This window comes from Gopherus evgoodei, chromosome 11, assembly GCF_007399415.2.
Source record: "Gopherus evgoodei ecotype Sinaloan lineage chromosome 11, rGopEvg1_v1.p, whole genome shotgun sequence".
In the NCBI taxonomy this organism is placed as follows: domain Eukaryota; kingdom Metazoa; phylum Chordata; order Testudines; family Testudinidae; genus Gopherus; species Gopherus evgoodei.
In genome coordinates this window covers 78,463,671-78,602,300 of record NC_044332.1, presented here as the reverse complement: position 1 = coordinate 78,602,300, position 138,630 = coordinate 78,463,671, and the positions used below count along the sequence as shown (strand labels likewise).

The window sequence follows — 138,630 nt, the reverse complement described above, 5'->3', positions numbered from 1 at the left end:
TTAAAGCAGGCATTCACATGCACACTCTGCTGTCTGTTGCCGGTGCGTGTCCTCACCCGGAGCATTTCCACCCACTGAAGTGAGGCACTGTGATTATCCCTGAGCTACAGATGGGGAAACTGAGGCACGTGGCAGGGTCATCAGCTGTGAGCCCTACACCAGGGCAGGGGGTGGGGGTGCTCCAGCTCTGATCCCCACAACCAACAGGCGATGTAGGTAACGGTGTCTACAGACACCGCATCACCCTAACCACGTTGACCCAAGCCCTGGGCCGCTCACGGGGGCGGAGTGATGAAGTCGATGTCGTGGGTGACTTACAATGGCAGGAGCGACACTGCAGTGTAGACACTGACAGGGTAGGGGGGAGGGCAGCTGCCTTCCATCGAGCTGGCTTCCCCGTGCCGCCCAGGCCGCAGTGTCTGCCTGGCTCAGCAGTCAGGAAAGGCAGCGGCCAGTCAGCAGCCCTGAGATGTGCCGACACCGGTGGGCACTTGGTCCCCTTCTGGATCATGTTTACAGCCCCTGTTGCTACTGCTCACACTGGCTCTAGCACCCTGGGCCCCCACCTGTTTCCCCCTGGCCAGTGAAAGAGGCAGCAGGATATGGGGGCGAGGGCCAGTTTCCTGCCCAGCTGCTGACTCGCAGGGGATGTGTCCCCCTTGTCAGGAGTCTGCGCTGCTAATCACCGGTGCTGTGGGTGCAGGGGTTGTTTGCACGGCTGCTACGCTGGGCGGACGGGTGGCCGTGTGGTTGAGGGATAGGGCTGAGGGGCAGAAGATGTGGGTGCTGTTCCCAGCTCTGTCACCGACTCCCTGTGTGACCTCGGGCAAGTGACAGCCCTGCCATGTGCCTCGGTTTCCCCACAGGAGGGTTAGGGCTAATCCCTCTCACCCACTTTCCCTGGGGCTTAATTCAGCCATGTTTGCAGAGCTGGATCCCAGCAGCCACCCCGTGGTGTGACCTTGGCTTTCAAGCCAAACAGCTCCCGTGAGCTTCTTCTCTGCTTTGAGTCCAGCGCGCGAGAGCAGTGGAACTGCTGTGCTGGGTTTCCTCTTTGTGGGTGGGACGACGAACCTGGTTCTGCTTTTAGCCCTTACAGACCAGCCGTCCTTGCCCGGGGTTAGGCTGGGTCCTGTCATTGTCTGAAGCAGCTTGGCTCCCCCCCCGAAGATCCTCTCCACGCAGATCTGCGGACAGACCCCCTGGCTGTGCCAGGTGGGGCTCAGCTGGAAAGTGCTGCTGATTTGCTCAAGCAGAAATGCACCCGCAGGCTGGATCGAGATTTGGAGGCTCCTGGGTGCCAGGTCCAAGTTTTACTGAGCCCCCTTCTCCCTGCATGGCCCAAGCTCCCGACCTGGGCCAGTCGGTGAGGAGCAGGCCAGTGCCCTCAGGGTGCCAAACAATAGGGAACGGCTGACAGATGTGGGCGGCCAAGGGGCAGAAGCAGGTGGCACAGACCAGGGTCTCCAGGCTGCCGCATGCTGGTGGCACTTGGCACTGCTAAAGGTAGGGGCTGGCGTACGTGGCAATGGGGCAGGAGTGGGGTGGAAGGGGTCGAACAGACCCGGGATTGCTGCTAGCCCAGGGCAGGCTGGAGTTCTGCATCTGGTCGAGGGTGTGGGAAGAGCCCCTGGACTCACAGCCCCTCGCCCTGTCCCAGCCCCCCATCGCAGGGCTCTTTAGACCATAGGGGAGGCTCTGTGGGTCGGACGCTGCTTTCCCCTAGGAGCAGGAAGCCTCATGCTGGAGGAAGCTGAGGCCGCAGTAGCTTTACCAGGGGAATTCCCTGGATTGCTCCATCATCAGGACAAGGCAGCATTTCTGCCTGGGTGACCTACTGTCTCTGGCTGACGCAGGGGAGGTGGGGGGCTTATGGGGGCTATGACACACACACCAGCTCACCTCAACCATCACCCTGTACTGGGGCTAGGGCAGGGAATCTCGGCCTCAGGCCTCGGCCAAAACCAGCCCCCTCACATGCAAACTTGAACGCCCGAGGGCTTGGGGGCTGCACCACTGGCAGGGGAACGGAGTGGGGGAGGAGAAAAGTGCTGAATTTCTTCCTTTTCCCCCCACTACCCAGGCTGAAGGAGGGGTCATTCAGGATGGGGAAAGCGCCTGCCTCCATGCAGGGACACAAGCGGGGGCGGAGGGAGGGAAGTTTAGGGACCCCTCTGCAGAGTGCAGCGCTACACCCCTCCAAAGGGACGCCCCCCAGGCTGGCTGCAGAGTGCCAGCATGGAGAGGCAGAGCTGCTCCTGAGCATGCTTGTCACCCTGCAGCTGACACCTCCAGCGGCTGCCTCTGGTGCAGAGCCCCTCCATGCACCCCACCCGGCAGCATCTCCCCCAGCCCCAGGATTTGCGGGGCTCAGGGACACCAGGGCTGTGTTAATCCTGCTGGAGTGCTGTAAAGGCCCTTTGAGCAAGCTCAGGGAGTGGCATCTCCTGCTGGGAACTACCAGCCCAGCCTCCCGCCAGCCACATGAGCTCTGCGGGGAAGTCTGTGATTGCAACATTTTGCAGTAACTGGGAGCTGCTCGCACGGGGAGCTGGGTTCCTGTCCGGCCCTGGTGAATCACCCTCCAGGCTTGGAAAGCCAAGGGCAAGCAGGGACAGTGGGCTGGACCTAGCCCATTGCTCTGGGCTAACGGGCTCCATTCTCTGTCCTCCCTGTTCATGAATAGGAGGCCTGTCCCCAGCTCCAGCCCCTGAAAACCCCACTGGCATTGGAACAGCAGCACGGCCTAGAGGTTAGAGCAGGAGGAGGGACACTCAGCTCCAGGGGTCTGTTCCTAGCTCTGCGGGGGAGGGATGTGGTTCAGGGTCTGGGCTGGGAATCAGGAGGCCTGGGCCCTATTGCACTCTCTGCCACAGACTTGCAGGGTGACACGGGACAGGTCAGAATCGCTCTGTGCCTCAGTTTTCCCCAACACCCATACAACTTACCTCTGTTCCAGTGGCTTGAGAGCTGGGCTGGAAGAGACGGGTAGTATGAGAAGGGCTCTTGGCCTACCTCAGTTTACCCAGGCAGTGGTGATGGTGGAAGGGGGACACTTATAGCCCACAGCCCCCTTATCCTCACCCTCAGACCCATTCCCACCATCCTCTGCTAGGGGCAGCCCTGGGAAGGGAGAGGGGGATTGGGGACCAAAGGAGGCATGGCCGGGGTAGACGTCTGCACCTGCAATTCTGCATCCTGCAAAACCCTGCAGGTTTGGGCAGCTCATGTTCGTGTCAAAGGCAGCATCCGCCCCCCACCCCATTACAAGAGGAAAGGTCAATTTCCTGATCCTTCTGGGCTGAGTCAGCACCAGGCTCCGAACCCGCCCAGGAAGCCGGTGTCAGAGACCTCCGGCTCCCATCTCCACCTGACTCCCGCAAGCTGGCGGCCAGGCCAGAGAAGCTACCCAGCTGCCCCTGCCTGAAATCGCCCAGAGCAGCTGACTTGTGGTTTCCCACCCAGCCTCACCATGTGTTACAAAACCAGGGGCGAGGGGACAGGCCGGCCTGCCGATCTCAGGGCCTGTCTCGTTCCAACGCCACAGCCGGGCGTTCCCCTTCAGCTGGTCTTTTACCAAAATCCCCTCATTTATCCAGCTCACATCTGTAAACAGTGTGGGCTGTGGCGCCCCTGGGGTGCTCTGCACCCACAACCCCTTGCTTTGGGGGCCGTGGGGACGGCTACCCGCGCCGCACCAGTGCTGCAAGGGACAGAGGCAGCGCTGGATGGGGATCCGTTCAACGGGCTCCTGCTAGCCAAAGGACCGGGGCGTGGTGGCACCGTTGCAGGTTCTCCCCAGCCCGGATGCTTAGGCCGAACGTGGCAGACCTTGGTCCGAGGCCGGAGGGGCTGGGGCAGAGCCGTAGCAAGGGTGAGGCGAGCGTGGCACCTGCCTTGGGCGTGCAAAGAGGAGGGGCACAAGGGCTCACCTCCACTCCGCCTCCACCTTCTCCCCTGAATGCCCCCCCCAGCTTCCCATGGATCAGCTGTTCGAGTGGGAAGCCTGGGAGGGCGGAGAAGTAACTGGCAGCACGCTAAGGCCCAGGGAGGCGGAGGCAGAGCGGAGGTGAGCTGGGTGGGGAGTGCAGGACTGGCTCTAATTTTTTTGCCCAAGCAAAAAAAAAAAAAAGCGGGGGGGCGGGCACGGTGCTGCCACGGTGCAGCCAAAGGAGCAAGGTGCCGGGGGGTGGTGTGGCCAGAGGAGCTGGGGGGACACAGCGCGGCTGGAGGACAGAGGCGCAACGGGGAGGCGGTGCAGCCTGAGGAGTGGGGTGGGCACGGCCTGGCTGGAGGAACCGGGGAGGGGGGGCCGCGGCCGGAGGAGTGAGGGGGCCGCAGCATGGCCACAGCGTGACCAGAGGAGTCAAGAGTGGGCGGCGCAGCCAGAGGAGTGAAGGGGGGGTGCAGCATGGCTGTAGTGTGGCCGGAGGAGCCGGGAGTGGGTGTGGCATGGCCGGAGGAGCCAAGGGGGGGGCAAGGCAGTGCGGCTCGGGGAGCTGGGGGGGCACGGCCGGAGGAGCCAACGGGGGGCACGACCCGGCGAGAGGTGCCAAGGTGGGGTGGCCAGGGGAGCGGGGGGGGCACAGCCGGAGGAGCCAAGGGGAGGCAGCCAGGGGAGTGGGGGGGGCACAGCCAGAGGAGCCAAGGGGGGCGGCACAGCCAGAGGAGCCGGCGGGGGGGCATGGCGCGGCCGGAGGAGCAAGGTGCAAGGGGTGGAGTGGTGCAGCCAGGGGAGCGGGCGGGGGCATGGCTGGAGGAGCCAAAGGGGGCGGCACGGCCAGAGGAGCAGGGGAGGGGGTGCAGCATGGCTGCAATGTGGCTGGAGGATGCCCCCACCCCATTGGGAGCGACTCCCCCAGCCCCACACGGCCTCCTGTTCCTCCCCTGTTAAATGACCAGAGCCCCGTGCGTGGAAGCTGCTGCCGCTGGTTTAATGCCCTTCAAACTCGGCCGCGGAAGGGGCTGGGCCTGCCGGAGGCGTGGAAGGTGCTGCCCGGCGGGCGCTGGCTGGCGAAGGGGGCGAAGAACTCGGCGGCGAAGGTGAGGACGTCGTCGGGCTTGTGCAGCAGCAGGAGCTGCAGGAAGTCGGCCAGCAGGGCACGCAGCTCCGGGTGGCGCCGGGCATAGGAGGTGTGGCCGGCCTGCAGCTCCTCCTGCAGCGGGAAAGAGGCCCCACCTCCATCAGCTCCACGCGGGCGGCTTCGGGGTAACGCGCCGCTCGAGGGAACCCAGAAGCTCCAGGCAGACCAGTGGTCAGGAAGGCCTGGAGTCCTGCACCCAACTCCAGAGCTGGCAGCCAGCCGCCCGCAGAGTGAGCCGAGGGTAGGGCCGGGATACACACGCAATCCAACCTCCGGCTGCCCCTCCAAAGCTCCCGGTGCTGGGGCCTCACCCAGCCTGCTTCTGCTCTGACCCCTGCTTCCCCCCACTGTGCCCCACGGCCCCTGCTCCTCCCTCTCCCACGCTTCAGGATTGACGCCTGCTTCTGCTCTGACCCCTGCTTCCCCCCACTGTGCCCCACGGCCCCTACTCCTCCCTCTCCCAGGCTTCCCTCTCTCCACTGCAGGCTGGACCAGTGACATCCCCTCAGCCGCCCCCCTCGTGCTAGGAGCTGCATCCTGGGGGCGGCTGGTCCGACCTCAGAACAGCCCCGCGCTCTGCCAACTCACCTTCCTGTCCAGGAACTGGGAATAAAGCTGCACGTCTTCCTCCCAGTCCAGGGGCTTCTTCTCGAAGACGGGCCGGGGCGCCACTTCATCTGGGGGGAGCGGGCAGGTCTCACGACGCGGGATTCGGAAAACGGGGTTTAGGGAGCCCAGCCTGTCTCACGCCCAGCAGCACCCGGAGGGGCTAACCCAGCTCTCTCATTGTCCCAATCCCCTGGCCCCCTCCCAGCTTCGCTGCTATTCCGCACGCCCTGCACCATCTCGCAGTAGCAGCAGGGAGCAAGCCCAGGCCCCATTGAAATCAGCGGGAGTAAGCAGCCTATCTACCTTTGAGGGTCTAGGCTCCAGAGCCTCCTGCTCCAAGATGTGAGCTCAAGGAGTCCCCACTAGCTGTTGGCAGTATGGGGCCTCGGACACACAGCAGGGTGGTTCCAATTTCTTGCCACAGAGGGCAGCAGGGATGCACACTGGCCAGCTTCCTTAGTGCTGCCACAAGCCGGTCCCATCGGTGCCTGGGTCAGCGATGGCAGAAGAGGGTGAGTGTCTGCGATTCCCAACACCATGGGGACACACGTGTCCCACGCTCTGTGACATCCCTCACGCCCAGTCTGACAGCACATTCCCCGCCTGGGGAGGGACTAGCCGCTCCCGGAACCAGATCAGGAGGATTCTCGTTTCAGAGAGCTCCGGCACAGACCAGGTACCCTTCGTACCATGGGACCCCCTTCCCCAGCCCATGATGCTATCCCCACCCCTAGACCCCCTCCAGGCTCCTTACCTACATCGATGAGAACGGGCAGCTGCTGGAGCAGCATAGTGGCCGGGGACCCAACCTGGACACGACGGGCCAAATGTCTAGGTGATGGAGAGGAGCAGGTGAAGGACCTGGTCATACACTATTACCTTCTGCCTCCCCATGCCCAGCTGTGGGGCCACCCGCCAGGGGCACCTGGGAGTCCCCGCGCCCGGCACAGAGATGGGTGCCGTAGATTCGTTATTCCCCTGTATGTACAGGGATGTGGGTGGGCGCCACCGCTCTGGGGGCAGCTGGAGTTGTGCGGCCAGACGTTTCTCTGCCGTGGGGTCTCCTCCCTGGCCAAGGGGCTGAATGCGGCTGGCCCCTGGCCGTGCTGCTGTCACCTCTTCATGTCGACGGACGGCGAGGAAGCGCCAGGGAGCCTTGCATGGCATGGGGTGCCCTCCTGCTCAGCAGCATAGCAGGGGTGCTCTCCTGGCATGACCCTTCCCGGGCCATCAGAGCAACCCAAGGGGGGGAAGGGTTAGGGTTAGGGTTAGTGGACGGGCTCCCAGGGCAGACACAGCCCTACAGCGAACCGCGACTCCCCTCCTGCTGCGGGGTGACAAGGCCCCAGATTTGATTCCCGCTGCCGTCTGCACAGGCCTGGAAAGGCTGCAGGGGAGCTGGCAGTGGGATGCTGAGGCGAGAGGACCAGGGAACTGCACTTCCCTAGCGTGGCTCCAAGGAGGTTTAACAGCCAATGTCCTTTTAGAACCAAAGGGGGTGACTGGCTCAGGGGCTGAGGGACAGGATCCAGAACCCCCACCTGCCCCCATAGACTAAATCTGACCCCGTTGCTCTGGGAGAGATGTGACAGGAAGCAAGCTCAGCCTCTGGAAATCCCTGGAGCAAGGCTCCCCGCAATGAGCCCCTGGGAGCGATGGGGCCAGGATGGGGCCCAGTGTTTGAGGGACATGGGCAGGCTGCTCCCAGGCCCCAGGGAGGGCAGAGGCGGCCGGGCCACCGCAGAGCGAACGCTCAGGAGGGGCCCCGGGAGCACGAGAGCCGAGCAGGGCTTGGGCGGGTGACGGGTCGCTGGGTTCTCCTACCCGTCGGAGAGGAAGTAGAACTGCCAGGTCATGGGGATGCCCTCGTCCGGGCACACGGCCCTCTCAATCACAAACACCTCCACCTCCGTCATGTCCACCAGCTGCTTCTGGAAACCCATGGCGGTCTGTAGAGGAAGAGATGGGGGAGAAAAGCAGGGAGCAGGACAAGCCCCTTTAACCCTCAGGCTGGGCAGAGCCCCCCCTGCTCCCACCCCCATCTCTACAAGCCAGGAGATATTTGGGGAGCGGGGGGCATGGAGGGAGGTCACAGATTCGTAGATTCCAAGGCCCAGCTCCTCCAGCCATGGGGGAGGGGAGGAAGCCAGTTCCTCTGGTTGCGGGGGGCATAGAAAGTGTCCCTCCAAAAGCAACCAAATCTTTATTCCTGTGCAGGCCCCTCTTGATTCAGAAATTGTTGGTGAAGGAGAATCCACCACCAACTGTAAGGTGGGTCATGAATGCTCATGATATTGGGGATTGGGGTATGAAAGGGGGTGAGGGCTCCAGCTGGGGGTGCGAGCTCTGGGGTGGGGCTGGGCATGAGGGGTTGGGGATGCAGGAGAGTGTTCTGGGTTCGGAGGGCAGGAGGGGGATCAGGGCTGGTGCAGGGGGTCAGGGGTGCAGGCTCTGGGCAATGCTTACCTCAAGCAGCTCCTGGCAGCAGCAGCATGTCCCTCGTCCAGCTCCTACGCGGAGGGGCAGCCAGGCGGCTCTGCGCCCTGCCCCATCCGCAGGCGCTGCTCCTGCATCTCCCATTGGCCACAGTTCTCTGCCAATGGGAGCTGCAGGGGTGTGCTTAGGGCAGGGCAGTGTGCCGAGACCCCTGGCTGCCCCTACACGTAGGAGCTGGATGTAGGGACATGCTGCTCACTGCGGGATCTGCGTGGAGTGGGACAAGCCTCGACACTGCTCCCCAGCTGGAGTGCCAGAGCAGGGCAAGCCCCGGACCCCACTCCCCAGTGGGAGCTCGAGGGCTGGATTAAAATGTCTGAAGGGCCGGAAGTGGGCCCCTGGCCATAGTTTGCTCACCCCTGCCTTAAACCCTCCCACCCACCCTGCACCCCACTGTCTAGGAGCCCCTTCCCCACCCAGATCCCACCATCAGGGTCCAGGATCCCCTAGTCCCTGCCCTGCCCACCCCGGGGCAGACCCTTCTGGGTGCGGTTGTGCCCGGGTGGCAGCACTCACGTAGGTGGAGGTGCAGATGCGGGCCTCGGTGTCGAAGGCCAGGAAGGTGGTGTTCTGGGGCACGGCCCTTCGCCTGGCCAGCACCCGTAGCACCAGCAAGTTGGCAGCTTCCGAGATGAGGCCGCGCAGGGAGGCGCAGTTGTAGGAGACGCTCTGGGTCTGGACTTCATGCTGCAGAGAGATGGGGGGTGTGGAGGGGACTGACGGGGACCCAGCCTGGCCCGTGGGATCCCCAGGACCCAGCATCCCAGGCCGGCTCTGCGATCAGCCTGCACCCCCAGCCACCGGAACAAGAGGAAGAAAGAAATTCACTGGCAACAACTATGCCCCTGGGAGGGGGCAGCTCAGCTGCCAAGACCCCAGGCTGGCCCTGCACATGACACAGGCTGGACCGCTGCTGGGAGGTGAGGCCCTCTCCTGCTAAGGGACCCAGGCAGGGAGCCTAGGATGATGGGAGCCCTGTGCTTTGAGGTTTGCCCCCATCTCTCCCCCCAGAAACCTGTGCCCCCAGTGAGACTCGCCATCCCCACTCCGAGGCTGGGGACCACGAACCCGACTCTGGCTGCTGACTCAGAGCACCCACCCCCACAAGCCCCCGAGGCTGCCCTGTTAGTGCAACCAGACCTGCCCCCCATCTCTGCCCCCCGTCTCCGCCAGCCCAGCAATGGGAGCCAGGGACTGGTGCAGGCAATGGCGCCTCCTGCTGTTTGGCCATGGGACAGCCGCAGCCCGTGGAGCAGGCTTAGCAGGGCTGAGAGCGTTCCAGGACAAACGGGTGTGTGGGATGGGGGTGAGGGGAAGCCCCATAGGGAGCTCCACGCCCCAGGACTCTTCAGACGGGAGCAAGGGGTCAGCCAGGCTTTCAGATCCCTGCAGACGTGTTCCCCCCGCCATCTCACCTCTCCTTCCTCAATGATTTTCGTGACAACCAGCCTGCCTCCACGCTTCACTACATGGGTCTTTCTGTCCAGGGGGTGGGCTCTGAACTGCAAGAGGGAGAAAATATAGCAGAGTGAGGCACGCAGGGCAGGGCAGGGGTGCAGGACTTGGCAGAGTATAGGCTGCTATGGCCAGGGGTGTTGGGGGGCATATCCCCTCTGGGGACAATCCGGCCCCTTGGGGTCTCATCCCATTTGCTCTCAGTAAAGTCTGGAGCCAGAGCAGCTCATCTACTTGTTTCCCACTCAGACACCCAGCAAGAGGGGGACCAACCCTCATGCTTCAGTGCCGCAGGGATCAGGAAGGATGCTTCCATGGGCAGCACTGTATGACTGGCCCAGAGCATCATGGAAGGTTCCACCTTCTGAAGACACCGGTATTGGCCACGGTGCCAGGCCATGAAGGCCAATGGTTTGAGGAGGGGTGCTGGCAGAGAAGTCGGGGGGATGGCCAGATCCAGGGTGTCTGGGGACAGGATGGACCGGCGATCTGACCCAGGACAGCAGGGGACAGGCTTGCGGGGCCCAGCAGCCTCTCCTGCCAATCATCTGCAGCGTAGGAACCACAGTGAACACTGCGATTCTGCCCTGAGACTGGACACGGGCAGCAGGGGCTGGTGACATCTGGAGGGGAACAGAGCCAGCTACCCCGTAAAGAACAAGGAGAGAGAAACACACCCGCCGGCAGCACTGCCTACAAACAGACAAACACCGAGCAGGCGGCAGCAGCAGGATGCCGAGGCGGTTGTGCCGTGTAGTGGTTGGAGCACGGGGGCTAGGAGTAGACAGGATTCAGGTTCTAATCCCAGCTGAACAAGTAAGTCCCATGACAGCTCCTTCTAACCCAGAGAGGGGCCAGAGAACTGTCTGGAGATCTACCTTGGGGAAGGAACGGCTGCAGAGGAGCCGGATAACATCAGGTTTATCTTGCCCTCTGCCAGCGACTGTAGGGGAGCGGGCAGTTACCTTCACGTATTCCTGCTGATGCTGCTCCAGGGTTTCCAGCCGCTTTGATATGTAAGCTGACGGAGAGGAAACAAAAACTACACTCAGCCAAAGGCTTGGCCCAGATCAGCACCATTCGGCAGAGTTTCCCACCCGCTGGCCTGGCCTGGTCCCTTCGGCCTAGATTGCAGGTGCCCCGGAAATGTACCTGGAGCCTAGGGCTTCCCCAGTATTGCATGGAGTCCCGATGCCCCGTCTGCCTGCCGCTGCCCAGCCCCTGCACACGGGCGCTCCAGGCCGGATCCCAGCAGAACTATGTCCCTGCTAGAATAACAGGACCACTAGGGAGGAACTATTTGTCCACGTGCGCCAGCTGGCGATGGAAGCACCCATGACCTGTTTGCACCATTGCCTCTTGGCACCATTGGCAACGATGGAGGGAGCCAATCACATTCATGCTCAGAACTGTGTATCTGGATCTCCACGTCACAGTCTGGCCCGTTTTCACTTGTAGTTCCTTCTTGGCAGCTAATGCAGGGACTTTCCTGGGGGGTCCTAATGGTTGCCTGCTCCGTGTTGGAGGGGGCAAGGGTGTGGTCCCTCAGTCCCCTCGCCAGAGGCCTCATCTCGCTCGTGAGAGATGCCCGGAGCCTGGTGATCTGACGGGTGCTGGTGCAGGGCCCCAGGCCGCACCGCTGGGAGGAGGCGTGGGCCAGCTGGCGAGGGTCAGGCATGGAGGTTCTGAGGCTGACAGCGATCCCCAGGAGACCCCCCCACCAGGCGCTCAGCGCCACTTCTGCCTCTAGCCGGAGCCAATGGGCCAAGGCTGGGCAGCGTAGGGGCCAAGAGGAGCGGGATGAGGGACCTCACTAGAGCAAGAGGGGCAGGGGCAGCAGGGAGGAGGGGAATTGTGGCCCATCTGGCATCTCATAGCGGGTGTCTCTCTGCCCCAGCCCACTCCTCCTTGCAGACCAGCTTGGCCTACCCGTGATGGAGGAGCTGCAGGGCACTTCGTTGATGGTGCCCTGGCTCGTGGCATGGACCAGGTAGCAGTCCTCTTCCTGCCTGCCCTGCTCCTCATAGCAGGCCGGCTGCACCGAGACAGAGAAGTGCCCGAGCGGCTGGCCACTCTCCGAGACCATGACCAGCGACTCCGCAAAGAGACAGGGGCTCAGCTCCTCCACGCCTGGGAGACAGGACACGACCACAGCCCAGGTCACCAAATCACTGCCACAGCCAGACTTACAGGAGCTCCACCCATTCCCCCCCAGTACGGCCAGATGCCTCCTCCCAGATAAAAACTCAACCCTACTCCTCCCTCCTGCTGCCTGACCAAGAGTCTCAAACATCCATTAGTAAAGCCTCAAAGACCCACAAGGCAGGGTCAGTGTTACAAAAGCTGTGTTGACTATTTCCCAACAAATTATGTTCATCTATGTGTCTGACAATTTTGTTCTTTACAATAGTTTCAACCAATTTGCCTGGTACTGAAATCAGGCTTACTGGCCTGTAGTTGCCAGGGTCACCTCTGGAGCCCTTTTTAAAAATTGGCATCACATTAGCTGTCCTCCAGTCATTTGGTACAGAAGCTGATTTAAATGATAGGTTACAGATGACAATTAGTAGTCCTGAAATTTCACATTTGAGTTCCTTCAAAACCCTTGGGAGATACCATCAGGTCCTGGAGACTTACTACTGTTTAGTTTATCCATTTGTTCCAAAACCTCCTCTAATGACATCTCAGTCTGGGGCAGTTCCTCAGATTTGTCACCCAAAAAGAATGGCTCAGGTGTGGGAATCTCCCTCACATCCTCAGCCGTGAAGATCGATACAAAGAATTCATGTAGTTTCTCCGCAACGGCCTTATTGGCTTTGAGTGCTCCTTTAGCATCTCGATCGTCCAGTGGCCCCACTGGTTGTTTAGCAGGCTTCCTGCTTCTGATGTATTTAAAAATATATATGCTGTTACTTTTGGAGTCCTTGGCTAGCTGGTCTTCAAATTCTTTTTTGGTCTTTCTAATTATATTTTTACACTTCATTTGCCAGAGTTTATGCTCTTTTCTATTTTCCCCATTAGGATTAACTTCCACTTTTTAAAGGAGGCCTTTTTGCCTCTCACTGCTTCTTTTACTTTGTTGTTTAACCGCGGTGGCTCTTCTTTGGTTCTCTTCCTATGTTTTTTAAATTGGGGTGTACATTTCAGTTGAGCCTCTATGATGGTGTCTTTAAAAAGTTCCCACACAGCCCGCAGGGATTTTACTTTTGGTGCTGTACCTTTTAATTTCCTGAAATGTGGCTCCCAGAACTGGCCACCATACTCCAGTTGAGGCCAAATCAGCGCAGAGCAGAGCAGAAGAATTACTTCTCGTGTCTTGCTTACAATGCTCCTGCTAATACAGCCCAGAATGATGTTTGCTTCTTTGCAGCAGTCTGACACCATTGACTCCTTTAGCTTGTGATCCACTAGGATCCCCAGATCCCTTCCCACAATACTCCTTCTTAGGCAGTCATTGCCCATTTTGTGTGTGTGCAACTGCCTGTTCCTTCCTACGTGGAGCACTTTGCATTTGTCCGGATTGAATTTCACCCTCTTTACTTCAGCCCATTTCTCCAGTTTTTCAAGATCATTTTGAATTTTAAGCCTCTCCTCCAAAGCACCCGCAACCCCTCCCAGCTTGGTATCATCCACAAACTATACAAGTGTACTCTCTGTGCCATTGATGAAGATGTTGAACAGAACCGGACCGAGAACTGATCCCTGCGGGACCCCACTCGTTCTGTCCTTCCAGCCTGACTGTGAACCACTGATAACTACGGTCCGGGAACAGTTTTCCAACCAGTTAAGCACCCACCTTATAGTAGCTCCGTCTAGGTAGCGTTTCCCTAGTTTGTTTATGAGAAGGTCAGGCGAGACAGTATCAAAAGCTTTACTGAAGTTGAGATATACCACGTCTACCACTTCCCCCCCATCCACAAGGCTTTTGTTGACAGGGAAACGGGCCATTAGGTTGGTTCGATGCAATTTGCTCTTGACAAATCCATGCTATTACTTATCACCTTATTATCTTCATGGTGATTGTAAATTGATTGGGATGGGGCAGAGCAAAGAGACTGGTAGGCTAGCAGCAAACATTTGCTAACACTGAGATTTCTGCGAAGGACAATCCTGCTCTGATCCCTGGGGATGGTCCCAACCCAGCCTTCCCCTATCTTGGACATCTATGAAACATGCAGGTGCGAGTGGGCATCCCTTGCGGCAACCGGAGGGAAGTTGGCACCTAGCGAAAGCCACAACAAATGCGCCATTGAAATCGAAACCACAGCAACCTCAAGAGACGGGGTATCAGCCACAGCAGCATCTCCGGCAGAAGTGAAACCAGCAGAATATACCGTGGGATGCTGCTGAGCAATGCAATCAACTCCAGCATCTGTGGCAGCTGGAGGAGGGGCTGGAGTCACAACTCCTGGGTTCTATTCCTGACTCTTGATGGGGAATGTTATGTTGAGGTGAGGGAGAGGACTCTGAGAGCGAGGAGTCCCAGGATCTGTTCTATAACTGTCCTGCTATCTGACCCCTCTCTGCCTCACCTTACCCTGCCATAAAATGGGATGACAGTATTTCCCTAACAAAATAGCAATAAAATAATAATAATCGGAGTTTACGCAGCAACTTCCACCCAAGAGTCTCAAACGAGATAGCCGAGCCTCACAACTAGGGCAAGTTGAAATTTTTTTCATGGAAACTGAAAATTCAGTGTTTTGACTTTTCACAAAAAGTGCCTGCTGCTTTCCACCTTTTGATTCTTTATCAAAAAACTGAATTCCTGAAAACTGAAATAATTCCTTTCCTGGGATGCCTCCTGGGTGTTGTAGTTTGGAAGACCCACGCTCCTACTCTCCCTGATGCACCCCTCCTTGAGAGGGGAGACCATGGTGCATCATGGGAGATGTAGTTTGACCAGAGAGCCCAGACAATAGAGGAGAATAGGAGCAGGCCGCATCCGAACTACAACACCCCCGAGACACTGCAGCAGCAGTTCAGATTCCAATTTCTCACCAAAAAATTGACAGATATTTTCCATGGGGGGGGAAAAAACATTTTGTGACCAACTCTCCTCACAACCCCTCGGTGCCACAGAGCAGTCTCATTACTCCTATTTCACAGATGGGGAAAACAGAGGCACAGCAGGGGGATGTGATTTGCCCAAGACCACCCAGTGAGTCTGTGGCTGGGAACAGAATCTAAGTCTCCTGCCTCCCTAACCCCTCACTCACAGGGCTGTTGCTGGGAAGGGCTCTGCGATCCTCCCACATAAGTGCAAAGTACTGTTGTTATTCCGCAGAGCACAGCGGGGGACTGCGAGGAGTCAAGGCAGGAGCCCAGTAAAGATCCCTTACAGATGGGAGGCCAGAAGGGGACTGCTACCAAATGATCTTTTAAAGGAACGCAGTAATAGTGTAGCTTGTTAGACGGTAACACTCTGGAGCAGCCTGGGACGGTCTGCGCCATAGACAGGCCTCTACCATTTGTGCCATGGAATAGTTGTGTTAGCTGTAAATCACAGGCTGTCCTGGTCCCTGGGCCCAGCCACTAGAGAACGACACAGTCTCGCACACACACACACTAAGCACATGGCATACACCAGACTCCCGCATCATCCCAGAATGACAGACCCGGGTGCCAGTAAACAGGCCAGGGCCTGAGACCCCTGGTGCATCAGCGCTGGACAGGTTCTGCTGTCAGATGCTCAGGGCTCTTGCAGCAAAGCCACACGCACACATACCCAGCCCTGAGGACAAGCTCCGTGGTGCTCGAAAGCGTGTCTCTTTCACCAACCGCGGCTGGTCCTATGAATGAGATTACCTCCCGCACCCATCCAGCAGCAGACGCGGCTCTGCAGGGGGCCAGGTGAGCGGCTGGAAACGGGTCACGTTGGCTGTCGTTCACGGGCTCCCCTCCATCACGGGGGGCGACCGTGGCTGAGCAGCGAACCTCTCACCCCACCGGATAACGGAAACCCGAGCGGCACCCACCAATGAGCGAGAGGAATTCAGTGGCCCCCTCGCTGGCTGCTTGGACCCTCTGCACCGGCGCTGGCGAGTCGGCGTCATCCATCCCTTGGCGAAAGACCAGGCGACACTTTCAAAGGCAGAGGGGTCAGATCAAAACCTCCACAGCCGGAGGCCCTGTGTGGGAGAACCAGCGAGACTCCTGGGCCTGGCAGCAGGGGAGTCGCCCCTACCCCTCTGTGCACATCCCCGGGGGGGGGACCCCCACCCAGGCCTCTACCCCCCCAGTTCTCCATGCAAGCCCCAGATGGAGCCCTCCCCCCCAACTATCCAAATCCCCAACGGAGCAGCCCCCCAGCCCGCTGTGCACACCCCCGGGGGGGAATCCCCCACCCAGGCCTCTACCCCCCCAGTTCTCCATGCAAGCCCCAGATGGAGCCCTCCCCCCCAACTATCCAACTCCCTAACGGAGCAGCCCCCCAGCCCGCTGTGCACACCCCCGGGGGGGAATCCCCCACCCAGGCCTCTACCCCCCCCAGCTCTCCATGCAAGCCCCAGATGGAGCCCTCCCCCCCAACTATCCAACTCCCCAACGGAGCAGCCCCCCAGCCCGCTGTGCACACCCCCGGGGGGGAATCCCCCACCCAGGCCTCTACCCCCCCAGCTCTCCATGCAAGCCCTAGATGGAGCCCTCCCCTCAACTATCCAGCCCCCTGATGGATCACCCCCCGGCCCTCTGTGCACACCCCCAGGGGACCCCCTTACTCATGCAAGCCCCAGATCGGGCCCTTCCCCCAGCCCCACCCCAGGGGAGAGCCCTCAACCGGGCCCCAGGGCCGCGCGCAGCGCCTGGAGTGACCCCGAAACCCCTGGCCAGGGGAACCCCCACGTGGCTTTGGGAGCCTCCCCCACCCCACGCGCGGTGCTCGCCTGCAATGTATCCAACGGTCTCCGCGGCAACCGGGCCTGCCCCGCCTCTTAAAGGGACAGGACAGCCGGGAGCGGGTCACGGTCTCGCGGGGGAGGCGGCCCCACCCGTGTTCGCGGGGTGGGGTTTGTAGGGAACCCCGCAGTGGGGGGTTGCTGCGGTTCGCAGGGCAGGGGGGCTGCGAGCGGGGCTGGCCCGGAGCCCAAGGCCGGGAGTAGCTGGGGAGGGGCTGAGGCTGCGGTGAGGGGCGCTGCAGAGAGACCTGGGACGGATAGACAGCTCCCCCCCCCGCCCCCTCTGTGCCTTGCTGGGGACCCTGGGGACTGTGGAGTGGGGCAGGAAATGCACCCTCGATTGGGCCCCCACCCCGACCCCAGCAGCAGCAGATGCCCCCTCCCTCATGCATCTCACCTCAGGGGAGTCACCCAGGTCAGACAGGCACAAAACGCCCCTCCGCAGTCTCCTGGTTTTCACTGGACTCCCACGGCTTACAGAGCCCCCCGCTTTGTTCACAGGGGGATCTGACTGGATTCCCTCCCGCCTCCGGCCTGGCTTGTGCAGGACACAGTCCTCCCTTAGTGACTCGGATTGCTTTGCGTAAACCAATGGGTGTGATGTGCGTGGTGTGTTCTCTACCCTCTGCAACGTGGGTATCAGAACTGGTCAACTGTGTGTCTTATGCCCCTTATTGCTGGCAGCTAAGGGAGATTCTCTTTCAGCTCAGCTGGCAGGGGCCTCCTGTGCTTTTAGGGCGGGAGTTCTGTCCACATGGACACCCATGAAGCTCTGACTGTCCCTGCTGTTCAGAAGAGAACAAGGCCGGTCCAGATACTCTCAGACAGGTAGCTCAGCATGGCTCAGCCCCGGCTATCCAGGTGCTACGCTGGCTAACCCCAGGGACAGCCCAGCCCAGGGGCTACTCGATCACAGGAGACCACCTGGCCATTCCCTTCCTTGTTCCTCAGGTTAGGAGTCCCCTGTGACAGTGATCCCCGTGGGAGCCAGCTGAGATCACTCAATTAGGGTGAACTGCAAACAAAATGGGCAGACAAACCCCAAAAGCTGGTGGTTATTCCAATACTTAGATTTACCAACCAGAACAGAACAGCTTCTGTAGTACCTCACTGGTTTCTTAGAATTTCAAACACCGCAATTCCCTTAAAGTGCCCAGCCTCAGGCCTCCGTTCGGACACACCTGTCAGATATGATGACGATTCCTGAAAATCTTCTCTCATCGTATAAAAGAAAAGGTTCTTCCAATCCCAAAGGATCAGCCACATACCCAGGTTCAATTATAACTTAGATCTTACCCAAAAAACATGATATAGCCAATTCTTATTAACTAAGCTAAAATTTATTAAAAAAGAAAAGAGAGAGAGTGTTGGTGAAAAGATCAATACACAGACAGACTTGAATTCAATTCTTGAGGTTCAGATACATAGCAGACGTGAGCTTGTAGTTGCCAAAAGTCCTTTTAGAAATAGTCATAGAATCACAGAATCTCAGGGTTGGAAGGGACCTCAGGAGGTCATCTAGTCCAACCCCCTGCTCAAAGCAGGACCAACCCCCAACTAAATCATCCCAGCCAGGACTTTGTCAGGCCGGGCCTTAAAAACCTCTAAGGAAGGAGATCCCACCACCTCCCTAGGGAACCCATTCCAGTGCTTCACCACCCTCCTAGTGAAATTTTTTTCCTAATATCCAACCTAAACCTCCCCCACTGCAACCTGAGACCATTACTCCTTGTTCTGTCATCAGGTACCACTGAGAACAGTCTAGATCCATCCTCTTTGGAACCCCCTTTCAGGTAGTTGAAAGCAGCTATCAAATCCCCCATCACTCTTCTCTTCTGCAGACTGAACAAGCCCAGTTCCCTCAGCCTCTCCTCATAAGTCATGTGCTCCAGCCCCCTAATCATTTTGTTGCCCTCCACTGGACTCTTTCCAATTTTTCCACATCTTTCTTCTAATGTGGGGCCCAAAACTGGACACAGTACTCCACATGAGGCCTCACCAATGCTGAACAGAGGGGAATGATCACGTCCCTCCATCTGCTGGTAATGTCCCTACTTATACAGCCCAAAATGCCGCTAGCCTTCTTGGCAACAAGGGCACAATTGACTCATATCCAGCTTCTCCTCCACTGTAACCCTTCTCCCCTTGCCAGGGACGAGACCCACGCTCTCTATGACGGGAGGGGAGGAGGCTAACATTCCCCCTTGCTGGGCCCCCAGGAACCTCGGGGCTGCCTCCCCAACAGAACAGGTCACAGCCACGCTCCCTTCAAATTCTGAGCAGGGAGCACCTGGAGCCTACAGCTCCCACCAGGCTGTTCCCTCTGCTCCCCTGGAGCTGCGGAGACAGATATTGGATCTATCGCAGATGAAAAGTGAGCGATCTAAGAGGCTTTTCCCATCACTACCATGTAGGATCCCCGGAGGAGGATGAGGTGTCATGCATACAGGTCAAGGTCTCCCCTCTAAGTGCCTCCAAAGCACCATTAACCACTCCATGATGGCCTGGTCTGTTCATTTGCACCAGTCACCGGCCACTGGCGGAAGACAGGATCGGCTGGATGGACCATTGTTCTGACCTACTGTGGTTGTTCTTATGCCAATTTTGCATAACACCCTGCAGCCCCCCAAATCAGCCCAGAGTTCCTTGGTGAACACCCTGTGCCGCTCGGCTTCCCTGACCCATAAACTAGCAGCCAGTCCTAAATGAGGAATGGGGGAGAACCACTGGGCTGGGGGGTGGGAATGGAGATTAAGATACAGAAGTTTAAATTTCTCCCTCCCTTTATGCTGTGTTTGATGGCATTTATTTCACAGGCCCAGAATGCGCCACTCCTTCCCAGCTCAGATGTAGGTGGAATCGGAGGAGATGACTCAGGGTGTGTTTGCAAAAACTAAGTCATCACCTTGCTCAAGGCTGATGATGGTGGCAGGAGGAGCTGATCTCAATAAATTAGCTGTTACCACTTGAGAGAGATCTTGGATTCACTGTGCATAGTTCTCTGAAAACATCAGCTCAATATGCAGCGGCCGTCAAAAAAGCAAACAGAGGTTAGGAACCATTAGAAAGGGATAGATAATAAGACAGAAAATATCATACTGCCTCTATATAAATCCATGGTAGGCTCACACCTTGAATACTGCATGCAGATGTGGTCACCCAATCTAAAAAAAAAAAATATTGAAATGGGAAAAGGTTCAAAAAAGGGCAACAAAAATTATTAGGGGTCTGGAACAGCTTCCGTATGAGAAGAGATTAATAAGACTGGGACTTTTCAGCTTAGAAAAGAGGCGACTAAGGGGGGATATGATAGAGGGCTATAAAATCATGACAGGTGTGGAGACAGTGAATAAGGAAGTGTTATTCAACCCTTCACTTAACACAAGAGTCAAGGATCATCCAATGAAATTAATAGGCAGCAGGTTCAAAATAAACAAAAGGAAGTATTTTTTCACACTGCACTGTCAACCTGTGGAACTCCTTGCCAGAGGATGTTGTGAAGGCCAAGACTACAACAGAGTTAAAAAAAACACTAGGTAAGTTCATGGAGGACAGGTCCATCAATGGCTATTAGCCAGGCTGGGCAGGGATGGTGTCCCTAGCCTCTGTTTGCCAGAAGCTGGGAATGGACGACAGGGGGTGGATCACTTGATGATTCCCTGTTCTGTTCATTCCCTCTGGGGCACTTGGCACTGGCCGCTGTCGGTAGACAGGACACTGGGCTAGATGGACCTTTGGTCTGACCCAGTCTGGCTGCTCTTATGTTCTTAGACCCAGTTATTTGTGATTCCCAATTCCTCATTCAAAGGCCAAAATCTTTAAAAATATTCCAATAAGGCCCTGGGCTTTGACTGGCTCTGTGTGAGGAAGCACTTCCAGGGGCTCCCGACTGACACGTCCCTGCCCCCATGATGCCATTATCCAGAGACAAGGGCATGACCCTGCCAATGCTGAAGCGTCATTTCTGGCCCAAACTCTGCCGAGTCTCATACCCCCATTTCTACTGGGCATTTTCTTTGTTAGGAACCCTACAACAGACACGTATAAAGCACCGGCAATCAGCTGGCTGCCTTGCAATATCCCAGCTACTTCTGAACAGTCTAATGGTCGCAGAGATGTGTCATTGGGGGAGGGGGGTTGGGCTGGAAAAATGTTTTGTCACTTACAGTCTAGCTCTTTATTCTGCTAGTTAATTAACAAATAATTACTAATTGGATTGAATTTTATAACAATCATGTTCATTTTGGTGAAATTACTAACAAATTTAATCTTACATGGAGGACATTTAAAAAACAGGATTGTTGGCCTTTGAATGAAGCGCTGGGACCAGCTTCAGCCTGTGGGACACCCCAGGGAGGCAGACACTGCAGTCACCCTAGCAGAGCCGGTGCAGAAGAAGCTGCAGGGAGAGGGAAGCGTCACAAGGGGGAAGTCGCACCCCAGGAATGGGAGGGAGGGACCCACATCACAGATTCAGAGATTCCAAGGCCAGCAAGAACCGTTGGGATCCTCGAGTCTGATCTCCCGGAGAGACCTGTGCCCAGATCGTGCCTTCGGAACCAGAACATCTGTTTGAAAAAACATCTCAAACTGCCAGTGATGGCGAATCCGCCCTGGCCCTCCCGCAGTGAATTGGTCCGCTGGTTAATTACGCTCACTGGTAACATTTATGCCTTATTTTCAGTCTGAATTTGTCCAGCTTCAACTTCCAGCCGTCGGCTCATGTTAGACCTTCCTCTGCTAGACGGGAGAGGCCACTGTCAAATATTTGTTCCCTGTATCGGTACTTTCAGAGTGGGATCAAGGCGCCTCTTCACCTGCTCTTTGGTCAGTTACACAGCTGGGTCTCTTGGAGTCTCTCACTCTCAGGCAGGTTTTCCAGCCCTTGAAATGATTCTCGTGACTCTTCTCTGACCTCTCTTGTATTTATCTACACCCTTCTTGAACTGGGGGCTCCAGAACTGGGCACCAGTGCCAAATCCAGAGAGAAAATAACCTCCCTGCTACTCGTGCTTCCCGAGTATCCATCCCAGGCTCGCATCAGGCCCCTTGGCAACGGCATTGTCCTGGGAGCTTGTGTTCAGCTGATTATCCACCACGATCCCCACCCCCCAAGTCCTTTTCAGTCTCTGCTTCCCAGGATAGAGCCCCCTCCACCTCCTGTACGTCTGGCTGCACCCTTTGTTCCTCACTGGATACATTGCATTAGTCCCGCCCGCCCACTGCCTTTGTTCCACTGCTCAGTGCTCTAGGTCCTTTCGTCCCCCTTATGCCAAGCACGGCCAACACCCTGCAAGGGCCTGACCCTTAGGGAGCATCCAGTGGGAGCCCTGGACTCCTTCCCCAGCGCTCAGGGCAATGGTTCCCCTTTGCAAGACAGCCATTCAGGTGGGGAGCTTAGCACAGCACCATTAAAAACAAAACCACATTTCCATGATGCCACAATAACGCCGTAAACAACGGGAAAGAGACGCGAGGGTGACGCCAGAAAGGCTCCGGGCTGAGCAGTACTGGGATGGGAGATTCCCAGGGGAAAACCCATGGTACACGGCAGCGAATGAGACCTGTGAGTCAGCAGGGGGGCGCTCTCCTCCCCAGGCCCGTGACCTTCTAATACCCTGGCCTGGTACCAGGGTGGGGGCTGTGCTCCAGGGAGGGATGTGTGGGGCTGAGCAGGGGGCACCCTCCCCACTGAGTCTGTGCTGGACCCAAGCAGGGTGCTAGTGGGCGCTGTGTGGATGAACACACACCGCTTTTGGCCAAGAGGAACCCAGCGCCTCCTCCCCCAAGGCGCGGCACGAGGCCAAGTCAATTGTTCGAAGTCTACCCCTGCTGTGGTGATGCCAGGCAGAGCCAATTCAGAGGCCTCTGCCTCCTGCCTCCGCTCTGCCCCGAGATCCCCACCTCGCCCAGAGCTGAGGAACACCAGCCTTGCAACTGCCCAGAACATCTGACACCGGGGAATAGGGTGGCTTGGCTGCTGCACCCTCAGCCCCACCCTCACCCCCAAATCCATGCAACACGCTGCTGTCGAGACCCCCTTTCCCGCTGCTCCCCCTTCTCCGTCACATCAGCTACAACTTGCTGCCTCTCCGAGGCCCTGCATGACAGTCCCCTGGCACACCCATCAGCTACACTATCCTCGTGCCTCTGCTCTGCCACCCATGCCAGCCTCAAGTGCCCCCTTGTCCTCTTCTCCCATGAGCTCTTCCAGCCATCTCCCAAGCTGCCCCTTGTGCATGGCACAAACGCCATCCCCCACGTCAGACAGTCGCAGCCTTCTCCGCCAAGCCTCACCGCTGCCTGGACACCCTCAGAGCCTTGGCAGCTGGTCCTGGTGAGGGAGGGGGTGATCTCCATTCCCCAGTCTACACACATCTAGTCCCACCCCTCTCATTTCTTCATTTGCTCCATCCCTGTTGTCTCGTCACTACCCAGGCCCCCGCTCACCTTTGGACAGGTCTCTACCTGCCGGCATTTAAGTAATAACACAACAAAGGTTGTGCCATAGGCGGGATCCCCCAGGCTGGGTTAACCGGGAGAGGCAGTCTCTGCAGGGTCAGATCTGCCGGTCTGGCTGGGCTGGGGCTGCCCGACACACCGGGGATTGAAGATACACGCACCGCAGCTCTGCTCAGGCAGCTACAGGCTAACGCGCAGAAGCCCAGAGACTGACCCCTGGGAGTGGAGGGGGGGACAGCTAACCCCATATCTCTAGCCCCACTGGGAGCTGGCAGGGAGTTCTCTGGACAGGATCCAGGGGCCATTTACCTTGCTGAGGTTCCTGGCCGATGGAATTTCACGCCAGTTAAAGAGGCTCGATTTTAAACAGCCATGGAAGGCAAAGGTCCCGGGTCCACTGCACAAATCCAGCGAGGGCAGTGGGGGGTGTGGGGGGGGTCAGTTTCCCTCAGCCTCCGTGGGTTTGGGGAGGCCAGTCTGCCTGGCTCATTCATGGCCCTGGCTCTCTGCACGGAGCAGAGCACTAGCAACCCAACCCCCAACCCCCCTTGATGCTAACGGACGCTGCAGGCGCTCGCCCCTCTGGAACGCAGGCCAAAGGGACCAGCTGGAGCCCACCCCACCGGACCCAGGGGCACTGGATGCCACCAAGAATCACCAGCCCACCGCAACCATCTTCCTCCCTCTCTGCTCTGCCCCCGCGTCCTACCCACCACTGGCTGCCCCCCGTGCTTGTGGGGCCTCCTCACTGTCCTGCACAAATTTTCCCTGACCTGTGGCTCATCTCTGGGCTTTGTGCCCCTCTGCTCCCCACCCCCCATGCTCCGCCCACCTCTCCTCTTCCCCTCCCACCTGCACCCTCAGCCCTGGGGGTCTGCCCCCCTTACAGTGGGATCCAGCCCCACACCAGAGGGTGAGAGAAAGCTGAAGACCCCCTGCTAACCCTGTTCTGTGGCACGGCTGGTTCAGTCAGATCACGCAGGAGCTTATCCATTGCCCCAGCCAGCGGGGAGAACATTGATGACAGGCACCAGGCAGGAGTTTTCCCACCGGCCATTTGTAGGGGGGGTTGTGGAGAGTGAAGGATCCCCTTCCCCAGGATATCGGCTCCCTGTAGAGAGAGCCCATTTCACCACCTCTCAGACCCCAGGCCTGGGTTAGCCGCAGGGACAGGCCAAAGGTCAGTGAAGCTGCATGAAGGTTGGGGAGAACGATCAGGATGTCGATCCCAAGCTGGAAGATACAGCAACCCGTTGGTTACCGGATTGGAGGGCCAGGTGCCTTGTTAAAGGACCCCAGAGACTGGGCTTTGCTCGTGTTTCTGCTATTTCTCTTCAATCAGCGCATGCAGCTCCTGGGACAGAGGAAGGAGCATACAGGGTTAAACTCACCTTTTCTCTCTGGAGCCCAGGAATCGGCCCCTGCTGCAGGGCACCAGTGAAGCGAATTCGCTGGCCTCAGACTGGGCATAGGGGAAACCCAGATGGGATTCAATGGGGATGAAGCCCAGAGGGGGCTAGAAGGTAGCTGCAGTCCTATAGCCTAGGCCAGAGCCTGGCTCATAGAATAGCAGGGCTGGAAGGGACCTCAGGAGGTACCTAGTCCAACCCCCTGCTCAAAGCAGGACCAACCCGACATATTTTTTCCCCTAGATTCCTAACTGGCCCCCTCAGGGATTGAACTCACAGCCCTGGGTTGAGCAGGCCAATGCTCAGACCACCGAGCTATCCCTCCCACTCTACAGAATTCAAAAGCATGGCCTGGAATTCTCTGCTCAGTTCCTCTGTTCAACTTGATGGGATCATCCCAACGGGGAGTCTGTCCATAGGACCCCCCCACACACACACTCCACTTCGGCATGACTGGCCGCCTCCCGTCGGGAGAGGCAGAGGAGAGTAACGGAGATGCCCAGGTTAGGACTGAGTGGTTCTGCAGACCAGGCCCAAGGAGCACTAGCAGGGAGCCTGTGACACGAACAGCAGGCGCAGGCTGGGGGCTGGCGCTGAGATGCATTGGCACAGCTGTGCTGGGAGGTTTCCCAGGCCGGGCCTGCTTTATGCCAGAGCTATTAATCCCTCGCTGGCACGAACACAAAGTTCTCTGTGTCCTGACAGACCCATTGCACTAAAAACCAGTAAAACCGAAGAGTTGATTTATTGGCATTTTTACAATCCACAGCGAACACGGAACACTGAATACAAGAGGCTTCATGCTCCCAGCCCATCTCTGAGCGCCCTACGCCACACCCACTGCCTCCAGTGCTGCCTGGCTCAGCTAAAGCCTCACAGTTTGGAATCGTTTGTAGCAATCTATTTCCAACGGTAAGAGAAAGGGAGGGGGGGAAAAAACAGATGGAATAAATCCTGACCTAGTGTATCATCTCTAATGCTATGCTTCTGCGGCACTGCCCAGCCTCTGGGCGCTTTACAGACAACAGGGAGCCCCACAACCACAGTCAGGCAGGTATTCGGCCCATTTCACAGATGGGGAAACTGAGGCACATAGTACTGTGAGCTGTCCAAGGTCAGCCAGCAGGAGCTGGGAATGGAACCCCGATGTCCTGTGCTCTAGCCACTAGACCACGTTTTTCTCCCCGATAAGGCTGCATTTTTAATCAAGGGAGTTTTGGTAACAATATAAACCCTGAGAGCCAAAATAGAGTCACCAGAACCCCCTGGAGAAACCCACATCCTGACCCATCCCCACTTAGTGCTTACAGCGTGTAGGGCTTTTATGTCTCCCAAACCCTTCACATGGAGTCACAAACACGTGACGTCCCTGGGAGACTGGGCAGTAGGATTGTGATTTCAGGGGAGGGCGGGGGGGGACGACTGAGGTACTGAAGTGGGAAGTGACTAACCCAACAGGGAATCAACGGTAAAGCCAGAAATAGAACCAGGAGTCCTGGCTCCCGGTCCCCTAACCCCTCTCCTCTAACCACTAGACCCCACTCTGTTCCCAGGGCCAGGAATAGAACCCAGGAGTCCTGGCTCTCTGCCCTCCACTCACCTGACTAGCTGCCTCCCCTCTGCCAGACAGGCAAAGTGAGCAATTGGTAACATTTGACATTAACAAAGACCCTCCAAGCCCCAAACGTCCTGTCCCCTCACCCGCTGGCATTGCCTCTCCAGCCCCTACTGTGCAGTGGAGCGTATCTAGGGCCTTCTGATCTGAGGCTGGGCTTCCACTTAGCCAGCTCCTCCTCAAACCCAGAGCCAGTCGAGACGTGGCCCTCCATGTAGCGCAGAGCAGAGGCCAGGAATGCCCCACTCCCATCCAGCCAGGCTGTTTCATCCCCCTCTAGGCTTTAACAGCCCCTTTGCTTGACTAGACAGGATGGCTGAACGGGAGGTCTGAGACTGCAGTAGCCAGACAGAGACCCAGGAGCCCCTTCATTGTACAGGACAAGGCTCGGGGCACATGTCCTAGCCCTTCTGCTGCAGCATCCCCGGCCCCACTCAGGGGGCAGCCGCTTCTCCCAGGGATTGTGTATCACACACATGCCAGTGTCACAATTCCGTGGCTGCACACACGCACACGTGCACACACGAGTGTGGACACAGGAGAAGCTTTGCAAAGTAACCAGGCCAGTTCAACCCACTAAATCCATCTTATACTTCCCTTTTCTAACCCCTCTCCAGAGAAACACTCCCTGCAATCAAGGAGCCTCCATCATGCCCTGCCCACTTAAAAGTCTGGGTCTGCAAACATTTATCCCCCACTGCAGCCTCCATGGGGACAAAGCTGTTTATAACTAGGCCTCGGGCCTGTCTATCCAAATGCTGAGTGAGGGGTGCTCTTTGGTCCCTGGATGATGGGTGAATTCACCCCTCATTTACCACCCATTTGTATGGAGCGCCATGGTGGCGCCACTCTAGGGGGCGACCTGCCAGCCCACTGAGTTGCTAGGGTAAAAGTTTTCCGACGAATGTGCACGCGCGGCGCGTACACCTAACTGGAATGGATATGAGCAATCACTCGAAGAAGAACCCTTGTGCATTCGCTTACACATAGTGTTCATTGAAAATGAAGGGCAGCAAATGTAACCCGGTGCATTGTGTGAAAGAGAATTTCCTTTGATCTCTGTAGCCAGTGGAACTCATTTCCACAAGACAGCATGGAGAGCAAGAGCTTCACAAGATTCGATACAGGGTCAGACATTTATAGATAAGAACATCGTGGGTTAGATTCCCTTAGTTCTTTTCTGGTCCTTCCCCTGTGAAGAAGTTTGGTTTCCTAGATGGATCCCTTTTTGGGGTCCATCATAAAAAAGGGGACCAAAGAGGACTGGCCCCACTGAAGCCAGGGGCAACAGACTTCTGACGGACCCACGATTTCACCCCAACAGTGTGTCCACACTAGTTTCCGCTCTGGTTGCCCAAGCCCGGTATCCTCCTGTCTCTAACAGTCACCAGGACCAGCTGCTTCAGAAGATAGAAGCATTTAGAATCATAGAATATTAGGGTTGGAAGAGACCTCAGGGGGTATCTAGCCCAATCCCCTGGAAGTTTCCCTTAACCCCGGAAGCTTGGGGTTGGCTCACGGCCTGAGATACCGGGTGCTGTGCCCCTCCTTTGTACCCTACCCTGTGTAATTGGGGCCGTTCTCAGCCCTAGGAATGGCTGACCCTTGGCCATCCACGCTAAGCTCTTGGTTCCACGGCGATCTCCCAGCAGTGAATTTCACAGGTTCAAGGTTTCCACATGGGGGGTTTAAAATTCGCTGCCTTTCCAGTGGGGAGGGATACCCCTGTGTTCTCGTCTGCCGAGAAGGGCAAACAGGCGCAGTTAGGGGGAGGAAGCAGGCCGGGTCTGTTTCTCCCAGCCCCCAACGACCTCCAGAGCAAAGGGGGCAGATGTAGAACCATCTCCAGGCTCGAGACCTAAGCTATAAACTCATAGGATCCTTGTGCTTGGAGTGGAGACCTGAAAATCCTTTAGGACATAACCCCCCCAAACACACACACACACACTCCTCGCACCCCAATTGCATGGAGCAGGTCTTGCTTCAATCGGGGAACAATCATCAAAGTTAACACAGAGACCTGAAGGGAAGCCACCAGCCGGCCGGGGAGGCAGGCCGGCCAGCGGCACAGCTTCATCCTTGATCCCTGCCGGCGCAGCTGCGCCCGTCCCCACGCCGCAGGAGGGAGGAACGTTCAGCGCCGGGGGGGTTTCCCGTCCACTATCGGAGCTGAGTTCCGTGCAGTGGCGCCCCCGGCTGGTGCTTTTGTGGTGGTTCGTCCTGGTCTCTCCCAGCCAGCGCGGGGGTGGGTGGGTGTGTGCTCACGGAGGAGTCAGCGGTGCCTCACAAAGGGGCTGGCTCGGACAGGACGCAGAGGAAAGAACCGACACACCACTCATGGCGCTGCCCCCGATGCCACCTCGGGTAGCACCGCTCCCCATACGCTGGGGCGCCCAGCTGGGCTCAGGATCGGGCACTGTGTAACGGGATCTGCGGGCCTGTATCGTAGAGACAACCTGCGCTTCGCGGGCTAATCCCCGGAGCCGCACCGGGCCTGCACTTCCACCAGCCAAAGGCCAGTCCCCGAGAGAAACAAAGTCACAGCCCTGCGCCCTGGAAAAGCTTTTCCAGGCACCTCGCCAACACCCCGCTCCCTGCCCCCTATCTTTGCGGGGGGGGCGGAGGATTCATCCCCAGCAGCCAGCGGCAATCGAAGGTCACCACTGACACCATATGGAGTCAGACGCCTCCTGGGGGTGGGCTTGGGGGGGTCATCCTGGATTTTAACCCCCCTGCTGCCTTCTTTCCACTGGCAAGGATCCACTTTGTTTGGAGACGAGCCCTCTTGAGCCAGCAGGGCGGGGAGGAGGGGATGCCGCCTGAACCTGTCTTCATCCACATGGATGAGGAGGCGGCGCTTCCGGCTCACTAATACCCCTCATGGCGACGGGGCGAGACCCTTTCCCAGCCAGACACTCCCCACCCCAACAGGGAAGGTCCCCCTCCTTTGGGAGGCTGCTCACGGGGCAGAGCCCTCCCGCCCACCGCCCTGCCAGGGGGCTAATTGGCTTTGTAAAGGTCCTTGCGGTGCCGCACCTCCTTCAGCACCCGCGCCCGGAAGCTGTCCCAGTCCTCGTCGCTCAGCCGCTGCAGCTGCAGGGCCCGGTGCAGCTCCCGGCAGTGGGTCCGCAGGAACGGGTTGTATTCCTTCTCCTCACCGATGGTGGAGGGGCACTGGGGCGGGGAGAGACGAGGCCAGGTCAGCAGGCGCAGAGCGGACCACGGCCACCGACGCGCCCCGCAATGAGCCACAGCCCATTGAGACCATAGAGCCCAGCATGAAAGAGGCAACGCACCCTGCAGGTTCTAATCCCCACTGAGCCTGCGCTGAGCCCAGCCCGTTTGCATCCAAAATCCATAACTTCTCCAGCTCCTTTTACTAGAGACCGGCTCCTATACACCAGTTTCGAAGCTGTTTTCCTTTACTATCTAGATTGTGGTAATCCCCAGCACTCCACTGTGCCAGGTGATTTCTGAAATGCAGCTGCCTCTGGGGTGGGGTTTGACAGCCATATAGAACAGCAGCATGTTCCAGCAGGATTAGGGTGGGAACCAAGACAGACCCCAAGTGCAGATGAAACCCTGCGAGGGGAATTTAGGAAGGTGGAATGGAATTACCCAGGTACCCAGTGCCGAGACTCTCTGCCCCTAACAGCAGGCCCCGATAGGGCAGGGTCAAGACACATTAATGGGGTGCAGGGAGGGTGTTTAGGGGTGCCGAGGGAGTGGACACTGCTGGGGCCAGTGCACCACAGGGTATGGCTATCCAGCGAGCTGCAACTGCATGGGGAGCAGCTCACGGGTGGGGGGCCTTCGGGGAATGAGGCAGGGACCCAGCCTGGGGGCAAAGGGACCTGGCCCCTGCCTGCCAAGCATCACCCTTCGAATGCTGGATCTTCCAGGCTGCCAGCAGCGAGGTGGCAGATTAATATACCCAGCCAGCCAGCCTCCTGGCCTTGGCCCAGCACCTGATGCCCCCTGGGTTCCTGCGGGGCGCCCGTGAATTCAAACCAGCCTGTGTCCCCTCCCCCGGCTGCCAGGCTAGGAAGCGGCTGGATCCGAGCAGCAGGGGAAGCAGCATGACTTCCGGCCAGATGTTCCCCAGCCCCAGCATGGGGGGGGAGGCAGGGGGAAGAGCCAGGAAAGAGGAACTGGGCCCTGCGCGAGTGGCACCTGCACCGGATGCCAAGGCCCGGGAGCACTGCCCCACCGATACTCACCGTGCTCCTCTTCTCCAGCCGCTGCTGATTCACCCACTGCAGCTTCTGCTCCAGCACGGGGTTCGCCCGCTCCAGCAGGCTGGCAAACATCAGGCAGTCCAGGGCATACTCGTGTCCTGGGGGGCAGAGAGGGCAGTGAATGGGGAGAGGGGCTGGCATGGGCTGGGGCTCCGGTTAAGAGCACGGACTGGCGAGCCAAGCACCCGGTAGGGAGCCAGGCCGCCTTGGCTCTCTTCCCATCTCTTCTGGCCCCTCTCCGGGCTTCTGCCCTATGGGAACATCACCTGCTGCGCCCCAGGGCGGCTGGGAGGGGCAGGCAAGGGGCCGGCTAGACAGGTGAGGTCCACAAAGCCAAGGAAACCAGATCTCTGGACAGAGCAGGGAGGTGAGACTGCAGCAGCGATGCCCCTCAATCTAAGGTCCCTCTAAGCTGTGCGGCCGCACAGGGGCTCAGGGCTGTGGCGGCCGGGGAGAGGCACCCCTCCCTGCCGGCTCCAGCATGGACCTGCCCCAGATTTGCCACGGCCGGGGGAGAGGAGCCCCACCCTTGGCTCGGCCCAGGCCTGCCAGCGGTGCCTCTCCTCCAGCCCTGAGCTGCTGCAGCGAGAGAGGGCTGGGGGAAGTCCTCTCTCCTCACTGCAGCCCTGGGGTAGCCTGCACCCCAAACCCCTCATCCCACCCCAGAGCCCACCCCCCCCACACCCCAGCCCTGAGCTGCCGCCCGCACCCCAAGCCCCCAGCCCCAGCCCCACCTGAGCCTGCATCCCCCCCGGCACCCCAACCCTCTCCTCCCCAGCCCCACCCCAGAGCCCGCATCCCCCCCATACCCCAACCCTCTGCCCCAGCCCTGAGCCCCCTCCCACATCCCAATCCCCTCACCCCGTCCCACCCCAGAGCCTGCATCCCCCCCACGCCCCAACCCTCTGCCCCAGCCCTGAGCCCCCTCCCACACCCCATGAATGTTGTTCTGTGCACAGATATGGAGGTGACGTGTCACACAGGGTCGTGTCACACATCACCTCCACATGGGTGCACATAACCCCATTCATTCCACACACGGATCTAAAAAGTGAGAGGGGGACTGCCCTCAGTCCCACCCTGCAGCTCCCCTCCCGCGTCTACCCCAACCTTGCTCCTCACCTGCCCACGGGCTGCGGACGAAGACAGGCTCACGGGTGAGACCCGGCTGTGCTCTGGCTCCATGTCGGCACAGGCCTAGGAGCAGGGATTCCTTCCCCTCCTTGCAGATCTGGGTCAGCGACCCCCCACCCTTGTCTCCCGCAGCAGGGCTGAGGCCCCCCAGACTTGTGGCACCGAAATCCAGGCTGCCCCTACCTAGCCCTGCAGCTCGGCCCCTGTGCAGCGGGACATGGAGATCGGGGGATTTCCCCAGCCTCTTCTCCCCCCTTTTCTCTGCCCCACAAACCCCACCTTCAAGTCTGCCCCACAAACCCCACCCTCGAGCCTGCCTGGCAGGGGATGCTCACCAGGCCAGAGCAGTGTGTCCTCTGCCAGCTCCGCAGCTGTATCCAGCGAGGCCAGCATGGTTTCCGGCGTCCCCTCGAATATCCGCCCTGCAAGACCATGGGGGGGCAGTGTTATCAGGGAGGGGATCGCGGTCCCCACATTCTATGAGCCCCATGCACCGCAGGGCTCCGTCCTCCCTGGGTCGCTGGGGCAGCAGGCAAAGTGCCAGCTCCCTCCCCACAAGAGGAGCTGTTTCGTGCGCCCCTCCCCCAAATAGGGTGTTTACAACCCATACCCCACGGTGGGGTCTTGCAGCCCCCACCCACCACCACGCCAGCAGCGCCCAAACCGCCCCATCCCCTCACACCTTGCTCTGCAAAGCGTCTGTGAGCGGCCTCAGCCCTCAGAGGATAACAGACTCACTACTGCTGCTGCGGAGGGGGAGCACCCCCTGAGATCCAGGGGCAGAGAGAGGAGCCTCTGGAGCTGGAGGACCCGAGTTCTGCCCCTGATGCTGCCAACCGGGCGCAGACCCCACTATCCCGAGTGGGGTGGGGCAGAGGGAGGTCGGGGGAAGGAACCAAAGAGCAACTGAGGGCTGATTCGTGAGGCTGTTGGTCCCTGACAAAAACTCTGCCCCCGCCTCTCCCTTCCCCCAACAGTAAAATGCAGCCCTCTCTGGGGAGGAACAGGGCAGCTTAGAGAAGGCCAAGCTCGTGCCAGCTGCATCTCGTTCATCCTGAAGAGTGAAGGGAGGGAGCAGAGGGGCCCAACCCCCCCACTGAGCTGTGCCTCCCCCCCGTGGGGCAGATACTACAGACAGAGCCAAGAAGCCAGCTCACCGCAGCCTGATAGGAAGAGGAGGTCTCCGGAGAAGAGGCAGGCCGGCCCCTCGAAGGGCTTCCCATCCAGCACGTAGACCATGTGCCCCACTGTGTGCCCCGGGGTGAAGAGAGCCTTGAAGCGCAGCTGTCCCACGGCGACGGTCTCCTTATCCGAGAGGGGGCTGCGTGGGGGGCAGGACAGGCTGTTAGGGCCCCAGGAGGATACTCCACCACCAGAGCGATTGCTCTGGATTCTGGAGCCAGGTGGCCCCATGCTGATCCCGACCGGGGCTGGGATTCAGGGGGTGCGTCCCAGCCACTGGCCCGCCCTGCGGACAGGCATCAGCCGTGAAGGCTAGGCCAGCACTGACCATCCATGTGCTGGCCGCAGATCAGCCCACACGTGACACGAGCTGGGCAGGGCTCAGCCCAGCTCCCAGGGGACGCGTGCCCCCGTCACCATCACGAGGGGCAGACGCAGGAGAGAAGGTAGCGACGGAGCAGGGTATGGAGACTGTGCTGCCCGCTCGCCCTAGAGGGCAGGGGAGGCCTGGGTCCCCCTCCAGTCCCCAGCGCGGGACCCAGCACCGCTTACTTGGTGAGCTCAGGGATGGCATCACAGGCACTGCCATACACCCTGCAGGAGCCGTAAAGCCGCCTCAGCGCCACGTTCCCCCCACTGTGATCCCTGCGGGAGAGAGACTGTCAGTTCCCCCCAGCCGGCACACTCCCCCCAGCCGAGCCCCCCACCTGCCACCTCTGTGATCCCTGCACGAGAGACTGTCAGCTCCCCCCCGCCCCCGCCAGGACCCCTCCCCCAGCCGACCCCCCCCGTGATCCCTGTGGGAGAGAGACTGTCAGCTCCCTTGCCGGGTGCCCCTCCCCCAGCTGAACCCCCCACCCCCCCGCTGTGATCCCTGTTCAGCTCAGATTTTGCTCCCACACTGCAAAGGGTCCATCCCCCTCCACCCGCGGGTGCCCGGTTAGCCCCTTCACTGCGCGGCTCCCAGGAAGTGGTGGCATGTCCCCTCTCCAGCTCCTACGTGTAGGGACACCTGGGGGGCTCCGCACGCTGCCGCTGCCCCAAGCACCGGCTCTGCAGCTCCCATTGGCCGGGAGCCGTGGCCAATGGGAGCTGCGGGGGTGGTGCCTTTGGATGGGGCATGCGGAGCTGCCTGGCCGCGCCTCTGCATAGGAGCTGGAGTGGACGTGATGCTGCTTCTGGGGGCTGCTTGAGGTAAGCGCTACCTGGACCCTGAATTCCTGTCCCCCTCTTGTGCCCCAACCCCCTGCCCCAGCCCTGATCCTCCTCCCACCTCTGAACCCCGCAGTCCCAGCCTGGAGCATCTTCCTACACCCCAAACCCCTCATCCCTAGGTCCACCCCAGAGCCCACACCCCCAGCCAGAACCCTCACCCCATCCAGCACCCCTCCTGCACCCCAAACCCTTCATCCGTGGCCCCACCCCAGAGCCTGCACCCTACCCAGCACCCCAACCCCCTGCCCCAACCCTGATCTCCCTCCCACCTCTGAACCCCGCAGTCCCAGCCTGGAGCATCTTCCTACACCCCAAACCCCTCATCCCCAGGCCCACCCCAGAGCCCACACCCCCAGCCAGAACCCTCACCCCATCCAGCACCCCTCCTGCACCCCAAACCCTTCATCCCTGGCCCTACATCAGAGCCTGCACCCCCAGCCGGAGCCCTCACCCCACCCACATCCCAACCCCCTGCCCCAGCCCAGAGCCCCCTCCTGCACCCTGAACCCCTCATTTCTGGTCCCACCCCGAAATCTGCATCCCCAGCCCAGCGTCTGTACCTCCTCCCACACCCCAACCCCGTGTCTCAGCCTGGAGCCCCCTCCTGCACCCCAAACCCCTCATCCCTGTCCCCACCCCAGAGCCCACACCCCCAACCAGAGCCCTAGCGACAAACACCCAACCCTTCCCCTCCCCCGTCTGATGCTAAAATCCTCCCTGGCCTCCATTGGCACCCCAACTTTCTCCCACTGCTGAGCAACAGCCCCATCCATGCTGCCTGGGGTGCAGACATCTACCCAGGCCCCCCCACCAGGCACAGGGGCCTGCCCCCCCTTAACAGTCCTTCCCTGATCCAGCGTTTCTCTGAGGGGCTGTGGGGAGCGCTAGTGTCTGTCCCCTCCACCTCCTCTTATCCCTTCCCGCTCCGGCGGTACCCCGCTGCCCCCTCCACTCATGCAGGGGGAGCAGAAAGCTGGGGGGTCAGCAGCCCCAAATCCCAGGAGAACAGGGTGCTCCATGCTTAGGGGGGAGGCGGACACTTCTCCACCTCCAGACAGAATCCCTGCTCACTCCAGTCTCTGTGGCTTCTCATTCGGAGGCCAGACTCCAGGTATGCCCAGCAGGGACTAGCCATGGTACAGGGGCTGCTGAGTGTGTGTACACACACACACACACACACACAAGGGCCACTGGCGGGGGGGGGGGAGTGGGAGGGGAAGGGTGCACGCAAGCCGCTGGAAGGGGGTGCACGCGGGCAGTGCCGCAGTCACTGGAAGGAAGGGCCTATTGGGGCCCATCCAGCCCCCTCTGCCAGGGCACGGTCATTCCCTGCAGGGCACCGTCCCAGGCTCTTCTGCACCCATCTGCAACTGCCCCAAACTCGGGGGCTCCCTGCCCGTCACGTTCCTCTCCGCACGCACACACGCTTTGTCTGGGCTGCTCTGGCTAGTGGCCAACCCCTCGCATCCCGCTCTGCCTCCAGCATTCCTGGCCCCCGCCCCTTATCCGGCCCAGCCACATGTGCCAGGGAGAGATAAGCCAGGGCACAGCCCATGCTAAACTGCTGCCTTTCAGGAAGCAAACGTGCCTTATGTTACAACCTCCCCCCCACCCCACCCCAAGCTCATGAGATCAAAGCCACCGAGGACCCTGGGGACAGCGCTGGGGGCGGGGGCTGGGCCAGGGCACCCCCACGCCAACCCGGAACAGAACTGAGTTCGTGGAGGTGGCGGGGGGTGGGAGGAGGGGCTGGGGGAGGGGTGCCCTTGTGGTGGCTGGGACAATGGGAGCAGGTGGTTGAAATGAACCGGCTGCAGCATTTGGCCAGAGCCAGCGAGGGTGGAAGTGGGGGGGTGGGGAGGGGAGTTCCAGGGTCCCCAGCCTAGGCTGGGTTAACTGCACGGCTCACCCACCTAGGGCAGCCTGGAAGGGGGCAGGGAAAGGGGCAGGCGTTGGAGGGGGTAAAAGGAAGGAAAGAAGCAGCTGGTCAGAGTCCCATCTTCCCCCAGGGCTGGAGCGGGGGCAGGATCGGCCAGGCCAGAGCCGATATTGCAGCCAAGCCACATGGCTCCAGGCCCCACGTCTCTAGTCCCTGCGCCAGCTCCTGCCCTTGGCCCACAGATCCACCGGGGCGAGCGGGGAGCCAGTTGTGGGGATCGGAGATTGTCCCCTGGGAACTGGCTAGAGACCTACCAAACCCACAGTCCAGGGAGGCCCCCCGGCAGCAGCCAGGACTGGGGGGCAGGTTTTAAGGGCACCAGCTAGTGAAGAGAAAGGAACATGGGACCCCTGGAAGTGGGATGGGGGGGAGGGCTGATCCATCCGGGTTCCCACACAGCACCGACTGCTCCTGCCACCTCCAAGGAAAGAGGCCTGTCCCCCCAGCTAGGAGGGAAAGGCAGGGGTGAAGCGCCGCCTCCGAAGGGGACATCCAGGGAGATAAATCCCCTGCCACCACTGCAGGAAGGCAGGGCCCCCGGGCTGAAGCCGCTCTCTCCTGGGCTCGGCAGAGGCACCTGTGGATGTTTTCGTACGGCGGCCGGCCCCGGGAGCCCCCTCCCCGGCTGGGCCAGGGAAGACGGGAGCCCGAAGGCCAGACCAAGCCTCAGATTCCCTCCTCACCCTGCTAACAAGGGACTTTTAGGATGGGATCCTCTCAGCTCCACCGACGCCCCAGATTCCCTCTCTGCCCATCGCTCCCACATGGCAGGTGTACACGCCAGGGCAGGGCCCTTCCCTGCCCCAGCCCTGGGCTCCCCCCATGCTGTGTCTCCCTCCCAGCACAGCCCTGCCTCCAAAGGGCAATGAGCTGCCCTAGGCAGGAAGTCAGCCCCCACCGCCCCCCAGAGCAGCCCCCGTACCAGTGTTTGTGGGTGCACAGGATAGCCTCCAGCGTCACCCCCTCCTGCTCAATGGCTGCCTGGAAGAAGAGAGCACGTAAGCAGCAGCCCCAGCCTGACCAAAGGCTCTGCCCCCATCCCAGGGGCTAAAAAACAGGGAGCTGCCTGGTGGGGTGGGCTGCCCAATCAACTGGGGGACACACATGGGGGAGGAGGTGAGCAGCCAGCCAGCACCTCCCCCAATCCAGCAGCCATCTGATTTGATTCAAGCCCAGAAATTGCCTGCGAAGCTGTTGATATTGGGGACCCTGGGGCTCGCTACTGCTGCACCCTCCAGTTGCTCTGACCTATCCCCGCCACCGCTGCTCCACACTCTGTGCAAAGGAATTGCTCCCAGGTCCCACAGCTGCTCCCAGGTACGACGGGCGAGACTCGAACCCGGGACTGCCAGAGGGCTCAGTATCCCATGCCCGGCCAGCCTGGCAGGATGCAAACCCAGGGTTCCTCATGGCAGCGCAGATCCCTCCCAGCCCCTGGCGGGGGGTGAGGACTAATTCTCCAGCACACACAGCTGGCCCCACCTCACCCAGTAATCCCCAGGGAAGCTCTCTCTCAGCAATGTGAGAATGGCCGGACTGGGGCAGAGCAATCGTCCATCTAACCCAGGACCCCGTCTCTGACCATTGACGGGGGCTTCAGCGGGAATGAACAGAACGGGGCAATTAGCAGGTGAGCCACCCCTGTCCTCCACTCCCAGCTTTTCACAGCCAGAGGCTTAGGGACCCCCAGGGCAGGGGGATGCATCCTTGACCATCTCAGCTAATAGCCACTGATGGACCTGTCTGCCAGGAACTTCTCTAGTTCTTTTTTGAACCCAGTTAGTTTTGGCCTTCACACCATCCCCTAGCAGGGAGTTCCACAGGCTGACTGGGCGTTGTGTGAACGCACTTCCTTGTGTTTGTTTTAAACCCGCTGCCAGTTAATTTCACTGGGTGACCCCTGGTTCGTGTGTTATGGGAAGGGGTAAATAACACTTCCCTAGTTACTTTCTCCGCACCAGTCCTGATTTTCTAGACCGCTACCATATTCCCCCTTAGTCATCTTTTTCCTAAACCGAACAGGGTCAGACTTTCTCATCGCTCCTCATACGGAAGCTGTTCCATCCCCCTACTCGTTTCTGTTGCTCTTCTCTGACCTTTCCCCACTTCCAATCTATCTTTCTTGGGATACGGCGACCAGAACTGCACAGTATTCAAGGTGTGGGCCTACCTGGGATTTATACAGAGGCACTGTGATATTTTCTGTCTCATTATCTGTCCCTTCCCTAATGGTTCCTAACATTCTTTTAGCTTTTTTGACGGCCGCTGCATGTTGAGTGGCTGTTTCCCCACGTCTCTTGCTTGAGTGGTAACAGCTAATTTAGAGCCTGTTGTTTTCTGCATAGAGTCGGGATTACTTTTCCCAACGTGCTTTACGTTGTCTTTTTCAGCACTGAATTTCATCTGCTGTTGCGTGGCCAGGTTTGGTGAGATCCCTTTGTGGCTCCTCGCTCACACTCTGCTCTGGGCTTAACTGTCTTGAATAATTTTGTATTGTCTGTAAATTTTGCCACCTCACTTTCCTCTTCAGCTTAACCGAGCCATTTCCTGCCCCCGGCACTTTTTACTGCACACGCTATTTAACCAGCAGCACGGAGCTTGGGAGCCAGCCAGACCACCTGCAGGACAGGCACTCTTTTTTTTTCCGGGGGGGGGGGGTGCTTCTGACCCTCCGTGAGCCCAGGTTCCACCCATGCAGGGGTGCAGATGCAGCTGTTTATAAGCCTGGGATCTGTGGCAGACCCGCACTCAGCTCCAGACTGGGGCTTTGAGGTGAAAGAGACCAAAGCAGAGAATCCCTTCTCTCTGCACCAAGAGGCCTCTAGCCCTGAGCTCTGTGAGGGCCTGGGTGCGCCCCCATGCCCCAGAAGCCCTTCTATACAGGCCAATGGTCCTGCCACTCGCTTCCAAAGCTAGGTCCTCCCGATCCTGCTGGGGAGCGGAGCAGCTCTTGCACTGGCTTTTTACCCTAGATGGGCGGGGTGAGGGGAGGGCTACTTTAGAGTCAGCCCTGTCCTGCTGGGGACCCATTCGCAGCTGGGAGGTTGTGGGAAGGCTCCCCCATGCCCAGACCCTGCACTGGGAGAAGCAGTCATTTCCATGCAGCAGCTGCTCTTCCTCTGTCTCTGCTGCATTTCCCCTCCTCCTCCCACTGCTTCCTGCCAGCCCCCAGGGCAGGTCTCCCTCCGAGTTCATTCCCCTGCCCCTGCACAGGATTCAGTGCTCTTGGCGCTAAGTGGGTTCCAGGCACCGAGGGGTTAAAAAGAACCCAGGCCAATGCAGTAGCACTCGGCATGCTGGCTGATCTCCCCCAGGCCATCTCCTCCGGCTCCCCAGGGGACTCCCCGAGGGACTCAGCCCTGCTCCCAGGTGGCTCTGTAATAGGTTTGGAGCCTGGCATAGGGGCGGCGGCTCTCTGGGAGTGCATAGCAGGCACCACTTGTGGGCGCAGACCCAACCGGCTGGGCACACCAGAGTGCAGCCATTGCATTGACCACCTTGGGTGTCGTCTCAGTGCCCATCAGGCAAAGCGTCCCCTATGTCAGAGACGGGGCCACCGAACCGGCTGCGGCTGTCTCCCGGTGCTAGGACTGGCCATGGTGGGTTAAAAGGGGCAGCCAAGTTCTCTGTGAACTAGGTTGTAATCAGTCAGTGCATGTGCCGCTGCCCCCTGCTGGCTGGATTCAGAACTGCTCATCTGTGTCATGGGCCCTATAGCGCCACGATCTTAAGGGGATTCTCCTTCGCTCTGTGCAGCTGGGGGAGCAGCGTCCTGCCCCATTTGTGAAGTTCTGAGTGGCCATAGTGTGGGGCTTGGAGGTAGGCATGGAGCCTTGGTCCTACCCCAGCCCTGTGGCCCCATGCTCCCTGTCTCCCCACTGCAACTTGTGGGGAGGGAGGGGCCAATGGCCGAGCACAGAGGAGTGACAGGGTTCGGCTGGGTGTGCACACAGTCACTGAGGGCAGTTTCATTGGTGGAGGGGTATTTTAGGAGCTGGGATTCCCCTCCCCCTTCAAACAAGGGACTGGTGCATTTCCCTTCTGTGGCCTCCCCCCCTCACCGTGCTGCATATCTCACTGTTCTTCTCTCGCTCCCCACCCCCTTCCACCAGCCCCACACACGCAGCGCTCTCTCTCTCTCTCTCTGTTTAGCCTTTCACCCCTCACCATGGCATCCGGGCACCTTCCCTGCAATATCAATAGCAATCACCAAGTCCCTAGTGGGCTCCGTGGAGTCTCTGGCACCCACCCGGCTGTGGAACAAACAGGTGGGCCAACAAAGGACTGCAACCTCCGGCAGCAGGAAGGAGGGGGCTGGGCCGGTGGCTGCGGGGGCCTTTGAAGAGCAGGGCAGCGAGGGAGCCAGAGGTACCCTTTGCACAAGGCTGGGTGCCTGATCTTCTTTGTCTGATGCCCCCCCATGCCAGGAAGGGGGGGGACAGGCAGCCCAGCAGGCAAAGGTCGGTGCTGATGGCAAAATCCGGCAGATCCTCAGGATACAGGGAAGACAGTTGGGAGTGGAGGGTGGGCAGGAAGAGGGGGCACAGAGACAGGCTCAGGCACTAGCCCCCCGCACCCCCACCCCCATGGCCACTGGGGTCCCTCACAAGAGCAGCTTTCACCCCAGAATGTGGCACAGTGGCTATGGGATGGTGAAAGGGGGAAGGTCCCATCTCCCCACCCCGCAGTGTGGCACAGTGGCTATGGGATGGTGAAAGGGGGCAGGTCCCATCGCCCCACCCCACAGCGTGGCATAGCGGCTATGGGATGGTGAAAGGGGGCAGGTCCCATCTCCCCACCCCACAGCGTGGCATAGCGGCTATGGGATGGTGAAAGGGGAGGTCCCATCTCCCCACCCCGCAGTGTGGCACAGCGGCTATGGGATGGTGAAAGGGGGCAGGTCCCATCTCCCCACCCCACAGCGTGGCATAGCGGCTATGGGATGGTGAAAGGGGAGGTCCCATCTCCCCACCTCGCAGTGTGGCACAGCGGCTATGGGATAGTGAAAGGGGAGGTCCCATCTCCCCACCCCACAGCGTCAGAGCCCCCCGCACGTCGCAGTGGATCGATCCCCTGGTAAATTTCACGCGCCGGAGGGCGGGGCACTGGTCCCAGCAGGGCAGGAGAGGGGTTCTCACCTGCACGGCCAGCGGGTCTGAAGGGTCGATGGCGGCAGCAGTGTTGGAGTGGGTGTCGATGACCAGGTAGCTGTAGTTGTTGGCTAACACAGGAATCGGCAGGATCTTTACCCCTGAGGTTACAGGACAGACACACAAGCAGCTGAGAAAGGGGCTCTGAGCCAGGGCCTCAAACTCCAGGCGGCCCTGAGTGTCCGGGGACCAACCAGCTCAGACTCTGACCCCAGTCCGGACATGGGCCAAGACAGCAGAATGGGAAAGTCTGATCAGACGAGGCTCAAGTTATTGCTGGAGCAGCTCACGAGATTCAGGGTCTGTCAGCTCCTTGTGCCCACTTAGATCCCCAGACCCCGGCCCAACCCGAACCTGGATCCATGCGTTAGCATAACCACCCTTCATCCCCCCTGTGCCAGAACCTGGCCCCTTTGGTGCTGAAAGCACGAGGCACTGCTGCCTGAGCTAAAGGAGGAACTTCACTAGCTGGCAGCTGTAGTAGACTGTTACCCTCTTGTGCACCAGCTGCTAGAGGGGGCTAGAGACGCTCTCTTTCAGCTGGGCACTCTGGTCTGGGCCTTGGACTTGTGGGATGAGTGAGAACAGGCCCTAGAAGCGGGGTGGGGGCAGCCCCAGAAGCAGCTAGGACTCACCGCTGAACATCATGGGCTGGGGGATCGAGTGGCCATGTGGATACCGCTCCCGGGCTTTCTTCATCTGCCGCTTGTAGAAGAGGTAGCCCAGCCGGGTGCGGGCATACAGGCTGTACCTGAAAAGAGGACAGAGAGAGGGCTAGACAGAGATGGGTCTCCCTCACACTCCCACCGGGGCTCAGCAACTCAGCTGCTCTCCCTGCCCTCTTTGGGGTGGGGGGCAGACGTGCTGCAGAGCAACCAGGGTGCCAGGGACACAGAGGAAAGCATCAGGGTCTGGATTTCCCCCCTTTCCAAGAAGCAGCAGCTAAAGCTTTTAGACCAAACTGTTCCTACTGTCGCAGGCAGCTTGTGGGGAGGGACCCAGGCCGGTGGCTCTGCCAGCCGACCAGTGGCCAGACAACAGAGATGGGGATGGGAGCCCAAGGGCTGGGAAGCCAGTACATAGGTTATCTCACAGCTGTGACGCAGGCCAGGTCGGATGCAGGAGCGAGGGGGGAGGAGGGGGATTTTTATTTATTTTAGCCCTTTCTAGCCCAGCGAAAGCTCCAGCGTAGAGGTGGTGACACTGCCCAACAACGCATCCGCCGAACCAGTGCAAGCTATGCCAGCATCAGCACCGTCAGCAGCACGAGCCGCGTCCATGCGGCGGGTTCACTGGTACAGCGATCGCTGCTGTCACGGTGCCGGCCTGCAGCGCTGTCCCTGTCTGTGCCCCTCGGGCGATCCTCTTCTGCCCTATGCCAGCACAGATTCCCTCCGCTGCCCGGGGCCCAATCCCGACAGCCAGACCATTAGAGAGCGGGAGCCTTGAGAATCAGGGGGTCAGCTCCTGAGAGGGCGCAAGTCACCGTAATGCCCTTGACATCAATGGAGCTCCGACAGCTCGTGCCAGCTGGGGATCCTGCCCCCAGGCTGTAAACCTCTGTTTCCCCCTCTGCAAGATGGGGCTAATGTGGCTTCACTCACCCTTGCTTCTCTGCCGCCCGGGAAGCACAGCTTTGACTGGCGACACTACCAGCACCCTGGGATCGGGGCAGACCCAGCCCGTCCGCCTGGCTCCCACGCTCACACCCGCTCTGCATGCAGGGCTCGCGGGGGGGCAGCATCTGCCTCAAACTAGCCAGAGCCCTTCGCCCGTCTCAGCCGGGGCACGGCCAGACACACACGGCGCTGCGCCCGCCAGCGTCCAAGCGCCACACCAAGCTGATCTCCCCAGCGGGGCCAGTTTCCCTAGAGAGGCGCTCGGGGCAGAGGCACCACTTAGGATTTCCAAGTCAATGGATCAGCATGAACTAAGCAAACAGGGGAACAAGACACCTCCAGGTGGCTCCGCAGGGGGTGCTCCCAAGTGGGGGCAGATGGTCCCGTTACTGGGGCACAGTTCAGGGGGGCAGGCTGGGTAGGAGCCAGGGAGAAGGGGGAGCTGAATCTCCCTGCAGTTCACTGGAGAGGTGCATGGCAGGGCTGACTAGACACAGCAGAAGCTGATCTGCGTTACTGAGAACGCCCTGGGCTGGCGAATGCTGATCTAGCTTTCAGGTGCCCCTTGCAACATGGTGGAGGGGGCTGGCAGAACTGGCACAGAGGAGTCAGAACAGCACCCAGCTACATCACGCTGGCTCTCCCCCGCCCCTGAAGGCACAGTGCCAGATGGGAGACAGGCTGGGGCTTCTTGGCATGCTGGCCAGGTTTGTTAGAAAGGATCGCTGCCCTTCACCCACCGTCCACAATAATCCTCCAGCTTAGCATGGATCTGGAATTTCCCTGGTCCCATGGGCGTCAGAAAGTCACAGCCGCTGGAGCGCCGACCAGCATGTGCACACACACCCGCCCACCCACCCACCCCCCGGAGAAAGGGAAGAGCCAAAGCTGGGTTCTGAGCTACGCACCACGGACACCCCCGCGAGCTGCTGTCAACGGGCTTCCCAAGCAGGGCTGGGGATCTGGCAGATGCGGCAATGAACCTGCCCAGGACACAGTGTGTGCGGCCAGGTTCAGGAAGCAAGCTCAGTATCTGGAGGGGGTTGGGGAGACCACCCTCCCCCAGCCCCTAGCAAGCAGAGCGAACTCAAGGGCTCGGATTTCATAGCATGCAAGCCCCCAGCATCTGGAAAACCAGCCTGCATGGACGCTCCAGTGGGCAGCTGCTGGTTAATGGCCCTGGAGGGGCCCTGAGAAGGAATGGGGTATATGTGGGGGGGGGCTGCCCTCACTGCTCTTGGACTCACCCAACCAGGCATTTCTATTGGTTTCTCTCACAAGATACAAGAGTAAGAAAATATCCTGGCAGCGTGGGGGGAAGGAGTTGGGTGTGCTGGGTCCCAACAGGGACTGGCTCTATTACGAGCTCTGAGAGGAGTGGGGTCCTGGGTTCTGTTCCCAGGTCCAGGAGAGGAGTGGAGTCTAATCGGTTAGAGCAGGGAGGTCTGGGAGCCAGGACTCCTGGGTTCTATTCCCAGGTTGGGGAGGGGAGTGGGATCTGGGGGGTGGGGGTCTGGGAGTCAGGACGCCTGGGTTCTGTTCCCAGATGGGGGAGGAGGGTCTAGTGGTTAGAGCAGGGGGGGGTCTGGGAGCCAGGACTCCTGGGTTCTCTCTCTGGCTCTCCTACTTTTTGACCGTAAGCAAGCCCTGGTGCCTCAAGCCACGCACACTATTACCACTGTCATGTATTTTGCTTGGGGAGGCTGCAGTCAGCTACGCTGATAGAAGGGCAGTGTTGCTGACAGCGCATTGCCGGTACAACGTGCTACACGACCACAGCCTTCCTGGGGTAGATCTGGCCTCAGGGTCCCATCTGTAGAACTGGGACCCCTCCAAGCCGCATCACAGGGCAGATGTGCCAGGCGTGGGTTGCTCACGGTCGCAGAGCGCTGAGAGGCACTCCAGCAGGAGGCGCTGGCATGCCAGGTATTCGAATAGCGACCTGCCTGCCCCCGGGCACTGAGCATGGCTCAGCCGAACCCTGGCACACCTCTGGCGCAGAGACAATGCCTGTGAGCAGGGGAAGCAGGCCTGGGCCCCATCACCACCCTGCTGGAACCGGGCATTCCGGGTGGCAAGAACCGCCAGCCGGGGGTTGGACCCCTGAGTAGGGGCTGGAGCTCACCAGTCCGTGGGCTTTGAGGTTTTTAGCGTAAGAGCTTTCAGCTGCTCCTAGACCAGTGCAGGCAGAGCAGCCCCCCACAGAGCTGCTGGGGAAGGCGGGGAGGGAAGAGAAGCATGTTACCCATCCCCAGGCAGGCTGCTGCGCTGGCTTCTGTCCACCAATTGCACCAGCCATCCCAGTGATCATGAAACCACCAGTTCCCCCTGCCAGGGCCCCAGCCCCGTGTTTTAAAAGAGGGAAGTAGGCTGGAGTAGCATTAACCTGTTCAGACACCAGCAAGGGTGGGGGTCTTCCCCTCCCCGCTTTAACTTATATTTGCCTTGTTATACTGGCAGGGTGGGGTGAGGGGGAAGGTGACAATTTCTGCCAGGAGCCAGAGGCAGCACCTCATTTGCACACATTACAGCAAGAGTTTACATCTCTCTAGCACCACACCTGGCTGCGGTTCTGGAGGCGTTTGGGGAAACCGAGGCAGGGAAGCGACACTCAGGGTTGCATATGGAATGCCTGGCAGGGGCTGGTAGCCAGGGGGTCCTGACTCAGGCCCCTTTGCTCTAACCACTAGTCACCCCCACTCCCCAAAAAGGAGACCCAGGGCAGCAACTTCTCTGCCCCAGCCTCAGCTCCCAGCAAAGAGCTCCTAGCAGCCCCGCAGTAGTGTTGGGAACTGGGGGAAAAGGGGAGGTGACAAGGCACAGCCTCCCCCCAGCCCTCAGCCCCTCCAGCGACACCCCCAGGGGATTCCCAGATCCCAGGGGAGTATTCAGCTCCAGCTGGATTCTCTAGCCAGCTGCAGGCCCCTCCCGCTAGCCCCACCGAGGAGCCGGGTCCAGGGTAGCAGGCCTTGCCGCTGTGGCTGGGGAGTCAGGACTCCTGGGTTCCTTGTCTTTGCTCGAGGTCTGTTAGAGCAGAGATTAGAATCAGGACTCCTGGGTTCCGTCCCCAGCTCTACCATTGGACTTTGCGCAAATCCCTCTCTCTGGGGCTCCCTGGGACGGTCTGTACCATGGGGTAATGAGAGCGACCCCCTCCTGCCGGTGTGGGCATGTGGCTTCTGAGATGGGACCGTACCGGGCCTTGGGGTTGGATCACATGAGGCCAGATGGATGAGAAACCCAGAAGAGGCTGGGCCTGGGGAACCACACTGATCACATACCCCGCGTCCAAAGGAGACAATGAGACCCCACCAGACACCCTTCAATTAAAGCTGAACGCACGTCAGGCCCCCTGCTCCCACCTCCGATGGGAGTGGGGGGTGCGCACTGCCCAGCATGGGGGTCGGAGAATAGCCACGGTGAAACAGACAGCAGCAGTTTCCGAGGCCGGCCTGGACTCGGAGCCCGTTCTCCCCCCCAACCCCATGACTCTGTGTGGGCTCTGGCCCAGACTGCCCCAGCTGATGAGTGCGTGGCTGTCACGGGGACATTGCTGGGCAGCGGGGTGAGCACAGGGGGGAATAGTTACAACATCTCTGCCCACAGAGATCAGCTCAGAGCCCAGGTCCTTCCAGCTAGTATCTTGTCCCTGCGATCAGCCTGTGCAAAAATCTTCCAAAGGAAGCAGCCAGAATCACCGCCCTGGACGGTTGTGGAATAAAACTTCAGTGGAGGCGCTTGCTGAACCCTGGGGCAGTTACTGGCCGGCGGAGCCATCAAAGCACAGGAGATTTTATCCCACCTAACAGCGGATGTTCTGATTATCCAGAGAAAGGACAATTCCAAACAGGATTGGACTTAAGCCCTTGATCTACGCAGCAGCTATGAGGCAGTATGTAAAAAAAACAAAAAACTGGGTTTTGTTAGGTTGAAATTTCCCCTACTTTGGGTATTTTTCCAGCAACAACAAACAGCTACCACAGCAGGAAAAAAGCTGCAGAATAATAACAAATAAAAGCTGACTTTGAGGTTTAAAACTTGCCATGAAGCTTACAACCCACACACACACCCCCACCGCTGCCCCGCTCTCCCTCCCCACGCGGGCTAGAGGCAGATACTGGAGGGAACAACTGCTTTTCAAACAAACAGAGATGCTTCCATAAGCAGCCCAAACGCTGCAGCCCTGAGCACAGGGAAATGAAACCTCCATGGGGTTACCACTGGCCAAGCCAGCAAGCAGCAAAATAGATGAAAAAATCAGCAGGGGAAGATAAACTGGATTAACACCGAAAAAAAAAACAAAAAAACCCTTGGCGGCTCTAATTACTTATGGTATCGTTAAGGTAAGCCAGGAGGTTGGTTTCCAGTACAGTGTTCCACAACAACAGCCCTTCACGGGTAGATCCGAGCAGAGAAAACATCGAATTTGAGACTGGCTGAATTATGGGTAAGTGGGAAAGGTAGTTTCATGCATGCTCCACATTTACCCAAATCCCCATGCCAACGTTAGTGGCTGTAGAACGTTTTCCTGTTTTTTTTTAAAAACCATGTCTCCCTCCCTTCCCCCACCCCACTGCTGTCTGAAAGACCCACAGAAAACCGGAAAGAAAACTAACAGATTATACAGCCAGAAGCCGCATACACAAAGTAAACAAACTGCCAGGGTGGGGGAATGTAAATACTTGACGGTAGGATTTTCAGTCTAGCCCAGCCTCCAACAGTGGCCAGTATAGAAGCTTCAGAGGAAGCAGGACAAAAGCCCCATAACGGACAGTTACGAAATATTTGCTAGGCAAAATCAGACTAGAAATGAGACGTTTTTAGCAGGGAAGGTCATTAACCGTTGGAACAATTTACCACAGATAAGGGTGCATTCGCCATCACTGGAACGGTTTTAATTAGGGCTGTCGATTAAATCGCAGTTAACTCATGCAATTAACTCAAAAAAATGCATCGTGATTAATCACACTTGTTAAACAAGAGAATCCCAATGGAATAATATTAAATATTTTGGATGTTTTTCTACATTTTTCAAATATATTGATTTCTCTTGCAACACAGAATACAAAGTGTACACAGCTCAATATTTTATTACAAATATTGCACTGTAAAAATGAAAAAAATAGTATTTTTCAATACACCTCATACAAGCACTGTAGTGTGATCTCTGTTGTGCAAGTGTCACTTACAAATGTAGGGTTTTTTATTACATAAAACTTTAAAGCCTTCAAGTCCACTCAGTCCTACTTCTTGTTCAGCCAATCACTCAGACAAACAAGTTTGTTTACATTGAAGGGAGATAATGTTGCTTGCTTCTTCTTCACAATGCCCCCTGAAAGGGAGAACAGGCATTCGCATGGCACTTTTGTAGCTGGCATTGCAAGGTATTTACATGCCAGATATGCTAAACATTTGTATGCCCCTTCATGCTTCAGACACGATTCCAGAGCACACGCTTCCCTGGTGATGATGCTTGTTAAAAAAGTAATACGTTAATTAAATTTGTGACTGAACTCCTTCGGGGAGAATTGTGCCTCCTGTTCTGCTTTACTTGCAGTCTGCCCCATACTTCATGTTATGGCAGTCTCGGATGATGACCCAGCACATGTTGCATCTGAGGAAGTGGGTATTCACCCACGAAAGCTCATGCTCCAAAACGTCTGTTAGTCTATAAGGTGCCACAGGATTCTTTGCTGCTTTTCCAGCACGTTGTTCATTTTAAGAACACTTTCACTGCAGATTTGACAAAACGCAAAGAAGGTACCAATCTGAGATTCCTAAAGATAGCTAAAGTGCTTGATCCGAGGTTTAAGCATCTGAAGAGCCTTCCAAAATCTGAGCGGGACGAGGTATCGAGCTTTCAAAAGTCTTAAAAGAGCAACACGCAGATGCAGAAACTACAGAACCTGAACTACCAAAACAGAAAATCAACCTTCTGCTGGTGACATCTGACTCTGATGATGAAAACGAACATGCGCGTCGGTCCGCACTGCTTTGCATTGTTATCGAGCAGAACCCGTCATCAGCATGGACACGTCCTCTGGAATGGTGGTTGAAGCATGAAGGGACATATGAATCCTTAGTGCATCTGGCACGTAAATATCTTGCGATGTCGGCTATAACAGTGCCAGGAGAACACCTGTTCTCACTTTCAGGTGGCAGCATTATCTCCTGCAAATCTAAAGCAAGTTGTTTGTCTGAGCCACTGGCTGAAATAGGTCTGAGTGGACTTGTAGGCGCTAGAGTTGTACAATATTTTATTTTTGAATGCAGGTTTTTTCGGTACATAATTTACATTTGTAAGTTCAACTTTCACGAGAAAAGAGATTGCACGACAGTACTTGTATCAGGTGAATTGAAAAAATTTCTTTTTTCCAGTGCAAATATTTGTAATAAAAACAAAGTGAGCGCTGGACACTTTGTATTCTGTGTTATAATGGAAATTAAATATTTTTGGATGTTTTCTACTTTTTCAAATATATTGAATACATGATATTCAATTTTTTAACATTAAAATTAATCGCGATTAATTTTTTTAATCTCTTGACAGCTCTAGTTTTAAACAAGACTTGGCGTTTCTCTAGAAGATCTCCTCTAGGTCAAACAGGAGCTAATTCAGGGACATATCCTATATCCTGCCTATCTGTGGTTGGTTTATGGGGCTGCAGCACCAGAGTAAATATCCCTTAGAGATAATGCTCCAGCCTATCTAATGGGACTCAGGATGGTCTCATCTATACACGAATCCTTTTCTGAAACCTACACTATTCTTCTACTCCAACGCCTTGTGGCAGAGAGTTCCACAGCCCCCTTCAGTTATAGCAACTGCAGAACAGGAGCGTCTTTTTAGACAGAAGCGTGATTTCATCCGACGCTGTCCTACGGCACGATCCCTCAAACGGGCAGCAGAAATGATACTAAGTTACCTTCCCCGTTAGCTTCTGTGAAAGCACTTTGCCTTTCAACCACGCCTCCCTGAGAAGCTCACAGTATTACCCGATGAGAGACATGCATTGCATAGCCATTCAGCATGGGTGTGCAGAAGAGGGTACTGCGGAACCCAAAGCGTCAGACTTCCTGCTCTGAACATGCTTGAGTTCGCAGCAGTTAATGTTGCATTTACCCAGTGGGTTGGGCACCTGGGAAAAAACTAAAGGCCTCTCTCTTGGGGATCACCTCTTCCTTAAGGGGGCCTCTGTGGGACAGGGATTGTATGTAACTCGGGGGGGGGGGGACTGCCACAGCTGTGTCAAGAACCAGGCACAGTGTGTGCGTAGGGGGTTATTAAGGGAAAGCACCCAGGTTGTACCAACTCCAGAGAGGTACCAGCCCCCCCGGGGAGGTTTGCACATGCTGGTTCAAATGGGATCTTTCAGCCATCAACCAAGGAAGGGCTTCTGGTGGAGCAGGGATAGCTCGGTGGTTTGAACACCGGCCTGCTAAACGCAGGGTTGTGAGTTCAATTCTTGAGGGGGCCATTTAGGGAACTGGGGTAAAAATCTGTCTGGGGATTGGACGAGATACCTCCTGAGGTCCCGTCCAACCCTGATATTCTATAAAAAGGCTGCATTTACACTGCCCCAGGGCCTTCTTTCTGACCCAGCGAATGGACGGGCCCTTCTGTCCAAGGGCCCCAAATCTCGTGGAAGGGACCATGAGACTGATGGGGGATCTTGGGTAAGCTTTTAGCATGTGTAGAGGAACTTCTTCCTTGTTTCTATACGTTGTCCCGGTGACGCTTTTACTTAAGAGTAAAAGGTGCTGGCTTAGCAAGAGCAGTGTGGTGACTTGTAACTGGCGGCCTCACGCTGTCTGTGGCCATCGCAGAGAGGGCAAAGCAGTGGGGTGGGCAATCAGGCAGGCTGGCTGGCAGGGGGTATCACAGAGGACTGCAGGGGCTATGCAGCCTTCAAACCCCAGTCAGGAGGGGGAGAGCCATGCATCTCCTCCCAAGAGAGGCGACGACTGGAAGCCCGAGACCTGATGTGGGTGCCCCGAGAGGGAACGCAGGTGCAGTTACCCTGAAACGGGAATATCTGGCTCAGTGCTGCCTGCCAAAGTCCAACAATTTACTGCTGGTGTGTGACACACAGTGCAGTGCAAGAGACCCAAGCTAACACTTTGCTAACACTGCTCACAATCTCCAGCCGGAAGAGAAGGGGCTCAGGGCACTGCAGGTTAATTATTACATCCAGAGAACAATCCACACTGGGCTTTAGTGAAAGGGAAGAGTTGAAAGTCTCATTACCGTTGGGATCTGGTCAAGTTTCCAAACACTTCCACAATCAGCCCGTCAAGTTCAGGAGAGTTAAGAACAGAACAACACTTGGCACTCGCCCAGCCATTCACATCTCAGAAGCATTGTCCAAACACCGAGCTGCTGATTGAGGACATGACTCCTTCTCCCGGTGATGGAAGCAGAGGAAATAAAGCAATTCCCTCCGTTAATCCCAGACTCCCTTACGAGGCAAGGGACACAGAATTCTCCCATGCTAGTTATTTTGTCCAGCAGCTAGGAGATGGAGCCCAGATCATTTGCAGTGATACAAGACAGAAAAACAAAGAATCAGAGGTATCACAAGGGAAGGCTGGTCTTGGGGCTGACGGACTGAACCTGGAACTCTGTCAGTTCCCAGCTGTGCCACGGGCATCTTCTGTGTACGGTTACCTCACTTCATCTCTCTGCACCACAGTTCCCTCTCTGAAGAACGCAGACAATGATGCTTCCTTTTGTCTTGGATATTTAGACCGTAAGCATCATACTATGAGCTACACAGCGAATACACAGAACGGAGCCCCAACTCCGATCGACGTTACTCTGATCACTAAGGCGGCGTACAGTTAAAAGAACCACGGCCTTTTTCAAGTTGTCCTCATTCTGTGTAAGGGGACTGCAGACTATTAAAAACAAAGAGGCATTTTAAAATCTAAAACCAGCTTAGCAGACAGATCTATACAAAGAGACAGAGGAAGATTTGCTGTTCCTTTTACTATTTGCACCTCTCTGAGCTCAGCCAAAAAACAGTTTCACTATTTATTTCTAGTCAGTTTCCATCTTTCCTTCACCAGACACTGATGCGGCTGCTGATTTGGGGTAAACATTTCTGATTGGTGGTTTTTATAAAATGCCTTTTGAAGCAAAAGCTAAGGCTTGACTCTAAAAATAGTTGTTACGCAGCAATTTTAAGAGCTGTTGTCAATTACCACCTCCTAGGTGACCCATTTTTCCCAAAAGTGGATTCCCAAGACATGACACAACCAGGTCATACTCCCTTTTCAACGTGTCTCAGCCTTTGATGGCTGACGTTCTGCCTGCCAGGGCATTAGAGCTCTGCAAAGATGAAAGAAAATCCAGTTTAATACACACAGGCCACATCTACACTAATGAAAGGCAAAGACGTGTGCAGGTTAACATGTTAAGTAACGTGTTCGAATCCTAGTGCAGACAGCACAGTTGTAGGTTTAGCATGCATTAGCTGGGAGAGGGAAACCCACAGCTCCCCTCTAACATTCACCTTCACCAGGTAACATGAGCTAGAACTAAAACGTACCCTGTCTACACTAGGATTAAACACATTAGGTAACACACACACACATACACACACACCCCTTTTTTCTAGTGAAGACAAAGTCACAAAGCTAAACAATCCACACAGCTAACAGGGCTCTCTCTCTATATGTCCTGCATACTGTACAAACGCAGAGAGCCCCCAGCTGAGACAGACGCTACCATAACAAAAGCGCCCTGGCAACGAATCCCATCAGCAGCTCCAGAATCAAAGCTGTCCATTTGTTAAATCAACCCCCTAGACCTGACACTCGTGCCGAAAACCGTCTTGAACGCAAACCGGTGCAATCTCACCTCGCTGCTCACAGCTGCTTCAGCACTCCTCACGCTGCAGAACAATGGCACTGAACGAGCAGGGCCAGTTTTAAAGCCACCGTTCAGAATGCTGTGAGCTGCGGCGAAAACATTGAGCATCATATCAATTTCACACTGCCAGGCAAAGCTCCTGGCAGCCTACGCTGGAGTAATTCACTAGGCAGGAGGGCCCCAGAGACTGAAGCTGGGGAGAAGAAAAGCAGACAACTCGGTCCCCAGCTTCCTGATCGCAGGCAGAGGTCTCAGGAGGGATCACAGATGACAGTAGCCTGGAGAGGTTGGACCTGGAGATTTACCTGACACCTACCAGCCAGAGGCTGATGTGAAAGTCAAACCCTCATAGGGCAGGAATCCCAGCAGCCACAGCACATCAGGCATGTCACCGAACCCGCTGTACACCCCGGTGCCTGCCCCGAGGCAGTTTCAGACATGACAAAGGAGGGATGGGGCAAGGAAAGATCAAGGCTCAACAACAGGATCAGGCAGCTGCTCGACTCCAGCGCATGCATCCCTCACGGCTCACAGGACTTTCACAATTCCTGACGACTGGCTTGCAGCAGGCATTCTGGGAGAGGTGCATGAGTAGAGGGAGTGGGGCCTGTTACCAGGGGTCTGCCCCAGTCCTTGAGGGCAGATGCCCCTTTCCTTCCTTGCTACCGAGTGACCCTCCAGCTACAAGGCACCCAGCAAGTGTTTCAAGCCCCGAATACTGGGTGCGTCACTCCCCTGTCCCCAGCCACACAGGCTGGGTAAGGATCCTTCGTCCTACAGATCACACTGTAGGAGAGGGGGCACCGAGGGAACTCTACCCTCTGCCTGAGCCTTCTCCTCCACAGCTCTGAGCTGCCTTCCTGCCTCTCAGCATCAGCACAAGGCAGACCTGGGCCCTGGCCTCTCCTCTCACCGGTTACTCTGACTCTCCTCCCGGCTCCACGATGGACCGATTTCAGTCTATTCTCCATAGTGCAAACCCTGCACCGCTGCTTCTGGTAACTGACGCCTGCCCTCTATTACCAAGCGCTCGGGAGTGACGGACAATAAGCTACAGTCAGAACACTCAGCTGGGTCCCAAGGAGCAGATGCCGAATGGAAACTGTGGCACCCCTGGGTCTGGGGATCTGGATCACGTGGGCAAATCCTGGCAGGGATGGATGGTGCTAGGCTTTCTGCGGGATCTGAAAGCAGCGTTTTTCTCCCTCTGACCCCACACACAGCACAATCCAGGCAGCTGGAGCTTTCCAGAGAAGCCTGCGTATGTGTGATCACAGTGCTGCACCAAGCCTGGGGCAGCAAAGGACATGGCTCCCCAGCGCATCACAGAGGGACTGGGAGCCGGCCAAGACCTTCTGTGGCTGCTGTGCAGGGGGGACCCTGTGGGGCACCTACCCCACAGGGAGGACAAGCTTCCCCCCACCCAGAGTGGTTCAGGCACCAAACGATCAGTGCAGTGCAAACCTTTTGAGGTCCCCAGGAGCACCCCATGGGGGAGAGAAAGGCAGCTTGTGGGACTCTGATGCAGCCAGGAAAGAGACCTCCTTCAGACCCAGGCAGGGGAGTCACCCTGCACAGCCCACTCAGCCCAGCCACCAGCCCTCCCCTTAGTCCCCCAGTGAGACTCCCTCTCAACCCAGCCACCCTTCTTGGATGCATGCAGATCTCCTGCTGCAGACCCCCATAACCCATACAGCCCACCTGCACCTCCCACAGCCCAGTCTAACTCCTCCAGCTCCGCTCCCAAGCCCTGCACAGTCCAACCCCAGCCAACCCCCCCAGCTTCAGCCTAATCCCCCCAGCTCCCCCTTGCCCCAGCCTAACTTCCCCTCCAGCCCCGGCCTACACTCCCAGTTTCCCTGCAGCCCCCCCCATAAACCCTCCATGGCCCATCCCCAGCCAACCCCCCCACCTACCCCCCCCCACTCCCCTGCAGCCCCAGTGTAACCCCCCAAACCCCCTGGAGGCCCCCTCCCCAGCTCGCCCCCCCATCGACAGCCTACTCCTCCCCCCACTCCCCCGGCCCCATGGAGCCCTCCCCGCTCCAGCGGGTCCGAGCGGGATCCCCGCGCCGCACTCACCCGATGCGGAACACCAGGGGCCCGGCCAGGGCCATGAGCACCTTGGCGAGGCAGCGGCGGAGGCGGCGCGCCGGCCGGCACCGGGCGAGGGAGGCGGCCCCCAGCCCGCAGCAGGCGGCCAAGGCGGCCGCCAGCACCTGGAGCCGGGACAGCCAGCCGCACCACGCCATGCTCCAGCGCGGCCCCGCCCCTCGGGCCGGCCCCGCCCCCGCCGCCCGGGAGACCAGCGAACGCCGGGGGCCTCAGCCTTCGAACCACGCCCACTTGGAATGCCGTGTATCCAGCGCCCGGCCCCGCCCCCGCCGCCCGGGAGACCAGCGAACGCCGGCGGCCTCAGCCTTCGAACCACGCCCACTTGGAATGCCATGTATCCAGCGCCCGGCCCCGCCCATAGAACGCGGAGACACTCAACTCGCGGGAGGGCTGCAGCGCCACCTCGTGAGCACTGGCTGTCATCGCGCGAGGGAAAGGGGGCCCACGAGGTAGCGAGGACAGCTGGGCTTGGCCCTGGCCTGCTCCGAATTAATTGTGGGTTGGGGACAAGTTGCCATTGCAAATGATTATGAAATTCATTCACCTTCCTCTGCTTCCTGGCCCCTTCCCCATTCCGGGTCAGCGGCTGTTCCAGCCTTCTTCCAAAACCCACCATCGCAGCACAGGCCCGCTGGGATCCGCTGAGAACAGGTCCCTTGGCCTTCTTCAAACCACGCTCGCTGCAAGCCCCATCCTACCGGCATAACTTTCCTGTCCCTGCTGGATAAGCCCATATCCACACAGCCTAGCCGCCAGGGGCTTGTCTTTCATGGAGCAACCTGCTGAGCTATCATCACTTATTAATTAGTAATACCATGGCCAGTGGTTAATGAATGCAGACCGGGTATTTTGAATTAGCATTGTCACAAATCATAATTAATTAACAGGCGTTATTTGCTATCAATATCATTTCTGCTGCCTTGGAGTGCTGTGATTCCCACTGCAGCCAGGAAAGAGGTCTCCTTCAAACCTAGGCAGGGTAGCCACCCTGCACAGCCCGCTCAGCTACCAGCCCTCTAATGATCTCCTCATGTCTTCCACAACTATCTGTGCTTTCCTCTCCATCAGCCTCTATGCATGGGCCTTTTTCCTCACCTGGGTCCTGAGCCTGCAGACACCTAGGCCAGGGCCGACGAGGGAGAAGGGAAGCCGGTACAAATTACCGGGGTCTGGCGGTAAGGAAGGGGGCTCAGATTTCCCGGCTTCATCGGCCCTGTTTAGCCAGTCCAGCCTTGCTGGGGGGCCCAAAAGTTTTTTTTTTTCCAATCAAGGCCCAAACCCACTCTTGGTGGCTCTGACCCAGGGACATTAGTAAAGTCAGCGGGAGTCTGCAGGCAGAGCCTTGGTGCCCACATGGATCTGATTACAGGATTGGGGCCTTAGCGTGTGGCGTTTGCATTTTCAACTAGCTTTGAACGTGGACTTGCACATCCAGCCTGGTCACTGTAACAGAATCATCTTTAACTGAGGACTAATTCGCTCCTCCTAAATTGGTCTAGTAAGTTTCATGAGACAGAAACACTGAGGTTGCAGAGCCTGTGAGCTTCCTCACCAGAATGCAGATCCTTAACCAAAGCATTAAAATAGAGTTTATGAAACCGTGCCAACCACAGCGCGGATTTCACCCGTTGTTCGCCAAAACTGACATCCCAGAGCAGGTCGTTGTTATAACGAAGGGTTCCCAGTTTTACTCTATCAGCATTTGAGGCAGGCATGTAGTTAATTGGAATTGTTCACCTAACCAGAACCCCACCCTACATTGGAGGGGTGACTGATATGTTCAGGCAGGAGCGGTGCCAGGGTTTTTGGCGCCCAGGCAGGGATCCTTCCATGCTCCTGCTCGGTGGCAATTCGGCTGCGGGGGGGTCCTTCTGCGCTCCCGGTCTTCAGGACATTTCAGCGGCGGGTCCTGGAGCCAGTGAAGGACCCGCCGTAGAATTGCCGCCAAAGACCCAGAGCGCGGAAGTACCCCCCGCCGCCGAATTGCAGCTGAGGGCAGCAAAATGCCGCTCCCCCAAATCCTGGCGCCCTAGGTGACCGCCTAGGTCACCTAAATGGAAGCACCGGCCCTGTGTCTATGTGTTAGAAACAGGGCTACAGTTCACAAAGTCTGAACAGCACACTTGGAAACCAATTTTATTTTAAAGGGACCATCCCTCAATTCATTTCTTTGTCCCTTAGGGTGACCATCTGCCCTTCAGTTTAGGGTACTTCCCTTGACCATTTTAAACATCACAATATACAGTTTGTGCTAATTGCACTGTGTAACACCAAGCCAGCAAAGGATTAACAATCAGCAGGTTAGGTGACATGTAAGCAATCCTTGAGGACATATCAAAAGGGTATTGCAGTGGTAAACAGGGCCAGTCCTTGGAGATAGTTATCAAAGCCATAACAATGAGGAGTCCTTGTGGCACCTTAGAGACTAACACATTTATTTGGGCATACGCTTTCATGGTCTAGAACCCACTTCATCAGATGCATGAAGTGGAAGATACAGGAGCAGATATAAATGCATGAAAAGATGTGGTTTGCCTTTAGGCCCTTAAGGGGATGAGAGATGAAGAATTCCTCACACCCCTACTCTACTTGCGCTACATTGATGACATCTTCATCATCTGGACCCATGGGATGGAGGCCCATGAGGAATTCCACCATGATTTCAACAGCTTCCACTCCACCATCAGCCTCAGCCTGGACCAGTCCACACAAGAGGTCCACTTCCTAGACACTACAGTGCTAATAAGCGATGGTCACATAAACAACACCCTATACCAGAAACCTACTGACTGCTATACTTACCTACATGCCTTCAACTTTCATCCAGACCACACCACATGATCCATTATCTTCAGCCAAGCTCTAAGATACAACCGCATTTGCTCTGATCTCTCAGACAGAAACAAACACCTACAGGATCTCTATTAAGTGTTCTTACAACTACAATATCCACCTGCTGAAGTGAAGAAACAGATTGACAAAGCCAGAAGAGTACCCAGAAGTCACCTACTCCAGGACAAGCCCAATAAAGAAAGTAACAGAACGCCACTAGCCGTCACCTTCAGCCCCCAACTAAAACCTCTCCAGAGCAACATCAAGGATCTACAACGTATCCTGGAGGATGATCCCTCACTCTCACAGACCTTGGGGGACAGGACAGTTCTTGCTTACAGACAAGCCCCCAACCTGAAGCAAAAAACTCACCGGCAACTACACACCACACAACAAAAACACCAATCCAGGAACCAATCCCTGCAACAAACCCTGATGCCAACTCTGTCCACATATCTATTCAAGTGACACCATCATAGGACCTAACCACATCAGCCACACCATCCAGAGGTCATTCACCTGCACATCTACCAATGTGATATATGCCATCATGTGCCAGCAATGCCCCTCTGCTGTGTACATTGGCCAAACCAGTCTCTATGCAAAAGACTAAATGGACACAAATCTGACGTCAGGAATCACAACATTCAAAAACCAGTAGGAGAACACTTCAATCTCTCTGGTCACTCAGTAACAGACCTGAAAGTGGCAATTCTTCAACAAAAACACTTCAAAAACAGACTCCAACTTGAAACTGCAGAACTGAAATTAGACTCGTTGACTCATAGATTTTAAGGTCAGAAGGGATCATTATGATCGTCTAGTCTGACCTCCTGCACAATGCAGGCCATAGAATCTCACCCACCCACTCCTGTATCAAACCCCTAACCTATGTCTGAGCTACTGAAGTCCTCAAATCGTAGTTTAAAGACTTCAAGGTTCAGAGAATCCTCCAGCAAGTGACCTGTGCCCCACACCGGAGAGGAAGGCGAACCCCCCCCCAGGTCCTCTGCCAATCTGCCCTGCAGGAAAATTCCTTCCTGACCCCAAATATGGCGATCACCTAAACCCTGAGCATGTGGACAAGACTCACCAGCCAGCACCCAGGAAAGAATTCTCTGTAGTAACTCAGATCCCACCCCACCTAACATCCCATCACAGGCCATTGGGCATATTTGCCGCTAATAATCAAAGGTCAATTAATTGCCAAAATTAGATGGTCCCATCATACCACCCCCTCCATAAACTTATCAAGCTTAATCTTGAAGCCAGATATGCCTTTTGCCCCCACTGGAAGGCTGTTCCAGAACTTCACTCCAATGATTAGAAACCTTCATCTAATTTCATCTAAACTTCCTAGTGTCCAGTTTATATCCATTTGTTCTTGTGTCCACATTGGTACTGAGTTTAAATAATTCCTCTACATCCCTGGTATTTATCCCTCTGATATATTTATAGAGAGCAATCATATCTCCCCTCAGCTTTCTTTTGGTTAGGCTAAACAAGCCAAGCTCTTTGAGTCTCCTTTCATAAGGCAGGTTTTCCATTCCTTGGATCATCCTAGTAACCCTTCTCTGAACCTGTTCTGGTTTGAATTCATCCTTCTTAACCACGGGAGACTGGAACTGCACACAGTATTCCAGATGAGGTCTCACCAGCGCCTAGTATAACGGTACTAACACCTCCTTATCTCTACTGGAAATACCTCGCCTGACGCATCCTAAGACCACATTAGCTTTTTTCACCAATACTCCGAGGTCCTTCTCTTCTTCTGTTACTTCCAACTAATGAGTCCCCAATTTATAACCAAAATTCTTGTTATTAATCCCTAAATGCATGACCTTGCACTTTTCACTATTAAATTTCCATCCTACTACTATTACTCCAGTTTACAAGGTCATCCAGATCTTCCTGTATGATATCCCGGTCCTTCTCTGCATTGGCAATGCCTCCCAGCTTTGTGTCATCTGCAAACTTTATTAGCACATTCCCACTTTTTGTGCCAAGGTCAGTAATAAAAAGGTTAAATAAGATTGGTCCCAAAACCGATCCCTGAGGAACTCCACTAGTAACCTCCCTCCAGCCTGACAATTCACCTTTCAGTATGACACGTTGTAGTCTCCCCTTTAACCAGTTCCTTATCCACCTTTCAATTTTCATATTGATCCCCATCTTTTCCAATTTAACTAATAATCCCCCATGTGGAACCGTTATCAAACGTCTTACTGAAATCGAGGTAAATTAGATCCACTGCGTTTCCTTTGTCTAAAAAATTCTGTTACCTTCTCAAAGAAGAAGATCAGGTTGATTTGGCACAATCTACCTTTTGTAAAACCATGTTGTATTTTGTCCCAATTACCATTGACCTCAATATCCTTAACTACTTTCTCCTTCAAAATTTTTCCCAAGGTCTTGCATACTACAGATGTCAAACTAACAGGCCTATAGTTACTCGGATCACTTTTTTTCCCCATTTCTTAAAGATAGGAACTATGTTAGCAATTCTCCAGTCGTACGGTACAACCCCGGAGTTTACTGATTCATTAAAAATTCTTGCTAATGGGCTTGTAATTTCATGTGTCAGTTCCTTTAATATTCTTGCATTATTATCTTGGCCCCCCGATTTAGTCCCATTAAGCTGTTCAAGTTTGGCTTCTACCTCGGATGTGGTAATATCCACCTCCATATCCTCATTCCCATTTGTCATCCTTCCATTATCCCTAAGCTCCTCATTAAAGACTGAGGCAAAATATCTGTTTAGATATTGGGCCATGCCTAGATTATTCTTAACCTCCACTCCATCCTCAGTGTTTAATGGTCCCACTTCTTTCTTTGTTTTCTTTTTATTAATATGGCTATAGAACCTTTTACTATTGGTTTTAATTCCCTTTGCAAGGTCCAACTCTACATTGCTTTTGGCCTTTCTCACTTTATCCCTACATGTTCTGAACTCAATAAGGTAGCTTTCCTTGCTAATCCCACCCATCTTCAACTCCTTGTAGGCTCTCTACTTTTTCTTAATCACCTCTCTGAGATGCTTGCTCATCCAGCTTGGTCTACAACTCCTGCCTATGATTTTTTCCCCCTTTTTTGGGATGCAGGCTTCTGATAGTTTCTGCAACTTTGACGAAGTAATTCCAGGCCTCCTCCACCTTTAGATCCACAAATTCTTCAGTCCAATCCACTTCCCTAACTAATTTCCTTAATTCTTTAAAAAGTTAGCCCTTTTGAAATCAAAAACCCTAGTCCCAGATCTATTTTTGTTTATCCTTCCATCTAGTTTGAACTGAATTAACTCATGATCACTCAAACCAAGGTTGTCCCCAACAACCATTTCTTCTATGAGGTCCTCACTACTCACCAAAACCAAATCTAAAATGGCATCCCCTCTTGTTGGTTCTTCAACTACTTGGTGAAGGAATCCATCATCTGTTGCATCCAGAAAAATCTGAGCCCTATTATTATTACTAGCACTTGTCCTCCAGACTATATCTGGGAAATTAAAGTCTCCCATGATCACACAATTCCCATTAGTGTTTACTTCATTAAAAACATTAAAGAGGTCTCTAGCCATATCCAAATCAGATCCCGGCGGTCTGTAGCGCAGCCCAAGCACTATCTCGGGGGAGGCTCTAGTAACTTTCTTTCCCAGTGTGATTTTTGCCCAGACAGACTCTGTCTTGTTCATTCCATCACTTCTTATTTCTTTACAGTTAACCTCCTCATTGATGTACAATGCTACTCCCCCACCTTTGCCTTTATTTCTGTCTTTCCTAAACAGCACATAGCCTTCAATACCTGTACTCCAGTCAAACAAATAGCCAAGCTCAAGCCATAGAAACACAATAGGCTCATCTCCCCCATGGACAATCTGAGTTCTCAAGTCCCTGGGAGAGTTTCCAAAAGAGAACACAAGCAGCAAGACCCACCAGGGGCAATTGTCTCTGGGGAGCTGGAAGAGAAGCTAGTTGTACTCATACCCAAAAAATCAACACGTAGTATAAAAACCAGAGTTCCCATGGGAAGATGAATTCCAGAAGTAACAGGTCTTCCTATAGCCATACACACAGAGCGATTCCTTAATTGAGTAACTTACAGGCAAAATTACTGGGCTACAGAAGCGAAGGTGATTTACAAAAACGAGGAGTCCAGTGGCACCTTAAAGACTAACAGATTTATTTGGGCATAAGGTGATTTAGCCCCTCTGGCCAAGTCCAGTGGAGTTAGTGTCCAAACGGGAACGTAAAGCCATTCTTCTACCCCAGAGCCCTGCCGGGCGCCCTTCCTTGGCGAGTCTGGAGCCCTTCTCTGGGGCTAGCCCTTTCTTCCTCGCATAACAGGGTTACTGTGCCAAAGGTGGCGGCATAGGGAGAACCAGCATCTGCCCTCCATGTATCCCCAGTCCTGGGACTCTAAACCATTGGACGGTGCCTCAGAATGCAAACTGCCTTCACATCTTCTCGGGACCTCTCCTGTGAGCCTGGCTTGGCTTGGGCCTCCTCACTGGCCCTTTCCTGGCTGTTCTTCACCCACACATCTCCCGGTGGCCACAGGTGGCCCTTAAATCTCCCAGCAGGCCTAGCTGTCCCCCATCACCTGGCCCTGGTCTCCAGCTGGGGCAGTGAGGCCGAGGGCCAAGCCTCTCAGAGGGCATGCTCACCGGGGACCTAGTCCTTTATGCGGTGCAGAGACCAGGCCACAGCCTAGGTTGCTGGGGAGATTTATGGCCGTGAGGGATAAGCCCACAATCGCCCCAGTAGCAGCGCAGGCAGTGACCCCGTTTTGATTCAGCCCCGTCACCATTTCCTAGCAGGGTTTGATCCATTTTGATGCTTTTGTTTAAAACAAGTCTCTCTCTGCCATTCCCCATTTGTTACTATGGAAACAACGATGTCACAGGGACGGGAATGCTTAGGCAACTCCACATGGGGTAGAGAGAAATAAACCCGCACTTTAGGTGATGGGTTGAAACGGACTGGGTCTGTGAAATACTGACGTTTCTCTGCTGTTTTCCCAGGGATGTAGAGGGTTCAGATACCACGGTGATGGGCATGGGACAGACAGGCAGACTGTCCATTTTGGGATCCAAACAGACTAGCAGTGTCCCTATAACATAGGATTAAGAACAATCCATTCATAGACCCCTCACCTTTAGGGTGCCCTCTCATGCCAGGACAGGGCATTGCAGAGGATTTCTCTTCTCAGTACCCGACATACACCCCCACCCCGTTGGCCCCCTTCCTCAGCCCTGATGACCAATCCCAGCCGGTGTCTTCTCCTGACCCCTGCTCTGAGTTTTCTGTGGCTTGGCCCTCTGGCCAAGTTATGTAACAGTTCACCCCTCACTTCCAGGGCAGCAAAGTCCAAGTTGAGATATACAAAAGGTATTTCACCCCTCCTGGGCTTCTCTGCTTTCCTCATCCTTCTCAGAGTGCTGGGAATCCAAACACCCCACATGCTGGGCTTCAAGCCCCTCCTGAGTTTCTCTGAAGTCCTTTGCTTCTTGGCCCCTTCTCCTAGCCCCTGCAGAGTGTCTCTTATCTTGCGTCTTCCCCAGCAGGATGCCCCGACCTTCCCTTTGCCAGGGACTCCAGCACGGATTCCTCTAGTTCCCTGGAGGACCTGGGTCAGGGATGCCCTGCAGGACTCAGTCGGGCTTCCTCGAGCTCGACTCGCCTTGGTTTCCTCTCCAAAGTCTCCCCTCCACTCCTGAGGTCCCAGCTCTGCTTACATAACCCTCTTCCTGCTTCACCACTGCAGCTGGGGGCTGTCTGTCTAATTAAACTCCATTACACCCAGCTGGGGTCACTAATTAGCCCTTATGTTGCCAGCTTACCAGTGAGGCTGACGGACAGCTAAGTCAAGTCACAGTAAGGTTGAACACAGCTTGTCTCCAAGGGCCAGCCAGCTTGGGACATTCCCTTTGTCCTTTCCACTGGACAAGCCTCGTTCTCCAATCCCCATGGCAGGACGTCACCTCTGCTAAGAGTATAGACACATGGGTCTTCCTAGGCTACCTGGGCCCTCAGGCTGAGTTTCTGCAGTTGCGTTGACCAGGAGAAAATCTCTACAGGAAGCTCAAAACATCAGCAAAAAATCCATGGCTGGCAGGACTGAGGACAATCAAAAGGAGGTTTTTTGAAGTGTGAACAAAAGACATCATAGCAATGGCACAGGCCCATTACTCACTGGGGCTAGTAAAACCATTGCTAGTGATGCAGAAAAGGCAGAGGTGTACAATAAATACTTTTTCTCTGTATTTGGAAAGAGGCAGGATGATGTGCTGGTATCAGGAGGAGGGTAAAGTATTTTACAGTCCTTTTGTAATTAAAGAGGATGTTAGACAGCCTCTGCTAGGGATAAGCATTTTTAAATGAGCAGCCCCAGGTACCTTTCACCCACGAGTCCTAAAAGAGCTGGCCAAGGAGAACTCTGGCCCATTGTTGTTAATTTTTAATAAATCTTGGAATACCAGGGAAATTCCAGAGGACTAGAATGAGTGCTCATGTAGTGCCAATATTAAAAGAAGGCAAGCAGGATGACCCAAGTAATTATAGGCTTATTAGCCTGATATCAATCCTGGGCAAAATAATGGAAAAGCTGATATGGGAGTATGACAGGGCTCCCACTCACCACACCAGCACCTCCTGCTGGTCATCTTGGGGTGGGGGGGGATCAGCTCTACAGGTCAGCACACCCACTTCTGGAGTCAAATATCAGAGGGGTAGCCATGTTAGTCTGGTGGTTTCTTGCCTGCCACCACTTCTGCTCTGGGACCCACATCACTCCTAGGACTGTGGCATCCTCTTCATGACACAGTTCCCTGTCTATGCCACGGTCTGTGCTCTCCTCTTCCAGGGGCCAGTACTGCAGTCCAACTGTTCAACCATTTCCTCAGTGGTGAGTGCAGAGGAAAGGCAAGGATCTGGGCCCATCCACTACTCTAGGTCTTGGCCCAGGGACCCTGTAGATGGTAGCCATATGCTGCATCCTTCAACCTCTCAGTACATTTCCCTGGACCACTTCCTTGCTGCCGCAGCACCTTCTTAGCCCTTAGCTCAGGGTCTCAGCATGCCCATCCTAGCAGCCAGCCAAGAGCTCCCTCTCACTCCTCTATTCCTTCCCAGCACTGCTCTGTCCAGGGTGCTAGCTTCCCTCCACCTTCAAGGCAGGCAATTCTCCCTCCTTGAGCTCCAGGGAGCTACTGACTCCTGCTCTCCCCTGCACCTCTTCTTATATGGGCCTACAAGCTTCTGATTGGCTGCTCCTTGCAGCCCCACCTCCTATTGGCTACTTTTTGTGCAGCAATCCTAGGGCTCTATTAACCCCTCACAGGCCAGTGTGGGGCAGATGCTCCATCAGAGGGAGAAATAATATAATTAATGGCAGCCACGACGGTTATAGAGAAAATAGGGCTTGTCAAACAAACCTGATTTCATTTTTGATGAGATTATAAATTTGGTTGCTAAAGATATAAATTATAATGTATAGATTGGTCAACTAAACTTAGACTTTTGCTTGGCATTTGACTTAATACCACCGACATTCTGATTAAAAAATTAGCACCATACAATATCAAGCAAGCATGTTAAATGGATTAAGAACAGGTTGAGTGACAGATTTAAAAAAATAGTTGTCAATGGGGTAGGGGATCATCCCTGAATGGAGGTGTTTCTTGAGGGGTTCTGAAGGGCTCATAATTTCCATCAGTGATCTGGAAGTAAATATAAAATCTGCAGATAATGAAAGACTGATAAGTAAAGATGAGGCCAGCGCAGTTCTACCGAGCGATCTGGATCACTTGGCAAACAACATGCGTTTTAGTACAGACAAAGGCATAGTTATACACCTAGGAACAAGGAATACAGGCCAGAGTGGGGGGACTTTACCTTGCAAAGCAGTGACTCTGAAAAAGACTCCTGGGTAGTGGTGGCCAATCAGCTGAACATAAGCTCTGGTGCGACGCTGTGGCATAAAGAGCTGATGTGATCCTTAGAGTATCGAATAGGATCAGAGAGGTGATTGTGGAGGATCTACATACAATGCTGGCAAAACAGATACTGGAATATTGTGTACGTTTCTGGTGCCCACTGTGGCATTATGCCCATATTCTTCACGGTAATGTTATTATATGTTTATGGTATAACTATGAGGTATTTTGTGCAAGATAAGGCATGTGAGATATCATTGAAAAGGTAATGAGTTACTGAATATGATTATCCTATTTGTGTGGATGTATCATTTTGGCATCTGAAGTTAGGAACATTGTCTATGCATCTATTACAAATGTGTTTACACCCAGGGAACGCCCACTAGGCAGGATGCAATCAGTCTAGATGGCTGGCTGGGAAGGGCCATTAGGGAAAACAATCGGTTTTAGAAGATGCTAATCTCCCACTGGGGAGTCTTCCTATGGACAATACAAACAGACTCTGTCTCATGGCTGCTACGACCCTACGGAGGCAGCATAGAATACCCATGTTTTTCCACTGAAAGGCTTGGGAACTAAAGTTGGAGACAAAGGATTCCTGCCATATGCAAAAGCTATTTAAGGCAGGGAAGTGACATCATCATGGTTCTTCACTGACTCCCCACCCAAAGGAGACGCCTGGAAACAAGGACTGAACGGGGTGCGGGGAAGGGCTGGGGCCAGGCTAGAGGGTTTTCTAGTATATGAAAGGAATATCTGGGGTTTTAAGTTGCAAGCAAGTGCAGCTTGTCCTCAAGAACCTCTGCAAACTGCCTAAACCAACAATTAGGGTGAGAATTTGCTACTCATATTCAATTTCTTTAGTATATTAGGCTTAGATTGTGTTTTTGTTTTATTTGCTAGGTAATCTGCTTTGGTCTGTTTGCTGTCCCTTATAATCACTTAACATCTATCGTTTGCAGCTAATACATTTATTTTTGCTTTCTCTAAAACCAGCGTGGGCAGGAGTCATACCTGGGGGTAGAAAGCTGTGTATATTAAAGACAAAGTAAATTCCTCTCCACATTGAGAGAGGGGTGCATTTCATGAGCTTATGATGTACAGTTCCCTGTGCAGCACAAGATGGTATAATTTTGGGTTTACCCTTCAAAGGGGGGTGAGCACTTGAGTAACTGGGCAGTTCTTAGCTGAGCCTTCCAATGCAGAGCTGATCTCAGCATGTGTGTGTAGCTGCAGCTGGGTTTGTTCCTAACTGTATGCATGCGGGAGGGGGCTTGAGAACCTGTCAGAGCAGTACAGTGTAAAGGGTAGAAAAGAGCCCCCCAAAATGGTTCAGTGGTTGGAAAAAATGCCTTAAAATTAAGCTTCCAGAGCTGAATGAGTTTCGCTTAACACAAAGATGCCCAAAGGGTGGGTGGATTACAGGTTGGCTGGGGAGGGTTATATTTTTATCGTTATACCTTGGTAAACGTCAGTTTCACCAGACTGACACAATAATCAAAATTAACAGATAGGCAAAGTAAGAAAAATGCTACTTGGGACTTTTGAATCAGGTTTGTTACAAATGGACGAGTGCAGTGACGCTCAGCCTTTCCAGACGAGTGGCCCCCTTTCCAGACTCTGATTTGTCTTGCGTACCCCAAGTTTCACCTCACTTTAAAATGACTTGCTTACAAAATCAGACATAAAAATAGTGTGCGGTGACCCTTTTATCACTGAACAATGGCCGACTTTCTCACAATTACCACACAATTATAAAATACATCGGCTGGAATATAAGTATTGTACTTACATTTCAGTGTATAGTATCTAGAGCAGTATAAACAAGTCATTGTATGAGATTTTCATTTATACGGACTTCACGAGTGTTTTTATGTAGCCTGTTGTAAAACAAGGCAAACTCTAGAGTTGATGTATTGCCTAGAAGACCCCTGCGCACCCCCAGGGATACACGTACTCCTGGTTGAAAACCACAGGCCTAGTGAGTGACTAGTGGAAACAGGTACGATTTGATGATTTAAGCATATTTACTTTGTATATTTTGACAGGTGATGTTGACAATTTGTGTTTCCGTGGTTTATAAAGCTTTAACCTTTTGAATTTCAACATTTGCCATCATTAAATAGTTGTCTCATGCCCCCAGTTTCCAACATTTAAACTGATAAAAATCTAAAAAAACCAAGTCTACAAATAAATATGGGTCTGATGTCAAACTGATAAAAAACTAGAAATTGAATTCTGCCAAGCCTAACTGTGGTGGATCTGTATCTTAATGGGGAGAAAATACTGGTTACTAAATGGCTCTTCAATCTAGCAGAGAAAAGGTGGAACAGGAACAATGGTTTGATGTTAAAGCCAGACAAATTCAGATGAGAAAGACAGCACAACTTTTTAACACTGAGGATGATTGGAACAAACTTCCATAGGAAGTGGTGGATTCCCCATTTCTTGGAGACTTCAGCTCAGAACAGGATGCCTCTCTGAAAGAAATGCTTTGGACAAACCTAAATTAAGTATATTATGGCATCAAACCACTCGCACCCCACTCAGCACCACGCTGGGACCAATCACCACTGGGTGACACACCCTTTGTCCAACCCTTCATGCATGTGCCATTGTTGGGTTTCCCACGGTAGCGCCGCCTCTCCCCTTGACCAATCAACATGGCTGTGTGGAGATCCGGCCCAGAGCACTTCCTCACTGAGCCCGTGAAGACCATGGATGCGGTTACCATCCCTGATGGTAAGATGGTCAGTGCGCCCAGCGTAGCCGTGCAGAGGCACTGGGTTAGGTGGGTGAGGCTCCGGCACAGGGAATCCGGCTCGGATAGAACAGTGGGTTGGCGGTCTGGGTTAAAATAAAGTCCAGATCCACAGTGCCCGAATGTGGCTGCAAGAAATCACGGGTTTTAGTCCTTTTGCTCGCTGGCAGCTGTCTACATCCTACCCCAAATCCACATCACTGCAGCTGGGCCTCCTTGTTGTCAGCCTCAGCTGGGGATGGTGCGTGCCACAAGGACTGAACTCCCACCTCACACCTAGAGATGGCTTCTGCAGGGCAGGGATGTTTTGGGATGTGGGGGATGAAGAGGGTTTTGCTTACGCTGTCCCTATTGTCTCTGGTTGTGCCAGGAGGATTCAGGTCCCAGGGGGTCATGCCCACCTCTTTTCCCTGCATCACGCTCACTGTCATTAATGAATAAGAATAAAAAGACCCTGGATGCTTGAAAAATTAAAGTGTCGCTTTATTGAGTGCAAGCTGTTCTTTGGTGCCAGGAGCTGTCATAAACAGATAGCTAAGGGTTAATGTCTCTTTCACCTGGAACACCTGACCAGAGAACCAATCAGGAAACCGGATTTTTTCAACTTTGGGTGGAGGGAATTGTGTGTCTGAGTCTTTTGTCTGTCTGCCTGCTTCCTCTGAGCTTTGGAGAAGTAGTTCTATTTTCTAATCTTCTGTTTCTAAGTGTAAGGACAAAGAGATCAGATAGTAAGTTATATGGTTTCTTTTCTTTGGTATTTGCATGAATATAAGTGCTGGAGTGCTTTGATTTGTATTCTTTTTGAATAAGGCTCTTTATTCAATATTCTTTTAAGAAATTGCCCTGTATTGTGTTATCTTAATACAGAGAGACTATTTGTATTTTTTCTTTCTCTTTATATAAAGCTTTCTTTTAAGACCTGTTGGAGTTTTTCTTTACTTCAGGGAAATTGAGTCTGTACTCACCAGGGAATTGGTGGGAGGAAGAAATCAAGGGGAGATCTGTGTGTTGGATTGCTAGCCTGACTTTGCATTCCTCTTTTCAGGATTGGGAACAAAGAGGGGGAGTCTCTCTGTGTAGTTTCACAGAGCTTGTGTCTGTGTATCTCTCCAGGAGCACCTGGGGGGGGGAAGGGAAAAAGAATTATTTCCCTTGGTTGTGAGACTCAAGGGATTTGGGTCTTGGGGTCCCCAGGGAAGGTTTTTCAGAGGGACCAGAGTGCCCCAAAACACTCTAATTTTTTGGGTGGTGGCAGCAGGTACCAGGTCCAAGCTGGTAACTAAGCTTGGAGGTTTTCATGCTAACCCCCATATTTTGGACGCTAAGGTCCAAATCTGGGAATAAGGTTATGATATGGTGTAGCAGTGGTGGGATCTAGACAGAATCCAGAAGCCAGTAGGAATATTATATTTTTCTTTTCTCTGCTAAGGGCTTTTTAGCAGAGAGAAACAGTTTGGTTTTAAAAGGGAACCAGAGAGAATTTTTTTTTCTGCTCTCTCTAGCAGTTTGTGGTTTGCATGTTAAGCAAGAAGCCATTAAGAGACTGTTGAGGGTCTTTTGTCATGCAATAGCCCTCCCATTAGGAGGCAAGTACCAGCACTTATATGCATGCAAATAAAGTGGTTTTTCTGGTTTCCCTTCATTGAACATTAGCTAGAGAGAGAAAGGGAAAAAAGCACTGTTGCTAGGCAGACTCCAGGAGGGAACAGAGCCTGCAGTTCAGAAGATAAACACCGGAGGGCACCCCAACACAAGAAAACAGGAACCATGACTTCTAAGGCAAAAATTGGCGCCGAAGAACAAATCAAAGAAGCTGAACACAGGCGACAACTGGAAATAAAACAAAAAGAGATGGAGATAAAAGAAAAGGAAGAAAGCATCAAACTGGCAGCCTTCCAAAGAGAACAGGCAGCCCAAGAGGCAGCACACAAAAGAAAACTAGAAGAAGAAGAGGTGGCCTACCGAAGGAAACAAGCAGAAGATGAGTTGGCCCACCGCCGAGACATGGAAAAACACCAAAAAGAAATGGAAAAACAACAAAAAGAAATGGAAAAAGAAAATGAAGAGAAGGAAAAACAGAGAAAACATGAACTGGACTTGGCAAAAGCTGGGCTGCATGTGCCAGCCAACCCTAACAACCCGGCGCCAATTATTGCTCCACAGCACAGGAAATTTCCCACCTACAAGGCAGGTGATGACACCGAGGCCTTCTTGGAAAATTTTGAAAGAGCCTGTCTTGGGTACAGCATCCCCGAAGACCAGTACATGGTAGAATTAAGGCCACAACTCAGTGGACCTTTAGCAGAGGTGGCAGCTGAAATGCCTAAGCTGCAAATGAATGACTATAAACTTTTTCAAACCAAGGCCAGATACAGGATGGGGATAACCCCAGATCATGCCCGTCGGCGCTTCAGAACCCAAAAGTGGAAACCAGAGGTGTCATTTCCCAAACACGCCTACTACATTGCAAAAAACTATGAGGCCTGGCTAACAGGAAACAACATTCAAACCTTGGAAGAACTGAACCTCCTCATACAAATGGAGCAGTTCTTGGACGGTGTTCCTGAAGACATCACACGGTACATACAAGATAGAAATCCCAAAGATATCGCTGAGGCGGGGGAGATTGGAGCCAAATGGATGGAACTGGCAGAAAGCAAAAAAGCTACTGTCAAGGGGAATGATTACCCCAGGGGGCACACAGACCATAAACCCTACAACCGAGGACAGCCAAAGACCCCACATACCACCCAAGTAAAGCCACAGATACCCTACCCTTCCACCTCACCAGTCTCCAGTAACTCACCTCGGCCCAGTGACCCATCAGATGGAAGATGCTTTAAGTGTAATGAACTGGGACATATCAAGGCCAACTGTCCCAAGAACACCATGCGAGTGCAATTCATTACACCACCATCACACCAAAGATCCCCAGGCCCGGATGCCTCTCAAATACCCTTGGAGCGAAGGGAAAATTTGAGAGTGGGCGGAAAGAAGGTTACTGCGTGGAGAGACACGGGGGCACAAGTGTCAGCTATCCACCAATCCTTCGTTGACCCCAAATTCATCAACCCAAAGGCCAAAGTGACAATTTACCCCTTCATGTCACAAGCTGTAGACTTGCCTACAGCTCAACTGCCTGTCCAGTACAAAGGCTGGTCAGGAATGTGGACTTTTGCAGTCTATGACAATTATCCTATCCCCATGCTACTGGGGGAAGACTTGGCCAACCAGGTGAGGCGGGCCAAGAGAGTGGGAATGGTTACCCGTAGCCAAACCAGGCAAGCTTCCAGACCCATTCCTGTTCCTGAGCCGTCCACAGAGGCCCCGTCTGTGTTACCAGAGACCCAGACAGAGGTAGTGGACCCGGATTCCATGCCTACCACTGAAACAGCCACAGCATCTCCAGTCCCAGGCCCGGAACTGGAACAGCAACCAGCACCAGCAAGTGCAACCACATCTTCAAACTCAACGCCAGAGGGCGCCAGCGAGCCAGAACTGGCAGAAGCACACGACAGCCATACCCAAAAGGCTCAGCCAGAGCCTGAAATACCCTCAGGTGCACCAGCGGAGAGCGGTTCACCAGCAACGGAAACAACCCCATCACCTACATCGCTTCCAGAGGGACCAAGCCCAAGTCCCCAGTCTGAGGAAGAACTGGTGACCCCAGCCTCAAGGGAACAGTTCCAGACTGAGCAGGAAGCAGATGACAGCCTTCAGAAAGCATGGGCGGCGGCACGGAGCACCCCACCGCCTCTCAGCTCTTCTAATCGATCCCGGTTTGTTAAAGACCAAGGACTTTTATACAAGGAAATTCTTTCTGGTGGACACCGGGAAGAAGGGCAGCCGCAAAAACAGTTGGTGGTTCCAACTAAGTACCGGGGGAAGCTCTTAAGCTTAGCCCATGATCATCCCAGTGGCCATGCTGGGGTGAACCGAACCAAGGACCGGTTGGGGAAGTCCTTCCACTGGGAGGGGATGGGCAAGGATGTTGCCAAGTATGTCCGGTCTTGTGAGGTATGCCAAAGAGTGGGTAAGCCTCAAGACCAGGTCAAGGCCCCTCTCCAGCCACTCCCCATAATTGAGGTCCCATTTCAGCGAGTAGCTGTGGATATTCTGGGCCCTTTCCCAAAAAAGACGCCCAGAGGAAAGCAGTACGTACTGACTTTAGTAGACTTTGCTACCCGATGGCCAGAAGCAGTAGCTCTAGGCAACACCAGGGCTAACACTGTGTGCCTGGCCCTAACAGACATCTTTGCCAGGGTAGGTTGGCCCTCTGACATCCTTACAGATTCAGGGTCTAATTTCCTGGCAGGGACCATGGAAAAACTGTGGGAAACTCATGGGGTGAATCACTTGGTTGCCACCCCGTACCACCATCAAACCAATGGCCTGGTGGAAAGGTTCAATGGAACTTTGGGGGCCATGATACAAAAATTCATCAACGAATTCTCCAATAATTGGGACCTAGTGTTGCAGCAGTTGCTGTTTGCCTACAGGGCTGTACCACATCCCAGTTTAGGGTTTTCACCGTTTGAACTTGTGTATGGTCACGAGGTTAAGGGGCCATTACAGTTGGTGAAGCAGCAATGGGAGGGGTTTACGCCTTCTCCAGGAACTAACATTCTGGACTTTGTAAGCAACCTACAAAGCACCCTCCAACACTCTTTAGCCCTTGCTAGAGAGAACCTAAAGGATGCTCAGAAAGAGCAAAAGGCCTGGTATGACAGACATGCCAGAGAACGTTCTTTCAGGGTAGGAGACCAGGTTATGGTCTTGAAGGCGCAACAGGCCCATAAGATGGAAGCATCATGGGAAGGGCCATTCACGGTCCAAGAGCGCCTGGGAACTGTAAACTACCTCATAGCATTTCCCAATTCCTCACTAAAGCCTAAAGTGTACCATGTTAATTCTCTCAAGCCTTTCTATTCCAGAGATTTACAGGTTTGTCAGTTTACAGTCCAGGGAGATGATGCTGAGTGGCCTGACGGTGTCTACTACGACGGGAAAAAAGACGGTGGCGTGGAAGAGGTGAACCTCTCAACCACCCTGGAACGTCTGCAGCGGCAACAAATTAAGGAGCTGTGCACTAGCTTCGCCCCATTGTTCTCAGCCACCCCAGGACGGACTGAACGGGCATACCACTCCATTGATACAGGTAATGCTCACCCAATCAGAACCCCACCCTACCGGGTGTCTCCTCATGCCCAAGCTGCTATAGAACGGGAGATCCAGAACATGCTACAGATGGGTATAATCCGCCCATCTACCAGTGCATGGGCATCTCCAGTGGTTCTGGTACCCAAACCAGATGGGGAAATACGCTTTTGCGTGGACTACCGTAAGCTAAATGCGGTAACTCGTCCGGACAACTATCCAATGCCACGCACTGATGAGCTATTGGAGAAGTTGGGACGTGCCCAGTTCATCTCTACAATAGACTTAACCAAGGGGTACTGGCAAGTACCACTAGATGAACCTGCCAAGGAGAGGTCAGCATTCGTCACCCATGCGGGGGTGTATGAATTCAATGTCCTTCCTTTCGGCCTTCGAAATGCACCCGCCACCTTCCAGAGGCTGGTAGACGGTCTACTAGCTGGACTGGGAGAATTTGCAGTTGCCTACCTCGATGATGTGGCCATTTTTTCAGACTCCTGGCCCGAACACCTACTACACCTGGAAAAGGTCTTTGAGCGCATCAGGCAGGCAGGACTAACTGTTAAGGCCAAAAAGTGTCAAATAGGCCAAAACAAAGTGACTTACCTGGGGCACCAGGTGGGTCGAGGAACCATAAACCCCCTACAGGCCAAGGTGGATGCTATCCAAAAGTGGCCTGTCCCAAGGTCAAAGAAACAGGTCCAATCCTTCTTAGGCTTGGCCGGGTACTACAGGCGATTTGTACCACACTACAGCCAAATCGCTGCCCCATTGACCGACCTGACCAAAAAGACCCAGCCAAATGCAGTTAAGTGGACTGATGAGTGTCAAAAGGCCTTTACCCAACTTAAGGCAACACTCATGTCTGACCCTGTACTCAGGGCCCCGGATTTTGACAAGCCATTCCTAGTAACCACAGATGCATCTGAGCGTGGTATAGGAGCAGTGCTCATGCAGGAAGCAACAGATCACAACTTCCATCCTGTCATGTTCCTCAGCAAAAAACTGTCTGAGAGGGAAAGTCACTGGTCAGTCAGTGAAAAGGAATGCTATGCCATTGTGTACGCCCTGGAAAAGCTACGCCCATATGTTTGGGGACAGCGGTTCCAACTACAAACTGACCATGCTGCACTAAAGTGGCTTCATACTGCCAAGGGGAACAACAAGAAACTTCTTCGTTGGAGTTTAGCTCTCCAAGATTTTGATTTTGAAATTCAACACATCACAGGAGCTTCTAACAAAGTTGCTGATGCACTCTCCCGTGAGAGTTTCCCAGAATCCAGTAGTTAAAAAGTGTTCTTAAAATGTAAAAGTCTGTTAGTTATATACTTAGTGGTATATGTAAAGGTGCATGTGTTGTATTACCCTGGTTATTTTCAAGTTCTAGAAGGAAATTGCCGCCAGTGAGCTTCCCCACTGTCTGCAATTTGGGGGGCGTGTCATAAACAGATAGCTAAGGGTTAATATCTCTTTCACCTGGAACACCTGACCAGAGAACCAATCAGGAAACCGGATTTTTTCAACTTTGGGTGGAGGGAATTGTGTGTCTGAGTCTTTTGTCTGTCTGCCTGCTGTCTCTGAGCTTTGGAGAAGTAGTTCTATTTTCTAATCTTCTGTTTCTAAGTGTAAGGACAAAGAGATCAGATAGTAAGTTATATGGTTTCTTTTCTTTGGTATTTGCATGAATATAAGTGCTGGAGTGCTTTGATGTGTATTCTTTTTGAATAAGGCTCTTTATTCAATATTCTTTTAAGAAATTGCCCTGTATTGTGTTATCTTAATACAGAGAGACTATTTGTATTTTTTCTTTCTCTTTATATAAAGCTTTCTTTTAAGACCTGTTGGAGTTTTTCTTTACTTCAGGGAAATTGAGTCTGTACTCACCAGGGAATTGGTGGGAGGAAGAAATCAAGGGGAGATCTGTGTGTTGGATTGCTAGCCTGACTTTGCATTCCTGTTTTCAGGATTGGGAACAAAGAGGGGGAGTCTCTCTGTGTAGTTTCACAGAGCTTGTGTCTGTGTATCTCTCCAGGAGCACCTGGAGGGGGGAAGGGAAAAAGGATTATTTCCCTTGGTTGTGAGACTCAAGGGATTTGGGTCTTGGGGTCCCCAGGGAAGGTTTTTCAGAGGGACCAGAGTGCCCCAAAACACTCTAATTTTTTGGGTGGTGGCAGCAGGTACCAGGTCCAAGCTGGTAACTAATCTTGGAGGTTTTCATGCTAACCCCCATATTTTGGACGCTAAGGTCCAAATCTGGGAATAAGGTTATGATAGGAGCCGACTGCGCTGCTCCCACTGGCTGCAGCGTTAGAATATAATACAGCGTATACTATACAGCCATCTCCTCACGCCCCTGCTGCATGGACAGGGGACCACTCCGAACCCAGCTGGCGGTCTGCGGAGCGCTCCCAAGGAAGGGGTCTCTAGGTCTGTCCTCAAGGGGGGCCGTTGAGCCGATCCACTAACCTCTGCAGCGCACCTGACAGCCCTTTGTATAGCAAAGCTAACCCCAGCTGGCTAAGGCCCCCACCCTCGGCCAGGACAGAGCTGGGCTCTGCTCACCAGCAGCTCTGCCTCCAAGGCCGGCATCCAGGACAGGCTGTTCTCCCTTCCCGAGGGCTGCCCGTGTAAGGGACGACTCCCTGCCAGGTGCTGGGCTGACCCCAAATCATCTGCTGGGAACACTGGGATTTAAGGCACTGAGTGACCACGGCTGGCCCAAGCCGCTAGCGTCGTGGAAGGAGCCCAAAGGGTTAATGCTGGCTGCACCCCCAGTTCCCCTCCCTACACCCTGCCCTTTAGGGCGTTCGCCTGGGGATGCTGATCCAGCCGCCCTGCTCTGAGCCTGCTCTTCCCATGAGGAGCTGGGAACCGGCCCTGGGTTCAGCTGCTGCCCCCCACCCCCTTCACCAGCACTGTCCCAGCGGAGCCAGAGGGCTCCAACGCAGTGTTTCCGCCCCATCCTCCAGGTGGAAGCTGGGAGAGACGCCCCCATTTAAAGCAGCTGTTCCAGCCTCTAGAAGTAGGGGTGTGAGGCTGCCTGTGGCCCCTTCCTGCAGCCCCAGTTCTGTTTCCGCCTGCAATGAGCGAATCTCTTACTAGAGAGCATGAGCAATGTACACAGCTTGCTGCTTTGCAATTCTCCTTGTGCCATTCGCCTCCCCCCATGTCAAACAATGTTATTTCAAGGCCCTTTGGCTGTCCGGACTAGTCAAATGCACAACAAAGCCCTTTGCTTAACCAAGGATAAAATACATTGAATGAGAAAGAACAGAAACCTGGCAAGAGCCAGCCTGGGTCTCTCCTGAGTACACTTCACAGGCTGTAGCGAAGGAGATTTAAAAAACCACTTAGCACAGGGCTAGTTTAAGGCACTAACAAACTCGAGACCAAAAGCAGGATTGTTAACCCTGAAGATTTTTCTGTATTGTAAAAAAAAAAACCACCCTCAGACACAAGGTAAAAACTGTGCTAGGAAAACACTGATGTCTAGGACATGTATAAAAAATCCCCCCCCCCCCTTTAAAAATCAGATCCGTGCAGTAATCGCAGCCCCTCCCGCCCCTCGCCACTGGAGGGCGCTCTGCAGGCCAGAAGGAACTTGCACACCGGGGTTTGGATCGGCACGAGGACCGAGCCCCTGTCTTTTGCTCTCCCCTGAGTGGGTTTGGATTCGATGAAGGTGCTGCATCTCACCTGGGTCCGACCAGCAGCTAGTGGTGACACGTCTCAAGCCTAACCTCAGGCAGCTCCAGGTAACTCAAACCATCCAGCAAGTTATTTCAGAGTAACGCTGCTTGCCAGGCACAGGGCGGGGTAGGTCAGGCTTATGTAAAGGTGATAGACAGAAGCCTCGACCTGCCTGCTCGCTACCATAAGAGAAGTGAATTCACTTCTCCTTAGGGCGGAGGATCTGTCTCAGCACCCATCATGTGGAGCGTGATGTCCAGAACTGCCCTCTCTCAGCTATTTCTGGGGAATATGAGGTGCCCCTTTGTTTTAGCAGCTAGTGCTGGCAGAGGGGCCGTGCGTGGGTCGGGGGCAGGTGCCTCGCCTGGCACCGAGCTCCAAGGGCCGTTATGAGGATGAACTCAGTCCATTGACACACCCCTGGGGGCACAGCGGAGAGGGAAGAAAGACAGAGGCCGCGTGCGAGCACAGAGGGCAGCAGAGCCATTAACGGGGCAGACAGAGATCTGCCAACTCTGGCGTCATTGCTGGGCAAAGCCTCATTATTGGGCTTTTCCAGGGCACAGTCTCACCCGCGACCACTCTAGGCACAGATTGTGGGAATCCCACGCTGGGCTCCACGGGGAAGGGGGGAAACCAGAGGCCATTGGCTGGGAGACACACGCTGGGGTAAGGAGGGAGAAAAGAACAGAAGCAGGAAGGAAGTGAGGTTTTCCCAGAGTGCTCCTCGGCCCCGGGCTGTGCCAGCCAGGAGCCCTGCTGGAGGCTGTATTTCCAGCCCAGGAACCGAAGCAGGAACAAGAAGATGTAGACGATGTCCACGTAGATCTCCAGGGCACCGAAGATGTACTCCTCGGGACTGAGGCCGTACTGCTTGTTCCCTACCAGCAGCTGGGTGTCGTAGGCTAGGAACTGGGGAGACCAGAGACAGGGCAATGCATCAGTCACGCCACTACAGATTCTCAGCTTCACATGCCTCCATCCTCCCCCCACCTGCCCCAGGAATGCATCTGAAGCAGCAGCCCACGTAGGAGGCTCCCAGCTCGGTGGAGACAGGGCGAGCGACATTACTCACCAGGGTGAAGGCAATTGCAGCCATGGCCGTGAACACCATGTGGACCCACTGAATCTGCAGAAAGAGGGGAGGAATGAATCATGTTGCTCCGAGCAGGTGTTCGGAGGCCAGAGGCGGCTGCAGGGTGCAGACGAGCAAGGCAACCCATCAGCCTGGAGCTGGAGAAAAAACTATCCAGAACCCAGAGCATATTCCCCAGAGATTCCTTTGCCCGCCCCCAAAATGCAGCCAACTTTGGGGAAGAGCATGACAGCTGTTGGCTAACGTCCTACCTATTGCAAAACATACCAGGGGATTTTTTTTAAAAATTTTTTTTTTTTTGAGAGACTACAGGATGTCAGGATTCTTAGGTTTGCATATCACAGGGTTCGGCAACCTTTCAGAAGTGCTGTGCCAAGTCTTCATTTATTCACTCTGATTTAAGGTTTCACGTGCCAGTCATACATTTTATCGTTTTTAGAAGGTCTCTTTCTATAAGTCTATAACATATAACTAAAATATTGTTGTATGTAAAGTAAATAAGGTTTTTAAAATGTTTAAGAAGCATCTCATCCAAGCATCAACCAGGCGTAATCCTGCTCAGCACATGAAAGGTGGCAAGTTCCTAGGCATATCTCTCTTGTTTGAGCTCAGGGAGGTACAGCTGCAGGATCTGATTTTAGCCACCCATCCCTCCCAAACAGCATGTCTTCAGCACAGCTGCCTTTTAAGGTGGACCAAGTCTCCCAGGCAATACTCCTGCTGTCAACACAACACCCGCCAAAATCCCTGGCTGATCATGAGCTGTTGCTGAGTGCAGTTGGCTCAGGGCCAGAGACTTGCTTTTGGGTAAGATGCTGAAGTGGGATCCGTTCGAGAGACAAAGTTTTGGCAACTTCATTCACCCCCTGCCCAGAACCTGATATGATCAGGGATGAAATCTCCCTGCTGATGACATTCCGATTTGCCATAATTAGATTTCAGAATTAACATCTCCCCTGTGTAAATGAGACAGGTCACCCATGTGTCAGGGCTATTGCTTCAGGCTCTCTGCATACTCAGGCAGGTCACATGTGCCATGCTGGAAACATTGTGCTTAAGTTCTGCAGATATGGATGGGGCCTGCAGAGGGCAGCTTTGGTATCACATCCTAGTCTGCCCCTGAATAGGTCTCCCCAAGTCCATGTGTTACAAGGAGCAGCCACTACTCACATATTTGTAGTACAGGACAATGGCAGTGACTATTGATGTCTGAACGACAACGATCCCCAGCACACAGAACAGCCCGGTACACGATGTGAAATCCACCTGCCAGCGGGAGGGAGATAAGTCACCGTGAGACCCACAGAGCACAGTGGAACATAGCTATCCCGCTGCACCAGGATGGACTGACTTAAATCAAAGCAATGTCCATCACCAATTTTAACCATGATTTAAATCAACAAATGGGAAACCTTGATATAAATCATTGATTGTAATTGTGATTCGCATTTGTATGTTGTCGTCACTGTCCTAAAGACAGTTGCTCATTGGTTGGCAACCATTAAAACAGGTAGACTTGCAACTAAATAGAACCTTTACACTAAATTTGGTGCTTCTCTTTGCTAACCAGGAGGAGACACTAGATCTATACACATCTATTTAAGCAGTTACATAGCTTAACTTTTTACCAGGTGATGATTAAATTGTGATTTGCATCAAGCTCCGTTTGGACGGAAATTCAAACAATAAAAATATAGAAAAGCAGCGATTTTTTTTGTCATTAAATAAAACTACCTTCAAGGTGCTGGACACATTAAAAAAAAAGTTGATCAGAACACGTTTTGCATTCAAAACTAACTGATGTATTAAACAAAGGAAGTACTGTCTGTAGTTAGTGAACTGAACTGATTGTTTCTTAATCATGGTGTCCTTCAAGATTTTAGAATTAGTAGATCTCGTCCTCTCATACCTGGTTTTTATTCAGAGATTAGAAGAGGAAAATGAGCTTTCCTGCTTTTTCACTGTCCCCAGCTGGTTTCTTAATGTTGAATGAACCGAACTAGTTGAATAAACTGAAATGGAGAAAATGATCTGTCTACACCTGCAGGAGGCTACTGCTGTCAAAAGCTGGGTTAGCCCTTCAACAAACTAGTTCCAGGTGCTTAGCCAGTGACTTCCACCAGCTCAGTGGTGTGATGTTCTTTAAAACTTGGCAGGAAACAGGCTGTTTAATATTACTTTTTTGCATTTAATTTAAATGATTTAAATAGATTAGAATAAGTTTAGGTCTTATATTGCCAATTTCAAATTTAATTTTAAATATAGGTTTATTAATAAACCTTTATTTAATTTAACATTTAAAAAATTGTGGGTTTTTTTAAATTAAAACCCCCCATCACACCATATTTTTTTTATCTTCCCTGCGTCACACTGGGCTTCCCCTGCAGGAGGCGCCATAACTTGGAGCAGCCTGAGGCACATCTGCTCCCCAGGTCAGTGCGGATTGGCTGCATCGGATCTTATAGACTCATAGACTTTAAGGTCAGAAGGGACCATTATGCAGGGCCGCCCGAGGGGGGCAAGAGGGGCAATTTGCCCCAGGCCCCGGGCTCCGCAGGGGTCCCCACGAGAGTTTTTCGGAGCCCCTGGAGCGGGGTCCTTCACTCGCTCGGGGGCCCCAGAAAACTCTTGCGGGGCCGGGACCCGGAGTTTCTTCTGCTCCCGGTCTTCGCTGGCGGGGGAGTCCTTCTGCTCCGGGGCGGAAGGACCCCCGCCATCGCATTACCGCCGAAGCGGGACCTGCCGCCGAAGTGCAACCCGGTCTTCGGCGGTAATTCGGCGGCGAGGGGCCCTTCCGTTCAGGGACCTGCCGCCGAAGTGCCCCAAAGACCCCCGCCGCCGAATTACCGCTGAAGAGCGGGCTGCACTTCGGCGACGGGTCCCGCTTCGGCGGTAATTCACCAGCGGGCGCCCCCGCCGCGGGTCTTCGGGGCACTTCAGCGGCGGGTCCCAGAATGGAAGGGCCCCCCGCCGCCGAACAGGGCCGACTCTAGACATTTCGCCGCGTGGGGGGCCCCCCTGCTGCTTGCCGGTCCCACGGCTCCGGTGGACTTCCCACAGGCATGGCTGCGAAGGGTCCGCTGGTCCCGCGGCTGCGGTGGACCTCCCGCAGGCATGGCTGCGGATGCTCCACCGGAGCCGCAGAACCAGCGGACCCTCCACAGGCACGCCTGCGGGAGGTCCACCGGAGCCGCCTGCCGCTGATGGCCCCAGACCCCCGGAATCCTCTGGGCGGCCCTGCCATTATGATGATCTAGTCTGACCTCCTGCACAATGCAGACCACAGAATCTCACCCACCACTCCTGTAACAAACCCCTAACCTATGTCTGAGTTATTGAAGTCCTCATATTGTGGTTTAAAGACCTCAAGGTGCAGAGAATCCTCCAGTTAGGATACAAAGAGGAGAGATTTAGGCTGGATGAAGCTAATTAGAAGGTGAGGGAATAGCCAGAATTTTTATAAAGCTAGGAGGCTGGAAATAATGTGCGGAAGTAACAGCAAGGAAGCTTGCAGTTCCTTTCCCTATGGTAAGGAGAAGCACTTCTCCGAGGGTGGGTGGCACGGGACGGATGTTGGGCGGCATCCCGGGTAGTAAGGATCTGCAGCACGCAGGGCAATGCGCTGCCCAGCTGGGATGCAGCCAGTGGGAGCTGCGCTGGGAATGGCCACCTGGCTGGAGGGGACACCCCAAAGCACTAGCCTTGGAGGGTCATTGCCCCAGCTCTCTCTGGGATGCGGCAAGCGATCCAGATTTGGTTCCTGCTCTGTCAGTCCCAGAGCTGGGTGCAGGCAGCGTGGACCCCTTAGGCTGGGGAAGGGGCTCTCTGCTCCAGCACCCCACTCTGGATGAGGCAGCATCGCCTCGTACCCTGTCCCAGCCTATGCTGGGGGGCCCTCAGGAGGGGAAATCCCCTGACTCCTCCCCTCCCCGCTGCCCCGGACGGGCAGGGAGCCCGTTGAGCCTTACCTTGGTCTGGAAGCAGAAGACGGTGACAATTATGGCCACTTTGGCAGTGATCACCATGGTGATCAGGACAGCCCGGGTGTTATACATGCTGCACACAAAGGGTGGGGGGGGGTTAGTTTAAAAGCCGTTCAATGATTTCCCCCTTCACCCTCCGTGTGCAAATGGGAGCCAAGACCCAGGGCTCGCTTCCCAGCAGTGCAATCCCGTGGGCGGCGCTCGGCAGACGTTCCAACACGGCACCCATGGGCCCTATAGAAAAGCCATCCCAGGCAGCCTGCGGTTCTGCGACTCACCCCCAGGAGGCGCCTGCTTGAGTCCAGGCTCCAGGGTGACTCCCGCAAGCTGAGCTAAGCCAGGGGATCCCTAAAGTTAGCCCCAGGGTGGGGCTGGTTTTCCTCTCTGTCCGAGCCCACCTCCGCCGCAGGGCTAGCGACCCCCACACGACAGAGCCGGGACAGCGCGTGGAGACCTGCGACCGACACTGGGATCTCCATTCTCCCTGTCTACGCCGAAAAAGACATTCCCAAATACACCCACCTTGTCTCTCTAATTACCAGATATAGCCGGCAGAAGGGGGAGAGGCCCAGGAGACAGATTCAGTTTGCCCCAGTTTCAGCAGCCTTAGGCATTGGCAATGACACGGCCAAGCAGACTGGTGGTGATGGCTCAGCCTGGCCATGCCCCGCTACAGGGACAGACCCTCCCTCTATTCTAGGGACCCGCCCAAGATCCAAGATGACCAGAGCACGTTGCTGATTGTCAAAGGTAAATTAAAAAGCTTTCCCATCCCCCTCCTTTAAAAGGATTCCAAATCCAAACTCAGCTCTACGTGCAAACAAAGACGTGATCGACCGCTTCACACAAAATCTTTCCCCGTTATCTGCCAAGCCCCATGCGAGAAGATCTGCTGCTGAGAGTCAGCGATGTAGCTACTACAGAATGGGGGACATTTGGTGGCGGGGAGAAACATCAGCCTGGAAGAGACCTTGAGACGTCAACTAGTCCATCCCTGTGCTGAGGCAGGACCAAGTAAACCCAGACATCCCTGACAGGTGTTTGTCTGACCTGTTCCGAAAACCTCCAATGACAGGGATCTCACCACCTCCTTTGGCCACCCGTCCCAGGGCTTAACTAGCCTTCCAGTTGGAAGGCATTTCCTGATATCTCACCTAAATCTCCCATGCTGCAGATAAAGTAGATTCCTTTTTGTCCTACTCCCAGTGGACATGAAGAATTGACACTGTTCTCTTTAGAACAGCCCTGAACATAGGTGAAGGCTTATTTATTATGCCCTGCCGCAGCCGTCTCTTCTCCAGACTAAACATGCCCAATTCCTTCAACTTTTCCTCAGAGGGCAGGTTTTCTAAACCTCTTATTTTTGTTGCTCTTCTCTAGACTGTCCCGTTTGTTCACACCCTTCTCACAGTGTGGTGCCCAGAACTGGAGGCAGGACTCCAGCTCAGATCTCCCCAATGCCAAGCGGATCAGGCCAATGACTTCCCGTGTCTTACATATGACACTCCTGTTAATACGCCCCAGAACGAGTTTTGCCTTTTCCAAGTCATAATGACTCTTTGAATTTGTGATCCGCTAGAACCCCCAGATCCTCTCAGCAGCATGACCGCCTCACCCGTTATTCCCCAGGTTGTATTTCTGTGTTTGATTTTTCCTTTCTAAATGACAGAGCTTTACACTTGTCTTCACTGAAATTTCTCCAATTGAGTTCAGACCAATTTTTCAAGATCATCTTGAATTCTAATCCTGTCCTCCCAGCTTGGTGCCACCTGCACATTTTGTAAGCTTTCTCCACTCCATCATCCAAAGTGTGAATGAAAATATTAATTAGCACTAGACCCAGGATAGCCCACAGCAGGATCCCACACAACACGTCCTCCGAGTTTGACTGCAAACCATTGATTATAGAATCATAACGTTAGAAGGGACGCAAGGGTCATGTTCTAGTCTAACCCCCTGTGAAAATGCAAGATTTGTTGTTTCTAACTCATTCAAGACAGGTGGGTCCACCCTCCTTTTGAAAACCTCCAGTGAAGGAGCTTCCACACCCTCCCGAGGCATCTGTTCCACTGTCCAACTGTTCTTACGCTGCTCTTTGAGGACAGTATTTCAAACAGTTGTGAACCCACCTTCTAGTAATTTCACCTAGACCGCATTTCCCATGTCTGCTTATGAGACTGTCACGCGGGACAGCATCAACAGTTTTACTAGAGTCCAGACATATCGCGAGTCTGCTGCTTCCCCCATCCACTAACCTAGTTACCCTGTCAAAGAATGAAATCAGGTTTATTTTGTAACTATTTGTTCTTGACTAATCCATGCTCCTTATTACCCTATTAACCTCTAGGTGCCCACAGACTGATTATTCAATACCTCAAAAGAAACTGGAACAAATTATTAGTCTGACTAGTTGATAACTCCGTGGGTTCTCCTCCTTCCCCTTTGTGAAGATAGGTACAATGTTTGCCCTTCTCCAGGCCTCTGGGACCTCACTTATCTTCCTGGAGTACTTGAATATAGTCATGAACAGTGGTTCAGAGACTGCTTCAGCTAGTTCCTTCAGTATTCTAGGGCGAAAGTCATCAGGCCCTGCCAATTGAGTACATCAAGTATTTTTTCAACCGTTCATTCACTATCCTGGCCCAAGATCCTGCCCCCGTGTTGTTAATATTAATTGTACTAAGCATCTGTTCACAGTTAAATGTTTTACTGAAGACTGAAGCAAAAAGACATTAAGCCCTTCAGCCTTCTCTGGGTCATCTGTTCAGAGCTCTCCTTCCCCGCTAAGTAATGGACCTACACGTTCCTTCGTTTTCCTCTTCCTGGTGTAACTCACTTTGTTCTGCAGCCTTTCTGATTTTGCCCCTACCTCCCTGTGTTGTTCCTTTGTACGTCTCCTTGGCAATTTGGCTTTGTTTCTACTTTTGGTGGGATTCCTTTGGTATCTTCAGCTCGCTAAAGGGATCTTGATGGAGCCAGACTGGTCTTTTACACATCTTCCTACTTTCCTTCACAGCGGGAGAGTTTGCTGTTTAGAAACTGCCAGCCCCCCTGCCCCCTTTTACACATCTTCCTACTTTCCTTCGCAGCGGGAGAGTTTGCTGTTTAGAAACTGCCAGCCCCCCTGCCCCCTTTTACCCTTAAATTTCCTTCCCGTGGGACCCCACCGACCAGTTCGTCGAGTCTGCTGACGGCTGCTTTTTTGAAGTCCACTGTCCTTATTCTGCTTCTCTGGCTCCTCCCTTCCCTTACGCTATGTCTACACTACCTGCCGGATCAGTGGGTAGTGATTGATCTATCGGGGATCGATTTATCGCGTGTAGTGTAGATGCGATATATCGATTTCCGATCACTCTGCCGTCACTCCTGTACTCCAGCTCGGCAAGAGGATGAAGTGGAGCCGACGGGGGAGCGGCGGTAGTCGACCCCGCGCCATGAGATATGTCAACTTCAGCTATGCTATTCTCATAGCTAAAGTTGCGTATCTTAGGTTGATCCCCCACCCCCAGTGTAGACCAGGCCTCAGTTTGCCTCCCGGTTCTCAATTTATTCCTCCCTGTTAGGGAGGCCCACATCAAAAATAGCTGCTCCCTAGTGATCTCCTCTGCCATCTGGAACAAAATGTTGCTCCCAGCCTATTCTAAGAACCGGCTGGACAGCTAATATCCTGCTGTATTGTTGTTCCACCAGATGTCTGGATAGGTAAAGTCCCTCTTATCACTGCGGCCTGGGCTTGGGCTATGTCTTTCTTTGTTGTAAAAATGTATCCTCCACCTCCTCCTTCTGATTTGGGGGCCTGCAGTAGACCCCTCCTCTGACGTCACCCATCTTTTTCCCCCTGGCATCTTCCCCCAGAGACTTTCAACGAGAATGCCTCTCACCTCCTCTTTCTGGACCTCAGAACTAGTGTATGCATTCTCAATACACAGTGTAATACCTCCTCACTTTTTTCCCCGCTGGCTGATGAAGAGGTCCCCTCTACCAAGAGCCTCACCGTATGAGTTGTCCCACCAAGACTCTGGGATGCCAGTTCAGTCATAATTCTGTTTGTGTGCCTAGACTTTCGGGTCTGCCTCTTCAGGCACCACACCCTTTGCATTAGCATACAGACAGCTAAGACGTGTGGCAGATTATCCCACTGTTTTCCCTCTGCTTCTCCAATGGCCTCTTGCAACTTCCCATATCCACCCCCAGCCTCCAGACTTTTATCCAGGTCACCCGGTAGGGAGGTAAGTCAGGGGTTTGTGAGGGAAGACACTGAGCTGGGGTCTTGGCAGGTAACAGAGGAAAAACCCGATTTGATCTGGATCTTTGTGATCAATTTCAAGTCTGCAGATGGGGCTGTTCTGGGATTAGAATCCAAGGGCCTTCTCTGTTTATTTTAAGCGAGGGGGGTTGTCTCTATTCCCGGTGATGTTAGGAGCCTGCTGGGCGTGTGCTTCACACCTCTCCCCTGCGGGCGGCAGGCAAACTTGGGGAAGGCGAAGGCGGGAAGGGGCTCAGAGGGGGTTTCCCCAGCACCGTGGTACCTGGCGATGGTTCCCGTCATGAAGGCCATGGCCAGCGTCTGCAGCAAACGAAAGGAAAGGGGGCGATTAGCTGTGGAGCCAGCCCCAGCGAGGGATCAAAGCATCGTGTCGCCTTCCCGGGTCCCCACGGAGACGTGGGGGTTCAAAGCAGGAGGCACGGAGGGGCACATGGCCTGAGGGGTGTGTTTTAGTCACGGGTGTGACCCTGAGGTAGGAGGCAGGCCATGAAACACACAGACCCCCCCATTTCTGTCCCCCATGTGACCCCAGCCCCATCCTAACCAGTGTTCAGCCATCGAAGCCTTCCCTCAGTTCCATCCCTCTCCTCCCCACAGGGTCCCCTCCCACCCTGGGGGCGCCCCCTCCCAGAATCACTGCCCCCCCGGGACAACCCAGCCCCACAGCCCCACTTACAAAGACACTCAGCAGGATGAGGTTCCAGGGGAAGCGTCTCCTGGGGGAAGTCAGGGAACACACAGGTCAGGGTGCAGGTAGTCAGAGCCCAGGGCGCTGCGCCGCAGGCTGGGGGGGAACCCGGGGGGATCGGGGTTTCTGGGGTGAGCTCAGCATGATGTCGCCTGGCGCAAGGGCACCAATTTGGCCCAATGACACTTCAGGGCATGGGGGGGTCCCCATGAAAACCAACCTCCGAGTCAGGGCAGGCGTCAGTCCCGGATGGATGGGAATCGACCCTGGGGGGCAGCCTCGTCCAATCGGTCCCCTGCCTCAGTCACTCCCCCCCGACCCACTTCCCAGTGCCCGGGGGACTCTGAGCCGGGGCGCAGGCTCGGAGGGAGGGGCCGCCCTCTCTGATCCCCAGCGATTGAGACACTCACCTGGGGCCCTGGCAGCAGGCCAGCCCCAGGTACGTGACGAGGAACACGGCGCTGGGGAGAGAGAGAGACAGAGGTTGGGACTCTTCCCAGCCCTGCTGCCCACCTGGAGCCGGGGCCGGTCGGAGCCTCGTGCAGGGCAGCAGAAGGGCCGAGGTTTCACACCCACAGAGTCAGGCCTTTCCGATTCCTGGCACCTCCAGCCACTAGCTCTCTCCTGCTGGCCTTCTGCTGTGTGTTGCCTTCGCCTCCACCTGGGGATCTCAAAGCACCCGACAAACTTTCCTCATGTTTCCCATCGCGCCTCGGGAATAGGGATGCGTTATCCCCTTGGCACAGAGGGGAAACTGAGGCACACAGAAGCAGCTGAGCTCACACGGTAGGTCAGTGGCAGAGCTAGTATTAGCAGACAACTCCTCACCAGCAGGCTCATGCTCCAGCCACTAGATCTCACTCCCTCTGCATGTTTTAACCCAAGATCAGATGACTAGAAGGGACCTCCGGGGCCATTCAGTCCCGTCTCTGCTATCGCAGGCAGCCCTGTCACATCTTCCCAGCCCTAATGCCTTCCCCCCACACTGTATTTATAGACAGCAATTAGCTCCCCTCTCAGCCCTCGTTTGCTGGGCTAAACGAGCCAAGCTCTTCAACACTCATCCCATAACACAGACCCTCTGTTCCCCTGATCATCCTAGCAGCTCTCCTCTGCACCTGCTCCAGTTTGAATTCATTCTTCCTGAATATGGGTATCCACAGCAGTACGTGGTATCCAGATGAGGCCTTAACAGTGCCTTCGATCAGGACATTAATACTTCTCTCTCCTGGACAGGCCTCACACGATACACCCTGGGATCACACTCACCTCTGGTCATGGCTATGACCCATCGGTAGCTCATAGTCATTCCACAGTCAACGAACACCCCAGGTCTTTCCCCTCCTCTGCTGCTCCCAACTGATGAGCCCCCAGCTTAGAGCAGAAATTCTTAGTATTCTCTAAACGCATGACCCATTTCTATGTCTCCAATCTGTTGGCCAATCAATTCTTCCTGGATGATATTCCGATCCTCCTCTGTACTGACAATGCCTCCCAACATTTGTCACCAGCAAATTTTATTAGAACACTCCTACTTTTTCGGCCAAAGCCGCCAATGAAAATATTAAGTCAGACTGATTGCGAGACCGATCGCTGAGGAATAGTACTGGTCACCTCCCGCTGACCTTTCAGCATAACCCATTATCAGCTGCTCTGTAGTCAGTTCCTGAGCTGACTTCCAATTCCAGTATGAGTTCTCACGGTGTCATCTTCACCGATGATTTCCCGCATGGTCCTGTATCAAACACTTCACTGAAATCCAGATAGACAGAGCTACCACATTTCCCTGTCTAGAGAATCAGTTAAGAAAGAGGCCAGGTTTGCCTGGCACGATCTACCTGTGGCAAGCCCATTGCACTTTATCCCATCTACCTCTGATAAGTCTTTCCTTCAAAATTTGTTCTCAAACCTTGTATACAACTGAGCTCAGACTCATGGGCCTGTGGGTGTCTGAATCACTTTTTCCCTCTCTTATTCTCCAGTCACCTGGTACACCCCCAATTTGACATATTCATTAAAAATCCTTGCTAGTGGACCTGCAGTTTCATATCCTTCCCTGATACAGTGACATTTTCAGCAGTAACGCTGCATTAGCAGAGTTTTTGCATTTGATTTCCTGGTTTTTTTCCCTAGAGAAAGTGATTAACTACCCCTCTCCCTCCCCGTGCCACCACACACAGCACCCTCTGCCTCTGGCATGGGACACCAGCGCCTCGTGGCACTCAGCAGGGAGCGGCGGGGACTCTGCCAGGTCTCACGTGGCAGCGCAGGGGCCCAGCCAAATGGCAGGGGGGCCGGGCTGAGCAGGGAGGGGAGTTGACACTGGCAGCTCTGCCCAAGGGCTGAGTGATACTTACTAAGAGGAGTAGTACACAGCAACGTTCCTCTGCACAAAGGTGCGGACGGGGGAGCTGCGAGGAGGGAGAAGAGCGTGAGATCGGTTCCTGGCTACACCCGTTACCACGTGGCCCCTTCTCTGCTCCCCCACGGTCTCCACTCCCGATGTTCACAGCGTGGGCCCTGGCGAGCAGCAGACTGACCTAAGGGAAGGCTGGGAAGGTTGGTGCTCCCTGCTCATCATCACCCCCAAGCCGCTGCCTGCCCCCCGCGCAGCGCAGACCATCTGTGGGGGCCCCAGCCCGGGAGCAAGGACCCTGCCCCGCTCTGTGCCCTGCTCCCCAGACAGACCCGCCAGGATCCATCCGGACTCCTGCCATGACAGGGCAGGGTCACCCCCCACAGCCCATCCCACAGGACTGCACCCAGCCTGGCTTTAAACAGCCCTGGGGTGGGGCTCCCTGTCCCTTGTGAGACAGTGCCCGCCTCCTCCATGCCCCGGCGAGGCTCTGGCCCCTCCCCTCAGCAGGGGGACGGGGCATTGGGGGGCAGCCTCTTCGTTCCTACGGAAAGTCCCTGGGACGTCCCAGCTCCTGGGGCCTCGTGGAGCAGGGACCAGCCCTGGGACAGCAGCTGCTCAGGGCTGGCGGCGAGGGCAGGGCTCAGGGCAAGGTGAGACTCACACGAAGGTGAACACGGCGATGATGCCCACGGTCACCAGCAGCTGGACGGAGATGATGGTGTACACCTGAAAGAGACAAGCACAGAGGGGTCACCCCCAAGCACTGGCCCTGCTCCCCCACAGGGCACAGACAGGCACAGAGGGGTCATCCCCGGTCACTAGCCCTGCTCCCCCTCAGAGCACAGCAGGCAGGAGGGGTTATCTATGGGCACCGGCCCGGCTCCCCTGCAGGGTGCAGACAGGCACAGAGGGGTCACCCCCAGGCACCGACCCTGCTCCCCCACAGGGCACAGACAGGCACAGAGGGGTCACCCCCGGTCACTGGCCCTGCTCCCCCACAGAGCACAGCAGGCAGGAGGGGTTACCTATGGGCACTGGCCATGCTCCCCGCAGGGCACAGACAGGCACAGAGGGGTCATCTGTGGGCACCGGCCCGGCTCCCTGCACAGACACGCCAAGGCGACCTCAAGGTGTCACTGCCCCCAGCTGCCCAGCCCCCCAGGTGGGATGGAGCCTCTGGCTCTCACTCCCGCTTCTGATGGACTCAGCGAAAGCCCCTGCCATGCCCCAATGGCAGCTGGTTGGGGTGTCAGGGACTGGGTGGGCAGTGCAGATCCAGGCCCTGCCACGCCCCAAACAGCAGCTGGTCAGGGCGCCAGGGTCTGGGTGGGCTGTGGAAATCCAGCCCCTCATAGTCCCCAGGGTGGACAGCTCCTACCAAGGCTCCCATCCAATGGGCTCTGGGTATCCTGTTAGCCCGGACAACGTGGGGAGGGGCTCTGTAGCCCAGGCCACTCCAGTCCCAGCCCCCTCCCCAGCCCAGTGCCGTGCCTCCAGCCCCCACCAGCACTAAGGGGGCCCTGCAGCCATGGGAGCCTGACACTGCCCCTAACTGCTGGCCTCGCCACGCAGACACGCCAGCCACAGGCCTCCGGACCCACACTGGTACCCAGGTGCCAGGCTCGCCCCACCAGCCTGTCATAAACAGATAGTTAAGGGTTAATGTCTCTTTTACCTGTAAAGGGTTAACAAACAGGGAACCAAAAACACCTGACCAGAGGACCAATCAGAAAACAAGATACTTTCAAAGCTTGGTGGAGGGAAGCCTTTGTTTGTGTTTTTTGGGTTTTGCTTTGTTCTCTCTGGGTCCTGAAAAGGACTAGACGTGCAACCAGGTTTCTTGCCAATCTCCCTGCTACAGTCTCTTATATATTCAGAATAGTGAGTATTAAGTAGGAAAGGCGGTTATAGTCTTTTGATTGTTTTCTGTATTTGCAAATGTGTAGTTTGCTGGAAGTATTTTAGATTGTATTTTGCTGGGGGGGGGCTTCTCTCCAGTGTCTATAAGCTGAAAGACCCTGTAACTTTTACCATCTAAATTACAGAGACAACTTTTACTTTTTTTTCCTTTCTTTTTATTAAAAGTTTTGCTTTTTAAGACCTGTTTTTTTCCCCTTGTTGAGTCTCAAGGGAATTGAGTCTGTACTTAACAGGGAAGGAGAAGGGAGGGGAGAAGGGTGGAATCCCTTTGTTTTAGATTCACGGAGCTTGAATCTGTCTATCTCTCCAGGATAACCCAGGGAGGGAACGCCTGGGAGGGGGAGAGAAGCGGGGCGGGGAACCAACCTGATTTCTCTGTGTTGTGATTCAAAGAGTTTGAATCACAGTGATCTTCCAGGGGAACCCAGGGAGGGGAAGCCTGGGAGAGGCAACGGTGAGGGAAAGGGTTTACTTTCCTTGTGTTAAGATCCAGAGGGTCTGAGTCTTGGGGGTCCCCGGGCAAGGTTTTGGGGGGACCTGAGTGTACCAGGCACTAGAATTCCTGGTTGGTGGCAGCGTATCAGATCTAAGCAGGTAATTAAGCTTAGAGGAATTCATGCTGGTACCCCAATTTTTTGGACTCTACGGTTCAGATTGGGGGTAGAATACCATGACACGGCCGCAGCCTGTTCCTGGGGGCCAGAGTCTGGAGGGAGCACCACCCCACACCTCCCAGCCTCAGGCTCCCCACCCTGCACCCCAGGAGCTCGAGTTACCTTGCAGATGAAGGTGTGTCGCACTCTCTTGTCGTCCCAGTCAACAGTCCTGACGACGTCATCCCTCAAGCTGGTGACAATGTAGCTGTTCCCTGTGGGGAGACTGGTGTCCCCTGGAAGAACAGAAGGGGAGCGCTGAGCCTTCAGCGCCTGAGAGCTGGCATGGCTGGGCAGCATCGGCTCTCCTGGGTCCCTGCTGATCTGGCACATGTCCGGGGTCCCTCCCCGACCGCCTCTCCCCACAAGCGGACTGCCCCATGGGACGTCCCAGCCCAACGGCCCCTCGGCCCCAGCAAGTGCCTCGCTGACAGCATGGCTGAGAGGGATAGACCCAGACAGAAGACACCAACCTGACATGTGGCAGGGTGAGGCCTGGGGTGCATCTGGCACAAGGTGCAGGGAAGTAACCGTCCCCCCTCTCTAGCGGCCCCATATCCTTTCCCTGTCCCCTCTGGGCTCGGCCCGTCAGTCAAGTGTTTCAGGGTGTCCTCCCCTCCCCCATCAGACCCCACCTCCTTCTGGCTGAGACTATTTCTGTGCAGCCATGTAAGGGGTCAGGCTGTGGCTGCCTCGTCACAACAGGGCACAGTCGGGACCCTCGGGTAGGGGAGGGGACCAGAACAGATTGTTCTCTGCACAGTGGCCACTGTCCCCGGATTATCCCCCAGCAGCATGGGGGTGTTTCCCCAATTCCTTCTCCCAAACCCTGCAGTATCAGAGGCTGCCCCACGGTCTTGCCAGCTTCCAAATCTATGGGTCGAGGTGATCTGACACTGCAGCTGGCTGTCGGGCCTGGCTGGTGCCAAGCTCAGCCCAGATTTTACTCCTGGAGGAAATCTGTGCCGCTGCTCACGCGCAGCATTCATGTCCCCGACAGATTTTGTTTTCCTCCCCAGAAAATACATTCTGCCAGAGAGGCGCTGCAGTTATGCCTTTCGCCCACTAGGGGCTGCTGTGGCAGCGGAACAGAGGGCAGCCGGCCCACCGGCTGTAGCAGCCAACAGCTGATAGGGAGGAGATGCTGCGTTCCTTACAGTGCCCTGCCCGTAGGGCCAGGTGAATAGGCACAGGATGTGGGTGGGACACAGACAAAGCGGGGCACCCAGGGCTGCTGGGGGAAATCACACAGACTGGGGTTCAGAAGGGCGAGTCAAGGGGGACAGACTCAGGCAGGGGCTGAATGGAAGTGGGGGAGCAGGAACACATGGGGACGGAGGTGTGGGGGTACAGGGACACATGGGGATGGGTAGATGCACCTGACTGAATGGGAGAAGTTAGAGATCAGGCAGAGTCTGCATGGGGGAGGTTCCCCAACTCCCTAACAATCCCCCTGCCTCACAAAAAAACCCTGCCTATACTTCTCCCACTCACACTCAACAACCCTCCAAGTTCATTCCGAGGCTCCTTCCTTCTCCCTCAGCCCCTCCATTACCCCTGACTCCCTCAAGCCTTTGCAATGCTTCTGACGGGGGCAGGAAATACGGTTGTGTGTTGTAATTTAAATGAATTATTACTCCAAATTCTGTATTAATAAGCCTAGGAAGGAATCTATTTGTCAAAAAACATTTCTTGAATCTTTTTTGTCATCTGTATTGTTACACACATATTTGCTGACAGGGATTTTGAAATAAATGACCAAAATAATTGAAATTGGCGTGATCGTACTGTATTACTTTGACAAATAAAATATACCGAATTTTAAAATATTGTGTACAGAATTTTTATTTTTTTGGCTCAGAATTCCCCCAGGAGTAAGCTTTGACGCGGCAGGACTGAAGACTGGAATATTTTGCCTTTTACCGGGACGTCTCCTCTCTATCAGATCTGGGTGAGTGACAAAGCGGAGCCCATCTGTCCCAGGGGGTCAAGGAAATTCCCCCACCTCCCCACTCACACCAGGTCCTGCAGAGCCCAAGTCACCGTATCCATTACCCTGCCCTTCCAGAGACCCCCTTCCCCTCACCCCACTGTCTCCTCTGCCCTGCACTCCTCACTCCTCTGGTCCCACATGGGCACTGCCACCCTGACGGTCCATCTGGCCCCCTCCCCTGAGAGCAGAATCCTGCCCCTTGTTACTCTTTTTGATCCAGCCCCTGGGGTGACCTGCCTCCGTGCAGAATGGGACCAAGAACGACTGAAACCCGGGTGGACCCTTGTCTCTTTCAGCACATTGATGGCCCAGGGGGTTTGCTCTGGTCTCAGAAGCTGTAAGCTGGTCTCTGTAGCCCTCTAAGCTCGGTGGGTTTCTGTGCAGCGTCCCAACAAGATGCATCCTATTGTGAATGCTCAACTTACCTAAGTGCATGGGAAGCACTGGCCGGGGGGCCTCTGGGCCCTTTGGCTGTGGATAGCCTGCCGAGGGTGCATATCCTCCGGGCACCAGGTAGCCCCCAGCACAGGCTGCAGGTTGCACGGAGGCCCCAGGATTGCCTCCCGGCTGCGGGTACCCCGGAGGCTGCAGGTACTCCACAGCAGAGGGTCCCAGCTGTGAGTAGTCCTCAGGCTGCAGCGGGATGAGGGGGTTCTTATCACTGTAGGGAGGGGGATCGCAGGGGTATGACATGATGCTTTTATAAGGTTCAGGCTGTCTCTCTCTGCACCTGGAGACGGGAGAGAAAAAACCTGCAGTTATGATCTCTGCTCACTGCCTGGATCCGACATGTGGAGTTCAGCTCAGAACAGATCCACCATGGGAACCCTCCTTCCAAGATGCCCAGGGCAATATTTCTGCCAGGTCAATAAGAGAGACTCAACACAAGGCAGATCCCAGCAACCAAAGACTCAATTCAATTACAGCATCTTAAATGCCAAGGACTGGCTAATTCATCTTTGCCCCAGATAGCTAATCGCTCTCCCCAAGTCCTTCCGGGGTTCAGATCGAGTGATCTCTACATGCAGCGCTGAGGCAGCAATTCTGTAACATCACAGCCAGCGAGTACAGGTTGGGAGAGACGGCCTTGGAGCCAGCTAACAGGAACTCTGGTACGAATGGTCCCAAATCCCTTCCACCGGCTTCATGTAACGAGAGGCAGGAGCCCTTTAAACCCTCCTCTCTGCAGCCGGACACAGACAGGAGTCTGGCGACAGAGGTGGAATTTTCAATCGGGGCCCCAATCCTGCCACCATTAACATCCAGGGGAGTCAGACCAGAGATCAAACAGGAGCCGGACCGGCTATGCCCTAAGCTGGAATCCCAGCTGGTACATTTCAGTACCGTGGGACAACGGGGGTGTCATTCTACTGCATTAAAAGGGAGTTTCACGCTATGGTTCTTCGTATATTTCATTGCACTTTGTTCCAAAGGGGGTCACACCATGACAAGAGTCAGGTCAAGCCAGAAAGAGGCAACAGCCCCTAATCAGTCAGAGGGACCTAGACAAATTAGAGGATCGGGCTAAAAGAAATCTGATGAGGTTCAACAAGGACAAGTGCAGAGCCCTGCACTTAGGATGGAAGAATCACATGCACTGCTACAGACTAGGGACCGAGTGGCTCGGCAGCAGTTCTGCAAAGGACGTGGATTACAGCTGAATATGAGTCGACAGTGTGCCCTTGTTGCCAAGGAGGTTAATGGCATTTTGGGCTGTATAAGTAGGAAAACTGCCAGCAGAACGAGGGACGTGGTCATTCCCCTCTATTTGACATTGGTGAGGCCTCATCTGGAGTACTGTGTCCAGTTTTGGGCCCCACACTACAAGAAGGATGTGGAAAAATTGGAAAGAGTCCAGCGGAGGGCAACAAAAATGATTAGGGGGCTGGAGCACATGACTTATGAGGAGAGGCTGAGGGAACTGGGATTGTTTAGTCTGCAGAAGAGAAGAATGAGGGGGGATTTGAAAGCTGCTTTCAACTACCTGAAAGGGGGTTCCAAAGAGGATGGATCTAGACTGTTCTCAGTGGTAGCAGATGACAGAACAAGGAGCAATGGTCTCAAGCTGCAGTGGGGGAGGTTTAGGTTGGATATTAGGAAACACTATTTCACTAGGAGGGTGGTGAAGCACTGGAATGTGTTCCCTAGGGAGGTGATGGAATCTCCTTCCTTAGAGGTTTTTAAGGTCAGGCTTGATAAAGCCCTGGCTGGGATGATTTCATCGGGGACTGGTCCTGCTTTGAGCAGGGGTTCGACTAGATACCTCCTGAGGTCCCTTATGACCCTGATATTCTATGATCAGTCACCGAGTAGCCAAATAGTTGGCCAGTGACAGAGGCCACAGGCTTTTGAGTAACAGATTCCGGTCACGTTTGACAGGAAGGTTCCATGGATACAGGGCTGATAAATGACCAGTCAATTGTTAGAGACTCCAGTGGGTCAATAGGTTGCTTATCTCCCAGCTGCAGCACCTTCTACTGCTGCTTTAAACATCTGCAGCCCACGCCACTCACCACGATAGCCTCTGTTCAGTATTTATTAACCCTTTATAAGTGGAATCTGAATGGAAAGTAGGACCCAGATTCCACCCTGTGACAGTCCAGGCTTCGGACACCCCCCAACCATCCCGTGCACGGACGTTCCAAGGACAGTTGCGTAAGCCGGGTGTTGGATTGGCCAGGGAGTTTGCAGTGTGATGCCAGGGGATCTGGGATAATCCAGCCAGGGGCTCTGCAGGTATGAAATGCTGAGTGGGGATCTCGGATCTGTTTTCCCAAAGACACAAGTGCACTGATCCAGCAGCCGTTATTCGGGCAGCCCGAGGGCAGGATGTGGCCCAGGACAGGGCCCGTGGTGAGAACTTGAGGGCAAAGCCTGGCACAACTCAAGTGGGACAGCTAGTGCTGCCTGGCGCTCCCCTGTGGGCAATCTGACCCCGCCAGCAGGATCCCCAGGACAGGGCAAAACCCCTACCTGGGCTTGCCCTCATCACTGCTGGAAGGGGCCTCCAGCCTTGCCTAGGAGGTGCCCTGGGCTATAGATATATTTTGGTGCCCATGTGCCTTTCCTGGCGAGGGCTCGCTGGGTCAGTGCACGGCGGGGAGGTGCGGGGGGGGCAATCCCTAGAGAAATCCGACCAGGTCATACAGCAGCGCACAGCCCAGCACAGAGGGGACGAGCAGAGACATCAAAGCAAAAGGGAGGAGAGTGGAGACACTAACAGAGAAAGGGGGGGGGGACTTGATTGGGAGCAGGACGCAGGGCCTGGGAAGACAAGGATCAATCATCCCCCCCCCCGGTGTCCAAGTCTCTTACTTGTTCTCCCCCGGGCGCGGCAGGGGCCTCTGACTCCAAGGGGGCTCCCAGCCTGGACCGCGCCGGGGCCGGGGCTGATCCGGTCTCACTCCGGATTCTGCTCGCCGCCTGCCCCGCGCAGCGCGGTGTCGGAGCCCTTGGCGATCTCCCTTCGGCCGCAGGGAGCCCCGGGCGCTGCGCTCGCTCTCTGGCCTCTCGCCCCAAATCACTTTCGTTGCAGGTGCTGCCCCCGCCCCCTTCCCTGGCGGAAGCCGCGCTGCTCCGGTTTGTCATTGGCCCGGGGCGCTGCTCGTCCGGATCAAACCGCGCCGCAGCCACCCTGTCCGCCCCCAGCGGCGACTGCGAGTCTGTGCCCTCAGCCCGGAATTGGCGAGCATGGTGGGAGGAGGGCAGGGCACAGAGCCCGAGGGGCCACCAGCGCTGCGCTTGGGTTGCCAGAGCTAGTGTGACCAGCCCCCTATAAAAAAAAAAGCCCCAAATATCGTGAGTGTCCCTACAGAATCAGGACACCTGGTCACCCTAGGCATAGCCCCTGAGAGCTGATGCCAAGGAGCGGGGCTAGGCGGGGGCTGCACCCTGCCGCTGGCTAGGAAACTGGGTATCCACATCACACACTTCAGGGTGAACAGGAAGTGCTACAGAATACAGCCAAGCGAGGCCGTGGAGCCCAGGCTCCTGCTAACTGATTCCAAACACGGCTCTCTAAGGCTGACTGCTGGCAATCTAATAACAAACGGAATGAACACAGAGAAATCCAGCGCCCTGCTCAAACTGGAGGACAACATGAGGCTAACCGGTACCAGGCAGCCTGCTCCGGGCACCCACGTGTGGATCACACAGAGAGGCACGCCAGAGAAGACACCGTCGAGGGTTATACAGATGACAGGCGTCATCTCCGGACCAGAGCGCCCAGGTGGTCATGGCTCTTCTGTAGCAGCAGGGCATGTGCTCCCCACCCCAAGCTCCGGGCCTTGGTGCACAACTTCTCCCTTCTCCTCTCTATCCACTGCTGCTGCCTCTGGATTCCTCAGTGGAATGAAGTGTTCGGGGCATCCAGGATGGTCTGGTCAGGTAATGGGGGATCTTCTGGATCTGTGGTTTCAGACGCCCCCCCGGGCTCATCCCACCGGAACACCAAAAAAGCGATGCATTCATAGACTAATCTTCAGTATGGGGAAACTATGCTCGCGGTCACTGCCAGCAGTGCCAGTTTCTTCCTCGGGTGTAACCGGGGTGAGCTGTATCAGGAGATGGCACTTGTGACTGTGGGACGCCTTGGGAGAGGTGCCAGTACCACAGTCGTAGTGCAGGGGACAAGCTGTCCAACAGGCAACGTCTGGTGTCTGTGGAGAACCTTGCTCAGCCCTCCCCAGGCTGGAAGGCCTGGCAACGTCTATGACGTAGGTTTAGCTTTCCAAGGGTCTGCAGTTTTATGCTTTCTCTGGAGACCAATGTTCTGTATCAAGATTCGGTTTCCGGGCTGGAGGGCTGGATCTCTCAGGCCCCTATCATATCCGGCTTGGTTAGACTCTGCTTTTCCTTACAGCTTCAGATGCTTCTCTCAATCGCGCTCTCAGCCGGGTGACACACTGGAGGTCGGTTTCAGGGCAAGCACCATCAGCAGATGCTGCAAAGCACACATCCACAGCCTGTCTAGCCTCTCTCCCAAACCTCACATCTCCAGGGGACTACCCCGTGGACTCGTTCCTTGGGCAAGTCTAGGAATAAACTACAAATCTGACATGCTGGCTCCATTTGGATGTTTTAATCAAGGTGCAAAGTGCCCGATTAAACCTCTCTGGCTATAGGTGTCCTAGAGGGCTGTTGGAAGTGGTTCAGGATTTCCTCTCCACTAGCCATCTGCAGTAGCTCCTTGGCAAGGTGGCTCTTGAAATCTCTCCCTGGAGCTGGGAGGATGCTACAGAGCAGGCCATAGAGAACAAAGTCCTTTTCCCACAATCCTTTTGCACCGGTGGTTGCTCTCTGGTCCTTGGTGGGAAAGATCTGAGATCTGTCACCATTAGTACGTGTCCAGTATTGTCACCATCATCCGCCAAGCTCAGGAAGTCCATACAGACAAGATCCAGTGGTTCCACGGCTGATAATGTTGACCAAAGGACAGATGTTTTGGGTAACGTTTTCCTCTGCATGTGCCATGAGCAAGCTTTGCAATGCTTCTCTACACGATGTGCCACATGAGTTCACTAAGTCAAGTGTCTTGTCCTCTCCCAGGAGACCCAGGTCTTCATGGCAAAAAGGAATCTTCCTAAACCTAACTTTCTGCAGGGCCTGGGACCCCTGACTTACATGATGCAGCAACTTGCTTCTCCGGGTAAGTTTACTCCCATATCTAGCTGAGAAGACTTCTCCAATAACTCCAGCCTTCCCTTGTCCAGGGCAGAAGTGAAATCCCTTACACTGGGGTCTGTACCTTCTAATTTGTTCTGCTGCGGTAGAGAAGTCACATCCGAACTGGTGAAGCAGGCATAGGAGGTGAAGATCGTTTCTGGAGGGGCTCCTAACTGGTCCACCACTCTGGGTTGGCAGCTGTTTGTTGGACCCTGTGGATGGCACATACCCTTTACTTCAGGTGCAGGAATAGTCCTCCAGGAGTCAGGTACCTGGTCCTGTCCTGGTGGAGGGCATCAAGACAGATGTTGGAAACCAATGACCATGAATGTCTTAGGGCTTGTCTACATCAGAAAGTTGCAGTGCTGGTGAGGGAGTTACAGCGCTGCAACTTTGAAGGTGTACACATCTGCAGGGCATCACCAGCGCTGCAACTCCCTGTTTGCAGCGCTGGCCGTACTCCCGTTTTGTCTCGGGTGTAGAGGATCCAGCGCTGGTAATCCAATGTAGACACTTACCAGCGCTTTTCTTGACCTCCGTGGAAGGAGGAAGCCTCTGGTAATCAAGCTGGTCTCCTTCCCCGGCTTGCTCTCGCGTTCCCGGAACCCTGAGCAAGCAGGTCTCCTTCCCTGCGGTTTGCAGGGTGGTTCGGGGAACGCGAGAGCAAACCGCGGCGAAGCTGGTCTCCTTTCCCGGTTTGCTCTCTCGTTCCCGGAACCCCGAGCAAGCAGGTCTCCTTCCCTGCGGTTTGCAGGGTGGTTCGGGGAGCGCGAGAGCAAACCGCGGCGAAGCTGGTCTCCTTTCCCGGTTTGCTCTCTCGTTCCCGGAACCCCGAGCAAGCAGGTCTCCTTCCCTGCGGTTTGCAGGGTGGTTTGGGGAACGCGAGAGCAAACCGCGGCGAAGCTGGTCTCCTTTCCCGGTTTGCTCTCTCGTTCCCGGAACCCCGAGCAAGCAGGTCTCCTTCCCTGCGGTTTGCAGGGTGGTTCGGGGAACGCGAGAGCAAACCGCGGCGAAGCTGTTCTCCTTTCCCGGTTTGCTCTCTCGTTCCCGGAACCCCGAGCAAGCAGGTCTCCTTCCCTGCGGTTTGCAGGGTTGTTCGGGGAACGCGAGAGCAAACCGCGGCGAAGCTGGTCTCCTTCCCCGGTTTGCTCTCTCGTTCCCGGAACCCCCCTTGAAGCCGCCCAACAGCACTGCAGTGTGGCCACATCTAACACCACTTGCAGCGCTGGTTGCTGTAAGTGTGGCCACTCTGCAGCGCTGGCCCTATACAGCTGTACTAATACAGCTGTAACAACCAGCGCTGCAAAATTTTAGATGTAGACATGGCCCTAGAGTAAAGACAGCAAAGAGTCCTGTGGTACCTTATAGACTAACAGACATATTGGAGCATGAGCTTTCGTGGGTGAATACCCACTTCCTCAGATGCATGTAGTGGAAATTTTCATACCTGCCCCTGGAAATTTCCACTACATGCATCTGAGGAAGTGGGTATTCACCCACGAAAGCTCATGCTCCAAAACGTCTGTTAGTCTACAAGGTGCCACAAGACTCTTTGCTGCTTTTACAGATCCAGACTAACACGGCTCCCTCTCTGATACTTAAAGTAATGAGCATCCCTCAAAATGCAACGTGCAAAATTACCACTGAAGCTTTTTAAAAAAATGATTCACAGGCACAATGGTGGATTTTGAGTAGTCTGGCAGTTTCTTAAAAACCCATTTTTGAAGAAAATGAAATAGTGGCACTTTACTGTCCCGGTGCTCTTTAACCCTCTCCCCCTACCCCGCGAATAAGATTGAGGGTTTGATGATACAGATATACTGAATGGTGACACAAATATAAAGAAGAATAATTGTTAAACGGTAACTTAAGGGCTTTGTTAGTTCCACTTTCGTAATTGATAATTATGGATAGTGAATGAATTTGGATGAGGTGACATTTAGGCCAGGGCCTTAGCCCAACTGTGCCTGGCATGAATGTTGTCTTGCTAATTTTTTTCTCTTACATCGATTTGCTTAAATGTTACTGCTCCTTCTATGGGTAGAAATAAGGGCAAGGCATAAACAGCGAATGCTGTGTAAATTGAAGCTTGCCCAGGCATATTTCACAGGTTACATAAAGACAAATGCTTAATGCTGGTTGGAGAAAAAGTTAATAAATGTGTTATGTGGAAATATTAAGACTCTAAGTGATGGAGAGGCTCAAATTGGAGAAATGCCAGACCAGAAACTGAAGGAATGAGACTGAAGAACCAGACCAGGGGTCAAAAGCCACAATAACCATCGTGAAGTACAAGAGAACTTCCTGGTACTCTGAAATTTGGTAACTTGGGCCCCCACCTGTTACATCTTATCTGTTTACTATCTAGCATAAATATATGTGCAGACACAATACGTGACAATAATTCTCCTAAACACTTATAAATAAAGGTGAAAACTGATTAAGCGTAAATTGGGTGGATTTATGACTCAGTTTCCCACCTTACAGTCCCAACACAGGACATCAGTGCTTTTCAGGCCAGGCCAGGAATGAAGACTGAAGTCACAGGTGGACAATACAGAGAGACAGTAGTGTCACGTGGCATGAAGTTCAGCTGCTGTTAGCACAGAGATCAATGGGTTGTTGTCTGTGTATACCAGAAATGTGACTTCACAGAGGTAGTCATGAAACTCATAGACTCCAAGCTCAGAAGGGACCATCACGATCATCTAGTCTGACCTCCTGCACATTGCAGGCTACAGAAACTGACCCACCCATTGTGACAAAGTGGGATTGTTCTTAATGTTTCCTCTGAATACTGTGTGGGTGCCTCAGTTTCCCCTATGCATTTCTTAAGTCTCCAGTGTGCATAAATGGCTGACGCTCTGTCTCCTGGCAACAAATGGCCTTGGCCCTTCCCCCGTGCAAGGGGATGGCTAAAGGTGAACAGAGAGATCAGGTGACTTCCTGGTCCGGGAAAGAGACAAAGGCGCTGGAGGGGGTTTCAGTTTGGGGCTGGCTGGGGATGGGAAATGAGGGCAGACATGGGTGTCTGGCTCGCTGGACCCCAGAATGGACCCGGCTGAGGAGTCCTGTTCTCTGTATCTACAAGCTCTGTTTTAGACCGTGTTCCTGTCATCTATTACACCTCTGTGTTACTGCCTGGCTGAGAGTCACATCTGACTGCGAAGTGGGGGTGCAGGACCCGGTGGCTTCCCCAGGACCCCACCTGGGCGGACTTGCTGTGGGAAGCGCACGGAGGGGCAGAGGATGCTGAATGCTCCAAGGTCAGACCCAGGAGGTGAAGACGTGGGAGCTTCTTGCCCTGAACAAGTCTGCTCCAAGGGAGAGAAGGCTCCCCAAAGTCCTGACTGGCTTTGTGGGGAGCAGTTCCAGAGCATCGCCCAGGGACTCCGTGACACCCACTCATCCAGGAGCTGGACTCGATGCAGAGGGGTTTATGTATCTCACGGCTGTTGCAGAGTGGACGGAGCTCAAGCCTCAGCCCCGAATCAGAAGGCCTGCGTAGTGCAGTACGGACTTGTTAGCACGGCTGTGAGATCCGTGGCCAGCAAGTGCAAGCCCAGGTTTACAATGCAAGCACAGCATTTGAAACACAGACCACAAGCCCGGGTCCCCCAGGCCCGGCCTCACGATGCAGTGTAGACACAGCATCCAGCTCTCACTTTCCCATCTGTACAATGGGAATAATCACCCTGCTACACAGGGAGTTGTGAGTGTAAACACAGTAAAGATTGTGGGGTGCTCAGAGACCTCAGGATGGGGCTATACAAGCACCTAAAAGAAAGCTTACATAACTTGGCCTTCAATGTCCCTTTTCTGCATCATTGATTAGATGAGCCAATTTTGCAAGGTTTTGCCCCAAATTTCACTGGCTTCAGCTGCCAAGCGACCCGCAGGCTAAAAGATACAAAGAATACAGCATAGCGCTGGCCTGAGAGGCTGCAACATGGTCGGCCGTGATCAGCAAATGTAGGAACTGCTATTCTCCTTAGGGACTCAGCCTCGAGTAACTGGCCCGCCCAGTAACCAGCCCAGGCATGCAGCAGTTTTGCATAGTTGTTCAGTTCATAATTTTGCTCTATCAAGAGTCACATGTGATCACCAAAGCCGCCACTCAGAGCAGCGTGATACCCTCTGAGAGCACAAGGCCACTATGTCAGGTCAATGGACCACCGCAAATAGCTGGTAATACAATCTGGCCGGAGTCTCAGATTCACAGAGTTTAAGGCAGACTCATCTCGTCTGACCTGCCGCGTACCATGTCACCCAGTTACCCCTGCATAGAGACCAATTACAAACTGCCCACACCCCCATGTAGACTTTTCTGTTTAAAGGATGATTCTTCTCAGTGCTCTAAAATCCACATGTGTACACAGACTATCTTGACATTTGCCTAGCTTCATGGGAGAGCAGGGTAGGTTTCATGGTCAAAATATGGGGTCATTTGGGCAAGAGGTTCCTGAGATACAGTCCCCAACCCCCACAGCTTTTCTTAAAGTTCACAGACTGTGCCTGTGGGGGCGGGGGGTGTTAGTACACACCTGGCTTCTGAAACATGAATGGCTTCATGGGAGGGGGAGCTGGGAAGTGGGGAAGGACAGAGACACACCAATCTTCTCTCACATGTGTAAAGTTGCTGTGATCACCAGCTCAGAAAACTGTCCATTTCTTGGGACATGGACCATGCCTGAGATTTCTCTCACCAGCCCTGTTAGGACTAGTGTGACCATTTCCCAGCACGACCATTATCCCGAAGCATCACCGGGGCGGGAGGGGGCACTTAGGCATCACATAGCAACCGTGTGGCCTAGTGGAAGGACCAATGGCTTGAGACGCAGAAAACCTGGGCTCTATCCTCTGGTCTGCCACAGGCCAGCTGGCTAACCTTGGCCAAGTGATGTCATCTCTGTTCCAAGAGGTTCCCCATCTGTATGAGGGGGATAATCATGTTTCCTGGGCTAGGTTTTACCACCTCCTGCCATGTTCCCAGCATCTACAGTGGGGCAGACTGAGGTCTTTCCATCGCTTCCTGTCTTGTGTCTGCTTCATGACGTCATTCATCTTTAAACCTTTGTGTTCTGTGTCATTCTCCACTGTGTCTGTCCAACGCATCCTTGGCCTTCCTCTAGTTCCTTGCACTCTGGTATGTCTCACCTTCTGACTTTGGAATCTATGAAAACCACTGGCATCTGACACTCAATTGGAAGAGAATCTCCTACCCGATAGCAGTAGTAGGTCTCTTATCCTATGAGCCAAACCACTAGAGGGCAAACTTCTCTCTCTCTCTCTCTGGTTCACACTGCTGTCCATCCCAACTCACATTGATCTGGCTCCACCGGGCTGGCCCAGCTGATTCGGCAGCAGCCGGAGTAACGTTGCTGGCACTGTTTGGCCAACCCTGCCTAAAAGAGGGGCGGGGCATCTCCAGTCAGATCGGGCTGTAAATCTGTCCCTGAGGTCAGGGGAGGCTCCAGGCCCCAGCACGCCAAGCGCGTGCTTGGAGCAGCATGCTGCGGGGGGCTCTCTGCCAGTCACCGGGAGGGGGGCAGGTGGCTCCGGTGGACCTCCTGCAGGCACACCTGTGGAGGGTCCGCTGGTCCCACGGCTCCGGTGGACCTCCCACAGGACCTCCCGCAGGTCCATCAGAGCCGCCTGCTGCCCTCCCGGTGACCGGCAGAGCACCCCCCATGGCATGCCGCTGTGCTTGGGGCGGCAAAATGTCCAGAGCCGCCCCTGCCTGTGGTAAGTCCCTGGCACCGTGTTGGGAACCCCAGCTCTGCTTCCATCCCTGGCGCCATGTCGGGGACCCCCAGCCCTGCCTCGGGACCCCTGGCCCTGCCTGCATCCCTGGCACCGCCTTGTGGACCCCAGCTCTACCTCTGTCCCTGGCCCTGCCTTGGGGACCTCCAGCTCTGCCTCTATCCCCGGCCCTGTGTCGGGGACCCCCAGCTCTGCCTCTATCCCTGGCCCTGCCTCGGGGACCCCCGGCTCTGCCTCCATTCCTGGCTCTGCCTCCGTCCCTGGCCCTGCTTCGGGGACCCCTGTCCCTGGCACCACCTCGGGGACCCCCGGCTCTGCCTCTGTCCCTGGCCCTTTTTGGGGGACCCCCAGCTCTGCCTCCGTTTCTGGCTCTGCCTCCGTCCCTGGCCCTGTCTCGGGAACCCCGGCTCTGTCTCCGTCCCTGGCCCTGCCTCGGGGACCCCCTGGCTCTGCCTCCGTCCCTGGCCCTGCCTCGGGGACCCCCGACTCTGCCTCCATCCCTGGCCCTGCTTCGGGGAACCCCAGCTCTGCCTCCGTCCCTGGCCCTGCCTGGAGGACCCCCAGCTCTGCCTACGTCCCTAGCCCTGCCTCGGGGACTCCTGTCCCTGGCACCGCCTCGGGGACCCCCGGCTCTGCCTCCGTCTCTGGCCCTGCCTGGGGGACCCCCGGCTCTGCCTCCATCCCCGGCTCTGCCTCCGTCCCTGGCCCTGCCTAGGGGTCCCCCGGCTCTGCCTCCGTCCCTGGCCCTGCTTCGGGGACCCCCGTCGCTGCCACCGCCTCGGGGCCCCCAGGCTCTGCCCCCCGAAGGAACCGGGTGCGGTACCAGCTGGCCGCCTCCTGGCTGCGCTGCGCTGCGCTCGCCCCGGCATGTTCCCCGGCCCGCGGGGGGAGGAGCTGCCGGCCGGGACCCTCCCTTCTCGGCTTGTGCCCGGGCCCGGAGACGCTGCGCGCCTAGGGAGGAGCCTGGCCGACAAACACACTCGCCGCTGGGGAGGTGGAGGAGCGAGCCCGGCCGGAGAGGCCCGAACCCCGGTAAGGAGCTGGCGCTTGGCCCCGTGCCCACGGGCTGGAAACGTTCCGGCCCTTTGCGAGGAGCCGGGGGCTGAGCCCGAGCGGGGAGCCGGGCCGGGGCTGGGCGCAGCGCAGCGGGGAGCCAGGCCCCTCGGGTGCCAGAGCCCGCGTCGTGCGCTCGGCTCCCCCCGGCCGGGGTCTCGGAGCAGCGCCGGGGCCCGGCTCGGGATCCAGCGCACGGGCCCTGGGTCGCTCCCTAGCCGGGGGACCGGGGCGTCTGGGGGCCGCTGCTGGGTGTGGGCTGCTCGGGGGCGAAGGGCCCCGCAGGGGCGGAGCTGGGCAGCGGGTCCCCAGGGCCGGGGTCAGACCTTGCCTAGGCCGGGGGTGGGAGGCAGGGGCCGGGTGTCTCCTTCCTGGCAGGGCCGCTGGGTGCGTTCGGGTTGGGTGGGGTCGGGCTCAGGCAGCTGGAGCTGGGAGCACCGGGGACTGGGGTCGGTTTGTGCTGCGGGGGGGACGTGTAAAAGCCTGGCAGACAGCAGACAAGGGCTGGGCAAGCCCCCCCTCCCCGCCAGTGCCCCTCACTCCCGACCCGCAGCCCCTGCTAGCCCAGCCCTAGGTTCCCCCCACTGCTCTGCCAGTGCCCCTCACTCCTGACCCGCAGCCCACACTGGGCTCTTCCCCCTCCCCCCCATAGCTATATGAGAATTACTTAGCCTACACCCCTGAATGGTGCTTATCACCAGGAGCGGAGCCCTAGGCGGGGGTCCTTGCAAGCTCCCGGTCGGCGGCAGTTCTGCAAGGCGGGGGTCCTTCCGCGCTCCCGGTCTTCGGGGCACTTCAGCAGCGGGTCGCGGAGCGACTGAAGGACCCGCCGCAGAAGACCCGGGGCTCGGAAGGACCCTCCCCCCCCGCCACCGAATTGCTGCCGAAGGCCACAGAATGTCACCCCCCAAATCCTGGCGCCTGGTCGCCTAACGGGCAGCGCCGGCCCTGCTTATCACAGCGTGTGCGCGGAGGAATAAGAGGCCTGGGAGAAGAGGGGGACAGGTGTGGTCTGGAGGGAGCTCCTGCTCCTTTCCCCATGACAGAGGCTTCTCTGCTCCCAGGTGCAGAGTCCATATCAGCTGCATGGGGAAGGGGCCAGGCCAACCCCCCTTCCCCCTCATGTCATGCTCCCTTCCCAGTCTCTCACCCCCTGCCTGTTTCCCATGCCCCTGGTGAGCTGTCCTCTCATCCAAGGCATTCCCAGGGCACCTATTACCCCCGGAGCCAGACACAGGCCTTAGGAGTGGCCCTCGGTTGAACATAGGCTCCTAGCTTCAGCTGCTCCTACTTCCTGGCTCTGTTTCTCCTGTCCCTTATGCCAGTGTAAACACACTGAGTGCAATGGAGTCACTCTGGAGTCACTGCGGAATGAGTGTGGGGGGGTCAGCTCATGTGGCAGTTAGCTGGGTTGCTCCTTGATCACACGCTGGTGCTCGTTGCGGTATTAGGCACTCCAGGAGGCCCCCGTTTGGCTGGAACAGACCCACCTAAGACATGACTCACTCCTTCCTTGTTTTTATTTTTCTAGCCTGGGTGTGGAACTGCTCTGGGGTGAGTGGATCCAGGGGCCCAGCGATGGGATTTCTGTACCCTTCCAACTCACCCCTCAATCCAGGGAGGTTTCTGCTCTGTAAAACCTGGGAGTCAGTAATCAGCAATAATTAACACTGCTACTAATGGGGGTGAATTTGAAACATGGTCAGGAAAGCGCTGTGTAACTGACATGACATTTGCAGCACATGGTTCATGGTTTATATCCCCTCCCCCGGCCGGCCGGGTCTGTTACAAGGGAAGGGTAATTCCCAGCTCCAGGAGAGGTTTCCCCGCTAGCTCTGCTGGAACTCGTGCGCTAGAGACAGAAGTGTAGCTGTGGCTAGCAGAACAAGGCAGCTGTGCCCAGTAGGATCCCCTCCAAAACACTCAGCATGTGTTAGGGCAGGCGGCCACTCTGCCATGGCAACACAGCTGTTTTTAGTACTAGTTTTTAGTGCACTAGCAGAGCTAGCCCAGGTGCATCTGTCTGAGCTGGAAGTTACACCCCCAGGTCCAGTGCAGACATGTACATTGGGTCTGCACAGCTTCTATGGGGCCCTGATCTCAGCTGGGGCTGCAGGCCTGGCTTTCCAGTGCAGGCAGGAGCCAGTGTCTGGTCCAGGCCCTTTTTCTCAGGGCTTCAGCTTTCTTTCTTCCAACTTATAACTAGTTTGGCAGAATCATCCCTTCTCCAGCTAAGCCAGGGTGCCTGCAGGGGCCCATCCGTTCTCCACAGGTTCGCACTCTACCAGCCACTTGCCTGAGAATGTCAGTCTGTTCTGACCTGCTTCCCATCCACCTCCTCACAAAACCTCCTGGCAACTCCCCCCACTTGGCCCCCTGGTTGGTTTTTAGACTCACCTGATCCCCCGCTGATCACTCTCAGCTGGGAAGTGTGGGGGGCGGGGGAAGCTTCTCCACTTAAAGGACCAGCACCCCATGACAGCCTCTTGAGGAGGAGAGATTAAAAAGACAGGGACTCTTCAGCTTGGAAAAGAGGCGACTAAGGGGGGATATGATAGAGGTCTGTAAAATCATGAATGGGGAAGTGTTCTTCACCTCTTCACGTAACACAGGAACCAGGAGTCACCCGATGAAATGAATGGGCAGTAGGTTTCAAACAAACATCAGGAAGTGTTTCACACAGTGCACTGTCAACCTGTGGAACTCCTTGCCTGGGGATGTTGTGAAGGCCAAGACTATAACTGGGCTTGAAAAAGAATGAGATACGGTCATGGAGGATGGGTCCATCATTGGCTATGAGAGAAGATGGTCAGGGATGCAACCCCCTGCTCTGGGTGTCCCTAAACCTCTGACTGCCAGAAGCTGGGACTGGATGACAGGGGATGAGTCACTCGCTAATTGCCCTGTTCTGTTCACTCCCTCCGAAGCATCTGGCACCGGCTATTGTCAGAGACAGGACACTGGACTAGATGGACCATTGCTCTGTCCCAGTCTGGCCATTGTATGTTCTTAAAATAGTAATAACACTAATCACTTCTCTATAGTGCCCTGCCAGGATTTAAAAGCAGCGCCCAGCTGTTAAATAGACACTGTCAGAGAGTTTATTAGAGAGATGAGGGGGGTGGGGTGATGTTAATTATTTTCTCTCTAAGGTCCTGGGACCGACAAGGCTCCAACCCCACTGTGGACAGCAGTGGAGAGCGTCGATTATTAACAGTTATTATTCATTTGAACTCCATGGGAGGGTTCTTGAGTGATGTTGCTGGGCTGCACAGGGACTGGCCTGGTGACTCATATGGAGAATATTCTAATGCCAAATAAATTGAGGGCGTGGTCTCGCCTGGGCCTGGTGTGCTGCCCTGGCTATTGCAGAATGAGAGGGGCTTGCGGGAGGGCGAGGAGGATGATCCAGGTCTGGAAAAACGTGGGTGTGAAGAGCAATTGAAAAGCCTGGGACTGTCGCCTTAGAAAGGAGACCCCCCACCCCATCCAACAGTGACCGAGAAAGGCAGCTGGGGGAGCGTCTGTTCTCCATGTCTCCTAACTCAAGAACCGGGGACAGGCGATGAAATTGAAAGATGGGGAACAGAAAACGGATAAAAGGCAACAGTTTTAAATGCGGCAGGGAATTCGCTGGTGGAATTTGCCAGTGGAACTCTCCGCCACAGGAAGCTGTGAAGGCCAAATGCTTCGCAAGCTTTAAAAAGGGATTGGACCTTTATGTGGACACTTACAATAACTAAGGCCAGCGTAGATTGTGGCAGGATAGTAAACCTCCTGCTTCAGGGCTTGAGCTGACCCCCAGTTGTTAGAGATCAGGGTGGGCTTAATGGGAGGGGGATCTGCTGCTGCAGGGTTCTTGCACCTTTCTGTGCAGCGTCTGGGACCCGTCACTGAGCCAGGTGAGAGGGACCTCAGCTCTGATCCAGCCTGGCTCTTCCTAAGTTACTCCCAAGCACAAGGATTTTCAGGATCAGGTGCTAATTTTAGGCCTCGGGGTATGTGATCCGTAGCTCAGCTGATCTCGTCCCAGTGTTAACAGGCAGGTTTGCGCTTGGATTGACGCATACCCCAGCGACAATCTCCTGCAGCTGCCTGGCAACTTGGGTGGCCGTTGACACCACGGCCAAGTCCAGAGGGGCAAGGCGCTGCTGGACACGACTTTGTACAGGGGGTGAATACCAGGGCAGAGCCAGATCCAGCCCAGTGCTGCCGGGCGCGAGGAGTGGGCAGGGACACTCAAGCGGCGGGAGATGCGGGGAGCGAGCCGTGTGGCCACCCTAGAGAAGAGGCAGGCCGATGACAGGGGCGCAGATGCTCAGCTGGTGGGATGGTGCCCGTGTGGTGCTGAGCTCATTGATGGTGGCTGAGGATCAGGCCCATTTCTTCCCTGCAGCTGGCAGCATTCTCAGGGACAGAGGCTGGGACCTTCTGATCTCTTGACTCTGCTTTGAATCAGCGGTGATGCCGCTGCTGCCAGAATCAAGCCCCTCCATAATTAACCTGACGAGGCCCCTCTAATTAATTAAACGTCCTTTGAGTGGGAGCAGGATCGTTGTCCTCCTGCTGTGACAGGGAAACCGAGGCACAGAGGGGGCTTGTCAAAGGGGGACCTTGCATCGTGGGGGGGAGGATTAGCGTGCAGAGAGAAGGCGGGCTGGGGGCAGGGGGCAGGGATGTGCTGGTGACTCTCGGAGACGGATGTTGTAGCAGGGGCTGGTTGGTCTTGTGCTGGGAGCTGCCGCTCCCCTTTCTAGAGGTCGCGGGTGGGGTCGGGGGGGGGCTGCTGTGGCTGGTTTTAGTTCCCCATCCGCCCAGGCAGGAGGATCCCCAGGCTGTCACATGCTTTGCCTGGCCGCCCACGGAGCGAATTGACGTACAGCAGGGAGCACGGCCTGTGGCACCGGGACCCCCTGCAGCAACACTGTGTGCTGCCCCCAGCCAGGGCCATTTGTAGCGTCTCCTGCCACCTGTGCCCACCTACTCTTGCTCCGCCTGGCCGGTGGGCTGCCCTCCCGGGGGAACACAGGGGTCCTTCCTCCCTGGGGCCTGCTGCTTGTCCCACCCCCCAATCTTTGATCTCTGCCCTCCCTTTCCCGCCTGCCCCCAGATAGGAAGAGCAGTAAACAGAAGGGGTCCCATTGCTTCCTCCTGGCTCTTTGGGTGTCCAGTGGGAGCAGGGGGGCCCAAGGTGCCCCGAGGCAATGGACTCGTTTGCTGTCAGCCGCCAAGCCCCCTCCACCGCAGGGCGTGTGGCAGAGGAAGCAGGTCCGTTGACCCGCTCCCCGTTTCCTTCCGGGCCCCGGAGCCCTGCTCTCATCCCGCACGCTGGGCAGTGGCTGAGCTGAATGCCTGTTGCGGGCAGACTTGGGGCTGCCGTGGGGTTTGGATCAGAGCACGGGAGAGCCGCTAGCCGGCAGCTCCACGGGGTGGGACACTGGGGTAACCTTATGGCAGGACTCTCATGAGTGTCCTGGCATCACCTGTTGCATTAGTGTCTGCGGCCTGCCCCTCCCTGGCTGCCTGCCCTGTCACTCCCTTGGCCTGGGCTTCCGGGTCTCGCCCACCTGCAGAGGGCTCCGGCTGGATGTCCCGGGAGGCAGAGCCCGGCGCTCCTTTCCCTGCCTTACCCCGAACGGAAAGGTCGGCTCCGGCTCGGCCCGCCAGCTACGCCTGCCCACGGCAGAGCAGTGTGTGGCCACGATTCACAGGCCCCACCTGGGCTGCTGCTTGCGAGAGGGATTCCCGCGGGAGACCCCGACTGGACTGAGAGGGGACGAACGGAACCGCAGCTGGATTCCCACTGCGGTGAGACATGTGGGGCTGGCCCCGATCCAGCAAAGCACGTGATCCCCTTCTCCCAGTCCTCTCCGGGCCCCCCTGCTTCTCCTGGGAAACAGCCTCTCAGCCCCATGGCCCTTCAGCTCAGTGGTCCCCTCCTCCCTGTCTCCTTCAGGGGACAGGCTGATCTTCTCTCACCCACTGGGGTTTGCTGTGCAGACCACCGCTTACTCTGTGCTTAGCTGAGCCCTCCACAGCCGCCTCTAGCAAACTCCTGTGCCGGTCTCTGAGCATCCGAGCGGCGTGTCCGTCTCCATCGTCTTTGCCGAGGTACCCGCGCGCCTCCCCGCCGTGTGACTGGGTCCTGGGGGGCCCGCTGCTGCGGGCTGTCCATCAAGAGGGACGAGATGGGTCCATCTACACTGCAGCCAGAACCCCAAGTCTCGGCACGGGGGCCAGTTGGCTCAGGCTCGGGCTGCGGGAGTAGGGATTGCGGTGCAGACGTTTGGGCTGGGGCTGGGGCTGGGGCTGGAGCCCAGGTTCTGAAATCCCCGCCCCCAGTGGGGTTTGAGTCTGCATGACAGTTTGTAGCCCTGCAAGCCCCAGCCAGCCGCGGGGCTTTTACTGCTGTGTAGATGTCGACTTTCCTGGCTCTGTCTCCCCGTTGGATTTCCTCTCTGTGCTCAGCCCCGGGTCGCTCCCAGCATCGCTGCTCCCTGGCGGCTGCTCTTCAGGTGCCCCCCACCCACACCCCGAGAGATCAGCTGCCTTTTCCCCGGCAGACTCGCTCGGTGGAGGGTTTCCGCTCTGGCTCAGGGTCCCCGGTCGGGCGTCACTGGCTTTTTGCTGCTCCTCGCTGAGTGCAGCTCCCCCTGCGAGTATCATTCACGTCCGTCCGTCCGTCTCTCTCCCTCTTCCCAGCCATCAAGGGCGATGTCAAACAGGTCGGGCTCCGCAGATCACTGAGGTTCCCCTTCACTCAGCTGCCTCCCCCAGCCGCCCCCTCCACACTCCTTCTTTCCCCTAAACTAGCCCCTGTCTGAGACCCCTCCCCAGCTCTTGAACACCGGGGTCCCTCCTGATCCTGCCCCCCGCTGAGTCTCTCCAGGCCACAAGGATACTACAGGGTAATCAAAGCCGGGGCATCTACACTGGAGACCTGACCAAGCTGCCCCACACATCACAGCCTCTGCCAATAGCCAAACGGGACAGGCCACTGGCTAAACCCTCTGTGCCTGCAGCGTGGGCCGTCCTGGGCAGCAAAGGGCAGGAGCGTAGGGGGCCTCCCCAAGACAGGGCTGGGTCTGGGGGCTGCCCTGAGTTCTCTCGGGATCCCTGTACTGGCTGCGTGTGGCCGAGCGGGGCCGTGACCCGTCCCCGGGCCTGTTCTGCCAGAATTACAGACTGTTGCTTCACGCATGTGATGGGGCTGATTCCCTGGGGGGCGAGGGGGAGGGGTTCTGCTTTCTGGGACCATTGGAATCTGGGCAGCAATCGGAGCCATTCAGGTAATGGGGGAATCCGTGCACTCCAGTGGGAGTGGGGGGCCCTGAATTGGGCTCAGGGTGGGGACAGACCCCAACACCTAGCAGAGATAGATGCTGCAGCCCTGGGTCGTCCTGCCAGCTGTTCGGAAGGGCTCTTACCCCGTTCTCTGCACCTTTCCTCACTGCAGGCTACGGTGATGGGCACGATGGGAGGAAGAGGATTACTCCGTGTCACCCCCCGCCGAGGTGGGACGAAGGTGGGGTCACAGGGAGGCTTGAGTCATGCCAGGCCTGGATGTTGGGGTACTTGTGGCAATCCAGGAGGCAACCAGCAGCATCACAGCCCCGCAGTCCCCCAGGAGGAGTTGGTGGCTGGTTAGAGGGAGGCCCAGGGCATTTTGGCAATTAATTGACCTTTGACTATTAGTGGTAACTATGCCCAGTGGTCTGTGATGGGATGTTAGATGCGGTGGGATCTGAGTTACTACAGATAATTCTTTCCTGGGTGTCTGGCTGGTGAGTCTTGGCCACATGCTCAGGGTTTAGCTGATGGCCATATTTGGGGTCAGGAAGGAATTTTCCTCCAGGGCAGATTGGCAGAGGCCCTGGGGGTTTTTCACCTTCCTCTGCAGCGTGGGGCACGGGTCACTTGCTGGAGGACTCTCTGCACCTTGAGGTCTTTAAACCACGATTTGAGGACTTCACTAACTCAGACATAGGTTAGGGGTTTGATACAGGAGTGAGTGGGTGAGATTCTGTGGCCTGCATTGTGCAGGAGGTCAGACTAGATGATCATAATGGTCCCTTCTGACCTTAAAGTCTATGGGTCTATTTGGATGGATCTGTTCTTCCAGGCGGATGCCACTGACAGATTGTGTAGGGGGGCACTGGGTGTTGGGTTTGGAGCACCCAGCCTGCAGTGTGAAATGGAACCCGAGGGGACTTGTTCACAAACAAGGGATAATGCCCAGGATATGACACCACATCCCCCACATCCGCCACCAGCCACCCCAAAATGAGCATGAGGAACTGAGCCTTGGGATGGATCTACACAGCCTGCAGCAGGGGCCTGGCCAGCTCTGGGAAGAGGAGGGGGCGAGTGGGAGGGCCCCCCAGACAGAGCAGCCCCCCGCTGCTTCTTACCCTGTAGCAGATTGGGCGGGAATGCAGCAGAGCCCGGGTCCCGAGGCGGATACCTCGCACTGGTGCAGAGCAGGTGCGGCTGGGTACAGGAGCTCTCCACCCCGCTGTCCCTGGGACAGGTGGACTATGGCAGCCAGGCAGCAGATCCTGCCCACGTCAGGGGACCCTGCGGAGTCAAGCTTGGGCTTTGGCTTGTATGTTTCAGGGGAGCCGGTCCCCTGTCTCCATCCCCACCAGCCCCGGAGAATCATCCCCAGGGATGCGCCACACCCAGCTGCTCAGAGCTGAGTCACGGCAGGGTCCCTGGGCATGTAAATATCGCTCTGGCTGGGGGAAGGGTCCTGGCTGCGCTGCGGGAGGAGGGGCAGGGGTGGATTTAGCCCCTGTCTGACTCAGTAGATGTTGGGATAAATGGAATGACCCCCCCCCGCATTTTGGACACTAGGTCTGTCTCCATGACCCGTTCACCCCTTGGCCCGCGGCAGGCAGGCAGGGGCCGATTGGGCTGGGGGTTTTGTGTTGGGGACACCCGTCTGCTGAGAACTGGGCTGAGACCCACCAAACTCCTGTCATGCAGGGGCACCCAGCTCTGTCCGAGCTCATCATGGGACGCTCCAGCGGACGGCAGTGGGCACCACAGCTGCTTGCAAAACCAGAGCCCAGAAGGCATTTTACTCCCTGACTCCCCCTGATCTCAGCGGACTGGGTGCCCAGCACCCACGGGCGCGAAGGCGGGTCTGAGGTGGCTTGTCTGGGGATCGGCCCTTCAACGGACGGATCCGACCCAGCAAGTGGGGGATCAGCGTAGAGGCCGGGAGCAGGAATTGCTGGCTAAGAGGCAGCGTGAAGACGAATTCTAGAGCTGTGACCGAAGCGCTGTCTCGCAGGCAGAGCCTGATCCTGCCCAGTGGCTCCCAGGCCTGGCCCTGGCAAGGTCCCAGCTCCCGACCGTGCGAGTGTTTCCCCGGAGGCTGACGGCCTCAGTATGAGATGGGCCCCCCGGGGAGCCCCCTTGGTTCCGGCTGGGAGAATGGTCATTACTCCAGGTTGCTGCGGGGTGGGATGTAGCTATTAACCCATAGGGTGCTGGCATCTTCCTGATGGCCCATAATCAGTGACAAAGAAACCCAGCAACATGGCCAGGGAAATTAACTGGGGTGGGCACCCGGGCTGGGGCTTATTGGCTGCCAGACCCAGCTTTGACAGGGAGCGGAGATCTGCCTGCGCCTTCAGGGGCTGGGGGTTAACTTCAGCTCCCCACACTCGGCCACTGCTTGGGGGAAGGTGGCCTCGAGGTTCGGTCTGAGGCTGGGAGCTCTCCGGTTCCTTGCCTGCTCCTGCCTTGTGTTATCAGCACTGCCCAGGGATGGTGGGACCATGAGGGTGGCAGCCCGCTCCTGGCTGCTGAGTCATCCCACCAGCTTGCGTCAGAGCTAGAGGGTGAGCCGAGGAGGGAAATCTCATGTTTGCAGCAGGAGCAGCGGGGCTGGACAAGTTGGGTGGCACAGAGAGGTGTGAGAGGGTTGCGTGGCGTGGAGGGCAGCGTCCCTTTAAATGGTTGGTGAGCCTGCTAGCGGCGCTCACCGTGTTCTGTGTCACAGAGGCTGTAGCGTGTGCAGCTGGCTCTGGTGGGTGTGTGCAGAGGTGCTTGTCGGGTGCAGCTGTGCCTCGGTGCTTCCTGGGGTTGTGTAAAGAGCAGAGGAGGCTGGTTGTGGTTATTGCCTAGCAGCGCGTTGAGAGGCAGTGAAAGAAGGAAAGCCCACTCGAGGGAAGGCAGGAGGGGCAGGATCCTGGTTGCTGGGATGGCTGAGGCTGGCGGAGAGGGCTAGTGTGCTGGGGAACGGTATCCGACCGCCAGGGCCATGGAGGGAGGGAGGGGGATGGGACGGGGCAGAAGGGAGCTGGCTTCTAGTGTGATGCAGCCAGAATGCCCCTGCCCTGTATTGCTGGGATGGGACTCGGGGATACTGGTGGAGGCCTGACAGCAGATGACCCCTTCGTCTGTTGCATTGGGGAGAGCTGGTTGCGCCAGGCTGGTCTACCAGATGCTCGGCAGACACAGCACAGAAGCTAGAGCACAGGGCTGCTGATCAGCCCTCACACAGCCCCCGCAGCCCTACCCAGCCTGGAGGGGTTCATCCCGGCTCCTGTTCCCGAAGGCCCCACCACGCCTGGCTGTTGCACAGAGACCCGAGAGCTCGAGTACTGAATCCACGTCCTCCCCCGACGAGCCACCGGGCTGGTGTTGTCTGAGCTCTCAGGGCTTGGTTCTCTGGCTGTCGCTGCCCCCGGTACAGCCTCCTCCGGGCCAGCGGGTTGCGAGATCAAATCCCCCAGCTCCTGTCCTAGGTGGGCCCTGCTAGGCAGTCAGGGCTGGCACCTCTGCCCGGCCAGATTGCAGCCTAGGAGGTTCCCAGGCAGGATTAGGAGGAGGCTCCAGCTGGAGGGTTAGGGCATGATGTGGGGGCTGGGGGAACAGTCTCGTCCCCGCGCTGCCCCCATATGGGTTGTAGGGTGAGGGAGTAGGTCACAAGGAGCTGGCGGGGATGGGGCCGTCTCTGGTCAGGAAGGAACGGGGCAGCTTGAAGGTGTCTGGTGCACAGGGGAGAGTGGGGGAGAGAGAGAGGCAGGAGCAGGCCGGGGCTAACTGGAGACCCCGGGGAGAACAGTGAAATCTGCCAGAGTATGTGGAGATGGAGGTGGCAGAGGTGCCTGGAGGATCTGAGGAGGAGAGTGAGAGGGGCAGAGATCAGGGGACCGGAGGATCTGTGAGGAGGAGAGTGAGAGGGGCAGAGATCAGGGGACCGGAGGATCTGAGGAGGAGAGTGAGAGGGGCAGAGATCAGGGGACCGGAGGATCTGTGAGGAGGAGAGTGAGAGGGGCAGAGATCAGGGGACTGGAGGATCTGAGGAGGAGAGTGAGAGGGGCAGAGATCAGGGGACCGGAGGAAGTCTGGAGCGCTCAGGGGGCAGGCAGGGGAGTGTTCCGGTGGCCTGAGAGGGGTAATGAACACATGGCTAGAGGCCGGGAACGAGGGCTACCCGGCCATGGTGGTTAAGTCTGTCCACAGGCAGGTGCAGGAGGGGGCTGAGCTGCAGGGGCAGTGATTCCGGTGGAGGGAGCTTGCACTGAGGCTCGGCTGGGGACGGCCAGACACGGGGGGAAGCCTGGGGAGACGGGGTGGGGGTAATCGGTCTCTGCCAGCCGCCCCACTGAACGCCGCCCCCTTTACCCTGCAGCCCTATCGGCAGCTGCTCTCGCACAGGGGGGGCTCGTGGGCCGGGCTGCCCCCGGGAACGGGTGTGATGTGCGGGGAGCAGCTGCACCCGGCATCTGGCCATGCTGTGAGTGCATGAGCCGGGAGAGGGGGCGGGGAGGGGCCAAGAGGCCCATGGGGAGCTACATTCCTGGAAGCCTCTGGCAGCCAAGAGGAGCCGGGAATAGAACTGGCCGGGCTAGAGAGGGGACCGCACCTGCGCCCTGGGCCGGCCAGTTGCCGGGAAGCCGGGAGGGAGGCGTGGCTGGAGTTGAGCCCGGAGAGCTGGCACGGGGCCTGGGTTTCCCCAGGAGTGCCAGGCAGTTGTGCCACAGACCCGAGGGGTGGTGGGGAGAGGGCATCCCTGGCACCAGAGCAGTCAGGCTGGTTTCGTTACGCCCCGGCTCGGTAACCTGGGACGCGGCTCCTCCCAGCCACAGCGTCAGGCCCTGCCTAGATTATTCTCCGGCTCCCTCCACCCCACGTTCTGAGCAACCCCAGAGCAGGGAGCGTCAGCGGGAACACATGGGGCCAAGCACCCCCTTGTGCCAGCATGCAAACGCCCCTCCTCCTCCGGCCTGTGACTCGATCCGGGGTGTAGGCCGGATGCCTCCAGGGAGACAGCAGAGCACGTGCCCGGAGGCAGACACTCAAGTGCCTGGGGAACATTTACCCTGAAAACTCAGGCTCCATGTGGCTTTAGATAGGAGTTTTGTGGATGGCAGCGGAGCCTAAAATTGGACGTGAGTGCCTAAACTCAGAGGCCTCTGTCCCTTTGTGATCCTAGCCCAGAGAGCCCCTGCTTCGTGACAGTGTTTCTGAGGTTGGGAAGATGGGGGGTTGCATTTGCGGGGGACAGAGGCAAACCCAGGTCACCAGTGACTCAACTCGGCAGCCTGTGGGCCAGCAGCTCCCTCATTTTCACTCCCCACTGCCAGGTCCCCCAGGCCACAGTATGGTGTGTTAACCCAGCCCTCCCCAGGGTCTCTGTCTCATGGCCGGGGAACTGTGGATTTTTCTCATCATCTGATCAACAGTCCCCCATGCAGCGGGGCCCAGCAGAGCCTGTGCTGCTTCTGCTTTTCCTTTCAGCTCTGGAGTTGTTCCCTCTGCTGAGGGCACAGCTGGGTTTCTTGCCCTTTTCCCCTTGGTCTCGCTTTGTATCAAAGAAGATAAAGAACAAAACAGAGAGGACGCAGCCCCACTTAGTGGCCAAAGTCCAGAGCAGGTAACAGATCTGGGGTCTGTCTCACCCAGACTGGTCCCACCCAGCACAGGATTGTTCCTGATCGTACAGTTCCTAGGGTTTTGTTTACTGCAAAAGTCCCAGGCCACAGGGCTCCCAGCCCTTTCCGTGGGATCTGGCTCTTCCTGAGCCTGATTTTTTTCCATCCTGATTTCATCCGGCTCGCCCTAGCCCCTTTGTCCAACACTGGTTCCCTTCAGACGCTGACACGCTGCCATCACATCTGCCCTCTGGCACAGCTCAGCCAGCCACACCCTGAGGGCCATCGCGCCGGCTTCATGGTGCGAGGCCGCTGGTGAGAGTGAAATCCCCCCGTTTTACCCAACCAAGCAGAGGGGAGACACAAGGCAAGTGCTGGGGACTGTTGCAAGGAACTTACTGGCCGTCTGACCATGCGGAGGGGGATGTTGAGACATTCACAACAAGGCCATGGGATCATCTGGGCCATGGCGGTTCCTGTTGTGTTTTAACTCCTGATGGGTTGGACCGAGCTGCCCATTCTGGGTTGTCACCTGACCCCCTCACCTGTGCTCAGGCTCTGCCATGCTCTCAGCACCTCCCCGGTGCCCTGGGACAAAGACCAGTCCCGGCTCCTGCCCTGTCACGGGTGCTCCTTCCTCCTGTCCTGGAGAGCAAAGCCAGGAAGGGGTCAGGCCCTGAGCTGCCCACAGATCCACTTGTCCTCTCCTTTGTCTGCTGGGATGCTGTTTCTTTCCCCAGCGATTCTCCCGAGCCGGCTCCACGTTCCTGGGTCTGCCCTGCATCCTGGGTGCAGAGCCCTGCTCCCCTCCCGGTGATCCTAACACTGTGCTGTAAAGCCATGGCACCATGTGCCGACGGTAGCACCAGTGCAATTATTTTGTCCTAGGCATGAGGGTGGCAACCGGTGGTAGGTCATCCCTGCCCTCCGGGGACTAAGATTCCAGGGTTTCCAGGTCACCAGCTGGGCAGTTTATTTTTGGCTGCACAGTCATAAAATTAACAAAACCATACAGAGGCCAGGCGTAGATAGCAAACGCCCCCCCCCTCCCCAACATACACCCTGTCCTAGAGAGCAGGCCTGATTCAGCGTGAGAGAGACACGCTTTACCTCTGGGCCCTACATTCAGGTTTCTAAAAGCCCAGACCAGCTGATACCTTTCCAGAGTGTTTTTCAGTTCCCATCCAGATCATCCGAGGAAAGAGCTCCTCTCTGCCCCGCCCAGTTTGCAGCCCAACCCCTACAGCAGGGGTCGGCAACCTTTCAGAAGTGCTGTGCCGAGTCTTCATTGAGTCACTCTGATTTAAGGGTTTGCGTTCCAGTAACACATTTGAACGTTTTTAGAAGGTCTCTTTCTATAAGTCTATAATATAGAACTAAACTATTGTTGTATGTAAAGTAAATAAGGTTTTTAAAATGTTTAAGAAGCTTCATTTAAAATTACATTAAAATGCAGAGTTCCCCCCCGCCCCCGGACCGGTGGCCAGGACCCGGGCAGTGTGAGTGCCCCTGAAAATTGGCACACGTGCCATCGGGGCTGCCCAGAGTGGGGGGCAAGTGAGGCAATTTGCCCGGAGCCTCGCAGGGGCCCCACGAGCCCTGGCCCGGCGGTGGTCCGGGTCTTCCATGGCAATTTGGTGGTGGGGGGCCCTTCGTGCTGCTGAAGACGCAGAGCGGCTGACGGGCCCCCTGCTGCCGAAATGCCGCTGAAGACCCGAAGCGCTGCCGGGTGAGTACAAGCGCCGCAGCTCCCCCGCTTTACCCCAGGCCCCCTGAATCCTCTGGGTGGCCCTGCGTGCCATAGGATGCCTCCCCCTCCCCCACAGGGTTTGTCTGGGGACCGAGCTGGTCCAGTGAAATTGACTGGAAAGAAAAGTGAAACTGACTAGGCCATTCTCACTGTCCAAACCCTGCCAACTCTCCTGCCTCTGCTGATCTGCCCTGCCGCTGACTCCAGCAGCGTGAAATAAGTGTCCGTGTCAGTGTTTGCAGGATCAGCACCTGAGCCAAAGCTCAGCCAAGCAATGCAAGCGCCTAGAATGGGTCTGAGGAGCTTCCTGCCTAGGATCTAGTTACGCACTTTTATGGCCCAATCGCTGCGATATCTGGGTACCTGTTGAATCCCTGGCAGCTTTTTCTGTGGATTGCGGGTACTTCTCTATATGACGAAATCATGGGCTGGCTCGTGAGAGACCCACAGGCTGAACCTCATGCTCTCAGGGAGCGGAGCAGCAGCCGCTGGGTGGGGCCTGCCCCGTTATAACCAGGACACTTGCAGCTCCCCAGAAGGGGATATCCTGCATTTGCTTCTGCTAGATCCAGGAGGGTGAGTTTGCTTGGGGCACGTCAGATGAGGTGAGCTCGGGCTCCGCAGGGAATTCTACCCGGTGGCACCTCTCTGCTCCCTAGGCACGGGATAGGGTTAGTGACTAATGGGGCATTGTCCCCAGTGGGGAGCCTCAGCTGATACCTAGACTATCAGGGCTGGAAGAGACCTCAAGAGGTATCTAGTCCAACCCCCTGCTCAAAGCAGGACCAATTCCCAACTAAATCATCCCAGACAGGGCTTTGTCAAGCCTGCTGAGGAGGGTGCTTGTGCCCCTTGGAATGAGCTTTGATCCCTTCATGATCACCCCAGCAGCTTTCAAGCAGCCCTACAACCCATCAGCGCTAGTGCGGGAAAGCTTAGCTTAGCGTTTTGTGGGTCTCTCTAGCTGCTGTGTATTCCCCTTTCAGGGACCCCAAAACAAGCCTCTGCAAAGCCAAGACATCTGACAGGGTCTCCCTGAGGATTGCTGCCTTCCTGTCTTGTATGATCAGCTCCCCTGCCCCACGTTGTTCTAACCGGCAGCTTCACCCCAGCCTCTGTCTCAGGAGTGGAAGGCTTTGGCTCAGATTTGTTCTGACCGGTGGTGATTTGATGTGGTTGTTGACAGGAGCAGTTTAGGGTGCTGTTTGCTCACACCCTGCTGGGGAAAGGCAGCTAATCTGAGCAGCTCTTTCCTCCCAGAAGTGTGTGGGTAGAACCGAGTTACTGTGATAATTCACGTGGGCTTAATGACACCCCAGCGGTGGGTATCAGTCATCATTACCCTCTGCTAGCTGGAATCAGAACTGCCAGACTGTGTCATAGATCCTATACTGATCATGGCAAAGGGGGATTCTCCTATGCTTCTGTTGGAGGGATTTCTGCTTCTCTACCTGGAAGGACCTAATCCTGGCCACACCGCTGCTGCTGGGAATTTCAGATGGGCCAGAATTGGCTATGGTATTTTCCTCGCCTCGTGTGCCGCACAGCTGAGGGTCGGGAGAGGGTCTCATTCATTACTTAACCCCATCCATGTGGCAGGGAGGTATTTATTATCCCTGCTTTCTAGAGGGGAAACTGAGGCACAGCAAGCAGCAGCGGTTTGCACAATATCCGGCAGCGAGTCTGTCCTTGAACTGCGAACAGAATCTGGAGGTGTTCACACCTGGTCTCCTGCTCTAACCACTAGACTGACCTCCCTCCAGGAGCCACACAGGAAACTCCCGGCCCAGGCTGGAGTCCCAGTCCTTCAGCCACTGAATTATCACCCCATTTCCTGCCAGTGTTCTAATTTTTAGCTCATCAGATAGGAACATTCAAGACGTGGAATGGGAGAGGCCCTCAGCCCTTCAGGAGGGATGTTGTTAACCTCTTTAAAATAAACAGGTGAGACTTGTGAAACTGTCCCCCAAAAGAACCTTCCCCTTTGTGCCAAGGACCTTCTGGAGAGGGTGACGATGATCTCTAGCTGTGGTACAGCGCTTTTCCTTGGTAGACCTCAGAGTTCTTTACAAAAGATCATCCTCCCCAATGCACAGGTGGGGAAACTGAGGCACAGAGAGGGGGATTGACCGGCCCAAGGTCCCCCAGCTGGCCAGAGAGGGAGCTGAGAATAGAACCCAGGTGCCCTAGGCTCTATGCACATGGGATTAGGTGGAGGATCCAAAGGAGGATTTGTAAGACATAGGAAAAAATCAAGCCATCCCGGTGCAGCTGTGGGACTTCAAGGTGACCCTTTGAGGCCTAAGATGTTTGCAGATGTTAAATACTCTGGGTGCCCTCCCCCCAGCAGCCCTACTATCTGCTGTGACAGTGCTGAAAATTAAACTGCAGGCTGGATCAGGGTCATCTGGGACCTGGGGCCTGTGTCTCCTCTTGCACCAGTTGAGTCAGGAGTGAGAGCAGCGAAGTTGGTGGGGTTGTGCTGGCGTAAAAGGGGTATAAGGAAGTTCCGGATCAGGCCCTGGGCTTCTGACTCCTCAGGGCCACCAGGCAGCCTGCTCTCAGTGCTGAGGGATGGGTCTGTCTTCAGGTGCCCAGAGAGTCGTTATCAGCGGTTCGCAGTCATGCTGGAAGGGCATAATGAGAGGGGTCCTGCAGGGATCAGTTCTGCGTCCGGTTCTGTTCAATATTTTCATCAATGATTTAGATAACGGTGTAGAGTGAACACTGATAAAGTTTGTGGATGATACTAAGCTCAGAAGGGTTGCAAGTGCTTTGGAGAATAGGATTAAAATTCAAAATGATCTGGACAAATTGCAGAAATGGGCTGAAGTAAATAGGGTGAAATTCAATCAGGACAAATGCAAAGTGCTCCACGTAGGAAGGAACAGTCAGTTGCACATACACAAAATGGGAAATGACTGCCTAGGAAGGAGAACTGTGGAAAGAGATCCGGGGGGTCAGAGTTCTCAAGCTAAATATGAGTTAACAGTGTAACACTGTTGCAAAAAAAGCGAACATCGATCTGTATTAGCAGGAGTATTGTAAGCAGGACATGAGAAGTAATTCTTCTGCTCTCTCTGCGCTGATTAGGCCTCAGCTGGAGTATTATTGCATCCAGTTCTGGATACCACATTTCAGGAAAGATGTGGACAAATTGGAGAAAGTCCAGAGAAGAGCAACAAAAATGATGAAAGGTCTAGAAAACATGGGCCTGTGAGGGAAGATTGAAAAACTTAGGTTTGTTTAGTCTGGAGTAGAGAAGACTGAGAGGGGACACGATGACAGTTTTCAAGTACATAAAATGTTGTTACAAGGAGGAGAGAGAAAAATTGTTCTCCTTAAACTCTGAGGACAGGACAAGAAGCAATGGGCTTAAATTGCAGCAAGGGCAGTTTAGGTTGGACATTAGGACAAACTTCCTAACTGTCAGGTGGTTAAGCACTGGAATAAATGGCCTAGGGGGGTTGTGGAATCTCCATCACTGGAGATTTTTAAGAGCAGGTTGGACAAACACCAGTCAGGGATGATCTAGATAATGCTCAGTCCTGCCATGAGTGCAGGGGACTGGACTAGATGACCTCTCGAGGTCCCTTCCAGTTCTAGGATTCTCTGATTCTCTCTTGCTCCAGCCTGTGTGAGTCAACTGCTGGGAGAGGGCTCTGGATGTGTCCTGAAACACAGTGCAGCCCTGATGCCCTGCACCAGGTCTCTTCTTCCCACATATGTTGCTAGGGGGATAATTAACCTGTTACGGGGTGTGAGAGCGAGACTGGGACATGAGTCGCAAGCCTCTGACTGCGTCAGATTCCTGCTCCCGCTCACCCCTTTGTGCCTTGGGCAGAGGTGAAAATAACATTCAACACTTACCGGTGTGGGGGCCGGCGCCCCAAGCGGAAGGGGCAGGGCTAGGAGTCAGCGTCCCGCAGCCAGACCATCTGTGCTGCCTGGAGCTCCGGGCCCTTTTAAATTGCCAGCCTGGGGCAGCTGTTTCATTTGCTTCCCCCCATCCCCACCCCTCCATTGGCGGCGGTGGGCAAAAGGGGTAGCCGTGGCAGTGCTTTAAGCAGCATCTTTAATCGGCTGCCTATGGGCCTGTACCAGCAGCCACTTTTTACCGATACGCCGTACCGGCCCTTCCTGGCTTACGTTCACTCCTGCTCTGGGGTCTCCTTGCCTCCTGCTTGTAACTAGTCTGGGCCCAGTGACTGGATAAGTCGCACACACCCAGAGCTGGGACTAGAACCCGGCTCCTTTGCTTGGAAAAAAGTGTCTCTGCCATTTGAGCTAAAGGTGCGCTCCCTTAGCTGGCCTAAGGAGTAGATCCATTGTCCTCTCTGCAGGCCCTGTCACTGCTGATCGCTCACGACACAGCTTGTGCATTGCACGCACAGGCCTCGCTCCCTTTCTGCTTCCCTGTGTCTTTCTCCTGCACTGTGCCTTCACTCACGCTGTGCCCTTGGGCCGGCCGGTTCCTGCTTGTTCGCCTCTTTCCCCTTTAAACCCTGTGTCCTCACTAGCTTGGTCTCCCGTCCTTCCTTCACTGAGCTCCTGTCCTGGATTCTGAGCTCTCCAGGGCAGGGACCGTGCCACATACTTCTATGGTGCTACGTACGCGGGGGGCCATCCTGGCTCCATTGAAGTCAGCAGGAGTTTTGCAATTGACATCAAGGCTCAACTTTCATTTAGGGTATTGAATGCGTCTGGGATCCCTGCACTGCATTGCTCCACTCAGTGGACTCCCAGCTTCCGGAGAGAGGCACCATGACTCATCCCTCTCACCTCCCGCTGGCTGGTGCTGCTTTCGCTGCACTTTGCACAAGGGCACGGGAGAGAAGTAACAGCCCCCCAGATCGCTAGTGGCTGGATCAGGAGTAATGAGGAGTGCCTGTCCCCATCCTGTGGACACACCCTGGGAGGTCAGCGGGGGCGCTGCCTGCGTAACTGTCGCAGATCGGTGCCTTTGTGTCCAATCACAGATCCCTGTTGGGCAATTAATGACTGCAGAGCCCCTGGCTGGATTATCCCAGATCCCCTGGCATCGCACAGGGGGCCGTGTCTGCCAGCAACACACTGCAAACTCCCTGGCCGATCCAACACCCGGCTTGTCCGACAGCCCTTGGAGTGTCCGTGCACGGGAAGGTTGGGGGTGTCCAAAGCCTAGACTGTCACGGGGAAGAATCTGGGTTCTGCTTTCCATTCAGGTTCCCCTTATAAAGGGTTAGTAAATACTGAACAGATGCTACTGTGGTGAGTGGCGTTGGCTGCAGATGTTTAAAGCAGTAGAAGGTGCTGCAGCTGGGGGATAAGCAACCTATTGACCCACTGGAGTCTCTAACAATTGACTGGTCATTTATCAGCCCTGTATCCATGGAACCTTCCTGTCAAACGTGACCAGAATCTGTTACCCAAAAGCCTGTGGCCTCTGTCACTGGCCAACCATTTGGCTACTCGGTGACTGATCAGGGGCTGTTGCCTCTTTCTGGCCTGCCCTGACTCTTGTCATGGTGTGACCCCCTTTGCAGGAAAGTGCGATGAAATATGCGAAGAACCCTAGGGTGATCTCTGGGGGGGGGGTTGAAACTCCCCTTTAATGCAGTAGAATGACACCCCCGTTGTCCCATAGTGCTGAAATGTATCAGCTGGGATTCCAGCTTAGAGCATAGCCGGTCTGGCTCCTATTTGATCTCTGGCCTGACTCCCCTGGATTTTAATGGTGGCAGGATTGGGGCCCCCATTGAAAATGCCACCTCTGTCGCCAGGCTCCTGTCTGTGTCCGGCTGCAGAGAGGAGGGTTTAAAGGGCTCCGGCCTCTCGTGACACGAAGCCGGTGGAAGGGATTTGGGGCCATTCGTACCAGGATTCCTGTTAGCTTGCTCCATGGCCGTCTCTTCCAATCTGTATTTGCTGACTGTGATGTTACAGAATTGCTGCCCTGGCACTGCATGCAGAGATCGCTTGATTTGAACCACGGAAGGACTTGGGGAGAGCGATTCGCTATCTGGGGCCCCGGGGCAAAAATTACTTAGATCGTTGGCATTTAAGACCCACCCACTGAATTGACTCTTTGGTTACCAGGGTCTGCCTTGCCCTGGGTCTCTTTTGATGGTCAATAATGGTCTTTATTGACCAGGCAGAAATATCACCCTGGACATCTTGGGAGCAGGGTTCTGGCCAGGGGGTCTGTGCTGAGCCGGACTCTGGTGCACAGAGCCACCATGGCCCAAGCATCATGGGTTTTGGCTAAGGGTCCATGAATTGCGCAGACAATAATGGCAGATTTTTCTCTCCCTTTGTCTCCAGGTGCTTGAGAGAGTCAGTCGGAGCCTTTGGGAGTCACCATGTCGTACCCCAATGCTCCCCCGCCCTATGATGACAAGAATCCCCTCTACCCCCCACAGCCTGGGGGCTACCCACAGCCTGGAGCCTATCCTGGGGGCTACCCACAACCTGCACCCTATCCCGGGGGCTACCCGCAGCCTGGAGGGTATCCTGGGGGCTACCCACAGCCAGGAGGATATCCCCACCCAGGTGTCCCGGTACCCCCAATGTCAACAGTCCCGATGAACCTAGGTGAGCTGAGCATTCACAATAGGGGGCGCGGTGCAGAAACCCACTGATGGCTCATCTGGCCCCATTCCTAGAGACCAGCTTACAGCTTCTGAGATCAGAGCAACTCCCCTGGGCCATCAACGTGCTGAAAGAGACGGGTCCACCGGGGTTCCAGTCGTTCTCGGTCCCGTTCTGCATGGAGGCAGGTCACCCCAGGGACCAGATCAAAGAGAGTAACAAGGGGCAGGATTCTGCTCTCAGGGGAGGGGGCCAGATGGGCCGTCAGGGTGGCAGTGCCCATGTGGGACCAGAGGAGTGAGGAGTGCAGGGCAGAGGAGACGGTGGGGTGAGGGGAAGGGGTCTCTGGAAACACAGGGTAATGGATATGGTGACTTGGGCTCTGCAGGACCTGGTGTGAGTGGGGAGGTGGGGGGACTTCCTTGACCCCCTGGAACAGATGCGCTCCACTTTGTCGCTCACCCAGATCTGACAGAGAGGAGATGTCCCGGTAAGAGGCAAAATACTCCAGTCTCCAGTCCCATCATGTCAAAGCTGGGCTGAGCTTGGCTGGTCCATTCCGTCCCCTGCCGTCCCCCCCCATTCCGTCCCCTGCCGTCCCCGAGGGTCAGTCCCATCGGGCGGTGCCCCGTTGTGACAGGGGCAGCCATGGCCTGGTGGTCCCACCCAGAGGGAGATGGGGTCTGATGGGGGAGGGGAGGACACCCTGAAACACTTGACTGACGGGCTGAGCCTGGGGGAGGGATGGAGAAAGGAGACGGTGCCGCTAGAGAGGGGAGAGGGTTACTTCTCTGCGCCTCGTGCCAGAGGCACCCCTGGGTCACCCTGCCGGGTACCAGGCCAGCATCTCCCGTCTGGGCTCAGGCCTCTCGGCCATGCTGTCTGTGAGACCCCAGTTGGTGCCGAGGGGCTATTGGGCTGGGGTGTCCCATGGGGCAACCCGCTGCTAGCTTATGGAGGGAGGCAGTCGGGGAGGCACCTGACCCTCAGGCGGGGCAGAGCCTGGACACGTGCCAGGTCAGCAGGAGCACGTGGAGCACTGATGCCCCCCCGCCTGTGCCAGTGTTCGGGTGCTGACTCTCCCCTTTTGTGCACCCCCCAGGGGACAGCTACGGCAGTGGTGGCTCAGGGGAGGAGGACGGGCTGAGAGCAGGCACTTGGGACGACAAGAGCGTGCGACACACCTTCATCCGCAAGGTAACTCCGGAGTGGACCGGGCTGCCTGACCCCCAGGGGTGCAGGGTGGGGGATCTGGGGCTGGGAGGTGTGGGGTGGTGCTCCCTCCAGACTCTGGCCCCCAGGAACAGGCTGCGGATGATGGGGCGAGCCTGGCACCTGGGTACCAGTGTGGGGCTGAGGGCCTGTGGCTGACGTGTCTGCGTGGCGAGGCCAGCGGCTAGGGACAGCGTCAGGCTCCCATGGCTGCAGGGCCCCCTAGTGCTGGTGGGGGCTGGGGTCACGGCCCTGGGCTGGGGAGGGGGCTGGGACTGGAGTGGCCTGGGCTACAGAGCCCCTCCCCACACTGGCCAGGCTAACAGGACACCCGGAGCCCATTGGATGGGAGCCTTGGTAGGAGCTACCCACCCTGGGGACTATGAGGGGCTGGGTCTCCACAGCCCACCCAGTCCCTGGCGCCCCATGCAGCTGCCATTGGGGCGTGGCAGGGACTGGATCTCCGTGGCCCACCCAGTCCCTGGCGCCCCATGCAGCTGCCATTGGGGCGTGGCAGGGGCTGGATCTCCACGGCCCACCCAGTCCCTGGCACCCCAACCAGCTGCCATTGGGGCATGGCAGGGGCTGATGCTGAGTCCATCAGAAGCGGGAGTAAGAACCAGCAGCTCCATCCCACCTGGGGTGCTGGGCAGTTGGGGGCAGTGACGCCTTGAGGTCACCTTGACGTGTCTGGGCAGGAAGCCGGGCCAGTGCCCACAGGTGACCCCTCTGTGCCTGTCTGTGCCCTGCGGGGGACAGGGCCAGTGCCCATAGGTAACCCCTCTTGCCTGCTGTGCTCTGTGGGGGACAGGACTGGTGCTGGGGGGGACGCATCTGTGCCTGTCTGCACCCTGCAGGGGAGCCGGGCTGGTGCCCACAGGTAACCCCTCCTGTCTGTCTGTGCCCTGTGGGGGAGCAGGGCCAGTGCCCGGGGGTGACCCCTCTGTGCCTGTCTGTGCCCTGTGGGGGAGCAGGGCCAGTGCCCGGGGGTGGCCCCTGTGTGCCTGTCTGTGCCCTGTGGGGGAGCAGGGCCAGTGCCCGGGGGTGACCCCTCTGTGCCTGTCTGTGCCCTGTGGGGGAGCAGGGCCAGTGCCCGGGGGTGACCCCTCTGTGCCTGTCTGTGCCCTGTGGGGGAGCAGGGCCAGTGCCTGGGGGTGACCCCTCTGTGCCTGTCTGTGCCCTGTGGGGGAGCATGGCCAGTGCCCGGGGGTGACCCCTCTGTGCCTGTCTGTGCCCTGTGGGGGAGCAGGGCCAGTGCCCGGGGGTGACCCCTCTGTGCCTGTCTGTGCCCTGTGGGGGAGCAGGGCCAGTGCCCGGGGGTGACCCCTCTGTGCCTGTCTGTGCCCTGTGGGGGAGCAGGGCCAGTGCCCGGGGGTGACCCCTCTGTGCCTGTCTGTGCCCTGTGGGGGAGCAGGGCCAGTGCCCGGGGGTGACCCCTCTGTGCCTGTCTGTGCCCTGTGGGGGAGCAGGGCCAGTGCTCGGGGGTGACCCCTCTGTGCTTGTCTCTTTCAGGTCTACACCATCATCTCCGTCCAGCTGCTGGTGACCGTGGGCATCATCGCCGTGTTCACCTTCGTGTGAGTCTCACCTTGCCCTGAGCCCTGCCCTCGCCGCCAGCCCCCAGCAGCTGCTGTCCCAGGGCTGGTCCCTGCTCCACGAGGCCCCAGGAGCTAGGACGTCCCAGGGACTTTCCGTAGGAACGAAGAGGCTGCCCCCCAATGCCCCGTCCCCCTGCTGAGGGGAGGGGCCAGAGCCTCGCCGGGGCATGGAGGAGACGGGCACTGTCTCACAAGGGACAGGGAGCCCCACCCCAGGGCTGTTTAAAGCCAGGCTGGGTGCAGCCCTGCGGGATGGGCTGTGGGGGGTGTGACAATGCGGTTCTGGCGGGACCCAACTGAGAGTGCCAGTTCAGGACCAATTGCTCAAACAGGGCAGTCACAGCCCTAGGCTGGGGTTTTTCCACCTCTAAGGCAAACCAAACCCCAGCCAAAGAGGACCCTGGTTTCACCCCACTGGCCAACCACAAGTCACACAAGCAATTTCCTTAGACGCTCCAGTCTCCCAGTATCACCACCAGTCCCACTCGTCCTGGGGATGAATGGTTATGAAAACCAACACCCCAGTAAAAGGAAAAGGTTCTCTCGATCCCAAAGGACCAAGCCCAGACCCAGGTCAATATACACATCAGATCTTACCCACAAATCACGCTGTTGCCAGTCCTTTAGAATCTAAAATCTAAAGGTTTATTCATAAAGGGAAAAAGGTAGAGATGAGAGCTAGAGTTGGTTAAATGGAATCAATTACATCCAGTGATGGCAAAGTTCTTAGTTCAGGCTGGTAGCAGTGATGGAGTAAACTGCAGGTTCAAATCAAGTCTCTGGAACATCCCCAGCTGGGATGGGTCATCAGTCCCTTGTGTAGAGCTTCAGCTTGTAGCAAAGTCCCTCCAGAGGTAAGAAGCAGGATTGAAGACAAGAAGGAGATGAGGCATCAGCCTTATATAGGCACTTCCAGGTGTAAGAACACTTCTTTGTCCTTACTGTGGAAAATTACAGCAACATGGAGTCTGCAGTCACATGGGCCAGTTTCTGCACACCCTGCTGAGTTACAAGGCGTATCTGCCTCCTCTCAATGGGTCAGTTGTGTAGCTGATGGTCCTTAATGGGCCATCAAGCAGGCTAGGCAGAGCTAACACCCATCCGTCTGGGATTTTTCCCAGAACTACAGCACCAATTTGGGATACAGACAGTATACAGCCAATACCCATAACTTCAACTGCAAAATGATACAGACATACAGACAGCATAATCATAATCAGCAACCCAGAACCTGGTCTTAGACACCTTATATGACCCCCTTTACATAAGATTTGGTGCCACTACAGGACCTTGGTTGCAACCCATGTTCTATATGGTCCCAGTTTATATCAATAACGTCACGGGGCGACCCTGCCCTGTCATGGCAGGCATCTGGATGGATCCTGGCGGGTCTGTCTGGGGAGCAGGGCACAGAGCGGGGCAGGGTCCTTGCTCCCGGGCTGGGGCCCCCACAGATGGTCTGCGCTGCGCGGGGGAGCAGAGAAGGGGCCACGTGGTGACGGGTGTAGCCAGGAACCGATCTCACGCTCTCCTCCCTCCTCGCAGCTCCCCCGTCCGCACCTTTGTGCAGAGGAACGTTGCTGTGTACTACTCCTCTTAGTAAGTATCACTCAGCCCTTGGGCAGAGCTGCCAGTGTCAACTCCCCTCCCTGCTCAGCCCGGCCCCCCTGCCCTTTGGCTGGGCCCCTGTGCTGCCATGTGAGACCTGGCAGAGTCCCCGCCGCTCCCTGCTGAGTGCCACGAGGCGCTGGTGTCCCATGCCAGAGGCAGAGGGTGCTGTGTGGGGTGGCACGGGGAGGGAGGGGGCAGTTAATCACAGCTCACTTTCTCTAAGGGAAAAACCAAGGAAACTACATGCAAAAAACTCGGTGACAGCCACGTTTCAGCTGAGATCTGGTCTCGGGTGGGAACTCTGGCTGCTCGAGCAATAATGACTGGTCATGCCACTGTATCAGTTGAAGCACGAAGGTTCGGATTTACAGAGGGAGCATTGTTTAATGGTTGGTGCATGAGCCTGTTGGAGCTGTCTGCTCATACTGGCTCTACCGCATCATCTGACCTCAGGGGAGGTGTTTCCTGGCTCTGTGCCTCAATTTCCCCTCCGTGCAAGGGGAGTAATTCTTCCCTACTGCCGAGCCGTGATGTGAAATGTAACGAATGAACCTCGGCCCTTTTGCTGCCTGCACGAGGCTCCAACTGGCCCCAGCTCCGGGTGGGCAGCAGGGCTGGGAAGGGTCCCAACCTCTGTCTCTCTCTCTCCCCAGCGCCGTGTTCCTCGTCACGTACCTGGTGCTGGCCTGCTGCCAGGGCCCCAGGTAAGTGTCTCAATCACTGGGGATCAGAGAGGGCGGCCCCTCCCTCCGAGCCTGCGCCCCGGCTCAGAGTCCCCCGGGCACTGGGAAGCGGGTTGGGGGGGAGTGACTGAGGCAGGGGGCCAATGACACGAGGCTGCCTCCCAGGGTCGATTCCCGTCCATCCGGGACTGACGCCTGCCCTGACTCGGAGGTTGGTTTTCACGGGGACCCCCCCGTGCCCTGAAGTGTCATTGGGCCAAATTGGTGCCCTTGCGCCAGGCGACATCATGCTGAGCTCACCCCAGAAACCCCGATCCCCCCGGGTTCCCCCCCAGCCTGCGGCGCAGCGCCCTGGGCTCTGACTACCTGCACCCTGACCTGTGTGTTCCCTGACTTCCCCCAGGAGACGCTTCCCCTGGAACCTCATCCTGCTGAGTGTCTTTGTAAGTGGGGTTGTGGGGCTGGGTTGTCCCGGGGGTGCAGTGATTCTGGGAGGGGGCGCCCCCAGGGTGGGAGGGGACCCTGTGCGGAGGAGAGGGATGGAACTGAGGGAAGGCTTTGATGGCTGAACACTGGTTAGGATGGGGCTGGGGTCACATGGGGGACAGAAATGGGGGGGTCTGTGTGTTTCATGGCCTGCCTCCTACCTCAGGGTCACACCCGTGACTAAAACACACCCCTCAGGCCATGTGCCCCTCAGTGCCTCCTGCTTTGAACCCCCATGTCTCCGTGGGGACCCAGGAAGGCGACACGATGCTTTGATCCCTCGCTGGGGCTGGCTCCACAGCTAATCGCCCCCTTTCCTTTCGTTTGCTGCAGACGCTGGCCATGGCCTTCATGACGGGAAGCATCGCCAGGTACCGCGGTGCTGGGGAAACCCCCTCTGAGCCCCTTCTGAGTTCCCCTGTCGCCCGTGGGGGGAGGGGATAAGAACATGTCCACTGGGCACCCCCCCCCCCCGTGTGGGGGTCGCTAGCCCTGCGGGGGAGGTGGGCTTGGACAGAGAGGAAAACCAGCCCCACCCTGGGGCTAACTTAAGGGATCCCCTGGCTTAGCTCAGCTTGCGGGAGTCACCCTGGAGCCTGGACTCAAGCAGGCGCCTCCTGAGGGTGAGTCGCAGAACCGCAGGCTGCCTGGGATGGCTTTTCTATAGGGCCCATGGGTGCCGTGTTGGATCGCCTGCCGAGCGCCGCCCCCGAGCCCACGGGATCGCACTGCCGGGGAGCGAGCCCCGGGTCTTGGCTCCCATTTGCACACGGAGGGTGAAGGGGGAAATCATTGAACGGCTTTTAAACTAACCTCTCCCCCCCCCCCCCAACCCTTTGTGTGCAGCATGTATAGCACCCGGGCTGTCCTGATCACCATGGTGATCACTGCCATAGTGGCCATAATTGTCACCGTCTTCTGCTTCCAGACCAAGGTAAGGCTCAATGGACTCCCTGCCTGTCCGGGGCAGCGGGGAGGGGAGGAGTCAGGGGATTTCCCCTCCTGAGGGCCCCCCAGCATAGGCTGGGACAGGGTACGAGGCGATGCTGCCTCATCCAGAGTAGGGTGCTGGAGCAGAGAGCCCCTTCCCCGGCCTAAGGGGTCCACGCTGCCTGCAGCCAGCTCTGGGACTGACAGAGCAGGAACCGAACCTGGATCTCTTGCCGCAGCCCAGAGAGAGCTGGGGCAATGACCCTCCGAGGCCAGTGCTTTGGGGTGTCCCCTCCGGCCGGGTGGCCATTTCCCAACGCGGCTCCCACTAGCTGCATCCCAGCTGGGCAGCGCATTGCCCTGCGTGCTGCTGATCCTTGCTACCCGGGATGCCGCCCAACATCCGTCCCGTGCCACCTGATGCAGCCGATCCGCGCTGACGTGGGGAGCAGACGTGCCCCAGGCTCTGGCGCCTCCTGCAGGGGAAGCCCGGTGCTGCAGGATGGCTGCGTTCCCACCATGCTCCGCGAGTCCCTTCCTAACTTGTCACCATCCTGCTGGCAGGTGGATTTCACGTCCTGTACCGGACTGTTCTGTGTGCTGGGGATTGTCGTCATGGTGACGGGAATAATCACCGCCATCGTCCTCTCCTTCAAATATGTGAGTAGTGGCTGGGGGAGGCCAGTTCGAGGACAGGCTGGGACATGACACCAGTGCTGCCCTCTGCTGGCCCCATCCATAGCTGCAGTTGCCAGCACGGCAAGTGTGACCTGCCGGAGTCTGCTGAGAGCCTGATGCAATAGCCCCCATGGGTGGGTGAACTGCCCCATTTACACAGTGGTGATGTTGACTCTGAAACCTAATTATGGCAAATCGGAATGTCAGCAGCAGGGAGATTTCATCCCTGATCACTTTAGCTGATGCAGCCGGCTGCCCCTGGGACGGTGGGCAGGAGGTGAATGGAGTTTCCATAACTTCATCTCCCAAACTGACCCCACTTCAGCATCTTGCATGAAAGAAAACCTCTGTTCCTGAGCCAGCTGCATCTGGCAACAGCTCACGCCTGGCCGGGGATGTCAGGGCGCGTTTTATTGACCGATGGAAAGTTGCCTGGGAGATCTGGTCTCCTGGGTTCACTTTAAAAGGAAGCTATGGTATTTGGAGGTTGGCTAAAACCAGACCATCTCCCTTCACTCCATCCTGCAGCCGTGCCACCTTGGGTGTGAATATACCTAGCAACGTGCCAAACTGCACTGACTGAGCAGGATCGGGCCTGGTTGCTTGGATGGGAGACCTCTAAGGGAATCCCAGCTACAGCTGGGTGAGGTGTGGGTGACACAGTAGGGGGTGCTCTCCTGTGAGTTGGGGGGGAGCTGTGCTACATGGAGCTGTGATGCTGGAGCTGCTCTTTCCGAAGAGCACCGACATCCTCCCAAAGTTAGGGTGTTAGCCAACAGCTGTCATGCTCCTCCCCAGAGGTGGCTGCATCTGAGAGTCGGGTAAAGCAATCCCTGATGCCTACGCTGCGGGATCCAAATCGTTTTTCTCCAGCCCTGGGCTGGTGGGTTGCATTACTGGTCTGTGTCCCGGGGCAGCCGCTGCAGCCTTCTGTCCTCTGACCGCCCCGGGCTGCCCCTGTCTTTGCAGGTTGCGTGGCTCCACATGCTGTATGCGGCCATTGGTGCAATCGTCTTTACCCTGGTGAGTAACGTGGCTTGCGCTCTGTCCCTGCTGAGCTGGCAGCCTCCCATGTTCCTGGGTGGGTGCGGGGAGGATGGAGGCAGCTCCTGGCTCCGACATGTGGGGCTGACAATCTCTAGCAGCATGCTGACCCATCGCCCTGTCTCTGGCTCCCCAGTTCCTCGCTTACAACACCCAGCTGGTGCTGGGGAATAGGAAGAACGCGATCAGCCCCGAGGAGTACGTCTACGGAGCCATGGAGATCTACATGAACATCGTCCAGATCTTCATCTTCCTACTGCTGATCGTGGGCCGGAGATAGAGCCTCCCCAGTGCTCCTGGCTGGAACTGCCCCAGGCCCAGGAGTGCTCCGGGAGCACCTTGCCGCCTTCCTTTTCCTCGTCCTTTACTGCTCCCCACCCTGGCGTGTCTCTCCCAGGCCAATGGCCTCTGGTTTCCCTTCTCACCTGGGGAGCCCAGCGTGGCTGCTCAGAGGGGTAGCAGGCGAGACTGGCCTGTCTGCCCTGCAGAATAACCAGGCTCTGCCCAGAAATGAAGCCAGTGTCAGCTGATTTCTGCGTTCCCTGTTAATTGCTCTGCTACCCTCTGTGCCCCCACGTGGCCTCCTGTCTTTCTTCTCTCCCCACGCTGTCCCCAGGGATGTGTCAATATGCTGAGTTCATCTCTTGCAGGGGTGTGTTCATAGCACTGCTTCCAGGCCCGGGTCCTCTAGGCAGTGCTCCCGGGGAAGTGAGAAATCCAAGGGCAGCCCCTGCCTGGCTGCGCGGATCCCCAGGCCCATGACTGCGTCCTTTGCCAGTGGGCTCCCTCAATTTCGGCTGCCTGGCAACAGGCTCCGTCCCCTTCTCTTGCCACGTGCCCACGGGGAGGAATGTTCCTTCACGTCATCAAATCCAAATCCACCCAAAGGAGAGCAGAAAGCCAGGGGCTTAGTCCTCGCTCCGCTCTGAACCAAGGTGTGCAGGTTCCCTCCGCCCTGCAGAGTGCCCTCCGATGGGGAGGAGCAGCAGGGGCTGCAATCAATGCACTCAGATGACTTTAAAGTGGAGGAGGGATTTGTGATCTGTCAGTGCTTTTGAGTTCCAGCAGGGTTTTCACCCTCCCTGTGAATATAGATCAGCACAGGCTTCAGGTCGAACACCAATGCCTTGGGGCAGTTACATGGCTTAAGCTAGCCTTATGTAAAGTTAAAAAACCAAAAAGATCTACTTAGCCACAGGCTGGGGAGGAGAAACGTACAGAGGCACGACCCATGCTAGTGCTCCGATTTTTGCTGTTTCTAATTCAATGTCTTTTATCCTTGGTAAGCAAAGGGGTTTGTATCGAGCTGCATTTGACTAGTCCGGACAGCCAAAGGGCCTTGAAATAACATTGTTTGACATGGGGGGAGGCGAATGGTGAATTGCAAAGCAGCGAGCTGTGTACATTGCTCATACTCTCTAGTAAGAGATTCGCTCATTGCAGGACGAAACAGAACTGGGGAATTCTAGAGGCTGGAAGAGGTGCTTTAAATGGGGGTGTCTCTCCCAGCTTCCACCTGGAGGATGGGGCGGAAACACTGCGTTGGAGCCCTCTGGCTCCGCTGGGACAGTGCTGGTGAAGGGGGTGGGGGGCAGCAGCTGAACCCAGAGCCGGTTCCCAGCTCCTCATGGGAAGAGCAGGCTCAGAGCAGGGCGGCTGGATCAGAATCCCCAGGCGAACGCCCGAAAGGGCAGGGTGTAGGGAGGGGAACTGGGGGTACAGCCAGCATTAACCCTTTATGCTCCTTCCACGACGCTAGCGGCTTGGGCCAGCCGTGTTCACTCAGTGCCTTAAATCCCAGTGTTCCCAGCAGATGATTTGGGGTCAGCCCAGCACCTGGCAGGGAGTCGTCCCTTACACGGGCAGCCCTCGGGAAGGGAGAACAGCCTGTCCTGGATGCCGGCCTTGGAGGCAGAGCTGCTGGTGAGCAGAGCCCAGCTCTGTCCTGGCTGAGGGTGGAAGCGTTAGCCAGCTGGGGTTAGCTTTGCTATACAAAGGGCTGTCAGGTGCGCTGCAGAGGTTAGTGGATCGGCTCAATGGCCCCCCTTGAGGACAGACCTAGAGACCCCTTCCTTGGGAGTGCTCTGCAGATCGCCAGCTGGGTTCGGAGTGGTCCCCTGTCCAAGCAGCAGGGGCGTGAGGAGATGGCTGTATAGTATACGCTGTATTATATTCTAACGCTGCAGCCAGTGGGAGCAGCGTGGTCGGCTCCTCGTATCAAAGAACATAGACAAGTTGCACTCAATAAAGTGAAACGCTGTGTACTTTTTCAAGCATCCAGCATCTTTTGATTTTTATTCACGCTTGTGAAAGTGACAATGGTGCAGGGGAGAGAGGTGGGTGTGAGCCCTGGGACTGGAATCCCCCAAGCCAGAGATGCTGGAGGTAGAGTAAGCATACCCCACCTCCCCAAACCACACCCCCACCCCGCAGAGACCATCTCTGGAAATGAGATAGGAGCTCAGTCCCTGTGGCACATGCAGTCCCCAGCCTCTCAGCTGAGGCTGTCAACAAGGATTGTGGGAGAGGGAAGGTAGCTACCTCCCAAAGTGCACCAGGCCTGAGCCTCACCGTCTCACTTCACACAGTCTCAGCAGTAACACTGAGGCAACCATCTCCCACCACTAGCCTGTCAGAAGTGGTACCTGGCTCCTCCCTGGACTTGGTGAGGAAATGCTCTGGGCCAGATCTCCATGCAGCGCTGCTGACAGCTAAGGACACTTGGTGCAACATCCCCTTCCTGTTGTGCCCCTCGGGGTTACAACTGCACAGGGGCAGGGTTCTCTGAGGGGCAGGGTTTATTTAGGATCTCACTTCTGTCCCACACCAGCTGTATGCAATGTATAGAGGCAACGTGAGAAATCGGAGGAGGGCA

At 55.8% G+C, this 138,630-nt stretch overlaps 4 protein-coding genes and 1 long non-coding RNA gene across 12 annotated transcripts; 1 reads left to right on the top strand and 4 right to left on the bottom strand.

The window, feature by feature from the left end:
* Positions 1–4,913: 4,913 nt before the first annotated feature.
* On the bottom strand, positions 4,914–16,563 carry CATIP (ciliogenesis associated TTC17 interacting protein). 4 transcript variants are annotated; one of them, XM_030579384.1, is made up of 10 exons: positions 16,529–16,563; positions 15,623–15,775; positions 11,574–11,774; positions 10,610–10,665; positions 9,605–9,691; positions 8,706–8,876; positions 7,518–7,642; positions 6,448–6,524; positions 5,673–5,761; positions 4,914–5,156 (listed from the first exon to the last, which is right to left on the bottom strand). In XM_030579384.1, the coding sequence occupies exons 2-10, from the start codon at positions 15,702–15,704 to the stop codon at positions 4,944–4,946; spliced, it is 1,101 nt and encodes a 366-aa protein (XP_030435244.1). In that variant the 5' UTR covers positions 15,705–15,775; positions 16,529–16,563; the 3' UTR covers positions 4,914–4,943. The 4 variants fall into 4 exon arrangements, with proteins under 4 accessions (XP_030435244.1, XP_030435247.1, XP_030435243.1 ...); XM_030579387.1 differs by lacking the exon at positions 16,529–16,563 and adding an exon at positions 16,511–16,527; XM_030579383.1 differs by lacking the exon at positions 16,529–16,563 and adding an exon at positions 16,364–16,492.
* Positions 16,564–27,143: 10,580 nt separating this feature from the next.
* On the bottom strand, positions 27,144–54,551 carry LOC115659382 (probable hydrolase PNKD). Of its 3 annotated transcripts, none has more exons than XM_030579389.1 (9): positions 54,459–54,551; positions 41,520–41,635; positions 40,873–40,985; positions 36,657–36,715; positions 33,133–33,225; positions 32,556–32,719; positions 31,734–31,820; positions 30,247–30,362; positions 27,144–29,200 (listed from the first exon to the last, which is right to left on the bottom strand). In XM_030579389.1, exons 1-9 carry the CDS (start codon positions 54,491–54,493, stop codon positions 29,027–29,029), a joined length of 957 nt encoding a protein of 318 aa, XP_030435249.1. In that variant the 5' UTR covers positions 54,494–54,551; the 3' UTR covers positions 27,144–29,026. The 3 variants fall into 3 exon arrangements, with proteins under 3 accessions (XP_030435249.1, XP_030435250.1, XP_030435248.1); XM_030579390.1 differs by lacking the exon at positions 54,459–54,551 and adding an exon at positions 53,291–53,589; XM_030579388.1 differs by lacking the exon at positions 54,459–54,551 and adding an exon at positions 52,694–53,161.
* Positions 54,552–76,420: 21,869 nt separating this feature from the next.
* Positions 76,421–89,976, bottom strand: LOC115659986 (protein lifeguard 3-like). The gene is made up of 9 exons (XM_030580848.1): positions 89,916–89,976; positions 89,253–89,306; positions 87,306–87,356; positions 86,884–86,923; positions 86,470–86,507; positions 81,926–82,013; positions 79,128–79,223; positions 77,937–77,990; positions 76,421–77,773 (listed from the first exon to the last, which is right to left on the bottom strand). Exons 5-9 carry the CDS (start codon positions 86,496–86,498, stop codon positions 77,348–77,350), a joined length of 693 nt encoding a protein of 230 aa, XP_030436708.1. The 5' UTR covers positions 86,499–86,507; positions 86,884–86,923; positions 87,306–87,356; positions 89,253–89,306; positions 89,916–89,976; the 3' UTR covers positions 76,421–77,347.
* Positions 89,977–91,961: 1,985 nt separating this feature from the next.
* Positions 91,962–106,135, bottom strand: LOC115659987. Its single transcript, XR_004002681.1, has 4 exons — positions 106,071–106,135; positions 104,707–104,889; positions 94,246–94,550; positions 91,962–92,063 (listed from the first exon to the last, which is right to left on the bottom strand). It is a non-coding gene; the product is annotated as an uncharacterized LOC115659987 (long non-coding RNA).
* Positions 106,136–106,196: 61 nt separating this feature from the next.
* On the top strand, positions 106,197–138,028 carry TMBIM1 (transmembrane BAX inhibitor motif containing 1). Of its 3 annotated transcripts, XM_030580846.1 has the most exons (14): positions 106,204–106,279; positions 113,757–113,825; positions 115,289–116,223; positions 127,247–127,516; positions 128,616–128,710; positions 130,238–130,302; positions 131,869–131,922; positions 132,588–132,638; positions 133,021–133,060; positions 133,437–133,474; positions 133,950–134,037; positions 134,598–134,693; positions 135,681–135,734; positions 135,892–138,028. In XM_030580846.1, the coding sequence occupies exons 4-14, from the start codon at positions 127,285–127,287 to the stop codon at positions 136,033–136,035; spliced, it is 957 nt and encodes a 318-aa protein (XP_030436706.1). In that variant the 5' UTR covers positions 106,204–106,279; positions 113,757–113,825; positions 115,289–116,223; positions 127,247–127,284; the 3' UTR covers positions 136,036–138,028. The 3 variants fall into 3 exon arrangements, with proteins under 3 accessions (XP_030436704.1, XP_030436706.1, XP_030436705.1); XM_030580845.1 differs by lacking the exon at positions 115,289–116,223; XM_030580844.1 differs by lacking the exons at positions 113,757–113,825; positions 115,289–116,223 and having other exon boundaries at positions 106,197–106,279.
* Positions 138,029–138,630: the final 602 nt, after the last annotated feature.

Excerpts from the sequence above, each read along its gene's own strand:
- TMBIM1 (XM_030580844.1), top strand. The coding sequence starts at position 127,285 with ATGTCGTACCCCAATGCTCCCCCGCCCTATGATGACAAGAATCCCCTC. Across the intron at positions 130,303-131,868 it reads ATCGCCGTGTTCACCTTCGT|CTCCCCCGTCCGCACCTTTG; the intron begins GTGAGTCTCACC and ends CCCTCCTCGCAG. Across the intron at positions 135,735-135,891 it reads GTGCAATCGTCTTTACCCTG|TTCCTCGCTTACAACACCCA; the intron begins GTGAGTAACGTG and ends CTGGCTCCCCAG.
- CATIP (XM_030579384.1), bottom strand. The coding sequence starts at position 15,704 with ATGGATGACGCCGACTCGCCAGCGCCGGTGCAGAGGGTCCAAGCAGCC. Across the intron at positions 8,877-9,604 it reads AAATCATTGAGGAAGGAGAG|CATGAAGTCCAGACCCAGAG; the intron begins GTGAGATGGCGG and ends ATCTCTCTGCAG. Across the intron at positions 5,762-6,447 it reads GCCCGTTCTCATCGATGTAG|ATGAAGTGGCGCCCCGGCCC; the intron begins GTAAGGAGCCTG and ends CGCTCCCCCCAG.
- LOC115659382 (XM_030579388.1), bottom strand. The coding sequence starts at position 52,764 with ATGCCTGATGTGCTGTGGCTGCTGGGATTCCTGCCCTATGAGGGTTTG. Across the intron at positions 36,716-40,872 it reads CAGACCCGCTGGCCGTGCAG|GCAGCCATTGAGCAGGAGGG; the intron begins GTGAGAACCCCT and ends CTCTTCTTCCAG. Across the intron at positions 31,821-32,555 it reads CCTCTTCCTATCAGGCTGCG|GGCGGATATTCGAGGGGACG; the intron begins GTGAGCTGGCTT and ends ATGGTCTTGCAG.
- LOC115659986 (XM_030580848.1), bottom strand. The coding sequence starts at position 86,498 with ATGGCCTTCATGACGGGAACCATCGCCAG. Across the intron at positions 77,991-79,127 it reads TTGTCCTGTACTACAAATAT|ATTCAGTGGGTCCACATGGT; the intron begins GTGAGTAGTGGC and ends CTCTTTCTGCAG. Across the intron at positions 77,774-77,936 it reads CTGCAATTGCCTTCACCCTG|TTCCTAGCCTACGACACCCA; the intron begins GTGAGTAATGTC and ends TGGTCTCCCCAG.